The sequence below is a fragment of the Phalacrocorax carbo genome, chromosome 1, assembly GCF_963921805.1.
Source record: "Phalacrocorax carbo chromosome 1, bPhaCar2.1, whole genome shotgun sequence".
NCBI lineage: Eukaryota > Metazoa > Chordata > Aves > Suliformes > Phalacrocoracidae > Phalacrocorax > Phalacrocorax carbo.
In genome coordinates, this window is record NC_087513.1 from 107,885,112 (window position 1) to 108,000,110 (window position 114,999).

The window sequence follows — 114,999 nt, forward strand, 5'->3', positions numbered from 1 at the left end:
TGAAAGACTTCCTACATTTCTCTTTATTTCTCTCACTTTACAACTCTGCCGATCAGGTTGAAGATTTGCATTATTTTCTGGCTCCATTCTTAGATTTGTCACCACTGACCTTCTGGTAGTTACAATGTCCTCAAATCCACAAGCTTCCTAACCTGTCCCAAGAAAGGTGACACAGTTTAGCTGGAGCAATTTAAACAGTAGGTCTTTGATACCAATCAAAATACACTGAGGTGGACTGGGTTGCAATTACATCTGCAGGAAAGGCAAAAGTCCAAAGGGTTACCAGCAGGGATCTGCCAGTTCTCCCAGTGACTGACTGCACTTTGTCCATTTCACTCTGCATTGTCTATCAGTCCTCAGGGAAGCATTTGAGGTCAGCTTCTGTTCAAGTCTTGACACCTACTTGCACATATTGGATAAAACCTTTTTTTTTTCTTTTTTCAAGAAAGATGTTTATCTGCCTATTCCCCACCCCTCCGATCTCCCAAGGCTCCCCACTTGAAAATCCCCAACAACCTACAATCTTTTTGTGTGGATTGCTGAACAGTTGGTTAAACTCTTGGCCTCATTTCATCCCACTTCTTTCCTCAGTTTATCATATTTAATAAAATATAGATGTAGGTACTTCAAAGAACAACCAGAAAGACAGTAATAGGAAGGGGAAAAAAGTTTGATTCAGAGACATTTAAAAAAAAAACAAACCTCTTTTTGATTGCAGAAGTTAGGGTAGATGGGCCAGATACAATATAAATCAACACAAGTCCTTCACTTGATAGAGCTACACACTATAACATTATATATTATATTGTATGTTATTATATTTATTTAAAAAATGGTTCTAGTTTAAGACTTTTTTTTAAAGTATTCTTTCCACAACAAGGACATATGATTTCAAAGTAAATCTGGCAATTTTGGTGAACAGTCTTTCTCATCTTTTATTTCAGGAAGAAAGGAATGCAAAAATTAGAAAGGAAAAAAAGCTGATTTTTAAAAATCAGATCCAGCTATTGATAATCAAGGGTGGTCTACAGATCCTATTGACAAGTTAACAATAAGCTATATGAGGGCTGAAGCTTTTATTGCATGCATGTACATAGACAAGTATACAAGTCTACTACCTCCAATTCAACCAGACTCAAAAGGAGATAGATCTTAACAGACAGGCAGAGTCATACTGTTTCTGGAAAATTTTAATTTATATATGTGTCTTTAATAATGTGGACCTACCAGGATCCCATGTGTTTTGCTAGTCAAAACATTGGGAAATAGCCAAAATTCAGCTATCTTAAAATAGGGTAATATGCATTATATACACCACACCGCCTTCAAACCATAAGCATGGCTGCTGACACCTTTCATACAGCCCTCTGTTCCTTTAAGAAAAATCAGCTGGAAATCAAATGCTTTGAAGTGAAAGAATTGTATTGAATCAGAACTGAAAAGCTAAAGCCCCATCTGCTCTGCATCCACACTGAAGATGTCTTGCTATATTTTATAGGAACAGGGGTGTGTCTTGGCATCCAGTACATGACAATGCATGCACCTCATGTTGAGCAGTATGCCGTGCTATGATTAACTCTCTGCCTTCTCCTTAGACTTGCCTGAAGGCTGGGTACTACAGACTAAAAGCATCCATGAGCATGGAGTAGATGCATGGGAGGGAGAAGAAGGGTAGAGCCTTCAGACACCCTTTGCTCCTTCCTTATGCTGTGTATTAATTTCTTAATTGAAACAAAGGCATAGACTTGCATAGTGTACACACACTAAATCTTTTATGACAGCTTTGAGCGCTAATAAAATCTTTGATCTTTGAGCAAAAAATGCATAATTGCTTGAGGCTGCAATTAAGTTTGTCCTGGTTTTGTCTGGGATAGAGTTAATTTTCTTCCTAGTAGCTGGTATAGTGCTGTGTTTTGGATTTAGGATGAAAATAATGTTGATGACACACTGATGTTGTTTTAGTTGTTGCTGGGTAGTGCTTGTACTAGTCAAGGACTTTTCCAGCTTCCCATGCACTGCCAGGTACACGAGAAGCTGGGAGGGGAACGGGCACAGCCAGGACAGGTGATCCAAACTGGCCAAAGAGATATTCCATACCACACAATGTCACATTCAATACACCAACTGGGGGGAGTTAGCCAGGGGAAGCAGTGATCACAGCTTGGGGACTCACAGGGCATTGCTCAGCGGGTAGTGAGTGGTTGCATCACTTGTTTTTTCCCTGGGTTTCACTTCTCTCCCTCTCTCATTGTTTTCCTTTTCATTACATCATCATCATTATCATCATCATCATCACTATTATGTTTTAATTATTAATCTATTCTTATCTCAACCCATGAGTTTTCTTTCTTTTGCCCTTCAGATTCTCTCCCCCATCCGACTGGGGTGGGGTGAGCGAGCGAGCGGCTGTGTGGAGCTTAGTTGTTGGCTAGGTAAGTGCTTAGTTAATTCTCAACCAATCACTTAAATCATGTGGAATTTAAGTGCTTTACTGAATCAAGCTCTAAAAACATCATTAACTGAAGTTGATTCCTCATTCAGCCAAGTGCCTAGACACAAATTTCCACTCAAGAAAGATTTCCAAACCTCTAGGAAATCTGGGGACTATTTTTACATTTGACACGTGTTAAAATAGACTTGGAGTTACAGAATTACATCAATATATATTCAGATATAAGGTTGATGATTCTTCTGATTTCACCTCCTTCATTCCCACTGCCTTTCCAGCAACTTAATTCTAAGGTTATAATTTCCTTCACTGGAGATATTTCTGATTTACATTTTTTAAAGTGAGAGCTTTGGGGTCCCTCACATAGGCTTGGCCAACATCTGACTTTGTTTGAAACACTCAGAAAGCTAAACTAGCCTTGCTTTGATATCATACATTTCTTTATTTCAACTACCCAGGATTTTTTACTTCCTTCTTAGAAATCACTTCCACTGCCTCTCGCCCATCAGAAGGCCACAAGAATCTACTTTGATTCATGAAACTTTCCTCCTAATGGACAAAGAAAACATTCTGAGCTAGAAAGAAAGTTTGAACGTCAAGCTAGTTCAATTAGACTCCTAGTTTGTGCAACTTAAAAATATATTTTAAGATATTATTTCTGTGTTAAGTGCAACAATTTCCTCTTTAACACAGAAAAACCTAAACCACTATGTGCAAAAGCTATTACTAGTCAGTTCTCTAAAAAAAAGAAAAATCACTGTAGCCTAATTCTCCTAATTTCAGACGATTTTGTTAAAATGCCGCAAAATCTAATTCACTAAAGACTTTTGAAAGTGGCTGTGTTATCTTACAGGGATTTATTGACATATCAGCTAAAAGGAAATAACAAACTGAGTCAGAAGCTATTCAAAATGGGCAAAGTTCCCATCTTACACACAAGCATATGAAGTCTCTGGAAAGTCAAGACCCCTAATCCTCCAATTACCTTGCTTTTTCCTCGCCTTTCGATTTTTGAACAGACAAAATGTGTTCAAATTTCATGGTCTTGCAGAGCTAGCAGGTGGGGCTCCCATTCTTAGACCACAACAGATATATATTCTGCATACACTGTTTGGAACAGGGGTCCAAAAGCACTTGGGTTACTTTTTACTGGTGTAGGTCCCTGTACGTTCTAGGAACTCTGCTGATTTAAGGTATAACTACAGAGTTGACTATTGTCTTCCTCTTTGGCCTGTATCTTTTACATTTTACCCTTTCCACAGACAGTAGATTGAGTATCTACAGGTAGATGAGACAAGAGCTTCCTCCGCTCCTGCTCTGAGCTGCTGGCCATGAGATGCCTCTGGTCTGGAAGTCACTTGGCAACAATGGCTGAGTTAATAAGCTTTGCTGAGGCGCTGGACATTTTAACCTGAGATTTGAAGAAAGGTCTTAATGTGGAAAAGTTCCAATAGATACTGATACATAATGCATGTAACTGTAATGTTTGTGTTAAATTTTTATGAAGTATGCTGTCATGGTTCAGCCCCAGTCAGCAACTAAACACCACGCAGCCGCTTGCTCACTCCCCCCACTCCTGTGGGATGGAGGAGAGAATCAGAAGAGCAAAAGGTAAAAAAACTTGTGGCTTGAGATAAGAACAGTTTAATAATTAAAATAAAATAGTAATAATAATAATAATCATTATGATAATGATAATAAATAATAATGAAAAGGGGAAAAAAATCACAAGCGATACAACCACTCACCACCCGCCGACCAATGCTGCCAGTCCCCAAGCTGCAATTGCTGCAGGTCATCCCAGTTAACATACTGGGCATGACATTACATGATACAGAATATCCCCTTGGCCAGTTTGAATCCGCTCTCTTAGCTGTGCCCCCTCCCCTCCCAGCTTCTTGTGCACCCGGCAGAGCCTGGGAAGCTGGAAAAGTCCTTAACTAGCACAAGCACTGCCCAGCAACTGCCAAAACATCGGTGTGTTCTCTCAACATTGTTTTCATACTAAGTCCAAAGCACAGCACTGTGCCAGCTGCAGTGAAGAAAATTAACTCTATCCCAGCTAAAACCATGACATATGCCTACTTACACTGGTGATGATCTTCATAAAGCCTTACCTAGACAGTTTGGGAGCTCCTGCTCTGTTGCCCTGACCTACTGTGGGCTAAATTACCTGTAAAGAGACACAGCCACAAGGCTACTCCTCCCACTCAGGAATCAGAAGTTAAAACAAACACATCTTCATAATCTCTTGTATTAGTTCACAAATGACGTTAATTCAAATTTTTTGTCTTTTTTCACTGCAATGATATATTCACTGGAATAGTTACAGACTAGTTGTAGCTGGAATCTACTGACTGCAACAAGTTCTGTATAAAACCAGTGTAGTCTGCCAATTGCTTATGATATAAATTTCACTATTTGAAACAGTCTTTGTGAGTACATATTGTATTTGAATAAATACTGACACAGATTGATATGATTAAGAAAGCTTTAATAAAGCATCATTCACTTGATTTACTAGTGCTTTGTTAGTTCTTAATCTAAATATTGGCCCACCTCTCTGCAATATTTAAGCAAGTGTATTTTGCCCTTAATACCGGAAGTATTCAAAGTTCATTTGCCTTTAACTACAAAAAGAAAAAAAAAGAAAGGATGATCACATTTCCCTTTGTTGACTCATCTTAAAATAATCTCTAACTCTATTGTCTGCGCAGAACAGGAAAAAACTGCTACTACAAAGCCAGGCCTCTGTCCTTTGAAGGTAGCACAAAAGAGAAGCATTCTCCTTGTGATCAAGTTTTGTGCATGCCACAGTTGCCTTAACAAGGTTAACCCCACAGTGACATGCTTGACTATAGTGAAAGGACTAATTTAAGATGTTTTCTGTATTGTTGTTGGTCTATAGTTTATTTGAAAAGGCTGCCCTCTTCTGACTACTTTTTCACTTCTAAAATCTTCACACATTTTTTCTCATCTCCAGTTACACTTCATCTTTTGTTTCTCTGTACATCATATTGGTAGGACAATTATTCTTTTCCCTTACATTCATATTCAGAACAATGTAAGGAACACAGATATAAGAAGATTAAACACATTATGCAACTAATGTGTAAACTGCATCCAGTTGACAAACATGATAAAAATGACCACCCTCCATTACTCAGTCAAGCAGGAAGCAAGTGGATGTCTGGTAATCTGAGGTATGGAGGAAATATTAACCGCCACAGGTGTCACACTTCCACTTTCTAAACAGGTGTTATCTTCCTATTTTCAGATATAGCCATTGTATGGATACCTTTATCCACAGCATTTTGGCAGTAGCTGCATAAACCTTTTAGCGTGGATCAGGACTTTGCTTCTGAAACAACCATCTCAACTTACCACATCCTAGTTTGCACTGCAGAGCAGTCTCAAGTGTGCAGAGTGGGTTGCTTAAAAAGAAAATTACATTGGAAGATGCCTTCCCGGAGCACACCTAATACACTCTGATCAGTACCGGGGAGTCAGTCAGTGGGACCAGAACAGAGCTTGTCTGAGGACTCGCTAGAGCTAGAGCATACGGTGGTGAGTAATCAAGTCTCGCATTGACGGTTAAGGCTACCAATCCGCTCCTTCCTGGGCCGTGCTACTTGATGGCTACAACCACTGCATCCAGATGCACAGAATTCACAGCAGGTCAGGGAGAGCAGAGCTGAGTTTATCTAAAAACTACCACATTCCTTTTTTTTAGGTCATAAAGCACTTAATCAGTGTTTCTCTCCTACACTGGATTTTGGCACCACAGTGCAGAGCCTCTTTGGCAGCTGCCGCGAATCCAGAGCTCTATGGCAGTAGGCATACAGGCTGGTTCTTCACCTTTTGAGAAAGGACAGGCAGTTCAGCTGGAACTGCAACCAACAGAACACGGACTTTTAAGAGTAAGCCCATTTTGCGCATTGACCATTCAACAGCCCCTGTCACCCAAGAGTCCCTCTCCCACTGAGTACTCCCCTTGCTGGGCTTACCTGTGCTTTCTCTATCCCAGTCCATCTTGGTCCCATTATGTACAGCAGCACACCTTCAAGAGAAGGGGGGAAAGTGTGCCCAGCCCAGGTTGGCTTAGAGCATGAGGGCGCAAGCACTCCCTTGGGAATCCATAGGTAGACCTAAACCTCCCCTATGCCAAGGATGACTAACTTGTGCTCCAAACATGGTCTCTTAACCATCAACTGTGTCTGCTAGGGAGCAGCAGCATATCAAATTCCTTACTCTGTTTTAAAAGAAGGCAGTGTCTGTCTCAACTTTTTGTGCGGACTTTAGTTCAAAGCATTAGATGTGCACCAGGCATGTCCACCAGACTGAAAGGGGAGGTGTTAGCATGCTTAGACTTGGGATATTGATTAGCTAGCAGGCAGTGTCAAACTGTTCAGCACTAAGACTGATGCACACTGGATACACTCAGAAGAAATCTTGGAAACTTCAAAGTGAAAAAATGAGTTGAATTACCCACTGAGTGCTGTCAGTGGCAACTGTCAAATGCAGTAGGTGACTCTGGACTTAGCATAAATCCTGATTTGGTGCCTTGTTAGGTTCCCCTGTCTGAGCCCTTCCTTCCTTGTTCGTATCAGCTGCGCTGTATGGGTCCATCACTTGCCATCACACATTAATGTCTCATGTGATTATTAATTACCCTGAAATGCTCCTTTAGTAACCCGTAACTCTATTTACAAAATTCACATTAAAAGAGCAGATGTTTTTACAGGGCTTTCTTCTTCCTAAAAAGACACCTGACCTCCTTTCAGCATCTCCTTACTAAATTGCTTTCCACTTCGCTGTATATAAACTTAGCCATTAATTCCACCAACATATATCTGCACTTTACCTTATACAAATAATTAATCCTAATGTGAAAGCAGTCCTTATCTGAGGCAGAGATCATAAACCACAGCCTTAGAATCATAGAATCACAGAATCATAGACTCATTAAGGCTGGAGAAGACCTCTAGGATCAGTAAGTCCAACCGAATTGCTTGGACCACCCTTAACTGGATATAGCATCACTGAAGTCAATGAAGCCATCCCATATTAAACTGGCAAATGGTCTTGTTTTATGTATCTTTAATCTAGACCATTTCAACCTATTATGAATTGAGTGATGTAGTGAACGTCTCCTGTATTATAAATCGGGTTACACCAGTGACTACCAGTGCTTAATGAGTTTCTTGACATATCCTCACTGTCACATCATTATAAATAGTATGGTTAAAAGAAAAGATGACATTACCAAATCCAAATCACATCTAACAGAAGCTAACAAGGAAGAGAAAGCTTATATTAGCTTTATAAACCTGTACCTTAACAATTTCATCTCCCTGTGACTAAGCACTAAATATAAATACTGCATTAAATCTCCCAAGCTTGGTGCATTTAATAGAAATAATTTAGAGTTCGTAACTACAAGCATATACTAACAACATCCCTTTGGTATTACTATAATATACTGGTTGATTATAGAGCCTCCATTTACTAATGGGATATATCTTTCTTCACATGTACAGAGATTGTTCCTTATGGTTTGTCATGGTTTAGCCCCAGTCAGCAACCCAGCACCACGCAGCCACTTGCTCACTCCCCCATGGTGGGACGGGGGAGAGAATTGGAGAGTAAAAGTGAGGTAACTCATGGTTTGAGATAAAGACAGTTTAACAGGTAAAGCAAAAGCTGCGCACGGAAGCAAAGCAAAACAAGGAATTCATTCACTGCTTCCCACGGGCAGGCAGGTGTTCAGCCATCTCCAGGACAGCAGGGCTCCATCACACGTAACGGTTACTTGGGAAGACAAACGCCATCACTCCAAACGTCCCCCCCTTCCTCTTTCTTCCCCAGCTTTATACGCTGAGCATGACGCCATATGGTGTGGGACATCCCCTTGGTCAGTTGGGGTCAGCTGTCCCGGCTGTGTCCCCTCCCAGCTTCTCGTGCACGCGGCAGAGCACGGGGAGCTGGAAAAGTCCTTGACCAGTGTAAGCGCTACTTAGCAACAACTAAAACATCTCCACATTATCACCGCTGTTTCCAGCACAAATCCAAAACATACACCCATACTAGCTACTATGAAGAAGTTTAACTCTATCCCAGCTGAAACCAGGACATGGTTACACACACTAGATACAAGCAGACTTCTGAAATAAATTTAACAGAATTTATCATGACAAATTGAGATTATTTTTTTTAGTGGAAAACCAAAGTACAACAGCATCACCAGGCCACCCAGCAGGCCAGTGTTTATTGCCAAATACTGAACCAGGAGAAAATCAGAGCATTTAGGGTTCTATACAGCAAATATTTTATTCCAAGTCAAACTTGTCTGATATGAGCTATTTCTCAATTTTAGATCTTCTCAATGGAAATTGTTTTGGGGCTTTCAGCTTATTTGGAATTTTCCCAATGAAAATATATGTACACATTTTTGCAGTAAAATGAAGGATGTCAGTGGATATTTTGTACTCTGGCAGAGAATGCAAAACAGTATTGCAATGGCTCCAATCCCTCTTCAGCTCTGATGCAGAAGTGTACTCCACTGAACTACCATCACCACTTGCTTCAGAACAGGGAACTCCTTGGAAGATTTTAATTTTTGCCTGACTGTGGCATCCTCTTCTGAGCTCGAGAGAGCTGACGTAAGTACAAAGTAGCATGTGGCAGTGAGCCATAAAAAGCAATGCATTTCTGAACAATTACAGCACATTTTGTTGGTGCTGGGAGACACAAGGCTAGAGTCCAAGTGCTTAGCCACTTGCGAAGTGCAATTATGCGCTGGAAATGCACTGCCTGGAACAGTCCCTCTTAAGAAATGGAAATTACCAACTAAAATGGGAAATTAGGGAGGGGGGGGAAAGTTTCTGTCTGTCTCATGTTGTTCATGGGAACCTCTTATCAACCCTGCTGCTTCTTTCTTTTTACCCAACGTTTACTCAAATCAAGGCAATAAATCATTATTACTGTACTACCTTTTTATAGGTATGTTTAAAATGTGTGAAAATATTATTATTACCCTCATACCGCACCACTGTGCAACATCATTGTTTGTCATGTCTGTACATCTCCTTGTATCTTTTCAACAGCACCTTACCTCACATTCTTTCCATGTGTTTATAATGGAAAAATTCTAGGAAGGTATCTCAGCCCTCATTTCTTCACATTTTCTTGCTCATGCCTTATGCTCTAACCCACAACTCAACATACCATGTCTGCCTGTGTAGCCACCATTTTGCCCATATATTTACATGATAGATAAAGGAAGCATGAGGCTCGCAGTCCATTCTATATGAGTTACGACTGCCTAAAAGCATGTATTAGTGCAAGTTCTCTCCTAATTTGGGGAGCAAGTAAATGGCAAAGGATATAGTTCATAGTAAAAATGCCAACCCCAGCAAATGCTGCAAAGGTAGACTTTTGTATGTCTTTGTCTTTAAATAGATTAAGGTGTTGAAAATCAAGCTTGTATGGGTAAACAGTCCACAAAATAGGGGAAAAAGCCACTCGTCTGATAAGTACATCAGTAATAGCTGAGGTAATAAACAAACACTCAGTTCCATTACTGGAAAGAGCAGTATATCTACCCTTTATGCTGGCAATTTAGAGCTGATATAATGTCATTAAGTTTTCCAGAGTATTTGCTATTGAGTATCTCAAGCAAAAGAAATTTTTTATAGTAAAAAGTCATATTCGTACCTCTACTTCAGTTCTTCTCAGCAGGACATAAAATCAATGGGAAAAAAAAGTAAGAATATAAAACATTTAAAAAAATTAAAAATTAAAAAACATAAAAATATAAAACTTCAGAGAAGCTGTAGAAAGCAACATTAAAAGGAAACTTAAGAGGCCATCTGATACATTTCTATCCCTGAACATCTGTGTCACCCATTGAAAGATTCTAGTTCAAGACATTTGAAATTTACTCTGAAGTCACTATGCTTTTTAAAGTGGTATAATAAACAGGTATTTGGAGGCAAGGTGATGGAAAAAAAGGTGGCTCAGAGACCTGTAAAGGGGAAGCTAAGGGTGATGAGTACAAGGCTGGACAAAAACCTGCAGAATGAAATCAAGCAGAACAACAGCAGTTTAAAAAAAAGGGGAGGAGGTATAAAAACAAACCCCACCCCTCCATACACATGCATGGAAGCAGGCAAAAATATCTTTTCCTGTGTATCTCCCAGTGACTCCCTCAGAGGAAAGGAACAAAGAAGGATACAATAAAATGATAAAGCTGAGAAAGACACCAACTGAGAAAAACCTATGGTAATGTAATTACCATTTCTATAGAATAAATACTTTTTTTTTTTTAATGTCAGTCTGTGAGCAAGTCTGTCCACAGTTCTGTATTTTTCTGGTGTGTAAAAGCATGTGCAATGGCTGGTTCAGAGTTTTGCACATACTGACCAGCATGCTGGAGCTGCCTCTTGCAATGAAAAGGACAAAGTATAACTTGCTTTCCCTTTCTTAGGAGCATAAAGATAATTGATTTAAATAGCAAATTTACATATGTGCCCACAAATTTTATTGTTCTGGTTCTCAGAAACTGAGATGTTATATAATGAGAAAATGTGAATTCATTTATCCAATGAACATAGCACAGCAAAACTGCTGTGTATTAGATCTGTAGATCACATATACAGTATATTAAATTCACTTAGTAGACAGATAATTATGTTTCCATGAAAAAGCCATTATAAATAATAAATATGTATGACTTGACAAATAATGTGCCAGGATTATGCAGATAATTCATATCTAATTCAGCAGTTGCTTTACTGCTAACAAATAATAACGAATGGACCATTGCATGTTCTCCACCATGATACATTTACTTTATTCAAATTTCCCAAATACATAGATATCTGAAGTTTTCAATTAATTCCACCCTAAGGCATTAAAAGCAAGTACTGCATGTTACCAGGTAGACTCTTGAAAATAAATCTAGCTTATCTCACTTCCCTTCTTGTTGCAGTCTTTATCCTGGGGAAGAATCAAAATGTCACTGCTGTAAGAGAAATTAAGTCAGTAGGAGCTCTCTCTTCATGTACCCCTCTCCAGGCAAGGGACAGGTTTGAAGGTCAGTTCAGTGTTCTCCATCAGCACAAAATCATACCTGCACAGCTGGGGCCTACAAAAGTAGAAAAAGAAAAAAAACATGCACAAAAAAAAGGTAACTAATAGAAAAATACGTCAGTCTTTGAATTATTAAACCTCCAGTATTTACTGCCTCTCAGAGACAGTACTCGGGACAAGAAGAAATGTTTTCTTGTCTAAGTTTACACCTTATTTTATGCACCACTAGGGCAGTTTTGGCAGACTGTGAACAAAAACCAGGACATCAGCTGGACGATACAAAGTGGCATGAGTAAGAAGATTATCACATTAGTCTGAAATATGAAGATGCAATACTTCATCCATTAAAGCTAATAATCTGCATTCAAATTAATTCTTTAGAACAATGGACCAAAACCAGCCCAATTCCTGTTAAGACTGGGCCTGAATAATTTATTTTTCTTTATTTATCTGCTTTCATTCCACAGAGGAAAATAGAAAACCCCACTATAATACCTTCTAACTCTTTCAGTTGCAATGACACCATGCATAAGAAAGTTTCATGCAAGAGAGTAATTTGTCATCTAAACACCTGTTGTGCGTTAGCACAACTAATTCTCCAACGGCAGGCGTCACCTGGGAAGGGATCTGTCTAACCACAGGGGACACAACACTTAGACAAACCATAATGATGAATACTAGAAATAAAAACATGGTTTCCAACATACTGTATCTCATCTTAAGTGCAATCCATCTAAGCTTGTGATTACTGAGCACCAGAAATGCCTTACAGGAGAGCAGCCCTGCACAAGGAGCAGGTTCACCAGTTCACCGAAAAGCAACAAAATACAAATAATTTTTTTGTTAGCTGTGGCCTTCATAATCCCTCACCCTGTGTGGCTTCTCTGCTGTCTACTAAAAAACAAGGGCATGCACACTCTCTTGTTCAGTAGAGGTATTAATAAGGTCTTCATTTTTTCACTCCTGTTCTTGCTTTGATTAAAAAACCAAAGGTGGCTGGGCTAAGTATCTTTGAGACATTCACCTCCCCCATCAATTGAGTTGAATTGACTGACATGTTCAAAAGCTTTTTGGGAGAACTGACACCTGGGGACACAAACAAGTTAGGAAAGCTTTCTGCTTTTATGGGTGAGCAGGAATGATTTATCTTGGAGACCAGAATAAGAGTCTGAAAATTATATGTACCTTTTAGCACTCCTACATTCACTCACCACCTGTGCAATAATGGACGAGCCCACAGACAATAGTCAGTGATATTCTCCCAAATCCCACTGTCTGCTGTTAACTCAGATCTGGGGAGCCTGAGACTCCTATTGTCTTTTATTCCTGCACCTGTCCCCTGGTTTTTACCTACTTCTTTGTTATATGAATAATTTAAATATTTGAAATGTAGTTTCTAGTTGATTACCTTGTGTTCAAGTAATTGTTGTAATTATATATAACTAAATAAGGTAAATACAGGTAGCTATAATTACAGTGAGCAATTATGTAATTATACCAACCAATAGTGTGGTAACATCTGCATTTAAATTACCTTTACATGCTGATTCAATACGCTGTTTTCCATTGATATCTAAAAGTATCTAATGTGCTTATATGACTGCCATCTGAGGAGGCTCTGGGTGAAAGACTTATTGGATCCTATACTAAAGCAAACCAAGTACATCTTACTTCAAAACTAACAAGAGTCAGAGTAACCGGAATGAAAACTCAAAACCAGTAAGGGATGTTCACGGAAAGTCTTACTTATTTGCTAGATGATGATCTGAGAAAGTCTTGAATGCTGATAGGCTTGCATGAAATGTATCTCCTGATTTATCACCATTAGGTTGAGAAAAAAAATTGCAATATGATTTCGAGCTTTGATCAAGCCCTGCTGCAACTAGACTATTATTATATACCAAATCAGAAAGCCTTAAATGTTATTTCTCAAGTTAGCAACATATATTGACTAAAGACTTATATTGTAATATTATTCCCATTCATTACTTATTTGATAACCATTATTCAATTTTATTTTAGATTCTGACTTTATTGAATCTGACATTCATATGAAGCAAATTAACATGATAACTCTAAAATACTCTTTCTACTCCTGGATATTTCTTACCTAATCCATGTAATGTGTTATTTCCACAAGACACAAATATAAAACGTAATTACTAATGCTATTGTACAAGTAACTCTGGAGACCTAAAAAATGAACATACGGCACTACTGCCCAAGTATTTAAAACCAGAAATAATTAATAAAAGCTTAGTAATGACATTTAAATATAAAAAAAAATCAGACAATTTCAAGTGTAGGCAAGCATAGACTGTGTTTTGGTCTTGGAAGGTCTTTACCATCAGCAAGACGACCAAAAACTATTCCAGTCTCACAAGTAGCTGAAGTGCTCCCTTTTGTAGCTGAGTGTGAAAAGCTGTGTACAGACGTATAGTCAAAATCAGAAAAGTGCTTAATAAAATTTATCTTCTGGAAGAGAACTTAACCATGCAGCTGTAAGTCAGGCTGGTCTACACAAGTGGTCCTTGAAAACCTGTTGTGACCAGACAGCAGCAGCAGCCCGCTGTAACAAGCAGCACGCTCGTTGACATGTACATGTACGAGAGATGCTAACTGAAGGTGCTGTGCACTAAACGTTAATGTACAGAGCGGCTCTTCCACACGATAAATTTGATCCTAGGTAAGATGAGAAGGATGTTCAGGCATTTAGGAAAATGTGATTAAATAATCGATAGAAGGGAAATAGAGATCCTCAGCAGTTTAGCTGATACACAACTTTGATATGTGACACACACTTACCTTTCTGGATTATTAAGAGATTTCAGCCTCATCTGGAGAATCCTAAGCTTGTATTTTGGTCCTACTAAAGTCTTCGTAGAAAACGTCAAGGAAATTTTTGATATTTTGTCAAGGTCTTGGTAAAATCCAGTTAGTATTTTGACTCTTTTATATTGCTGAAATGTTGAAGCTTCACTAAAGAAAAATATTTTTTCTAGTTAGGGTTTTGTCAGTGGAGTAATATTCAGTATTACTAAGCATTATTATTAGGATCAGAAATCTTGTAAGATGTTTCAACTTTGAGCATTCAGAACAAGGACACTAGAACTGGATCCAAACCAGTGCCATGCAAGGACCCGGGCTAGTTCATAAATGGAGAGAAGATCATTTCAGTGTGAAAAGCACCGCCTCTGACACTGAGCCATACCCAGGAAAAGGAGCTGTGACCAAGTCTTAACAACTCATAATACTTTTTTGACTTACAGGTTAACAAGTTAAAAGGTTTAGGAAACTCAGAAAATTAGTGCTATGAAGTGATAAAAAAATACTTAGAGATAAAGCACAGCATACCTATTCATCTCCGATTCTACTGTGTTTCCAGTATAATCTGTTATTTTAACTTTAATGAAACCTCTCCTAATGCTTTTATTCCAGGTAGTAATATCCAGTAAGTAGTTATACACTGCAAAAAGAAATAGGAAATAATAAGTTTCAAAGAATGACCTCAACATGATACAGTTGTTAATATCACCCTGTTAAAAGTATTCACTGCTTGATGATAGGAACAGTGACTCTTCTAAGTCACCAGCTCAAAGCAGAATAAGAAGGGTATTGACAAAAATGTTTCTCCCCCTCTTTTCTCTCTTCTACCACCCATGTCCCAGAATGCTATACATAATCTTTTACTTCTACAATGTACTCTTTCCATCATCAGGATGCTGGCTGGTTGGGTTTTTGATGAATGCCCAGACTTTAGTTTGTGTGAGAGTGAAAACAAAACTGTATTTTTCTGCCAGAAGAATGAATGAGGAGACAGATCTAGCAGCCTGTGCAGCCTTGAGAGCATCGAAGAGCAAAGCCCAAGCAAACAGGAGCAGGAGAGAACAGTGGCAGCAGGTTTCGGCTGAGCTGAAAGACCATTGGGAATAGGCTATTTTATATAAAATCCATCACATCTTCATTAACCTCTCCTTGGCCCTTTGAAAGAAACAGTGATATCAGTAAACATCATTACCACTATAAAAAGAGATATTCAGTCCCTGGTAAAAAAACTTTGCCAGAATGATGGAAAAATCCAATGGGAATCTTGATTTCATTTAAATTCCATGTAAGCCTTTCCCCATACCCCAAATCAAAGAGCCTTAAACATAACCAATTTAAAGAGTGTGCTAACATTTGCTTATGGTGGCAAAGTCTGTTAATATAAACAGAAATTGGATGACAATCTAAACTGCACCTCTACATGGATAGGTAGATACCTGAACCATTGCAGTTAAAACCCATGTCATGCGAATTCATTCCCATAGAATATAACCCTGAAACAGTTCAGCTAAGTTTTCCCTCCACTATTTTACTCCTGGGGAGACTAGGACTTTTAAAAGCTGGAGTAGCTTTAGCTGACTGCGGGGTGCTCTCCTCCTGGGGTGGAATATAGAGGTGTCTCTTTTTGTTCCCCACCAAGGGCAGTCTCGCTTCCCATTTTTGCTCTCTAAAAATGGCAGCATGATCCCATCTAAGCAGGTTCTCTCAGTACAGCTTTTTGCCTGTGACTTGATTCTTATTTTCTGGCTTCCTTCTTCCTCTTGGCAGTCCATCCCATTACTTTTAAAGTCACATGCCTTTCTCAGTTCATGTACGGCTTACTCTTTTACCAGAGTCATTCTCCTTCTTCCTCCAGTCTATGAGCTGACACTTTGCTCATGGTTTATTACACCATTTCACACAGCAGTTAACAATAACTTTCTACTTCTAACGTGCTTTCACTCCAGATCAGCTAACAAATAACAGCCATAACATTTCATAAAGAGTTTGTTATGTATGTATTCAGTCACTCACTGCAGAACGGGTCTTGATCTGATGTATCAAAATAAGCTTTCGTTGGTGAACTCATTGGGATTAAGAGATTTTTCCATCTATCAGCGTAATAACCTGAAATCCAAAGTTTAAATATTTCATTTCAGACATTTATCAAAATCATGATACACATATAATTACACAAAGTGACAGATTTGGCTTTAATTTTTTAAAATATTCTCTGAGAAAGTAAATTGATTTGGAAAATGCAGGAATCCCCCAGGTACAACAGAACGCAGTATGCATGTATTTCATTCTTCTAGTATATTAGTATCACTAAACATTTCATAATGTAATAGTTGGAATCTGTTTAGTCTAGCATACTAACTCAAAAAAATAGTGCTTACAAACTCCTGCAGAGGTAACAAAAACAAACCCAAAAAAGTAGCCCACATATTTGCAGAGAACAGCTACAAAACAGCTTCACGTTAGGTAAAATTTCCTCCTTTCTTTTTTGAACCATTAAAGTAAGTATTTTTAAACCCTGTCATCTACAATCATGGATATTATTTAATAAAATGATAGATACTCTGTAAACCTCCTAAGATTATGGATATAATGTAGAAAGAACTTTTGGGTTATACAATTCTATGCTTATTGTCTTTGGGGCTTGATAACAGTCCTTGTTTCTGAAATGGCTGAGCCTGTCCTCTCCCTCTTACTTTCTTTACCTAGGCTGGACAAGGGCTATTTCCAGGCTGCAGAGCTGCCACTGCTAGGCAGCAAGCAGCAAAGCTTGCAGTAGGAGGAGGATGCTTCTCTCAGTTTCCAGATTCAGCTGCTTGCCATTTCCTCATAGGTTTTATGAATATTAAAGAAAAAAAAAAAAAGGTGGCAGCTGACCGGTCAAATATTTCTCCACCTCTTGCTTGGACATTCTGTGTAAGTGCATCACGCATGGCTAACAACCATGCTGGGGAAGTCCTGGAGTCTTTCTTCCCTACTATAAGGTCCCGTTATGGTTGGGTTATATTACAAAATAACATACAGATCTATCTATCTACACTTTTTCTTCAAACTGATCTAACTAATATAGGGGGTATATCCTAATATAAGGATATAAAAAAGACAAGGTACAAATTGAAAGTTAACTTCTAATTAAATATTTTTAAAATTTCATTCTTAAGAAAACCCTGCCAACTAGGAAATGCTCATACTACCATAGCTCTTTCCAAACTGTCCCCAGATCCTCTCTAAAACCAATAAAGCCCCAAACAACTAAAACCCCCTCCAAACGAAAGCTTGATTCTGAAAGAGAGAGAGAGCCAGAGAAGCCTGAAGTTGCTATAAACTTTATTACTCTTAAATAAAAACCACAAGTGCTGTAGAGATGATAACACACTGTGCAGCCTGAAGTGATGAACTAAGCAGAAGCAGTTTCTCTGTAGAAAGGAAATACACTGTGAATCCATTTCAGAGTGGACAGCATAATGACCAAAGATTAGGAAAATTCAGCACCTGTGTCTAACAGAAGCCATGAACTTTAAATGACTTTAAACAATATGCAGCTCTGCACGCGATCAGTCTCTACAGATCCCTCAACATGATAATACAGAGTATTACAGAGTAGACCCAGAAAGAGCTAGTCTGGATTTCCCAGAAAATCTCACACAGCGCAGAGCAGATACCGTAACACTTACCCAGCACTGGACAGGACATTGGCTGGAAAGCTCCACAATCAACACATTTTCCTCTCTTGTAATCCAAGTAAGATTCACAAGGATATGTTATTATGTTGCACTTCCTTTTCAAAGATGATAAGAAGAGGAAGACAGATCTTTGATGGTCACACTTAAAATACTGAAGTCCTTCAGGAAAGAAAAAATGAAATATACAAAGAATATGTAATCACTTTTCTTCATGGAATAAAAGGTGTTACCAAAGTAATCTCATTTACCTGAGTCATTAGGTTAGCCATGCTTTTATTCTCTGGTTAGTTGACCACCAGGTGTAAAAAATGGATGCACACACAAAACAAGAAAAACTTGAAGATTATTTTGAATATAACAGGTATAGAGAAAAGTCTACAGGTTTTTTTATGTAAGAAATAGTCTACTAATTCCTATCAAATTTACAGAATATTTTTTATAAAGCATAAGCCTGAGTTAAAATTTGCCTTGTTGCATCCAGTGAAGAATGTTTTTGCAGAAAAACTACCACAAGGAATACTTCAGAGATTCTTCTCTCTAGTTTTTTTGGTGTAATAAATTACTTCCTCTACTAGCAAAACAAACTGTGAGAATTGTACAGATGAAGATGATGATCCTGAGTCTTAAGGGATTTTCCCATACCCACAGACGCACAAGTGGAAGCCCTATGCTTTTGCAGCAGCTTTAATTCGTAGCAGCAGTGTGCAGATTAGTAACAGAAACATAGACAGTCATAAACACATTCAAAAAGGGTAAACAAAAACAATGGGCAGCAACCTTGCCTAAGATTTATAGAGGTTGAAATAAGCAAAATTCTGCAGCAAAAGATCATGTCATAAAACTGTTTTCATCCTAGAGCCTAAAAGAGCTGTCCAAAACCTAAGCCACAGTGACAACTTGAAAGCCTTCCAAGTCATATGCAAGTGATCCTGTCCAAACCATTGGGATACAAGCATCTTCCCCTATGTGTAGCCATATATAAAGACAGAAAAATAATGATAACTATAGGCAGATTGTATATATAATATAATAATATAATTCCATCCATTTGTTATTTCTAATTTGCTGAGTGGGAATGGAAAAGAAAGAAGACAATGCCCTCAGCTCCCATGTTACCAAATATGTGCAGTGTCCACTGAATTCGGTTTAACCTTTTTTTTTTTAATCTGATCTCAAACTCTTTTCTCATTAATTGAATACATTTTTATTTACCACTGAATACTGTTTTTGGACAACCAGGCTGATCCATTCCTCCATTTGGATAGAAATCAATGGTTCCTAGAGGTTTCTTGAAACCTAGTGCTAAAGTAAAAACATAATGAATCAAAAAAACATGAACAGAATTATGCAGTTAATTATTTATCATTACATTAGTTACAAAATAACATGGAGGTCTTAAAGAATTTTTTTGCAATTATACTGTTCTTTTGTTCTGTAAATGGGAGTCATGTTATGAGTTAAAATCCATGGGGATTTTTCTTAAGAAAAATAATACACGTGTAAGGTGCTGTGCACAAATGTATACAAATTTGTGTAAGATCCCTACTGCCATAAAAGGAAAGAACAGAAGCAACTATTTAGTGCTGTAGCAGAGGTATTATTTGCACACAGAAATTTATTAAATTCATGTTCTCTCCAGCAACCAAAATTCTTTCCCAGTGTAATGTTCATTAGAGTAAGATTTTCCATTTTTTGCACTTGACATTGGATTCTGAGTTACACTAATATAATCAGTATATCAAAGGAGAAAAATCTGTATCTAGACTGTAAAAGACCATGAGTAAGATTACATTACAAAAATTGGTATTTTACAGCTTCACGTATAAATTTGTATTGTAAAATCCGTAATTTTTAATATTATTAAAGAAACTGATATGAAACTACACAAATAATGGCACAGGTGTGGTAGGTTTGAAAGGTTTACTTATGGTTTTGAGAAAAAAATTAAACCAGATTATAGCACGGATGATGCAGACTTTACAACGTTCTTAATTTAAACCTTACAGTGACATGATGTAGAATTTTAAGCAGAGGATCTGTAGTGTGCCAATGTGATACAGCTGAGACAGGCTGTCTCAGAAGGGACTAATTCCGTGATAATCACATGCTTACAACCTCTATGTTCATACACACTAGCACAGCAAAAGAATGTTAATATGAAACTATTTTGGAAATAGCAGTATCATAAATTAATGCAATAGGCATCCTTTATTCAATGTGCAGAGTTGTTTTTTGTATTCAGAAGGAATATACTATAGCAAAAAAGACATAAATGACAGCAGTGTAATCGCCTCTTTTGCATGACATTAAATGGACCCATTACTCTATGGCTATCTACATATGCCTTCAGCTAGCTGTTGGACATAAAACTTCAATATTTTCAGGTTCAGTCATGAAACTTCACTCAGTAACACGGCAACTTATGTCAAAACTGAACAAAACTGTCCATCATTGCTTCAGTCATTGGCGAAGCTGAGTTTCAATTTCTTGATGAATAAGCATAATACCATACAGTTTGATTTCAAAAGTATAGACGTTGTTAGAAAGCAACAGCTCAGGAATCCACCTGATAACACAGAATATACTTCTGCAGCACTGCTTGGATGTTACTGGAACACCTTATCCCTTCTCTTTTGCTCTCCTGCCTTTCCTCAAGTTGAAATAGGAAAGGTTAAGGCTATGTCATTACCATCAGTATCTGAGTGGATTACATCAACAAATTGTGCATCAGTACAATCCAGTCTCTCCTCGAGTGGTGCTCGAGTGAACGAAGGGCCTGCTGGATCAAGACCTAAATGAAAATAACAATAGCATTACAAATCCCGGGGCCTGTTTCTACAGATATATACAAGATCAACATTTGAGCGTAATTCATCAATGACTCTTCATTTTCCTGGGACAATAATGAATATAAAACCCCGAACAATTCTTCTCAAGTTTCTATTCTTCAACTTGCTAAGCAAAGCACAAGACTGATCAGCCCATATCTTTTAATTTCTCTGTCTCCCTAATTAGTTGTGCTTATCTCCCAGTTCTCCAGATGAATTATAAGCCAACAGCAACAGGGGTCAAATCAGGAGAATTAATTTTGTCCTTTTCCCCAGAAAATACCATACCTATTATGTACTTCATAAAAATGCAATGCATAATATAACTACTCTCACCACCAGAACACAAGATGAAGACCTCTTGGACGGAGACAATTTCAAACATGCCGCAATGATTTTATCAGTTGGTGTTGAAATTCCTTATAGAAAAACAATTTTTATATACAGCTAAGTGAAATACTAGTTTCTGACAATATTTTCACCTGAAGGAGGCTTGGAAATTTATACTCAAATCAAAACTCAAATACGACAAAAGAGATTCCAACTGAGATTCATAAAAAGCACTTTATATCAAGGAGGACGGGATTTGGGTGGCAAAGTATCTGAAGTATAAACACTGCGTATTCTCATTCATTTTAGGGACAGGGAATTATGTTGTGCAGCCCTGAAATCTGATAAATTTCATGATCGTAAATTCCGTCCTTTGCAGGAAAGTGAGACGTTAGCTGAGGTTTGCTCTGCTCCTATTTTCTTGACAACAAAAGCAAAGACAAAGAGGGGAAATGAAAAAGCAGCAAAGATGGAAAATACAACTGTCAAGGCAAAAAATATTCCTATGCTTAACTAACTTCTACTTACGTTCTCACTGATTGAGAGACAGGGACATAGTATGACCTTAGCTTATCCAAATTTGAATTATGATTTAACTGGCAGATGTTCTTTAAGAACTAGTCTAGGAAGGTTCTCTCTCAATATTAAGATAACCAAGATGCACATGATTGCAGGGGTTCATAGAATGTCAAGAATTCACATTCATAATGCCCCAGGTGCAAAGGTCATTGTTTTAGTCCACTAATTAGTTTTATATTTCAGAAATCTCCAAACAGTGAAGAAGATAGCTTTTTTTTTTTTTTTTTTAAAATCTCGTTTTTCCAACGTCAGTTTGGTCTACGGGCTCAACTTGTTTGAAAGAAAGAGTATCAAAACAGTCACTTAAGAGGTTAAGAGCCTTGTGTGTTTGGACTACTCAATCTTTGCCTTTATTTATCCATATCAGTAATTGTAAGGTGATTGAAACATTTCATATAATTCCATTTACCAGCAAGCATCTGAGCTCAGAAATTACATGGAACTTCTAGCTCCCAGTTATTGTACAGAGAGGGTACGGACCGGCTAGCCTAGCATTGCAATCAAGACTGTCCCCAACCTGTTACCCTACCAAACTCTAGGGAACTGCGTATAGTGGAAACAAGTATTCTTAACCAAAGGGATATAGCTGGAGCCTATCACACTCTTAGAAATGCCCTGACTTTCAGATTGCTGTACTAGAGGGAGAGGAGCCTCTAATTCCCTTTCTTAAGGCTGGCTATTGGCTCCTCTTACATTTGGGGAAAAAAGTACTCTGAAGAGAGTGTTTGGAGCTATGAATCTCAAGGAGTGGCAACTGCCTCCCTTCAGCCTGAAAATAGCTGTTCTCTTAAATGCAAAACACTATCAGGATCCAACATCCCTTCTCCCCTTAGCACCTTTTCTGACAGTTACCTTAGCGAGCTTCCTTCTCAACACGCTAGCTGCAGCGATTTTTGCTCTTTCACCACAAGAAGTATCCGGAGCCTGTGAACCCAAATTAGCACTGTGGATTCTGCCCTAGGAACCAGCATCTAAAAGTTAATCCTAAACTTCACGCAACCCGATCCTGAAAGATGTACGCTAATGATGGTACTCCAGTTTTCGCCATATGCATCACTTCCCGCAGATGACAATGCTGACGGTGTAACAAGTATGAGGTAAGATTTGCAGTATCCGCACACAGGTTGAACACCTGATTTAAGCTCCCTGTAGCAGATGGCTCAACATACTAAAGCCTGCACCATGTTCAGATACCTCAAACCAAAACTAAATCCTGGTGTCTGATTCCTGTGGTCTGACCAAGAGCCTTCGAATCTCCCTGCAGAGGGACCTGACTTGCTTCATCAACTAGACAGAAACTCAGGTAGTATGTAATTTAAGTTGCATTTGAATGTAGCACTCAATTTTCATTTGAGAGACCAGAGGTAAAGACGTTGGAAAATTTCAGGTGTAGCTTAGGTCCTGAAGGCAGACTTCCACAAGTTTCTGAACTTCTACCAGGGATACATTTTTCCTCATGTATGTTAATAATCAGTCCTCATTTGTCAATATTTCAGTGCTAGCATCTATGTGATTTGCAGCTATGACAACAACACAAGGTACATTAGAATATGTGTATCGGGATTAAAAGACTTACCTGTAATTCTGCCAATTTTGCCATTATACTTCTGTCCAACAAAACCAGCTATATGAGCTCCAAGACTAACACCAATCATATAGATAGCATCAAGAGAAGCTCCATGTACCTATCAGGGAAAAAAAAAAAACCAAAGCCACAACCACACATATGGTTAACTGAACAGAGACCAGTAGACTGATTTAGTTTTCACTTTTTATCAGTACTCTAAGTTATATTTCTAACTCTCTTACTTTAAAAACAAATGGAAATTACAAAGTTCTTTTCAGTTTGACATTCTGCACTAGTTAAACGGTGCAGTAATTATGAAATTCTTTGACTAAAAAAATGTAAAAAGGAAGCTTGAGTCACATTTCTTCCAAACTGTCACACTAGTTAGAGGAGGAGCATGGGGAGGGAAGAGGAAGACATTTACCAGATACAAGAAAGATGAACCAAAACTATGAATTAGGGGGAAAAAAAAATCTATCTCCCCCTGCCTTATCCTTCCAATAAAATAAATTTAAAACACAATACCATTAACACTTATACCACAGATCTGCTGAATAATGGTGCCAAATGCACACTTGCAGGAAAGCCTTAAGATGCCCATTCTACGAAGCAGGCGGTATTTAAAAACAACCCTACCAAAGAATTCTGAAATAGTATCAGCAGACCTGTTAGAATCTCTGAAAAGTGATGGAATGATACATGGGACCTTAATTATTAATGCATCTCAAAATGCATTAACAAAGGCCTCACAACAGCTTGCGAGTATGAAACTCATAGCTGTGGGACACAAATACACTACCACCATCCCTCTGATGGCTCGCACAACAAGGCGGGCCCAAGCATGCCCTGCAGTCATTGCTTTGCCAGGCAGACCTGTAACCAGCAATTAACCAGAAATCTGCATTGAGAAATTTGCAAAATACTCCTTTTAACCAACTCTGTATTGGAGACTGCTCTTAATAGTCCTATTTTATTCTCCTGTTCCATAACAAAAAAAATTTACTGTCATAATTACAAATCGTTATCACTATATCTAGTCCCAGAGTCCAGATTCTGATGGTGTCCCTCTTCTTTCACCTTATCCTTTCTCAAAATGCTGAGCTTTCTACTCAAATTCCACATGAATATTTTCTTACTCTACAGCATGTAGAACTGAGAATGGCTGGGAAAAGAAGTGGTGAGAATAGAAGAAAAATCAAGTGATATATCTAACAATGCCATAAATGAGATGATAAATTTTTTTGTTCATTTGATTAAGCAACAAATCTAAAGCCCAGTTAAGACCACTGGCATCAACAGTTGTTTTGGCAACTCCCTCTAGAATCACAAAGTTTATATAATTTTGGAACAAATATTTATATCTCTCTCAGTGATTTCTTTTTCACTTACAATCTTTAATTATAGAAGTTTAATAGTAAAAAGAGTAGTGTAATGCTTTTGTAAAGTTTTAATGCTGCATACTATTTGAACATGTCTCACTTCATCTCCCCACCAGCACGTTCTGTCTTTCCTAAAGGCCTGAAACTTCCAGCTGGCTAAAGAAATCAGAGCTTTCATGCATACTTCAGTGAAAGGGAAATAAGAACTCAGGTGGAGTTAAAGACATGCAGTTGTAACTGCATGCAAACCTAGCAAATACTTTGGCAAGGAAATGCCATTTGACATTGTTCACTTCAGATGTATTTTAAATATCCGTTCCCACTCAAAATATGCTATTTAGACTTATGCAGAACAGATGCAACTCTCTGCCTTACCAGCATCTGGTCGACATAGTTCTTCAGTATTTCTGCAACTTTTCTGCAGTTTGCAACAGCAGTAATGTAATTCACAGTTGTAGCACCACGATTCCAGTCAACTATAATGAGATTAATATCCTCTGAAGACAGTAAAAGCTCTTTCATGTCACCTAGCCATGCCGGCGGAGATCCTGTTGGTCTGAAGCCATGAATTACAAAGACAATTTTCTTGGAGGTATTAAGGTACTCAGATGCAGTAACATTATGTTCAATGAGTCTCTCAGAACAATCTGGATTTTCCTTTGTGTATAGCAGTAGCTGGACTTGGACTTCTGTCCCAGACAAAGCATCGCCTATATTAAGATCTGTAAATTCAGGACATTTTTTGTCCTCATCTGAAAAAGATGAAAATATTAGGCAGTAATTTGATGAGCTAGACCACCTGAAATACCACCTCTTCATTTTTCCTTCCACATTTTTCCACTAAAAGTGAAGAACTTCCATTTTCTTCACTCCAGACCTTTGGAATGCGGTGCCAAAACGTGCGTTGAACAATGAGGACACACAGTTTAACTAATGACTCTGCAGATAGCACTATGCTCCTCTGAACCCTTGAAATATAAAATTAACCTTTCTAATTGTTCCTGAACCATATATTTTCTCCATAACAAATGCAAATTAGTAGTCAGTGCTGATAAGATCCTTTGCTTAACCATCAAACTTAGGTTCTCAGAATTTTTTCACAACCAATGTGTGTTGTATAAACAGGAAGACCACTGTTGTTGTTTCTTCCTCTTTTGGCCAAGCTGTCAAAGTTGCCAATCATTAGACCTTATTGTTTGATCTAGCAATAAGAAACAGTTGCCTGAGAGTACAGGCATGATCTAGAACCCTTCCCTAGTTTTGGATCACCATAAGGACACCATTGCCAAGAAACTAAGAAAGAAGAAAAAAATAATCCTGTTCTGAATTTGAAAAAATAAGAGTCTGTAAGGTCAATGAACATAATGACACAGGAAAAACTGTAGTATTTAGCATTTCTGTAGTTGGACAGTTATGGCATACAAGGTTAAGCTGCAGCTCAGACAGGATCAGCAAGAGGAGGGAGATTTTCAAGAGAGTCTAAAAAGGCTTAATTTTTCCCCTGTGTGCTTATGAACATTAGAAAAAGTATCCTTTGGCTACGGAGGTCACATTGTGTGGATAGGCCACTTCAGGATTCTCAGCACAACGCTCATGCCTGTCACAGTTCTTCTGTATGGCTTCTTTACCTTTGCTATGGTGTTAGTCGGTGTACGGCCCAAGCAATTTGGGCTGATCTCTTGACTTCTAGTGACTATGCATCTTTACACAAGGCTTTTGTCCGATATTTGATGACACCTTTCTCAATTTTCCTGTCATTAACGACTTTGTAAAACAAGACTCAGTCAACTTCTAGAAAGCAAAAGTAGGAAGAGAAATAGTACCTACTCAGTTCCTTAAAAAAATAATTTTAAAAGTAACCTGAATTTCTGAGAATTTTTGAATTATAGGAGAGGCAGTTATAGCTCTTCTCCTTTTCCCAGCAAGCAGCTAGCAGGCAGAACCGAATCCACCACATTTGCACATCTGAGACAGCCAGCGAGCCCTCACTGGTTTATAAAGCTATGAAGGGCAAGTGCGGGGGGGTTATAGGGTATCTGAAAAATGTATTTTGATACTGTAGAGCAGATTGAAACAAAGCTAAACAATGTGAATTACAGCACTGAAGATGCAGTAAAGATGCGGTAAAGACACTAATTCACTTAGGAAACTAAATTAATCACCTCTGGCCAAACCATGTATCTATGACAACTAGACCAGTCTGAACTGAACTGGATGTCACAAAAAAATAATGGATATTTGCAAACCAGAGCAGAGCTGAAGTTACAGACTGTTAGAAATGGTGTGAAACTTCCTGTCTCAAATTGCCCACACTAAAGTTTCAGGCCTATCATCACTTTATGGCAATAGCTATAATTATTATGTCTAGGAAAACTTAGAATTACCTATATTTCAAAATAAATATCACCATTCTCCCCATTTTGACATTGAATAATTCAAGTAACTTTTACTATGATTATTGGACAGGTTATTAACTAACTAGTAGTACAGGAAGGTGACTCAGTTTCATTGCTGACACTTTTCCAGGAAGAAGTTCTGAAATTAAGAGCTGTTCAGCTGCAGTTGCCTTGAATTTAAAGAACACAGTATTCAAGAAACTGTTAAAATGTCATACATGTAGCATGTTAACAGGATGTGTCACACTGAATCTCTAGTTTTCATATAATGATATATGACAATAACACTAATATAGAAATTCTATTACACAAATGTCATACACAAAGCTAAATGATAAAAACCAGCCACTTGATTAAATTTTGCTACTCAGATTCAAAGCTACAAGATGAAACTCTTTCATTTTTGCCTAATACTGTTCTTAAATCCAAGTTTAATCACTGATAATTCACTCCTACATATCTAACATACAAAAGATTCATGCTAAGATATTACTGAAGTGTTCCTCCATATCCATTTAAGTGCTTTGATTTCTTAAAATTTGATTGGTAGAAACAAGAATTAATTCTTCAAAAGCCAGAGGAATGACAGTGACATAAAACAGCAACAGAGTCTGGTCCATGGAAGTGAGAAATCTATCACAAGGAAATTATTTTTACTGACAAAACCTATTTAGTAGCTGGGAAATGTCATAGGGAAACAACTCGTTTACTTACGGCTGTGAAGTGACAGCAGTTATTCTTTGAAAAGTAAATATAGAAAAAAAAGAAAAGATTATGTCTTTACTGCGGACTTAGATAAGTACTATAAACAGATCGATAGTTTTAATACTTTGAATTGTTTAGCGAGGAGTCATCGAGCGGAGGTTTTTCAAACTCCTATTTCTGATTGGTTACTGGAAGGAATACCCACCTGCCCTTTCTGCACACTTGTGGGAGTACTCACGTATGCTTTTCTGTACAGTCAGAACATACAGATAGGTGTTGGGCACTGACATATGCAGTTTAACTCAGTTAATGTACAATTGTAACTTTCCTGTGTATGTTAGTAAGCATTCTAAGTACTTTCTGTGGTTGAAAGAGGAAAATCGTAAGTGCCCACTGACTTTTCTGTAACTAAATTTTACTATTTAAAGCATAACACATAACTTGACAACCTGTCAACCTCTCAAATCAGCAATAAACAACAAACACCAATATGCTAAAACTATTTCACAGTTACCTCTTTACTTTGTACAAAGTGCATGTACCTGAGTGTGACTCTGTGCAAAGTACAGCCAGAGATAAAGTATCGGGCTTTGTTCTATTTACTTTAAAATAAAACCTACGTCTCAGTTCAAAGTAATCAAATTCTCTCTACTAATTGTCTGCTTCATTAGGCATAATTCACAAGGTTTAATCTTTTGGCCAATTCAAATGAAGGACTATTCATTTTTTATGCTTGAATAAAGCCAAGAGGCTACATCACAAAGAATAAGCTAATGGTTCTTACCTGATTTCACCCAGTATATCAAGCAGATGAAGAAACACAATTTCAGCATGTGGAAACGGAGAAAAGCAACACGTAGCATCCACAGACAAGCGGCAAAGCTACTGTTTCCTTATAGTATGCTAGATTTCTAACCTAACTGAATGCCACTAATGAAGTAAGTGACATGTAGAGTAGGAAGCAGACAGCAAAGCTGTATTCAAGCTTCTGCAATTCATGACTCCTCCTATTGAATGACTTCAGTAGGTAGGGTGGTTTCTGGTCTTCAAGGGTTGGGACTGGTTTATAATCTATTTCCCTCTCTCTTTGGCTGTCAGCAGATTTACACATAAGCAGTTGATATTATATATTACTGACAGCTGTTACATGAGTGGAATTTAGGAAGCAGAATAACTAGAGGTACATCACATTAGAGACCCACTGTGTGTCTTTTTTTAAGTGTGTCACTCAACTGTAATTAGAGGCACTGAGATGGGCAAAAGAAACTTAGACCAAAAAGTCATTCTGATGACAGAAGTATTTTTCTGTAAGAACTTCAAAATAATTCTGAGAACTGTATCTCCATGGATTATTTTTGCACAAAATTATCTTCTGAGCTTTTTCCAAGGAGTCATTCTCTAATCTACATCAGGAGGAGGTCTGTGAAAGCACTTATATGGGAGAGAGATGGAGCTTAGAGCCCCACAGATCTCACCCAGACAATGACTTGCTGGACATTTTGGGTACGTAACTTAACTTCATTCCCTCTGTGTCCTCAACTACAAAACAGATGAAGAAACATTTATTTTTGTGAAGCTCATTTATTTACAAGCCAATTCACTGGGTAAATACAAGAGGACAAACTTCAGTTTCTCAGAGCTCATGGTGAGGCAGAGAGGCAGATAAACTCTTCATTATTCAAGTGAGACGTCTGGATGCTTAGTTTGCCTACATCTGGCCCCCACTTATTTCCACTGCAGGAGAAAGAAAAACAAACCATAACCACTCAAATACAAGAGGTGCATCCCAGAATTTTTTTTTTTGCACAGTGTATGCTTCACAGTGTTTCTAACCACAAGGTCTAGGTCTCCTTCTTTTCCATCTGCAACAGTTAAGCGGGTGGGGGTGGGGCGTGGAGGGTAGGGGGTGGTGGGTAGTAGGGGAGTGCGTGCATGTTTTATTATTTACTTTTAAGTGATCAGTCCCTTCAGCTGCCTTTATGATTCTTAGCAGCTCAACAAAGCTGTGCCACACAAGCTCCTGCAGCAGGCAGCCTTTAGGAAATCTCTTCAAAGTCTTTTCCCCTCTGAATGGAGCCACAAGGAGAAGATGTAGTATGTCCACTCATATGAAAATCGACTCAGCTTAACTAGTGACCTTTTATGACTTTACTTCCATTTCTCAAATTTCTCACCCTGTTCTCAGTAAATTTCACTAAGGCAGCTCTTGTTATCACTTTGCCTTCCTTCCTCAACTCAAATCTTTGACACTTTGCCCACCTATTATTATAAAAGTGCAGCCCTACCAACATTACATATTACTTAGAACAAGTAATGGTATAGTCTCAATTTGGCTCTTTCTCCTCTCTACTTTTTAATATAGATCAGTGTTACAACAAAAACTTAGTGCACCTAAGCAATCACCTGTTAGGCAGCCTCAGCATGCATTCATATACAAGTTAAAGCATGGAGAGCTCGACACCACTAAAAACAAACTGGTAATAGCCCTAGTAAAATATCCGCCATGCTTATCCAAGAGCCAATCACCTGACCTTAGAAAATCTTACATACGTACCTTTACATATACCCAATGCCACTAGTTGTGAATAAACAAACACTTGTTCTTTTACACATGAATGGGGAAAAGAAAGGAAATCTTAAGGTCCCTTTTGAACTGAAAACATATAAGCCCAGCTCACATGTAAGTAAAGCACAACCCATGTCGATAATAACAACCCATGGAACAGTTTTAAAGCCCTCTGAAGTCGGCCTCAGGCCTCCTTTACTAAATCAACACCCAGAAAGTTTTGCATTAATCAGGATGTTGAACTAGCGCTTGTTGGACTCGCCTTTCTATTACGAGGGGACTTTGTTCACCAACAGTGGCACTTATGCCACTTAGAAATTCATAAACCTTAACTACGGCTAATGTTTACACTGTTGTTTCTACTGACATCCCACTCCCAGGTAAATCCTTCAAGGCGACTGAGTTTCAGGCACACTGTCACACGGAGACTCAAGAACTATGAAGTTTGGGCACTGCCCACCCCGCTTCGCTGCACGTTGCATGTCCACCGCCTTTCCCACAAGGATACACCTCTTCTCACACTGAAATTCAGAGCTACCTTCTCCAAAAGTGCCTCATGCAAAGCAGTGGAGGATCCTGGCGCTGCCTCTTCAGGTCTTTGACTGTCCCCCTCAGCGCTCAGGACCGTAACAGTAGCACCTCCTGAACAAACCCTGACGCTTTGGGGCAGCCCACAGTCCACCAGCTATTAAAACCCCCTCAAGACAGGCCAAGTATTCCAGTTAAAAAAAAAAATAAATTAAAAAATGTTCACTTTATTACAGTACAAGATTATTATGATTTACAGGTAACAGGATGGCACTTTTACAATTCGATTTACCCCCAGAAGTTTCTGATAAAATAACAGCTGAAAACATTACAGCATGGGTTTCATGCAAGACTTGATACCCTTATCTGTGGTCACATGTAAGTGTATTTCCCCTTCTAATTTTTTCACTACCCCCAAGGATTCTGTAATCTTGGGAAATCCCATTCTCATAACAATTCTCATTTCTCTTATGAATTGAACCACTTCTCCAGAAAAATTCCTCTCTAACCACTAGATTAAGAACACTGCTCCCTTTCAGGTGAGATGAAATCACACCTGGGTTTTGGAATGCATTATGTTTAACTATGGAAAAAGCTGTCTGAAGATTACAAAGAGGAAAACCCTGACTGGCTGGAAGAAATTTAAGACTCATTATGTATTCTACACTGAAGACTGCAATTCCTGTAAATTGATAATCCCTTTCTAAATAGACTTGACATGTCAGTACCAAGGCCTCCATTTGAAAATAATAGGCATTGAGGCAAAGCACATCATCTATGCTCGGGGGAGAAAAAAAATTGTTTTTCACATAGCCATCATCAGGATGACTTCCGCAAACGTGCTCCTTTGTAAAATAACTTTAAAAATATATACTGAACATTCAGTGTGTGTACATGCTTGACACCTGTTTATAGCAGCCATGCAACAGCAGGTTATAATGTGGGTACAACTTCAAAGACAGCGATCATAATCCAGTTCCTTTTATACCTTGAAAAACGTACAACATCCAACACGTGTATTTTATTAGCAACCCTTGCAATGCTTTATCATAGTGATGATTAAAACACTTCAGGGCTTTAAAGGTGTTGACGTTATTTGTCACCCAGCCCTGCTCCAGCAGCTGCGGTGCCCACCCGCTTGCAGCGTGGCAAGGGGAGAAGAGAGCTTCTCGGCTGGGTTCTCCGGCGGTTAGAAGGTTCTCTTCTCGCTCTTCAGCTGCCGGCTGGCAGCCCCACACAGGCCTCTTCCCGAGGCCGTATTTCTGTGCGACACACGCTTCCACTGGTGGGCCGGTCAAGCAAAAAATAAAATGAAGTAAGCGCCTTAGGACGTTGAGGTTCCCCCGGTTATCAGGGCAGGAGCGAGTGCCGGCCCCCTCCGGCGCCAACTCGCCGCTCGCCCAGCGTCCCTCAGAAAGGCCGTTAAACAAAACGCATGCGTAGCCGCAGCCGCGATCGGGCCTCCCGCCGGGCCTCCGCACCCCGCGCCAGGCGCCGGCGTCACCGCCCGTCTCCTGACCCCCGCCGCCTGCCCCGGCCCGGCGACCCCTCCCACCGCGCCGCGCCCTCTCACCCGGCGCGATACGGGAAGCCGGCGCGCCGCCGTTGCTAGGACACCGAGGCCGCTCCCTAGCATCGCGACCCGTCGCGCGGCGCTTTACGGCAGCGGGAGCGCAGCCCCTCTCCCCTCCCCGGCGGGGCCCGCCGGCGGGACAGGGGCGCCGGCATGTCCCGGCCGGGGCGGCCCGAGGAGGCGGAGGCGGGTCGGACGCTGTTCGTGGGGAACCTGGAGAGCCGCGTGCGGGAGGAGATCCTCTACGAGCTCTTCCTGCAGGTGGAGGGCGGGGGCGGGCCTCCGCGGAGGGGCGTGGCCGGGCCGGGCACGGGCTCGGCGGGGCCGCCGCCGGGCGCCTTGTCCCCGGGGCCGGGCGGGGGCGGGGAGCCCGGAGCCCTTTCCCCACATCGCCCGTGGGCGGTCGCCGCTGCGGCTCGGCGGCTCTGGGCGCGGCGGGGAGCGGTCCCTACCTACCCCGCCCGCCTGGCCGCCCCGCACCTCCTGCCGGCTGTGCCGGTTTCGGTGCCACGGGCGGGCCCCAGGCTAGAGAGGGAGTTAGACACTTTAAAGACGTCATTAAAATCCCCCAGGAAAAAATCTTCTTTACGCTTTTAAAATTTATTCTGAGCAAGAAATTTTTGATCACTAATATGAAGAAAAGTTAGTGTAAAACCTGAAAATGGGTTGAGTAAAGTTGAAACCGTTCAGCTGGGAGGCAGCAGGAATGATCTGCAGGTGGGGCTCTGGTCTTCCACCTGCGAGTGACCTTTATATCAAAATGTGTTGTGCTTTAATGCTTGAGAAGGTATCCGAGATTCCATTGGTGGAGTTTTCAGGGACGTGGTGGGAAAATACTAAGTAGTTGGGCCTGTTTCAAACCTGAGCTTAATTCTCTTTGGAAATGAGGCGCGCCAAGAAGGAAAGAAAACGACAAAGGCACTGCCTTTGCCTTTGTTAAGGCACTGACTTGGCTTCAATTTTGATCTCGCATTGACAGCATGGCTGACTAAGCCAGGTTTATTAACCTGAAAATAGGAAGGAAAAGAGAGGATATGGAGAGGAGGGAGTGTTTCATCACTAATACAAGCACCACATTCCAAGCTGGATTGACAATAGCTGCTGATTAGCGGCTTTTCCTGTATTTGTTTGTGGTGTGTGTGTTTGGTTTGTGTTCTTCCCCCCCCCCCCCCGCCCCCCCGGCATGATCCAGTCAGCCTCTGTGGAGCCAAAAGGCTTCAGGCTCTAACAGGACAGTTAGGCTGGTAGTATGGTGATAAACTTGCTTCTATCCATCCACTAATTTCCCCCAGTTTCAGAACGAACCCTGCTTCCTTCTGGTGAGTTCGCAAAATAAGGTGTGCCCCAAAAAAAAGTGGGCAGAATCATCTGTTCTCTTGCTATTTCATTTGCTAATTGGAACCGTTTCTATTCACCAGTTTTATTCCACTGATGAATCTGGTATTTGTCTTGTTAACTAGGCAAGTGCTCAGCATGCTACCCCATCTGCATTGAAAGGCCTTTTTGCTTGGTATATTCTAGCTCTTTGGGTTTTTAGCTGTTCCCATCTCTTCCTAACTTTCAATTTTTACCTTTTACCTAAAATTAGCGAAGAAACAGTTGTTTCCTGTTTTCCCTTATTTTCTATGCAGTATTCCTCCCTGTTTCCAATACTAAACAGTAGCCTGCTGTTTGACTGTAAATGTTAAGAAAGCTTATCTAACCAGGGAACATGAGTAATACCATACAAATTCTGATACAAAGGTGATAAAAATAAGCAGATGCTCTCAGAATGCAGTTTTACATGACTCTTCTACATCATCTGCAGCAATCATCTAACTGCTGACTGTTATCTGAGCCTTTTGGTCATCCCAGTAACACCTACTTACATTTTCCCTTCTCTTCATCTTGCTCTCCCTCAGGTTTCTCTGTCTTTTGCTGCAGCAGCATATGCTTCTCTCTGCAGTATTGTGCTTTCTTGGAAAGCGTACAGTTCAGTATTCCTGCTGTCGCATAGTCCTGACCTGTCACTTTCACCCCATCAAATTACAAGCGAGTATCTATTACTGCTTCTAAACTATTCATATTTTTATTTATGAACAGGAAGACTCTACATATTTAAAAGACTGATCTGCAAAGGACTTGAGTTTGCTTCTAGTTCTTCAAGAACCGTATCTTCCTCATTAGGCAAATAATAATCAGAAGACTGGGTGTGTGTATTTTTTTTTAAACTGCAGTGTAGTGCAGAACAACAAAAATGCCTTAAGGAGCCAACTCAAGCAAAAATAAACAAGTTCAGAAATCCCTTCTTTAAAAAACAAACCTAAACAAAGGAAAACAAAACAAAAAAAAAAAACCAACACAAAAACCAACAAACTTCAAGATATTTGGAAAGAAGAGATGAACATGTTGAAGATTCCCTGCACAGGACAACGTAGGTAGTATCCATTGCTGTACAGCCTGATCACCCTCTGCACTGATAATAAAAAATGATACATTATTTTTGGTCCTTTTCATTGGTCTATATGACTTCCCTGGTTTCACCAGGGTTGGGTGGTGGGGGTGTTATATTTTTCAGCAAAAGCATCTTAATTAATTGAGGATTAGTTTACGCACAGCTGGCAAGAGCATACGGCAATCAGACATTATTATCACACACAACAGGCCTTAATATCTTCAGTCTGAAAATATGGAGAGTATAATAAGGGCGATGGCTCCACATCATCACTCTAAATGCTCAGAGCAGACAAACTGCAGATTTGTTATTTGAGTAATTGTTGAGAATGCAGAATAATAAAGTAGATTATTTTCTATGGCTTATTTTCTTCATCTGAGCATATGCTGTGTGTTTCTTCTGAATGCTTAACTGCTTTTGCAGTTTAATTGCTGTAAAGCTGTTTGTTACAAGTTGACTTGTGTTCGCCTGAAGGTATAGGTAACTTCTGAGCAACTTTTACTGAAAAGTACATACTGTAGTGGTAGTGGAAGCCAGTTCTGCTGGTGAGTGCTATATTTTGATTCAGGACAATGACTTCTCCATCTACTACAGGAATTTAGACATTCAGTAATTTTTTTACTGATGGATTTTTTTATAACTTACATTCACTTCATTGCTCATCTGGATATTATATCCTCCTGAAGTTAAGTTTTTGCATCCTTAACGCCCCTGAGCTGTGCCAGGAGACTGCTGTTGGCCGTTTCTTTACACTGCTAAATCAGCCATACAGATGCATTGCTTGTTTTGATGAGAAAGTTAATTTGGTGACTAATACACCAATTCTGTCTTGTGTAGAGAAGATTAATCATTGTTATCTATTACGAAAATGTCAGTTTCTTTGAAAATGGAGCCAGTATTTATGCAATGCCACTGGTTTAATTTGGGTCTAGAAATACTATGCAAGGATTAAAATGGTACATGTAGGCAGAGATGGAACTTTTCAATGAAGATGTTTCAGCCCACGGGTGTGTTTTGGAGTTTTGTTTTATTGGTGGAGTTTGAGGGGTTTTTAGGGCAGAGGGGGTAAGTGGGCAGAGACAGTGCATTATATCTGATGAGATGATCAGGTCTCTTGATTCCTTACCATGCAGTTGTGATGACGGTTAGGCAGTACTGAAAACTCTGTTTTGTGGTGATTCCAGAAGCCCGAGTCTCTGTTCAGGTTTGCTTTCCCACAGTGTTGATGCTGCCCATTTTAGGAACTTAAGCAACAGTAAAATAGAAGCATATTAATGGAGTAGGTCGCTTTTACATAGCTGCTATTATCAATTTGCTTAGTTATGTTAGCTGTGCAAAAAACCTCTGTAATAATTGTACTAGCGGCTGTATTATTAAAGCAGCTGATTATTAAAGACTAAACATCACCCATGGTCTGATGCTTGGGTCTCTTTTAGCATTTGTGGAGCTGATTTTTGTTTGTAGAAGGCTCAGAATTTGAGCTTGGGGAATGTGGAGAGCCATTTTTCAAAATTAAGTAGAGATTCTTATACTGAGAAACTTTACACTGTGTCTGACTATGGCAAAACGTGCTCCAGTATGAAATATTCAAAATAGAATGAATTGTCCATCTCTGTTAATTTCTGTGAGAAAATAATCCAAATTTCTTTCAGGCTGGACCGTTAACCAAAGTGACGATTTGTAAGGACAAAGAAGGAAAACCTAAGTCTTTCGGATTTGTCTGCTTTAAGCATGAAGAGTCAGTGCATTATGCAATAGCTTTGCTGAATGGCATCCGTTTGTATGGAAGACCAATTAAAGTGCAGTACAGGTTTGGTATGTTCGGCAGTCTTGGTGATTAATTCTTTGTTAAATTTTTTACCTTTCTTTTTAATGACTATTTTTGAATCCTACAGTCTTTTACAAAGACAATGGTTTTTAGTTGGAACAAACTACAATCCATTTTTTAAAGAAACAAAATCTTCCTGTGGATTTTGCATAGGGAAGGATTCAGTCTTCATATTTTTAGTTTACTAAGAGAATACAATAGGTTGCTTCAGAACAGCATGACTTGGAACATTGCATTTAGGGGTTGGGGTGTGACCAACCTGGCAGGAAAAGTTGATTCAGTAAGTGCAGCAATTACCAAGCTGTTTGATAGTTTTTATACTACAGCCACAGAGTTATCAGAGCTGTTGTTTTCAGTGGAAGGGATTGTAGTTCGAAGAACATAGCCAAATCAGTGTCACATTCTTCATTTTATGTTTATGAAAATAAACCTAGAAAGCTGATGATCAGGCAGCGTTTGCGCCCCAAACATTAAGGACTCATGCTCCTACTACGCACTGTACCACTCCTTACTTCAAAGGCTGTGCAGAGCAGTTGCTGGGTTTAGCAGAATGGCTCGGGTTCCTGAAATCAGAAGCGTCTCCCGTGCCTGTAACTGAATGGGAATTATTCCGTTCATGGTTAATTCAGCAGCCCCGATCTATGCTTCTGTAAATTAATAAATGATAAACGAATGTTTTCAAGCAGTAAAATGATGCTATAGATTATCTGCCATTAAATGGCATGTTGCCTTTATATACTAACTTAGATACACCAGCACCCTACAGATGACACCGAACGCTTTGTGTTTTTAACTTGTTAACTGAATAGTCGTAACTGAATAGTCATTATGCTCTTGTCTTATTTACAGGGAGTTCTCACTCATCAGAACTAAGCAGCCCTACACATGGTTTTGAGAACTACATTGACTTATACTCACCTTCATATAGGTAACAAAGATCACCTGAGAATTAACTGTATAATTAAAAAAAAAAATCTTACTAAGCAAATTGGCTGATGTGGTAGAGCAATCTTCAGGCTTTTCATTAAAACAGCTGTTGCATGCTTTAATTGCATCCTTACTGATGACTTGCAACGGGCTGTAGTTAATTTTAGCATTTGGTTGTTTAGCTTGCCAGAGGTTGAGTTAGCTTGACTCTTCCATTCTCTTTGTGTTTCTGCAAGATACAGGATCATGAGAAAATATTGAAATATGGTGTTTGTACTAACAATGTTTGCAGTTGTTAGGGGAAAAAAAAAATCTGACAATGGAGATTATCTTTTTAAACCCCACTGAGTTTGTATTTCTTGTGTGTATATGTACAAGCAGCTGTCATGCACATATGAGTGCATATAATGGAAGTTATAATGGAAGTCTGAACACCCCAGATTCAGTATTTTTCAGTGTTTCAACATCTTTATTTACAAATGTGACAGAGCTCTCTGTGGAAGCTAAACTCCCTTGGTGAAATCCAGAACTGCTCTGAGTCTGCACTTAAGTACATGTGAGGATGACTCATTAAGTGAGCCTTTGGGTGTATTTTCCTTGTTTTATCTGTTTTTTCATGGAAGTCCTGTTGTTAATATCTAAAGTCTCCTCTTGAATATTCTCATTATAGCCCAAGAGTTAAGTCTTAACACACTGGTAAGCAGTATGTGGTCAACATGTAGTCTTTGTACAGTTGCTTGTTTTTCCTAGGTATCAAGAGCCTTATAGGAATCCTCCATTTCCTGTTACTCCTTTTCCAGTGAGCAATAGTTTACCTTATGAATACTCAGGCTTTCAAAAGATGGTAAGTTTGTGTTAAAAGTTAAAAATTTGGGAGCTTTTGTATGAATTTGAACATATTCTGCATTTCTGCAAACAACGGTGCTTATTTAATGCCTCAAAATGTGGTTTTAGCTGTTAACTTTGACAGTACTAAGTCTATTTATTCTAGCATTTAAAGGTACTGTAATAACAGGGAATCTACGAAACCAAATTATTTTCTTAGTGCAGAAATGTCTTAAAGGTGTATAGCTTAGGGAGGCTAAAAATGTCAAGTCCACAGATGCAGCTCTCTCCGGTACCATGTTCCAAATCCAATCCCATTGGCGACATGAGCTAACCTAGTAAAATTATAACCATGCAAGCAATAGCTTATTTACGTACAGCTAATTCAGTCGGGGATCCTCATAGCTCCCAGCAGAAATTTGAAATGTCCTAAAACCAAACCTAAAATTTGCCCAACAAATCACCACTGCCCAAGTTGGGGCAACAGTAGTTTGAGTGTTTCTGGCCTGAACCGTTACATGCCCCTGCATTTCTCACATTCATGATTTACTTTCACAGTAGTAGACAGTGAGAACCTGTATTCTACTTCCCTCCCCTCAGACACAACTCTGGTGCACTGGGCCATTCTTGTCATAATCTCTTTTCTCTGAGATATTCCGCAAGGCAAGGGAACCAGGCTTTTCAACTGGCAGCCTATGGGCCAAACCCTATTCACCAAACACATCGTGGAGCTTCTGCATCTGATGAGTGTGGGTCGGTGGGACTGAAGAAACCCAACATTTAATGTGAGGTACCAGCTGTGGACAGTACTGCTGCCACCCAGTCTGACTAGGGAATGGCCAGCCCTCTGTAACTGTAGAAGGGGTAAAGCCTGGATAGATCACTCGAGCTAGCTGCAGTCTGAGCAGGGGAACAGAGAGGGTCTGTTCCCTGTTACACAGATGTGGTGGTGGCCTGCCTCCTGTCTTCACAGGCGGCGTCCTCAGAAGAGCCGGTGCTTGCACAAACTTTCCCATCCTCTCCGCTGTGGTTGGAAGGCTCGGGAGTGTACCAGCTCCCCCGCTGTGCTCACCGATGAACCCACTCCTCAGTAACAATGCAGTACATAAGCACCAAGAGACCAAACTCGGCAGACCAGCACACAACCAACTTCATCCCATTTTCTGCTTGCTAGGAGGGATGGTATTGCAGTATGCCTCCAACAATAGTCTATTGCAGCTTCAGCAAGAAGTGATCTCATCACATGTAGGCCTTCACACATTGACCTCACCTTTATTTGGGTGAGCCAGGCAGGTTACCTGCCTGGAGTCTGCCTGCACATTCAACATACTCAGCCCCATCATTTTTCTGATTACTGCCAGTCAGTAGAAAGCCGCTCTCTTCTGACCTTTGTAATTCTATTTCTGTATTTGGGCTGTGCATGTTGTATGAGAGGGACTGTATCAATAAGCTGGGCACTTAGTGCATTGTTTAAAGTGCTCTGACCTATGGATTCACTATACCTTGTTGGAATGCCGTGTTCCACATTAACTTTAAGATTAGTTAAACCATATTAAAAAATCGCAGATATGCATGTCTTTACACTAACAATAGGCAGTGCAGTTAGAAATGTTTGTAAAATACATAGATGAAGAAATGAAATGCCATGTTTGATTACCTTACACAAGGACTAACTGGCATTAAATCTTAAATCAGATCACATCTCTGTTCTAACTTTGCCATGAAAAAATACTCTATTTTTTCCAACTACATTAGCTGATATAATAAAATATATAAGCTTTATTCTCAAACATTCTGTATTGTTATTTTATCATTTATCAGTATTTTCATTGTATAAGCTGTAATGCATGCAAAATTAAACTCTTCAGAACGTCCCCTTTACAATGTTAACAACTCAAGTTTCTGTTTTTCTAGATGAACCATGTTTTAGCACAACAGTACACAGTACGCAGTCTAACGGGTCAGCAATTTCCTTACTATCAGATGACTCCACCACTGCCTTCAAATTTATCCTTTTCTCCCTGTCAGAATCAAGCTGCAAATTTTAACTCTGCACAGAGTTCTTTTGAATGGGCCCTGCCACATTCAAGTGACTGTGAAGTGTACCGGGTGGATGAAAACACCTCTAAAAGAAAGAAAGAACAGCAAAGTTGTGACAGTGACACTAGTATTGAGGATGACAAAATGAGACAAAGAGACCATGACCAGAAATACAAGAAGTACAAGGGCAAGAAAAAGACGCATTAATACTGTGTAACTGGATTCAACTTTAATGACATTTGCTATTTTTATTTGAGAGATATTTAATCTTTCATCTTTGCACTTTAATAATAAAGGAATGCTCAAGATTCATATTATTTTTAAAATGTGTTATGCATAAAATATGCTGATACTTTATTTCATCTTAACCTATTTAAAGAGGAAAGTACTATTTAAGATGTAGGAAACATTTAAGAAGATAAAGTTTTCCTAATAAAGGAAGAAAACTAGTTGGTTCCTCCGCCTCCCAGGAATCATGGAAAGCTATTATTTCCCTAATATAGAAACTTTATGGAAATACTTAATTTCAGCCACTCATGAAGCATATGTATCACTTACAGAATATATTTTTGTGAATGGTGTAAGAATTTTCTAGAGCCATTGAGGAATTGAGTGGGCTAGAAATTCTAGGTGTCACATCAGAGATGTGCTCGTCACTGTAGCATCAACACCTACAACTTTTTTTTCTGATTTAGCTCTGTTGTTACTTTCAGTTAGGATCACCTTGTATGGTTACTGGAACTGTTTTTTTCCAGTAGTAAATCTGAGGTAAAATACGAGCATTTGTACTTACTACAAGACTTACTTATCAATACTCAAATGAATGTACATACTTTATGGCTGCTGTTATTTACTGACTAGAACTACATGCATATATATATGCATCATTGTATAAAGTTACTCTCTAGTGTTTTATTTGCTTATTTGAGAACCTAAATGTTCATTGTAATAAATGGATGAAAAATGTAATGAGGATTTCATCTTAACTGCTAGCACAAAAGCATGAGTCAGCAGAGTTAGTACTACCTCTTAAGAAGAAAAATTTTTTCCTTGTTTAACAGAGGAAGAATAAACTATCATATTGTGATGAATCCAAGTAGTCAAATGACCTATTTTCTATTTTTCACAACTGCCACCAACAACCTATAGACAGATACAGAGGCATTGTCTTATGCAATACCAAGTACAGGTAAAATACTTCTAAGATCCTGTTATACGAAAGCAAAACACTTAAAATTTTGGCTATTTAGTATTTCTTAAAGTTAAGTTGTCGTCTTCAGACAAGATGTAGGCTTCAAATTGAACCTGACAGTAGGAAAGGATTTTGGTTTTATTAAACTCAGTTTTCTTGTTTATGAAGTTGGGTTGCTTGAAAGGAATAATTTTCATCCTTACACTAGTATTGAGAAAGAATATCCATGTTTACTGGTTTAAAAGTGATGTTTTACAAGCCCAAATGAGTTTCAGAAATGGAAGAATGTTTAGCTTGCAACAATTTCTCTTTTGTCTGATAAATCACAGCTAATAAAATCACTTTCTCAAGGTGCTGCTTTATAACTTCCCAAAGGGATTACTTCTTTAGCCTAAGAGACGTTCCTGTAACACCACAGTGTGGCACCCTTGAAATGTCATTAGCAATTGAATTCAACCTTCTCTAGAAAGAACCTAAGTAACAAAGGTTTGTGCCTTAAATAAGATTTATGCCTTATGTTTTAAGAAACTTGCTAAGTCTGCCCAATCCCTTTCCTTTTTTCTCCTCTACCCTTGCACACAAACACTTGCCGCTTTATCTTTTTTTTTTTTTCTCTCTCTCCCCATCAGTAACTTTAGGACTAAGCTATGTAGATGTAATCTAACTTCTGTTGGGAGATATTGCTGGCATTATACCACTAAGTCACTGATCACAAAAGTTGCCACAATAATGGAAAGAGTTAACAAGTAAAATACACTAGATTTCTTTAAACCTGTTCCCTATGTTAAAGATTTAAATATAATCAAGTAGAGGAGGGATATGTGAACATTAGCTCAAGTTACAAGTGAAGTTCACCAGACCAAAGAGAAAACAGATGGATGCCCAAACCAGAGTTAGCCTACAGAAAGAGATGCTTAGTCAGGTCTATGCTAATGTGTCCTTATCAGACCTCCCCAGTGGATAGGTAAGATAATCTGTTTTATGCAATTATATTCTATAAAAGGAATGTCTAGGAGGATCATATTGCATATGGCTGATAAATTATCAATACAGTTCTTCTACAGAAATAATTTTTCTTACTCTCTTTCTTCCCAGTCTTTGTCTTCCTGGGGGAGGTATGGATTTTAACACCTTTAAAAATCCACTTACCTAAACCTCCTCAGTTTGTTAAAAGAAGAAAAGCTGGGCATATGGGAATTTACTAAAATTACTTTAGCCATAACTAAATTTCTTTTGTACATCTGTTAACTTAAGGCATCACTTTAGTCAGGGCCCCTTCACCAGGGCCGACATCACCAACTGTCACCGTGTTTAGGGCATAAAATACTGGAAACAAAAAAACCACTTGAGTTTGGCCTTCACCAAATATTTCTTCAATCCCCCCATCTTTTCCAATCACTTTTAAAAATTATTTATTTATATGAAATGAATGTTTCATATGTTAGCTCTGATTCTAAATTATTGGAGTTTTTGTCCTGGTCTTTCAAATCACATGCTACTGAGTGGCCACAAGACCTTGCCTTCCTTGCTGTCACATAGGTCTTGCATTTAGACTTGTTTCTCCGTATTTTATTATATGGAATGCAGTGCATAGTTATTTCTGTTACAATCTCCCAAACTTTGGACAAATCACTATCACTGCAGTCAGTGATGCATTCTCATTTAAGGTGGCAATGTGCCAGGTGAACAAGAATCAAAGGGAAGGTGCTGCATTAACTATAGAGTAAAAATGAAGATACTGATTTTTATTAACTTTTGGAAAAACCATTATGTCCAGGAAAAAACCCACAGCAATGGAATTTGCTATTATAGCTTCCTTCCTACCTACCTTTACATTTAAATACTAATGAACAAGCTATATAAAGCCTCCAAAGAGCAAACCTAGAAAGCATTGAGAAGTAACAAAGGTAAAAACTGGCTTATCTGATATGGCATCTGCCGGAGTTCCCAGTGCTGCAGCAGCCTGGTTCCAGAGACAGGCCAGAGTTTCAGCTGCCAGTCCCAGGTGGAGTAGGTCGGTGGACAGCGAGTGTGCGCTTTCTAAGTTTTATCTGGAAGAGTTTCAAGTTGGCTCTGTTCAGCAGTGATGGCGCTTCAGTGCTCTGATTTGAGTGGGGGACACAGCTGGTGTCACAAAGCAGCTTGCTCCACAGGCCCAACTCTGAGAGGGAAGTACTGTTGTCATTTGTCATCTTCTGATGTGCTAATAAATTTATGGTAGCACACATCCAGCTAAAAGCTAGTAAAGACAGGCGTATATTTTTCATATGCTTAGTCCGAAGATAGGATGCACGCACACTGCCACACACCATTCCCTCTCCTGCCCTCTGGATTCTCCGAGAAAAGAATCATAGAATCATTAAGATTGGAAAAGACCTCCAAGACCATCAAGTCCAACCACCAACCCACCACCACGCCGCCTCCTAAACCATGCTGTTTAGTGCCATGTCTACACATTTTTTGAACGCCTCCAGGGATGGCGACTCTACCTCCTCTCTGGGCAGCCTGTTCCAATGCCTGACCACTCCGTCAGTAAAGAAATTTTTTCTAATATCCAATCTAAACCTCCCCTGGTGCAACGTGAGGCTATTTCCTCTCATCCTATCACTTGTTACCTGGGAGAAGAGACCAACATCCACCTCGCTACAACCTCCTTTCAGGTAGTTGGGGAGAGCAAAAAGGTCTCCCCTCAGCCTCCTCTTCTACAGAATAAACAGCCCCAGCTCCCTCAGCCGCTCCTTATAAGACTTGTGCTCGTGACCCTTCACCAGCTTCATTGCCTTAAACTTGCCCTTTTACTTGTATGCAGGCCACTAGTACAACACACGCTGCGCCTGTCATTAAGTGAGACCAACCAGGCACAACCGCCGGGCAGACCGTGCCCTCAGCGGCACGTTGCCTCTTAGGGCACAACGTTCCCTCACCCCAGGCTCTACCAGGGCGGCGGAGCTACCTAGCGCCTCCTCTCGCGCCTCTCCCGCCTCCAACGCCTCTCCCCTCGCGCGCGGCGCTGGGGGGGCGGCCGTTAACGGCCTCCGCCGGCTGCCCCAGTAGGCCCCTTCAGAGCCGTCCGCTTTGGGCGGGGGCCATGGCCGCCTCGCCTGGGAAGCAGAGCGACTGCTACAAGCGCCCGAGTCCCACCGGCAAGAAGGTGACACGGCGGGGATGGACGGGCGAGCCGCGAGGAGGCGTTGGGGGGGGGGGCTGAGGGCGGGGCGCCGCACCGCAGGGGACCGCAGGCTGCACCGGGAGGGACCCGGCGGATGCCTCAGCCGCGAGTGGGTGCTTTAAACCTGAACGGATTTTACGTGGGTTTTGTGCCAGGCCTGTGTCAAAAAAAAAAAACCCAACAAACCTGTAGCTAATGACAGGTGGTGTGTCCTGAGATGCATCCTTTGAATTGCTAAGGAGGGAGTATCTTTAGGCCGGGGTTTTGGTCTATATTTCTTACAATTCTTAAGGAAATAGTAGTCCTTTTCTTAAGGAAATAGGGGCTGTGCCACAGATAGGAATAGGAGCCGGATCTGAGCAGGAAGTGTTCATACCCGTGTTCTTCAGTAGTAAAAGACAACAGTTTACATAAACAATGCTGTTTGGATCTAAATTTCAGAAATCCTAACGGACCGTGGCAAACCTTTACATCTGATAGTGAAGGGCAAGTAGATGAGCAAGAAGATGCGTTTGTTACAGAAGCTTGTGTACATATTTGTTAGGTATTTGTGTCTTGGATTATCATTTCATCATTTGGCTTTTCACTGACGGTACAAGAAAAATCAGTGTGGAAAGTATATAAGGGTCTCAGCACCTGCAGCATACATTTCTGATAGCTGGGTTTTTTACACCACCTACCGAAAAGAACTGTAACTGCATCTTTTCTTAGAAATTTAAGACTGTAATTACTGAGGGACAGAACGTACTACCTGGCTGTGCTGAAGTCAGGAAGTATGGGAGAGTTCATATTTGTTTGCCTCTATTACACATATCTCCAATGACTTACGAAATTGGCAGCAGTGCACAAGCCTCCTATTCTTCTTCTTTATGTGTACAGTACACATTAGTAGTACTTCATCTCTTAAAGCCTGAAAGGAGTTTTCTGTTCTTTAGCTATTAGCAGTTGAAAACTTCCAATAGCTAGGTTTTCAAATGGGGGAAAAAAACCCTGTAGGATTTTAACTGTCAGAGATGTAAGGAAGGTTTGCATGTATTGGACACAGAATTATAGAATCATAGAATATCTCAAGTTGGAAGGGAGCCACAAGGATCGAGTCCAACTCCTATGGTTTACTGTTGGTGTGATCATACTCTAGGATATGTGTAAACAGTGTAAAATCAAGCTAAGGTGGTGGTGAATATCCTCTTACAGCAAGTTAATTTGTTCTAGTAAGTCACAAGACTGTAGATCTCTTCCATTCTTCATACCTTGTGTTAGAGTCTATTGGTGGGAGAAGGTAACAGGTGAAGAAGTATAAGTATAGACCTTATTATAGCTCAGAATTAAATAGCTCCTAAGAACTACGTGTTTGGTGAAAGAAAAAAAACCTTTTTCTTCAGTCTTTCAAGAAATATTGCTACTTTTCCTTTTTTTTAAACAGAAACGCAGCCCTGAAGAAAATGTTTTCTTCTTCAGTAAATTAACATATTCCTGGTTTACCAGGTGAGAATTTAATAAACTGCTTGTTGATGTTCATTGGTGCTCACAGAATTACAGAGCATGTACTTACATTGCACACCATCATTCTGGCTTGACCCAGAGCCTGAGCCTGAGATTGCTGTTAGCTTTATGTACAAAAATCAAAGTTTACAACTTTAGATATTATATTAAAATATTTTGTGAAGTATTGTTTATACATAGGAACAGTCATTTTGTATATAATCTAATGGTGTTATTTAAAACATTAATATTTTGACAACTAAGCACAATGTTCTTGTCACAATAGACAATATTTTTAGACAGCAGGATATAAAAAGCCAAATTAAGCTATCCATTTTTATTTATTATCTCTCTGTGTAAAGTTTGGCAATAGTAAAAAATCAAAATAAGGTTTCCTTAATACTCCATATAGTGATACAACAATTTGCTAAATCTCCAGGAACAAATATTCAGTAGTACATTTAAGGTGTTTTCCAAGTAGCCAATTTCATGCTTGTTTTCTTCCTTCTTTCATGGCAGGCCGCATGTTATTTCTGTAGATCACCTGCTCATGAACACCAATAAAGTTCCTCTGCTTCTTGGGAAATTTTCCACTCAAAAATAGGAACTGAAAGCTCAACTACATCAAGTCATGCAGCTTCCTGTCACTTAATATTTTGCGTGTTATTTCAAACATTATTCATGCGCTGTATCTTGTGACCATTATTCATTTTTAAGTTTTCCTTTTTCTTTTTTAAGAATCATTTGAGTCAGACATATACACCTCAAAAACCTAAAAGTGAGAAAAAATATTTTCAAGAGTATTGTAACTGTTTCTTCCTTTATTCAATATTACTAATTTTAAGGAAAAACTGAAAATGGTATTTGCTATTAATAAACTGAGAAAAAGCAATCAGATTGTTTCAGGGCTTCAGAGTATTTAGTTAAATTCTGGCCCTGTTGAAGTTAGGAGTTCACCATCAGTGTCAAGGTAGCTGTGGTTTTTACCAGTCCTTAGATTCTATACCATAAATTAAAAGTTTCGGTTTTTCTAGAAGGTTATGCAGTATACCGAGCGCATTTATTTTTTCATTACATCACAATGTTCACCCAAATGATCAAGCTAGGCTATCCTTTGTATTCTTTAACCAATTCCACAATGTTTAACAAAAGAAGGGGGGAAGGACTTAAATGCTACCCGGTGAGAGCTTGTTTAGCTATGAAAGAACTAACTGGATGTGATTAAACTAATATTCTGAACATTAGGTATGTTCCCTCTTTCCTGTCACAAGCAAACACAATAAATTATGGCTAATACATACTTGCCTTAAGTGCCTGCAATCTAAATGAGGAAGTCTCAAATTAATTGTTTTATTATAAACCCATAATGCTATATTATGTTTCTTTAGAATTTGGGTGATCTGGAGATTACAGTGGGAAGGGTGTTTGGTAAATCTGTTTATCCTCTGGCAGCAGTGAGTTTTAGCACTGAGGTGAGTTATGCAGAATTCTTAACAGTTCCCACTCAAGCACCAGCTGGTCTGTTTCCCTCATCTGTCGCAAAAGCTGGTGCTCTTAGTGAGAAGTTGTGTTATTTTTGCCTTAACTTACCAAGCGTAAGGCAAATTCACTTTGTATTAATATTACAGCTTCAGCAGATGCTTGGGTATAGTGAGGTGCACTCCCACGAGTATTTTACAACCTCCAAAAAAGTGTTTCTGAGCCTTATTTTCTGTACTGTGATAAGCGCAATGGCACACATTAGGCCCAAGCCCAGCGCTGGCACTGACCAGCACAGGGATGAACACTGGAAGTGCTCACTCGAGAGCATAGACACTGCACTTGGGTTGCAGCCCTCAGGGGGGGAAATCCCCACCAGCCTGAAAGCATTGGAGCTGCTGCTGACAGGACACACACTCCAGTGTCTACACATGTCCCTGGTTGCTTCCTAGATGTTTGGGACTTCCTTCAAGTTAGGGAACATTGTCAGCATTAATCCTTTTGCATTTTCCCCCCACCTCAGAAATGGTTTGGCATGTTTTGCTTTGAGTTGCTATAAATCTGACATGCTCATCAAAAAATCCAAATCATCTGTTGTTCTTTCAGAATTCCTGTAGGTTCAGTGTATTCATTAGCCCTATTTTGCCATTTTAAGACCCCACCAAACAAGTGTTTTTGTTGACCTGTAAGTAGGTAAAAGCACTTTGCTAAAACAAAATTTTAACAGCTGAAGATCTACTGTAGAGAAGCTTCTACTGTACTTGTGCTGAAACCCTGTAGCTTAAGTTTTTTACCTTGATTAAAGATGAGTCGCAACATAATGCAGACTTGTGACAGAAAAGGTGTTCCATTTGAGGTCACAAGAGTAAGTGGATAAAGTTGCTACACACATTTGTTTATGAAATAGTATATTTTCCTATAAAGAAATATAGACAGATTCTGAGGTACAAAGGTTCCTCAATTTGCTGTTCAAATGTGACAATCTGTTTGGGCTCTTCTTACTTCAGGTGAATTTCAGTGTATTTAGGGTGACTGTAAGTATGTCCCACCACTTAGTCTGTAGCATTTGTAGGATTACATACATTATTTCGATTATAGAGTTTATATACACTAAATGATATGATTAACTTTTTGAGTTAGTAGTTCTGCTTGTTTTGTCTGCTGTATTTCGTGCTGTCTAAATTCATTCCTTTCTTTCAGACTAATATCTATAGGCTATAAGAAGCCATTGGAGAGGGATGACCTGTTTGAACTGAATGAAAGTGATTCACCATACAGAGTGTGTCCTAACTTTGAGAAGCAATGGAGAAAAGAAATCCAGAAGCCTACCACAGGATTAACAGTAACTATAATTCTGAAAATAAGCAATATCCTTTTTTAAATTTAAGTAGTCTGGAAACTGGAGATGATTTCTAAAATCATGTTGCTTATTGAACAGCCTTTGTAGATCGCAAAGGCCGGTCAGTGTTGTGATCAGTGATCTCTAGAGTGGCTGTAGGATTTTCTAAGTAATTTAAATTCAAATTTACCTCTTAGAAAGCTATCCAGTTCCATTTTAACACTTCAGGTGATATGGAATCTGCCGTGAGTTTTACTTCGGTGATAAATTACCATCTTTGTCAAAACTGTCCAACTACTTTCTCTCTGAACTTGTCTGTTCCCCAATGTCTTATCTTTGCATCTGTATTTTGGGTAGGTAGCGAAGTCTGTTACAGCTTGCTTATCAGTAGACACTCAGGCTTACAGAACACACAAAACAGGCTTCATTTTTCTTTAATTTTAACAATATTGAGTTTTACAGGTATTTTGGTTTTTTTGCTTGAATTATCCTGTGTGATTTTCATGTAAATCCTTGACAGTTTCAGTCACAGTTGTTATTTTGTTCTTGTAGTTAAAGTACACTAGGAGCTCTGTAACCTTAGAAAGTTCACAGGAGAGAGGACCTAACCTTGTAAGCCCAGTAAGAGTGTGGCTTTTGGCTTTTAATGAATTACTGAGAAGAAAGAGGGCTCCTGCAGAGTCTGACCTTCCTGCATCTCTTCAGTATTTTTCTTACCTGTTTGTAGATTTGCCCTTTCTTCCACTGATGGTATACACACCAAACCCCTTTCTACCAAAGCATTCAAATATATTTTTCAATAAGGATAATTTTTAATTCAGATTCTGTTTTTATTATTCAAGTAACCTGTAAAAAATGTCCTGTCCTTCAACACTGTGATAATTAAGAAAGACTAATTCTTTTATGTGAGTCCTTGTAAGAATATTTGCAATTGTTTGAGACAAATTCAAACTGAGAAAAATAGTTACTTGACAACTGAAAATATTCTGAAAAAAACAGAAGGGTTATTCAACCTTAAAGTTGCTGTAAGCTTGCTATAAATGATAATGCATTTATGTTGAAGCTTACTTCTGTTTTTGTGATACAGGATTTTTGACATATGATAATCATTTGAGGATTAAATTATTTTCTAATTATATTCATGGCTGATTGGGGCAACCCTAGAAATTATATTGATCCTTTGCTGAAAGACTGTTAGCCAGGCTAAATAAAACCAGACTTCATTTATTGCCCCAAAGATTCTCTTCTAACTGTAGGAAATGCACTTTTTCAGGTCATAAGTACAGTGATGGCTTTAGATGGACACTCTAACATTACATATTTTATATTTGTAAAAGTGGGTGAACTTCAACAATATTTTTTTTCTCTTACTTCTGGACATATTGTTGTGATCTTGCAGGCTTCTTACATCAGAAGAGTACTATTTAAGAAAACAAGTTTCCATAAACCATATTTGATTTTTCCATTATGGAGAACATTTAAATTTTTATTGATTAAAGTTGCATTTCTGAAAGTTACAGTGGACATTCTGGCTTTCATGAGTCCACAAATAATGAAGTAAGTTTCTAATGTGTTTCTCTTTATGTTCAGAGAGTAACAGTAATAATAAAGCTAAAGGGCTACCAATATCGAAAACAAACTAAGCAACAGCTGAGATGTGTAAAGATTTTGTTCCCCACCCCTGCCCCAGTGATTATCTGAAAATGGTCTAATGAGGGAAAGCTCAAGGAGATCTGGAATTTCTTCGACAAAGGACTGAGACAAAACCGGTAGAAGTTCAATTCCACAATATTGTATTTAAGTATTTAATATACTTAAATATAAAATCCAATGTTAAGAAAAATGGAGTACCAAGATATTTAACTTCCCTGCTTTTTTGTCAATATTTTTCTGTCTCTATTTTTTAAAAAAACACTTAAATACAGTAATATCTACAGCTTCAGTATTTAATGGAAAACTGCAGTGGCTGTTGTTATCATGTTGTTGGTACCATGAGGTTGATGGAAGTGACTTTTAGAAAGTGTGCTTACCATAGAGCTGTTAGGAATTTATCAAATACCTATGTGTTTATAAAGAAAACAGTTAATGAACAGGATTATTGTTAACCTCCAAACTGTACCCTGATTCAGTGTAATCCTGAAAAAGACGGCTAACCATAAAATCTGTTCAAAGATATCAAGAGTTGCTGGTAATTTAAGGTAACCTTTTACTAATACAAAAATAAGAATTTTCCTCTAGATTTTTTTTCTCTCACTTTCATGGTTGGTATTTGCAACCTTCCAAAGTACAAATATCTAGGTAATGTTTTTTTTTTTCCTATGCCATTCTTTATTTGTACTCCATTGTCAGTGAATCAGCCATAGCATACTCATGTTGTGAATTGTATTTGAGAATTGTTTCTAAGCTAACAGATTGGAAAACACAGATAAGACCTGCCTTTTTTTAACATCGTATTTCTTTGTGACCTCCTGCCATATCTGGATCCAAAAGGGACTTAATTACACAAGTTGCCAGTATGTCAGTTTATGCAACTTTTTATTGTTGGTGCGTTGACTTAATGTGCAGAATTTAAATTTTATTTTCCTGCATTTTCAGAGCAATTATAATGGTCAGTGAAAATCATCCGAGTTCATCTGGGAGTGGATATGGCTATGCTATTGCCCTGTTTTTTGTAGTGCTCACACAAACTCTTCTCCATCAGTTATACCAGCGTAACAACATGCTTACTGCAGTTAAAATCAAGACTGCAGTTGTTGGCCTGATATACAAAAAGGTAATAACGTATTCTTCTACTTTTTGTTCAAAACAAAACCTAAAATGAACACTCAGTGTTAAAAGATAATATGCTTACCAGCATGATTAAAACCCAGGATGTTATACAGTGGTGACAGGCTAACAGACTGACTTTATATTTTGATGGTTACTTGTTCATAATAATTTGGAAATTCAGCAGCATTTCTATTATAAGGCTCTAATCCTGATATTACATACTTTTGTCATCCACCTGTGCAGACATAATGTTGGAGATACATGTAGAAACCTAACGCTTCCTATTTTAATTATTGGTTAATTTCCCAAATTTACTGAATGACCTGGCAAAACTTTTCTAGGCTAGATGTCTGGGGAAAAAAATTGGGTATACGTGATCTCTGTTTTTACTATGTAGTGGTAGTGAATATGAGAAGCTGAAGTTTGCCACGTTGTCTCCTTTGGAGGTTGAAGTTTCCCCTCTGATTTTAGTGAAATTTAATTTCTGTTGAGTTGAATACCCAGTAGGTTCATAGTTTTTCAGGTGTTTAAAAGATGGCTAACTGCTGTGGAAATCTATCTATAACTTAGCCCACCTTTAATAAGATATGCTGAGGTGGCAGCATTATTAGTTACAAGAGAGGCAGGTGCTAATAACGTAAAAGTAAAAGCAGCTGTCTGACCTGCAAAGCGTAAAAATGTTTACTATACTGTTAATATTTAGCATATGAGATGAAGCTGGTTTCTCAGTGCTGCACTTTTAGTTTACTTTGTTATGAACATGGTATGCTGGTATTTTAACTGCAGTATTTAACTATTAAGCACAAGTTAAGGAAGACAAAAAATAATCCAAATCTGAAATAAATTACTGTCTTTGTTATTTAAAATACAGCCGTCTTTCTCCAGAGAGTCAAACCAATATTCTGATATAGACTTCTCAGGTGTTTTCTGAACCAGTACACAAAATTTTACTAGTAAGGTGTAAATCAATTACATAAAGGAACTAATTTTCTCAAGTCGCATATCAAGGTGCATCAGTAAGTCAGATCAAGAACAGAGGGTCTGGCTGGAGTGGGTATGTCTTCTGGCAAGTTTCCACAGCTACACGGTAGAGGTAGAGCTTCTTCCTCTGAGTAGAGCTGATAAGTGAGTGCCGAGTCAGGCTGTGCTTTGCACATGGGATGGAATTTGGAGTGAGTTGCTGCAGCACTGTCTTGTTACATGCAGGAATTGCAGGTGACGCAGTGGAAACTGTGAGGCACTCAGAGAGACACAGAGAGAGCGAGCGTGTTTGGGTGTCAGTCCCCGAGACACCTGGGACTTTTGGAATCTGCCTGCCACACTGTGATTATACATGTGCCTGCTGTGAAGCCTGCTGTTGCTGGTTCCTGCACTGGGAGGTTCTAAGCTAGGCCAAAGCTGAGGCTTTCTGAGCCTTATTGTCCTTTCAGCTTGATTTTTGTTACCTCTGTATTTTCTGGTTGCAGGCCTTAACTTTAGCAAACTCCTCACGACAAAACTATACAACTGGAGAAATTGTTAACTTGATGTCAGCAGATGCTCAGCAACTCATGGAGCTAACTGTAAACATCAACCTGTTGTGGTCAGCACCTTTTCAGATCATCATGGCTGTTGTCTTTCTCTGGAAAGAACTTGGCCCCTCAGTCCTAGCAGGTGTTGCAGTACTTCTTTTGGTTATACCTATAAATGCTGTCATTGCAGCCAAAGTAAAAGGACTGAAGGTGAGATATTTAAATAAGCATAGTAAGGAGAGGTTAAGTTGTCATAACAGAGGAATGAAGGGGGTGTGTGTAAATTATGCATGTGTAAGAATACTATTGGTACATCTGAATTAAACGCTAATAAACAACACCAAACCATAGCTGTTTTTCACTGAGGGGGAAGCATAGCTGCAGTAAGGAAGCCGTATGTTTGATAGCTAAACTAGTATTTAGGTTGGATACCTAAATTTTCATTATACTGAAACAATACTTTTGTATTAGTAAAAATTAATGTATGACTCAATTTAGGAAACAGCTATGTTTTTGCATATTACATTAGTTAAATCCATTAAATGAGGGATTTTGTAGGATTATGGCCCTCTTCCACTTTCATTATTCAGGCTAAGCTGCTCACTCAAATTTAGCACATTCCCCTGAGATTATGGGAATTTCCATAAAGGTATTGCGTGTGTTCTGACTTCTTTTCTGCTCTGATGCTACAGTTCTCTTGGCGCTGTATCACCTGTTACTGTGACAATTTCTGTGAGCTCCACTGAAAAATAAATACTACAACCCTAAATTTTGCATTGCTACCAAGGCAATTATTTGTCACTCTCTTATTCTGCCTTTGATGCTGCAACATGAAGTGAAGACTCTGGGTCTCCACTGATTCTTTTGTTAGGCTGTGACAGTTTAGGGACATTGAAAAAAATGCCAAAAATCTCTCTCACCTCTTCTCTAGGTGAGGTGCAGCAGCTACGTATGCACTTAGATCCCTACTGCAATATGAGAGGTGGAGAAGAAATACAAAGGACAATAAAATAATTCTGTCTAAAAGTTAGCAACTTGTCGTTGTATTTGATTAAGATTCAAAATATTAAAGGGGCTGTTGATTAGTGTTTTAGAAGAGCCTGAGTATAGCATAGAAGTGAGAAGAATTTCTGTATTTCTTTGATTGGCTCTTTCAATACAATGTATTAATCAGTAACGCAGGAAACTCTTCCTAACTCCTGTGTGTGTATATATATGTATATATACAGTGTTTTATATCCATATTGTCTTATGTATATATTCATGTATGTGTGTATGTAGTGTTATACTATATTGTTATTGAGTCTGTATTTACCTGTCTAGTGATTTTGAAGATTAAAACATATTATCATTCCTGAACAGCCTGGGAACTGGAAGCCTGTTAATTCAACGCCAAGAAAAATAGAAAGGACAAAAATTGAAATGCACTTTTTAAGATATTTTACAGGAAAATGTTATTTTAATGTGTTTAATCCTTTGTTCTATCTAATTAATTTTTTTACTACATGTATATCCCAAAATGGTATAACTGCAGTGCTGGTGTGTTTTTTAGCAAGGTAAAAATAGCATAAAAGGTATTTATTGCCTACAGTACACTGCATATTTTACTTTCCAAATTGTTTTGCTCATTGAAAAATGAAAACATTGCTGTCCTTTAAATAGAAAAGCCAAATGAGGTATTCAGACCAGCGAGTCAAGCTGCTAAGTGAAATGTTACATGGAATAAAGGTAATGCCACAATTAATAAGGGGTTTGTTTCTTCTGTTAGATTGTAGAGACAGAAAGTAAGTTATTTAAAAAAACTTAAGGTTTTATGAGCAATATTTCAGCTGATAATGATAAAAGTTTAAAGAGAAAACATTTTAACGTAATGTGCTTACAGTGTTTTTTGAAAATATTTACTGGTTTAATTTCATTTAAAAAATTTACTATCCATGATGCATTAATTTTTCTACCACATTTTTAATGAGAATGAAAAAGAAAAGCACTTTAAAAGATTGTCTCATTTTTGTTATTTATTCTATTCTGAAATAAACCAGCTCATTGTTTATGATACATAAGGAACAAACTGAAGTCTGAAGAATTAAGAGTGACTAGAGTGTATCTTCCACAAGAAAACCTAATTTTGAGTTATCCTAGGTCTTGCTTTCATTTGTAAAACATTCAAGTTTTTGTAGTTGGGCATTGCTGAATATTTGAAAATTATATTTAGAGGTTAGCTTATTTTCTGAAGCATGGACACTGCTTTTTTGTTTTATTAAAATCTGTTTGTTTGATTGTCTAGATCCTCAAACTTTATGCATGGGAACCTGCATATCAAAGGAAGGTCATGAGCATTAGAGAACGTGAAATGGATGTTTTGAAGTCATCTGGGTATCTGACGACTTACTCCATGCTAACATTGACGTGTATTCCTTTTATGGTTTGTTTTATACAAATATTAATTCATGCAGAACCGGTTCTCATGTTTCCTATTGCATTAGTAGCTGAATGATTCACAAACGTTGCCTCAGTATCTCAAAACATTAAATTTATCCACACAATATATTTGAATTTTCAGGTTCTAATAGTATGTATATATGTATATGACTGCATGAGAGAGAATGAAAGATTGTGGGTTGACCAAGTTTTGAAAGACCTCTGTTAGAAAGTCAGAAACCAAATACAAAGTACCTGAATCTCATTTCACTGTTTTAATCATCCTGTTTCTATTGCATAGAAATCAACCACCTTCTCTATACTCCTCCTTTTTTAAGTGGTAAGGGAATGCATTTTTGGTCTGTAATTTTTAGCTATCCCTTCTCAAACACTAAACCTCTAAAAAAATAGAAAAAAAAAAACAAACAAAAAAAACCAAAACCAAAAAATATGAACCAAATTAATCCTACCTTGTTTCAGTGGAATTCTATCAGGGATGCATTCACATCTTTGGATCTTTAAATGCCTCTGTTAAACTTCATTGGAAAGTAAATGGAGACTTCAGGGCCGTGGGACAACTGGTTAAAGGATCAGGAGCACGAGTAGTGTTCTCCTCTATCCTTCCAGTTGCAGGGAATGATGAGGGAAGACACAGGAAGACACAGCAGATCAATACCTGGCTCAGAGCCTGGTGCCACCAGCAGAATTTTGTGTTTTTTGATCGTGGGCTAGTTTACACAACACCAGGCCTGCTGGTGACAGACGGGATACACCTGTCTCAAAAGGGGAAAAGGATTTTTGCACAGGAATTAGCAGGGATCATTGAAAGAGCTTTAAACTAGATTGGAAGGGGGGAAGGGATAAAACCAAGCTCACTAGAGATAAGCATGAGGGCAGCATGCCAATGTTTGAGGGGTGGTGTGCTAGCGAGGTCCTTCAGTCTTCTATCTCAGTGGAGGCAGGGGATGGAGATCCATGTGGCAGCAAAGACGCAAGAGTTATGGATGTGTTAGAAACCATGGAAGTGCCTGGGAATGGTCACATAGGAATTAGGGTTTCTCCCCAAAAAAAGGTGGCAGGAATAACAGCCCAACTGAAATGCACCTGTGCAGCAGGAAAACTGTGATATAGTTGCCATCACGGAAACATGGTTGGGATGACTTACACAGCAGGAGTGCCGCAATGGATGGCTATAAACTCTTCAGAAGGGGTAGGCAAGGAAGGAGAGGCAGTGGGGTAGCTCTGAATGTTAGGGAGTGCTTTGATTGTCTAAAGCTTAATGACGGTGACAATAGGGTTGAGTGTTTACGGGTAAGAATCGGGGAAGGCCAACAAGGCAGATTTCGTGGTGGGAGTCTGTTACTGACCACCCAACCAGGGTGAAGGGGCAGACAAAAGTATTCTACAAGCAGCTGACAGAAGTCTCACAATTGCTAACCCTTGTTCTCGTGGGGGACTTCAACTTATCAGATATCTGCTGGAAATACACTACAGTGCAGATGAAGCAGTCAGCATGGGTTTATGAAAGGCAAGTCCTGCTGGACCAATCTGACCTCCTTCTATGACAATGTGACATGCTTAGTGGATGAGGGAAAGGCTGTTGATGTTGTCTACCTGGACTGTACTGAAGCCTTTGACATTGTTTCCCACAGCATTCTCCTGCAGAAACTGGATGTTCATGACTTGGATGGGTGTATCTTTGCTGGGTAAAAAACTGGCTAGATGGACAGGCCCAAAGAGTTGTGGTGGATGAAGTTAAATCCAATTGGCAGCTGGTTTTGCCCAGGGCTCAGTTTTGGGGCCAGTTCTGTATAATATCTTTATCAATGATCTGGACAAGGGGATCAAGTGTACCCTAAGTAAGTTTGCAGACAACACCAAGTTGGGCAGGAGTGTCTATCTGCTTGAGGGTAGACAGGCTCTGCAGAGGGATCTGGACAGGCTGGATCAATGGGCCAAGGCCAGTTCTGTGGGATTCAACAAGGCTCAGTGCCAGGTCCTGCACTTGGGTTGCTCTCTACAGCTACCTGACAGGAGGTTGTTGCAAGGTGGCTCTTGGTCTCTTTTCCCAGGCACCAAGTGATAGGACGAGAGGAAATGGCCTCAAGTTGCAGCAGGGGAAGTTTAGATTGGATACGAGGAAAAATTTCTTCACCAAAAGGGTTGCCAAACATTGGAACAGGCTCCCCAGGGAAGTGGTTGAGTCACCACTTTTAAATACCCTGGAGGTATTTAAAAGATGCGTAGATGTGGTGCTTAGGAACATAGTTCAGTAGTGGACATGGCGGTGTTAGGTTAATGGTTGGATTTGATGATCCTAGAGGCCTTTTCCAACCTAAATGGTTCTATGGATCAAACTGGAACCTTCATTAGGGATAAATGACCACAACTAACTTCATTTAACAAACCAACATCTTCTAGTGCTTAACTCACAATATGTAGGAGGTAAAGAGGAATATTCCTTAGGAATAGTGAAAGGGAAGATTAAGGCCATCCTTCAGTCTGTAACCTTGATAACAACTGGAATATTTGAAGCAGTGATCAAGAAAACTTCAAAGTTTGAATTAAATGCAGTGAAATAATGAACTTCTTATTTAGGAATTTCTAAGGAGTCCTACTTTACAGCTAGTTTAGTTTAGGACTCCTAAACTTAACAAAAGGCAGAAGAGACCCCATAGGACAGGCTGTTAAATTTAGATTTTTCTGGGTAATTCTGAAGGTTTTAATATCTGTTGTGTAGGAATCCAGCTTATTCTCTGATGAATACTGACTAGATTTTTGAAAAAAATTCTAAGTGGTCAAAGTAAAAATACCTGCAGTATTCTCTTTTATGTCCAATATCACAGCGATAGCAAGAAGAAGGAAAAAAAAAAGTTCATTTCCTGAAACATCATGTTTGAGTGTTTTCAAAATGAAGAAATCAGTTCCTCAGATTGGAAAGTGATTTCATTGATTTTCATATGTGTTGGGTTAAACACAGTAGCCATGTTTTTTGCTTACTAAAATTATAGTATTCCTGCACTCAGAATTGCAACTATGCAGTCATTTCCATGTGCAGCAGTTACAGATTCCCTGTGTATACACGAGCAGAAATGGGATCCTGCATCTTTCAAAGGCAAATGAAAATAGTGTCTCTGTATAAATTTTAGTTACAATGTGATTTTGCTTCTGGATATGTCTTTTTCTTTTTTTTTCATTTAAAAGATCTCATTGGCTACATTTGGAGTCTTCTTTCATCTGGACAAAGAGAATGTTTTAACAGCAACTAAAGTTTTCACATCTATTTCTTTGTTTAACATTTTGCGACTGCCTTTGTTTGATTTACCTTCTGTGATCTCTGCAGTAGCCCAGGTAAACATATTGTGAACAAGTGCTATGAAAGGTTGATGTTCATACCCTGCTGTGTTTCATCTATTTCTGGGAGTGATTAAGTCATTTAATTATTTTAAGTTACATTTTATTGATATAAACTGCACAGTATTTTTATGTTATGAGAAGCATGAATGCTGTTTAAAGGATGTTTCTCAGTCTTCTAAGTAGAATGAAGATTGGGTAGCACACCTGATTATGAGTGAGCTTTCTGTTTCTTACTTTTCTTCCATCACTGAACTAGACTCAGCTTCTGCTCCTGCTCTCTCAGCTTCTCTTCATAGTTCATCAGAGATAAAGTATGGACAATTTGGGCTGCACATGTTTAAATCACTCAGGCATTGTTATATATTGGAGCCCTTGTTACCAAGTAGGGGACACCCATTGTGGACTCTACAATACTGTTTTTCTCAAGTCACCAGAGAGAAAAAAGGAGTAGAGTGGCTGAGGATATCGTATCAGCAACCTTCAGTCCTAATGGTACCTTACGGTTACCATGTGAGTTGGGAACTTCTAGTTTTTAAGACTCTATTTCAGGTGTATTATATGAGCTGCTCATGAATGTACTCTCTCACAGCTTGTACACAACTCAGCTTTTTGTAAGGAAGGGGACCACTGTGAGCTCATCCTGACTACTCATCCTGATTTGATTTCATTTATGGTAGCTGTAATAGCTTAAACATTAGCATAAGAGTGTGTTCATCTCACTTTGCCACAGCACAGTGATAGACATCTCATAATGCACTCACAGTAAAATGTTGTCTTTCTTCATTATATGAAGAGAGTTACTGCGTGCTGGTTCTTAAAAAAAAAAAAAGTTGAAGTGTTTTCACCACAGGTTTATGAAGACAAACTAATTAAGTCAGAGGAACCAGCATTCAAGGATTAACTATGTCTTCTAACATTGGATATGTCAAGCATGCTCTATTACTTTATAACTACCAAGCTGTAGATCCTCAGGAAAAAAAATACACTTATGACTTTAGATTGTTTAGTACTTTATGGAAAATAAAGTTTAAATGCCTAAACACCTTTTTTGTCTATCTTCAAATAAGACAAAGAATATGTCTTTCCATATTATCCAGAACTTTTAAGATATTATTTAAAAATTTAGGGAGCACAGACATGTTATAAATTTTATATATGTATGGTCATCTTGCAGACCAAAGTTTCTCTGAGCCGTTTAGAGGATTTTCTGTGTGCTGAGGATCTTAAACCTGGGGATATCAATACAAACTACAGTGGAAGTAAGCAGTTATTAATTTTTAATTGGTCATGAGTTTATATGGGTGATCATTAAGAAACTCGGGATGGATTAGCAACTCTTTGCTCTTTTTTCTTTACTGCCACAGATCATGCTGTTGGGTTTATTGATGCTTCTTTCCGCTGGGAGAAAAATGGCCTGCCAGTCTTAAAAAAGTAAGATATTTCTTTGGCAGAATGTGATGTGCAGAATGTGATTTTGTTCACGTTTAATGTATTCTGATTCAGACTAGATCATGATGTTACATACCAAAAAGAACATCAGTTATTGTTTCCAGAGTATCCCACATGATCAGTGTGCTCTGGAAAGTCAAATCTGACCTGGTCTCCCTGATGTTCCAAGAGGAACCACATAAAAGTATGTGTTCCCCGACATAGCACTGTATAAGTGCTATGGGAGGCCAGCGCTCTTCATTCCTTCTTCATTCCTTCTTCATTCCTTCTTCATTCCTTCTTCATCCCTTCTTTCCTACCACCTCTCCCCTCAGTTTGCACAAGGGTGACTGAACTGCAATGTCAATTTTTCCAGAATTGCATTTTGGGGAGCATTAACTGGCAAGATGCCCTATTGCCTACAAGTAAGCTAAGGTATTTATGCAGCCTTGCATTGAATGCTGATCTTAAAATTGGCCTGTAGATTCCTTTGGAAAAAGCAAACAAACAAAAAGTTTGGTTTTCTCACAGAGTACTCTCTTGCCTGCACACACCCCTCTTTTTGTTTGTCATTTCTTAACAAGGTATTTCTTAGGTGTAAATTCAGCTATACTTAAACTGTGACGCAGCGGACACATTGGAGGATGTAAGCATGTAAGGTATAAGGAAATGGAGTAACCAAGCTCTGGAGCGGAATGACGAACCTATACAGCTGCTAAATTTTACTAAGGCAGCTGAAGAGGTTACAGCCCACCCAGTCTAACCCTCTCACCACACTGTCTACCCTCTTCCTCTCAGGGCTGTGGGGATCATGTCCTATAACATGGCATTGGGTGTCCACATCTCAGCCACCACAGCCAGCAATATAGTATCCAGGTAAAAGGCGCCTTCAGCATCATATACAGACTTCATTAAAGGCTGGCATAATCTCTGGGTACAGTCTATCTCATTTGTGCTCCAAGCTCCAGTCTGAAGAGACTATGCTTATCTTAGCATAGGGCCTTCAAATCAGAACAGGCTTAGATCCAGATAGCATAGAGTACAGATTCAGCAAGTGGCTCTCCTTGTATCCTAAATTTTATGAGTACCTATTGTACTTATTTTGACAGAAAAATATGCAGATGATGAATGGCAGCTTTTATTTACCCAAACAGCTATTTTTTTCCTTTAGAGGGTTCACACATTGGCTACAGTAGATGCTACATGAGAAGTCTAGCAGTTGATTGTCAAGAGTAAGACAGAACATGAACCACAGGCCTGAAAAGAATACAGTAAGACCACTGGTTGACTATTGGTTAGACTCTCTCTCATTTGATTTTATTGTGACCAGATGAAAGCTCAACCTCTTAACTTGCAGACAAATAAATTTATACTTAAAGATACTACTGCAAGTTTCTGAACACTACATAGTCAAAACACATGCAAACTTAAGTACTAATTTCTCATCATTTTGAGGGTAAAGCAGAGTATTTCCATAATACAGTGACCACAACCCATACACGATGGAGTATTTACAAAGAGGATAACTAATTTGTCTTCCTCAATACTTCCAGCTTGAGTATCAGCATTCCTGAAGGCTCTTTAGTTGCTGTTGTGGGACAAGTTGGATCTGGAAAGTCATCTTTTCTTTCTGCTATTCTTGGAGAAATGGAGAAACTTGAAGGAACAGTTCAGAGAAGAGTAAGATTGTCTGTGTGTGTCCCCCTGGCCTGCCCCACTCCTCAATACCTAAATTCAGCAGAACTGCCTTTGAAAGTGCAGTTTTTCCTCCTCAGCTATTTGTGGTTGTAGAAACACTGGCAAGGGTAGCTCCAGCTTCTTAAATCTTCGAAGAAAAGTAACACAGTGACACTTTATTAACAGTGTAACAATTTTTTCTTTGTTTTCAGCCTAAGTGATTGCAAAGCTATTTTAATTTTTGTAATCTATTAATTCAGTGCAAAAATAATGAGTGTTTAAGTCTCATATTGAACATCTAATGATTGATGGTTTTGAACAGCTGTACAAACATGACCCACTTGAAGCAGTTATGAACTGTTGTAGAAGATTATCATCTTGCAATGGCTTATGTTTAGGAAAGATACAGGATATGGAAATAGAAGGAAAAGTTGGACTTTAGGCAGAGATGGAACTAAGGGTCTGGCTCTCCTAGTGACAGGAAACCCTGTAGCTTAACTTGTCTTGTAGTTACGTAGAGCAGTGGAAGTCCCCATCACAGAATAGAGTTCAGGAAAGTTTTTTTATAGGCTATAGATGCAGAGGAAGTTAAGCCCTGATGACAGACTACAGTGCTTGAGCCAATAAATATCAAGGGATAAGCATGATATCTGTTAATCTGGTTGCGAGTGGATGTGGCAACGTTAAAAAAGTGTCTCAACCTTGAAAAGAAGTGTTGAAGACGAATCCGCTCCTATGGAAATCTAGTACAGTATCCTGTCACTGCTGGGGGATGGGGAAGAATATGAAGTTGAGGTGTTCCAAATCTGAGTAGTAATTAATGGGAAAAAGACCAGCTATGTGGAATCTAATAAGGAAGGCATATACCCAACTAGTATATCTGTACTACCAATTTGTTGTCAGATTAATAGATTTTCACAGGGTATGTAGCTTAATGTAAGAAGAGATCTAGGAGCATTTCCAGTTTTCGTTCCTATCCTGTAACGTTAATTTCTAATGGCTGACACATTCCACAGCATGTTGTGGAAAAATATAGTCAAAATGTATTTTACTATATACCTAATACAGACCCATTTTGCTGCGTATAAATCTTACAGTGGATCCCTATTTGTCACTGTGATCATTCCCTGACTTTGCTTAAAGTATGTCCCAGCTCTGTCAGTTTTATTCAAAGTATGTGCTCTTATAATACCTATAGGCAAGCTGTTATACAGGAATATTCAACAGATTGTTTTTACTACCTGACTTAGTCAAAATTTTAACAATTTAATAACGGTCAAGTTTGTTTTGGAAGTTATTACTGGTTACTTTAAAGTAAAGCTGGAATTTCAAATCTATTTTAAAATGCTATTTTTTATGTTCAGAAAGCCTAAGTAAAAATATTGTTTCCAATTCTTTTCAGGGTTCAGTGGCATATGTTTCTCAGCAGGTCTGGATTCAAAATGAAAGTTTACAGGAAAATATTCTCTTTGGTGCAAATCTAAATAGGCCATATTACGAACTTGTTTTAGAGTCTTGTGCTTTACTGCCAGATTTGGAACAGCTGCCAAATGGAGACCAAACAGAGATTGGAGAAAGGGTGAGAATTTGAGGTGTCAGAAATGATGCAATAAGTTACGGCTTTTATGTTTTTATAGATTATCTCTTTCATATTTACACTGATGACTAATCAGTGCTCAGCCAAGTACATCTAGCTCATCTCCTTACTTATCTTACTTACTTTGAACTTAACTTCTGTTCAATCTCTGAATTCTTCCTGATTTTTAAAGTGGCTTCTTCCTATACAGAAGTTTTAGTCAGCCCTGACCTGTTCTCCAAGGTTTTCCTCTATACTGTAAAAATGCCTGTGTGTCTGTAAATAATAGTTATTTTTAAATTTTCCAGAGTACCCTGCATTTGCCCATTTTGGAGTGGGAACTTCATCAACAGAACCCAAACTTTGCTCTAATTACTTAAAAGTCCACATTTTTATTTTCATATCTACTATAAAATTTACTTTGATTACCTGAAAAAAATAATGACAAGACTGAGTGTGATACACTGGTCTTCTTTGGTATTTCATATTTAAATGTGGATTATTTTGGCCTTCGTTTCTTAGGGTGTCAATATAAGTGGAGGGCAGAAGCAGAGAGTGAGTCTTGCTAGAGCTGTGTACAGCAATGCTGACTTGTATCTTCTGGATGATCCCCTGTCTGCTGTAGATGTACATGTTGGGAAACATATTTTTGAGAAGCTAATTGGGCCTTCAGGTCTCCTAAAAAGCAAGGTAAAGTAGGATGCCTTCCTTTCAGTTTGGGGATTAACTGCTTTGTACAATACAACAGACACAGTAAAAGTCCCAGTCATTTTGGAAAAGCTCATCTCTTACCTAGTGTGTTCATGAATATTATTCTGAATAAAGAGGCTAAATAAAAAGCACAGCTGATTGTGCCAATTTGTAACCTATTGGGTAGGCACAGCACAGACAAAAAAAGAAATTGAGAGCTGGCCTGACCTGGGAGTCTGAAAGGTTCATATAATATTTGCTCATTTCTTCATTACTGGCAATTTTTGAGGAGTGCTGTGATCTGCGTATAGAAGGCAGGGTGGAGCCCTTTGGGGTCACTCGTGATGCCTCACTGCAGTAAATACGTTACAGCCAGTAGAGGTTATAGAAAGAAAGGCTTCTTGTTTAGCAAAGAAGTTCCTAGGGGAAAGTAGAATCTGAAGCAATTGATTCTCCCATTTTAAAACTGTCGATGTGGGAAGATAACATAGCTTGTAAAAAATCTCTCCTCAGTGTTATGAATTAGTAAAGATTATTCCCGCTGGCTGATGCCTGCAAAACACATGTATTACTATGAAGTAAATGTCATTCACTTTCCCTCTCTCCCTTCTCCCTTTTTTTTAATTTACCTGCACCATGGGTAATAAGTATCTGGCAGAAGTAAGGACTCTAGTAACAGCAGACTTGTAAGCAGATTTTATTATTGAGACTATCAAACAACATGAGTATATTAAAAGCTGTAGTATCTACCTCTTCTGCTTACAACCTAATCTAAACTATTCCTGAGAAGAAGACACACATTAAGAAACAGATAAGTACAAGTAATAGGAAGTAGCTATAAGCATAAAGTTTGACATTACAATCTGCAGTTAAAAGAGTAATGTAGTAAAGTAGGCAACAAAAACCAATAATACTAATAAAGTAGACAAATAAACGAGGAAAATCCCAGCAAAAAAAATCCATTATATCATACCGGTTATCATAATATAATCTCTACTTTTAACATGTGCTTTGTATTTATATGGTAAAATTAAAAACATTGTGTTTCAGACTCGTATATTGGTAACCCATAACCTAACGCTCCTGCCTCGCACTGATCTTATAGTAGTAATGGAAGAGGGCAGAATAAGTCACATGGGGACCTACCAAGAACTCATTTCAAAGAGAGCTAATTTTGCTAAGCTTATTCAGGTCTTCAGTGCAGAGCATACAAGTGAAGAGACAACCCCAATGGAAGGTGAGAAAATTTGTATACTGTGTTTGCTTAGTATTTTTTCTTTTCTTTCAAGCTTCTCAAAATATTTCTCTCCCCTTCCTGGAAATTAATAGAATAATTGCTGGAAAATGTAGAGTATTCCTGTCTACATTTTGGTATAGAATTATAGGTTACAAAATAAAAAAACCTATCAGGCTTTAGTGTCTTGAGATGAAATGGTTTACTCTTTCAACTAATGAATGTATGATAAAGCTGTGTTATGCAGCTGTTTTCTATTTTTACATTCTGTATTAATTACCCAGTAAAGCTACCTGATTCTGCTAAGGTTTTATCACTCAATAAATAACTGATGGACATTTCAAATTAATCTTGCAGCATCAACCATTGTGTCCTGTTTTCAACTGGATACTTCCTGTTTCCATCACCTTAGACTGCTGTAATCATGGAGCACAGCAGAAGGAGTAGGAGAATATGATCCATTTGTAGGAGAAAAAAATAAATGAAACTTTTAGTATATTCATTAAATACTTCCAGCCAGCAAGTAGACAGCATAAACGAACACATACTGCATAGTACTGTAAAAGAGCATACTTACAAATCATTCACGTTGATTGGGACTCAACTTATTTCTGTACCCAAGTTGTTCAATGTGTGCTCTTTATAGAGTTGTGGGAAAGGAATAGGTACATTGACAATGCAGTCTGTTTGGCCTGTTTTCTTCATGTACTTCAGGAGGAGATTAATTGTGGTTATTTAATTTTGAGAGAAGGAATTTCTCCACATGACACAGAAGAGTCCTGTAACAGATAAGTGACCACAGGGGTTTATAATGCTGGTTTCCAGTTAGCTTAGCAACTCTAAATTGAGCTTGTAGTAAGTACAATGCACAGTCTGGTGGGCTTATTAGTTCAGGCCCTGTACTGGAGCCAGCACTTTCAAATACTTGCTGGTGTTGACAGGGAGGAGTGGAAAGTCAGAAAGAACAGCAAATTTGCAAAACGCAGCAGTGGGCAGTCTTGAGTTAGCTGTTTTGGAAGAAACTGTAGGGTAGCTGTGTAAGGAGACCTGTATTATTCATGAAGGGTAATAAAGAGAGGGAAGGGGAAGCAAAGTAATGAGGAGAAGAAACAGCATGAAATGTGTTGTGACACAAAATTATACAGCAGAAGTACATTCAGCAGGAGGGATGGATGTGGAAAACATATCTTTTTCTTAACAGATCTGTTGACAAAAATAACATCAAATATGAAAAAGAAGAAAAAAATCCATTCCTGGAAGAAAAAAGCGTTGACTCCTTTCATTAACACAAAAAGAACAGCAAGCTCGGTTTTCCAGCCATGATGCAAGAATACTTTGTCATAAACGCTAATGTTAATATTTGCAGGGGTACTAATACTTTTGCTAAGCAAGAACGGAATTCCAAAGAGACTGTAGGCTCATGGGGGAGATTTACCTGCTGTCACAGTTGTAGCATTTGGTCATAAATGTGTCTGTCTGGTGTAGTAGCTGTCCTGAGACTAGGTCAGCTTAAGGTCTTCGTTATTTAAAGTATCTCCATTCATCATTTTGTCCCCATTTTTTATTTCTAGCTTCTTGCACTGTACCTGTCTACTCATGTAATACTGAAAAGATTTTTTCTATTTTTTTTCTGTTACAGTGAGTTCTTCAAAGGAAGAAGGCCAACTGAGTAGGAGTCTGCAACAAAGAGAACTGCTGAAACATAAAAAGTAAGTATTTTTAAAAAATTAGCCATTGCTAAACTGATGCAATGCTAGAACAACCCTAAGTGCTGAAGGCTGTGCCACTATCCTTCACTGTGTAAGACGGGTTAGCAGTTGGCTGGAGAGTGTGTATCTGGATATCATCTTCTGCTTTCGCTTTATACAACAGAAATCCAGTAATGTGCTGCATGAGTTCAAGAGGTACAGTTCATGGGCTGCTTCATTGTGTGAACCAAAGTACATTAAACAGGAATGAAGGGGACTTTCAGAAGACCAGCTGAAGTTGCTGATGTGGATGCACCCACAACTCCCTGGAAGCAATTTGACACTTTGCTGTATTAACCAGTTGCTTACACTCTTTGTTTTCCCCCTGTAACATTGATTTGGTTTTTCCTACCTTTAAGAAGACTTCTTGCTTTCACATAGTTGAATGACCTCTTAGATCAGTTTGTAAAGCACTGTAGTGGTATATTTGTAGTGGTAGAAGATAGTGCAAAGACAAAGTAGAAGAGACTCAACCTAGCAAGTTTAGATAATGCAGCACACTTAAGATTAACCACCCTGGTCCAGAAGTAGCAGAATTGGGTAAGTAAGTCAAATAGTAAGCCCTAATCCTGGGCCTAGACAAGGGCTGACACCCAAGTTGCACCACACTTACATGCCTCAGAAAAGGGTGATCTTACATATCTAGCTGATGCCTATGCAGGGCATGTTAGTTTTATCTACACATAATTACACAAGAAATGAAAAAGCCATACCTAGTGTTGTCTTCTTGACCATAATGTTATTCTAACAACAAAAACAGAACAGGGAAAATTTACAAGATTTTATAGTACCCATTTTTGCTCAGGAATAAATGGATATATTCTTTGTATGATGATCCACAAGAAGATTTGAAATTGTTTCTTGTTGCAGTTCTTTTGATCAATGGAAAATATTCACTAACAATAAAGAAAAAGTTGCTACTGGTGGTGTAAGTATCACTAATCAGAAAGGGTTTGACGTTTGTTTTTATAGAAATGTATTATTTTGCAGTTGCAGTTTCCTGTTTCTTGTTAAGGTTACTGAATTTAAAATAAATCTTACAGGTTTTTGCCAATTTTAAGTACGTAGTCTGTGATTTTCTATTTGATAATCTGCTGCTGGCTGCATTTTCATATTATATCTAGGTCCAGTCTGTTTTGCATATTTCAGAAAGAAGATGAAAAAAGCCTCTACCTCTGTTAGAAAAACATTGTGTCTGTCTTACCTTTAGGAAGTTTAAATACCTGTGTGCTGGAGCAGAGACTAGGAATCTTGCATGGTAATACTGCTGCAGTATTGTGCACACTTTCTGCAGTCTCCATGAAAAAAATCTGGCAGTTGCTAGGGAGAGGGAAAAGGACAGGGGAAACAGAGTGTGGAGAAGGTAAAAACTTCCTGGGAAGGTATAGTTGAATTAAAATAAGAACGGGGGCAGGGGGTGGGGTGGAGAGGGGAAGAATGTATGAGTTTCTAGCAAGGTGGTGGAAATAGGCTCTTGAAAAAAATAAGTTTGCAGAACAGACAGAAGAGTTTGTGCAAACTAGAGCTCCTTTCACTCCAGACCCAATAATGAAATACAAGAATCTGTCATTATTGTGCTCCTACCAGTTCTAGCTTTCAAGTGGCCTAGCTGAGTTTGGCCCCTTTAGTCCTCATAGGCACCAAGGATGAGAACTTTCTCCTGCTGCCACTGATTTCCTTGGCTCCAGTAGCCCAGAGTGGCAGTTCTAAAGTTTCCAGTTCCATTAATTAATAGATTAAGATTTGCTTCATACAAACTACCCAGGAATTGCACTCTTGTTTGGTTGGTTGGTTTTTTGTTTTGTTTTTGTTTGTTTGCTTATTTTGTATAACCTACATATGTAAGAATTTTTAAGTCTGACACTGGAAAGTGTCACAAGCAACGTTGCCTACAATATGTACCACTAAAGAGTGGGAGAGGAGACCTTTTTACAGTATGATTTTCTATACCTAAGTTAGCAGAATTAATTAAGAAATTCTTTAGATTAATTCTGAAATTGTGTCCAATTCCCATTATATAGCATGTATTTGACTTCAACAATTGTAAGAGTAACTCCTTTTTTGTATTCTTTTTTAAATACATTTAGATGAAAATGTCAGTTATTTTGAAATACCTCCAAGCCTTCGACTGGCAATGGATATGGCTAACCATAGCTGCTTATTTAGGACAAAATGCACTAGCCATTGGACAAAATCTATGGCTTAGCGCCTGGACTGAAGAAACAGCAAAAGTTAATGATTTCACAGAATGGAAACAATCACGAAACTATAAACTTTGTGTCTATGGGCTTCTGGGATTCATGCAAGGCAAGGATGAGCATTTATGACTGTTTTCTCACCATTTGCCAAGGCTGATCTACCTGAATGTGTATTAGTAAAGAAATAATGCTGGTTGTCTCATAAACAGAATTGTCTGCAACACAGTATAATAGTTTAATCTGGGGAGAGGAGAAGAGATATGCAGACAGGTAGAAGAAAATGCTATTTAATTTTATGATACTTCTGTGAATTCTTGGAACTTCCAAGAGCAACCTGATGAAGTTATGTTGGCATCTCACTGAGGAAGGAAATCAGTGCTGATGTGTAGTGGCATGCTAGCATGAGAGATTTAGTTGCAGGAAAAAACTACTTATGAAGTAGTAAGATGTACCAGCAAAATACAAATATGTACATTTGTAAAACTAAGATATGAGGTGCGACTGTTGGATTGCTCACTGTGGTAGAAAACAGTGACAGAAAGAAGCTCAATCTCCTCTCCCTCCCCAAGCATTCATACTGTCTTTTAATTTATCCATTCACAAGGTCTTCTTGTTTGCTGCGGTGCTTATGTGCTCACCAGGGGGTCCCTGTCTGCTTCTCGGGCATTGCATCGTCAGCTGCTGGACAGTGTATTGCGCCTTCCTCTTCAACATTTTGAAACTAATCCAGTTGGTCAGATTATCAATAGATTCACAAAGGTAAAGGGAAGATTTATGCATATTTTCCATTTTGTGAGAATGAAGCTTGAGTGACTATAAATTTAATTCCATTTAGTGTTGTTGAAAAATCAAAGATAACCGAAGTAAGTGAATGTAATATCTAGCAATAGAAAGCTGTTTCAGAGCATAAAAACTTAAAAGAACTGTCTCAAGCTATTTTCTTATAAAATGATCAAAACATGTTATTAGTAGAAGTTGTATAGAACCTAAGATCATTAGGAAGCCATTCCTCAAAGGCCATTCCTTCAGTGCAACAAGTTTACCAGACCTAAACCTGTTCTGTTTTTAAAAAAAACTGTATTTTTCTTCAATAGTATATTGCATATCAGAATCAAGTTATTGTCAAAACCATTTAATACATTAAAGGCACATTCTCAGAGGTATATAGACTTAAAGTGAATGTTGCTTTCTATTTTTGTAGTGTTTTGGCTTTAATTGGAACCTCTAATACACAAACAATTGTTATTTACCACTACTTCAATACTTCCCAATCCATCTTAATTAGGTTGTTGCAATGCATTACTGATTACTTCGAATATAGTGACCGTTGATTGTGATGTTCTCTAGAACAGACCCAAGAGTGGATGTGTAATACACTAAAAGTTCAGTTGATTTAGGTTTCACTCAAGCCCCTAGTCTTTGGTAGCAATATATTATAAACTAGGTTTGAAAAATCTTTATCGCGTACAGTAAGAGATTAGTAATATCTCAGTACACTTTTAGAATTATTAACAGGAGTGTACAAGAGTTAGGATTTTAATTCCTGGCCTCCTTTTCAGTCTGATATGCTTTACATAAGCTAAATAATTTTGAGTAGCAAAATAGCAAGAGCTGTCTCTTTGACTTCATATACTCTGAGCCTGTTCTCTGACATACCATGAGTAGTCTAAAAGTTACTATGTCTATTCCACTTTTAGACAAATAATGTATATGAATACATTTCATTAGGATATAATTGGGGGGATCCTACTAATTTTTATTGAAGATACTTTAGTTTGATTCTATTTTTAAAGTATGCTTTCTCGAAATTTTTAGTGAAATTTACTTTAAAAGTCTTGATTTCTCTGTGCATTGTTACAGGACTTACTTATCGTGGACTTACGTTTCCATTACTACTTACGAACTTGGCTAAATTGTACACTAGGTGTTATTGGAACCATTCTGGTTATCACATCTGCCTCACCGTTATTCACAGTAGTAGTTATTCCCCTGGGATACTTTTATTGTACTATCCAAGTAAGTTCATTAAGCTTTTATAAGGATTTCTAGATCTATGTGGATGAAATGTCCAAACCAATCAAGGATACAGGTTTAAATTGTTCCTTATTGTGAAAAAAAAAAAATCTACATCTGAAATTGCTTTCAGAAAAAATCTTCAGGCTTCTCAAAAGGAAATTAGAACACTTTTGAATATATCCTGTAATGCATGGGAACTGTTAATGAGTTACATTTTTCTCCTTATATTTTCCTTTTTCTTAAGAAGATACAATATTGATACAGATCCCACAAAGAATTTTGAAGATACCTGAAAAAATGAGATGTGTATTATAGTGAAAGCCAAAAGTTGAAGGGTAAACCTGAAACAGCAGATGTAAATTAGAATGATGCCTAAACCACCTGTGCTGTTTTTTGTCTAGAGTGTCACTTATGCTACTGAGAAACCAAAAAGTAATGTTTCAGAAAGAGTAATGGCTACACTCCTGTTTCTTGATCTCAAAGTATGGTCTGTGATTAAAGACCTTAAAAGATTCTAAAATAAGAATATAGAGGAAGGAAAAGAGTGCCTGGATTCAGTCTCTGCTAAAGAATTTAAATACAAGTGTCATTACATTGAAGAAATAAAGGCTCAATTTCATCTGAGAAAGAAGCGGGACATTCTAATTGGGAAGTTTATATAGAAGTTTTAGTTGGTTGTTACACACCTCTTGTAGTATAGCACATTTTCTATAGAATTTGGCAGTAATGTTCTTTTATTTTAACCTTGCCAGTAATTTATATAGTGCAGTTATGTCAGCATTACAATATTGGTGTGTCCCAAGAGACAGATTTTTTTTTTCCCTGTACTGTTTGTGAATAGCTTTTTTTTTTCTGTGTAGGCAGTTCCAACTTTTTCATATACAAATTTTACAGGCATTATTTAACAGATTACTTAACTGGAAATAAATAAGGCAAATATTTTAAACAATGCAAAAGAAACAGTAGCGACTTAAAATGTGTGTTTTGTCTGTACTGTTTTATTAGCGATGCTACATAGCGAGTTCACGGCAAATTCGACGGCTAGCAGGAGCATCTTATTCTCCCATCATCTCCCACTTCAGTGAGACTCTTGTAGGGCGATCAACAGTTCGAGCATTTGGCCACCAAGAGAGATTCATTAGAAAATATAATGATGTTGTGTATGAGAACTTAGTTTACTTCTACAACAATGTCATCTCAAACAGGTACTGCACCTCTGCATCTGCAACTGAGTCCTTCTGTAGAATTCCACAACTAAATGTTTACCTTTAGTCAGAGTAAACCTACTGAGAAACAGGAGGACAAGGGCAATTTATCCACCACTCTTTGTAAGGAATGCGTAGATTATGCCTAAGCAGTAGGATAATTTCTGCTTTATGTACCAGAAACTAGTAGGTTTATAGAAAATATGCATATGCTGTCTGGGAAGAAGAAAAAAGTTTACCAATATATCATGAGCATGGACTGCACTACATTTCAACTAACAGTTCCTCTTACAAGTTTATGAACAAATTGAATTTATATTTCAGTAGTTCGTGTGGAAATAACCTGGTGTCTGTGCCTGTAGGCACCAGGTAGGTCTTGAGAGTGGAATCTCGGGTTTATGGAAGTAAGTCCATTTTGTCTCTTTCCTTTGTGATTCTGGTCAGTTACAGGCAGAGATTAGCAAGGAGAAGACTTTCAGTTCTGGTTTTCAGTCATAGACCTGAATCTTTTACAGAAAGCAATAGTAGGAAAGCAGTATGAGGCATGAAGGGAGCACTAGCCAGGAGTTGAGAGAGGTGCATTTTGTTTTTGGTAGTGCTACAAGTTCTGGGTATGTCATATTTCCTCCCCAGTCCATCCGTAAAATGGGAACGATAGTACTTACCTCTTTTGTAAAGTGGGTAAATTGCCAATATGATGATCTCAGAGTCATATTAGCAATATGTTCATTATACTGTAAAAAAATTTATAGGTAATTCACTTTCTTCTTTGCCTTGATTTACTACAGGTGGCTATCGGTCAGGCTTGAATTTCTGGGAAATCTAATGGTGTTCTTTGCTGCACTGTTTGTAGTACTGGCTGGAAATACAGTGAGTTCTTCTACTGTGGGTTTATCGATATCCTATGCTCTAAATGTAAGTAATGGTGTAAAGTTTTTGCTGCTACCACATTGAGTATGAAAAGGGAAAAATACATACAGTGAAGTTGAGTAGATGAATATACGTGGTGGCATAGTGAAACTAAATCCCATGGGCAGAACAGAGTTTTCTTTTGAATTCCATTAATTCTGGGAAGCTTTGCATTAATTATTTTCCACTTCTGAATGTAGATGAAAAAATAATTATTAAAACATATTTAAAAATCAAGTTAATCAACTAGGTATGGTTTATTTTTAAGTGTTTTGTTAAGCCAGATAAGAATTCTGGCCATGTACAACTATACTTTATGTCTGATTTATTGGTTTTGTGTACTTACTGAATGTTATGTGGGAATGCTTACTTAAAAGTTTACTAAAATCATTTACTTTGGCATTGTCCTTGTAAAAATAGTATGTGAGAGCCACATTTTAAATGTGTCCTGAAGTAAGGTAAACTGTATTGATAAGTTGCTAATTAAAATATATCTTAAGTATCACATGTACACAAACTAAACATCTAGCTTTCTTTAATCTTGGATGCTTAGGAGACTAGTGGTATCCAGACTGTCACTGTGGTAAGTGCTTTAGAAACACAGCTGAGAGATAAGTAGAAATAAATAAAAAAAAAGAATAGAAAATTACCTGTCATGGCACATCCACATCACCCCCAACTCACAGGAGTTCCATTTTGTATGATTCAGAGGTAGAACAATCTCCTTTCTATCATCATATACTTGATGATGGCAGTCACAGGTACTGCAGTTTTCACCTTCATCTGATGTCAGACTGACACCATTCTTTCTTTAGTTACATACAGCATGCCAAAACAGTTGATCAGAATTCTTTTGGCTCACTTTTTTCCTATAGAAGTAGGAATGGAATATTTAACCACTAACCATTAACCATTTAACCATAAACGCAGAAGCATTCCCAATTCTTGGAGACGACAAATTTGGCAGACAAGATAGACCACAAATACATATCTCCATTGCAAAGTCTTTGTTCTGTATTGCTAGCTTACTTTACATTGGGAATAATGTACCCACAATATGAGCCATATATGTTTTTCCTTTCAACTTACCATGCAATTAGTCTGCACTTTCTGTTGATCCTGAAGCAGTGTCAGATTTCTGGGTAAGTTTTGAAATCAGTATGCTGTATTCTAGTAGAGTCAACTTTTTACGTTTTACAATGCAACTATTTCCCCAGATAATTCAAAGTCTAAATTTTTGGGTGCGTAAAGTATGTGAAATCGAGACCAATTCAGTTTCAGTTGAAAGAGTTTGTGAATATGCAGAAATGGATAAAGAGGTGAGCATTCTTCTTGAAATGGTGAGCATTCTTGAATATTCAATTTATGTGCATAGAAAATTACTAACTTAGATTGACTTTAATATTGGTGAGTGGTAATAACAGGTTATAATTTGTTATTAAATACTTTCTCACTTTTTTTTTTTTTTACATTGGGAATAATATGTACCTTCTTCATTACATTTATAGTCATAGGAGTTTTATTCCTATTTCAACCAGTAAATTTCTTGGCATCCTTCTTAGCAACAGATTTTGTAGTAAGACTAATGCAGCTACAGCTCAGGGGAACTCTGTGCCATGTGCAACCACGAGAAGCATTTTAAGAGGGGAAGAGAGGTGTGAGAGACATCTGTTTCAAACCAATTTGCCTTGCTTATTGTGCTTTTCTGAAAGTAGTGCCCATGTCAAGTACAGAAGCATAAGAGCCTTGGTCTGTCTCAGAAACAAAACTTTCTTCTATGTCTTCATTCTCTTAAACTATTAAAGAAAACACAACCCAAACCCAAACCCCCTGAAAAACCCAGTTGGAATGTTTCTGCCCAGTGTTCATGAAAGTAGGTTCTTTTTCCCTTATATTGCATTGGATTATGCTAAACTTGCTGGGATTTTAAAAGATTTATATGATTTCCCTAACCCTTTTATTAACTTGCAACATTTTTACTGTCATACACTGAAATACCAATCGTTTTAATTCCAGGAACCATGGATAATGTCAAAAAGACCACCAGTGGGGTGGCCCAATGGAGGAATAATAGAGTTTGTTAACTACAAGGCTCAGTACAGGAAGGATCTTGGTTTAGCCCTGAATAACATCTCTTTTCAGACACAGAGTAAAGAGAAGGTACTGTATATAACAAGAAATAAACCAGAGGTATAAAATCCTGTTTCCCAACTCTACTTCAAAAAGCTTTCATATGAGGAGATTCTGACGCCAGATACAGTGAGATGATGTTGAATGGAGAAGATGTTAAGTGGATAAGACATTAGAGAAGAGACAAATGAGAAAAGGACAAGTATTTTCTCCTATTACGTAGAAATTCTTATCCCTGTAAGAAACTGAGATAATGTTCTATGAGTTTGGCATCTTTAAGAAAGATCCAGATTTGTAATTAAACCTCTTGTCCACTGTGCTAGATATTTATGTGGATAAATACACTGCCAGATCAGTGCTAATCAACTTTGGGTTTGGGATCAAGGAACACCAAGCGAGACCTAGTTTAGAGTCATTGGTTTGAGCTGAGGAGTGCCAGACAAAAGGGAGGGGAAAAGGAAAGGATTCCCACTGAACCAGGCATAGGCTGTACAGCTTCTGAGGGAGAGCTGTGATTGTCAGTCACACATTTCAAAAGTGAGTTTTAAACAGTTCTGTCCACCTATAGGACTGCATGTTGGTGAAGGAAACTGTTGTTTTCAACTGAAAGTTGAAACTGAATTCACTAATCATTTTTCATATAGAATGTGTAGCATGGAAAGTTACAGTCCTTATCAGAAGACTTCCTGTTTCAGGTTGGAATTGTTGGAAGAACAGGAGCTGGTAAATCAACACTCACAAATTGCTTGTTTAGAGTTCTAGAGGGATCTGAAGGCAAAATAATTATCGATGGAATTGATATATCAACTATTGGACTTCATGACCTACGTGGAAATCTTAACATCATTCCACAGGTGAGATGTGTTTTAGAAATAACTTTTTTTTTTTGACTAACACAAAACACTTCTATTTTTTTTGAGAAAGAATAACCCCAAGGTCCACAGGCCACCAAGAGACAGAGGCATAAAACTCCAGTAGAATTTTACTGATCTTTGAAAACAGGCTCTGCTATCTAACCTGTCAGGTTTTAGAATTGAATTTTTGAGAATCTTAATTATTTGATTAGACAGTAATCTTCAGTACTGCTGGCATAATGCTACCTACTACAATGACAATCACAACTGCATGTTGGCAACTGTATGGAAGAAGCCTCAAAACAGGGACACCATAAGTATGATATTAGGATTTATTATGCCAGGTTTATTTTAACAGTCTTAGCTAGAATAACTCATGTTCTCCAGAATCTGTATGTGTATAGCTTCATACAGTGTTTTCAAGTCCCACCTTAAGGCAAAAATATTTTAAAATAACTAATTATGTCTGAAGAATGTAGAGAATAAAGTGATGTATACACAAATCATGTCATACGTATTTAAATTAATCTGCTGTGGTCTGTCATGTAAAGCCGTCCCTGCTTACTTCAGAACAGGACAGGAAACTCAAGATTAGTTCACGTATGATTAGGATTGTGTTCATGCTGGTAAACTGATTTATGTTGAGATGCTCTAGTATAGAGTGAAATGTAGAACACAAATTTAATGGTCACCCGAAGACTTTTTGCATGTTCCCTGAATGCCATTCATAAAACCATTTTTGTGAATGGGTGATGTTAACATCACTTACAATAAATTTATCTGACATATTCCAAATGTCCTTTTTTGGTTTTTTTTTCTAGCTTTTCTGGAGCTTTAACCCTGGTAATATTTCCTGTGTGTCTCTACCATAGCCCGTGCATGGAGATGGGACTCATATTTAAACTAAAATAGCTTGGGTCTTTCCAAGAATGAGCTGAATATATTCCTTCAAATCCTTGGCTGCTTTTCTTTTGAGAAATGTATTTGCTCAGGGGAATGATAAATTCACAGTTTTTGATACAACTTGAGGGTCGCAAATGACCATACTAAACCAGAGCTGATTATGCTGCAGGACTTCAAAACACAACAGTTTATACATGCTGGGTTGTACCATTTTTCTTGTTTTAAGCACCTAATACTCTACGAATCTGCACAATATCTGACAACTGTAAATTACGCAGTATTTTCTCAACTGCAATTGCAGGTCTGATTTACTGTGGGTGGAGTATATTGGATCCACGTCAAGGCAACTAAATTGAGAGAGGTACAGGAAAGTTCAGTGAACTAACAAGCTGGGATCAGACAAGGAAACCAGAACTGGAAGGGTGGAAAAATGAGGCTGGAGCTTTTGGAGAGTAGGTGGAGCCGGGAGTGTTGAACCACATAGGTTGGGAGAATGGAACTGGATGAAGATAAAAGCCTGGGCCAGAAAAAAGGGCATGGCAAGATAGGAAAGCTTTCAGTGTGCACACACCTTTTCGTATCAGTCAAACATATCTCATACAAACAGTTTTTAACAATCATAATAAAGTACAGATTTGCAAATTACTTTAATGATTTTCTAATGCAAGTGACAAAGTTTAAATGAAGAATATGCACAAGATCTCATAACATTGTAACAGCCCTTCTTGGTCACCTAGCTCCCTCAAAACTATCACTGTTCTGCTTGCATGTAATTGCAAGTGAATGTTGCTGACATTTTACAGCCTACCTATTGGGTCACAACCACTGTGACTGCGCTTAGCCAAGGTGTCTATTCACTGCTTCTAAAAACATCAGTTCTGTTTATAAATCTGTGCAGGTATTTGTTGTCAAGGACTGACTTCTTAAATATGCCTTTTTAAGAAAACAGCTTTTGTGTGCATCCAGAAAAGTGTTTAGACTTAACTGCTGAATACCTGTTTATGCAGTCTTAAGTGATGGATGTGGCCCGTGTGCATCCTGGCATCTAGTAGTCTGCATGTGCTTTTCCATATATTCCCTGCTGTATTCAGTGCACAGAAGCTAAGGATGCTCACTGAATAAATATTTATGCAACAAATGCTTTTGTTCTTATTGCTGAATATGTCACCTTTCCTGTAGGAAAGTAAGAAAATTTGACATATAGCCTTCTAATTTTTCTTAACAGTGCCTACGAATGTAGTAGCCAGTGTTCCACAAACTTGACAATAATAATAATTCATATGTTGTTGCAGTTGCCAAATGCCAGGCAGGTCTTTAGTCAGCCATAGAACCAGTAGCACAGAGAATGCATAAGAAATCTTTTGCTCTTTACGTTTCACATTAATAAAGAACTGAGCGCACTGAGACCCACATGATTTTGTCTTTCCATACACCAGCTTCAAAATGTTACAATTTCCCATTCAAAGTGTCATTTCCAAAATTATTTGTCCCAGTTCTCTGGGTTAATGTAAGGATTTATGGCAGACTTTTTTAGGTTTGTGTTGGAATTGTGCGCTCACATTCTGCTCTTATTTAGGACCCTGTCTTGTTTTCTGGGACACTGCAGTCCAATTTGGATCCACTTGGAAAATACTCTGATCTTGAACTATGGGAGGTACTGGAACTGTGTGACTTAAAGGATTTTGTCCAGTCACTCCCAAAGAAGCTCCTTCATGAGATTTCAGAAGGTGGTGAAAATCTCAGGTATATAAACAAGAAAGTGCTATTGCAGTTATTCTCTGGCACTGTAAAACTGTGTTTCTTCCCAAGAATTTACTTCAGAAAGTATCAGTGTAAAAATCACACTTCTGTCGTTCTAGATAGAGTTATTCTGGTAGTATGAGTTTCTTTGAGGTGGCCAACTGGTCTTAACTGTATAGAGTCCTATGGCCTGTGCTGTGTGGGAAGCCAAGGAAGTAGACTATTTTCAGCTGAAGTATATGAGTAGGTGTAAGGGAACAGGGGGGAGGGAGGGGCACACCACACCCCCCACACCCCTGAATTGGATTTGGATAGAAAAGTGCTCATTTTCTTAAATTAAAACAAACAAAAAACAACAACAGAAAAACAAACCCCAAAACCAAATGAACAAAAAAACCCCACAAACAAAACCACCAAACCTGGAAGGAGACAAAACTGCAGAGAGCCTGTGCCTTTGCTTTATTTGCTTAGGCAAAGCAACTCATTTTTCCCCTGTAAAACATTAACCCATAGTTATGTAAGGAAGGTGATGCTTGGAAGAAAAGGGCTCTAAGCTGTAGGAGACAAATACCGAAGCTTTCAGCAGCAAAGGGGCAGGTCTGAAATGCAGTGTACTGAATATCAACTTGAATTTTTTTGACAGATCATTTTCAGGAGGAAGTATCCATCAGCTAGAAGGCATACGCCACAGCTAACGTACAGGAGTATCCAATCTTTCACACTGAACATTATTTTTAAAAGTGCTTTAGTGTTCAATCTGGTTCGTTCAGAGTCTCCATTATGATGCGAATATAGAGGTTGAAGGCAAGACTAGGTTCACACTATGAAGTTCAGCCACAGGTGTTTAAAAGTCGCACCTTACCTATTATTGGTATGCTGAGCAAGAAGAAGTAAAACTTCCAAAAAGAGGTGAACTTATCTCACTAATCCTTTTAGAAGTATAAAGCGTTGTTAAGAAGGAACAGATAGGCTCTGCAGTAATCTCAGCTTTATATTGTTCTGCCCTTCCTCAATGACCCTGACCTGACCTCCTCAAATGTATTCTTGACAGTGTTGGACAGAGGCAGCTGGTCTGTCTGGCCCGTGTTTTGCTACGAAAAACAAAAATCCTGGTCCTGGATGAGGCAACAGCTTCTGTTGACGTGGAAACAGATAACTTGGTACAGTCCACCATCAAAAGAGAGTTTTGTGACTGCACAATATTAACTATAGCCCACAGGTTACACACAGTTATGGATTCAGAGAGGTAAGTAAGGTTTGGTAAGCCATATTAAAAATAGATGGCTTCCTTTAAATGCCTCAGTTTTCAGGCTTACTGAAATTTACGGTCCAGCACTTTTTACCTTAGTATCTTTGTACAATCCAAGGTATCACAAAAGACTTGAGCATCAATATTAATTAAATATTGATAGCCTGTGTTCTGTTTCCCACTTCTAATTACAGAATTAATGTAATATTTTTCCTTCTAAGGTACGGGACTATTAGGACCACTTAATTCTCTAGAGTAAATGGACTAGTCTGTAGCATCATTACCGATTAAGCAAAACAGCCTTTTCAAGAGGTTTTTTTTTTTTTTAATATACGAGTTCTTAGCTTTAGAAACCAAAGAATTACCTAGTGCAATGGTATTTCTTCTAAATACAAGTTCCCATTATCCAGAAATATCTGTATTAGGACTGGAAAATATGGTTGAAGAGCTGATTTATTGTCTCCTGTAACCTTTCTGCTTTTGCATTGTAGAGTGCTTGTTCTAGATGCAGGGAGGATTCTGGAATATGATACACCACATAATTTGTTACAACGAAAAGGTGTCTTTTCTGAAATGGTTGCAGAGGCTGGGATAAGATGATAAAGAAAACTAATGAATTACTTCTTAATGAAGGTGAGAATTCCTTACTCCAGTAAACGCTCGAGGGATATGTGGCCTTCCTGATGTTATGACTAGCTTACTGAAAAGCTCCTCACACCACTGCTGCTTACTAAAACTACAATCTGTATGTATTGATCAGGTTTCTTAAAATAACTTTCTGATTTTATACAAATCACTTGTTTTAATCATATTGGAACTGGAACAATGTAATGAAGCAGCAATTTTCATGGCATATTTTAACTGTTGCACTAGTAAAGACGGATTGAAAAATAAACCTTGCTGTTCACATGCTGGTTCTAATTAAAAATAGTAATTAATTAAGTTGCTCTCACGTTATGCCCTTTCAGTTAATACATTCTTATTCTGATTGCAAAATCATTAAAAACACAAACTGCTTATTGTGTGGACATACAGGCAGATGTCACTTGGTGCTGATTTTTAGGACATGTGTATTTGCATGCATACTTAGGTAATTCTTGAGGCAATAAATTTGCCACAATTTTCCTTTTGACCTTGTGATTTCTGAATAACTGAAAAATGATTGCAAATAAGTGAAAACCACTTCTTACGTATCTAATTGAGCATTACAAAACCACATTGTGACAGAATCCCCACAAAATGGTGTCAGGTGTGGTCGTCTCTTTGCTGGTAGATTCTAAGGCAAACCTCAGTATTAGTTACAGCAGCAGGACAGGTTATGTACATTTACTGAAAGTGTCAGTTAACCATGCCTGTGCTGCTGTAGGCGCCATAAATATTAATTTTCATTTTTATTACAGTTCCTAAAACTCTTCAATACCAACTCGATTTTCAAAAACTAGAAGATCCCCATAAACTGCTTTTTTTTTTAAAAAAAATTGAAGTACATGAAGAAGGTTTCAGGCTACAGCCCTGTTATATTAATTTAGTATTGACACCTGGTTAATATCAAGTAGGATCTTAATTCCTTGCCTGAGAGCAAGAAAACCATATTTGCTGATTTAGAAAGGTGGTGAGAAGTGATGGAGGCTCTGTGGGAGAGTTCCTCAAAGACGTGAGTCTACCACAGTGAAGGTGAATGATTTCTCTGTCCTTCCCTGCAGGTACAAATGAGCGACTGTCTTCCTACATGTCCCGGTTTTGGCTGGCATAGAGTTTTCTTCCTAGATCACATCACAGACAGAGTACCAGCTAGTTTAATTGGCTACAAACCACAACTCAGTGTACTCCCACTTGCAGAGAACTATTAGAAGCATATAATGGTTTTAGACTAGGAACAATCCTGCCCAAGGAACTATTCTCTTCTGAAAGTCCTGGAGGGATGGGTGTGACAGAACGTTTCTCAGGAGGGAGAGCAGCTTCCTGCTTTTCATCGCTCTTTTCCTCTTCTTTCCCCCAAGTGAGGCCAGGAGTACCTTCCCAACGGAGCAGAACCTTCTCATGCCAACACTTAACTTCCCCGCCCGCAACATTCAAAGTGCTGCAGGCAAGCTCTTCTGGGGCTCTGCTTCCCCAGCCTTGTCCCCATCCCTTACCCACCTTCATGCTCCCCTCCAAACCTGCCCTGACCTGCGAATATCTCAGGAGGAACTGGAAAGGACTGATGTGAGTGCCATTCCTAAACTGATCAGTAAGTTTTAGGTGTAAGGCTAGGGGAGGTAGACTTCAGTACCTCAGAGACCAACTCTTGCAAGGTCCAGAGAAAATAATGTGAGGACTGGCATCAGTGCACAGTAACTTTTACCTTTTTTAACTTTAAAACCTTTTTTAAAAAACTTTTTTTCTTAATTTGTGGCGAGGAGGGTTTTCTGTGCTTACTGGTGGGCTGACATAGCCTTACAACTTCAGACCACCCTTGGGAAAAGCTGCAAACCGAATAACTGCAAAGTCTGAGAGAAAAGAAGATGGAGGGCTAGTGTCAGGAAAAGCCAACTAGCCATGCCTTCTCTTTTAGCAAGCCCTAGTCCTCACATATAGCTATATGTTGAAAAAGGAGGTGCAGTGGAGGCAGAAGCAGGATGATATGCTCCTGCTATGTTTTTGTGCAGCAACAGCTTACCAAAGTAAACCATCTAACAGGCTTATAGTAGGCAGGAAGAGCCAATTTTGCAGCAAGAGTATTGCCCAGGATCTGCAGCCTCTATTCTCCTCACATGCCTGATGTGAGAAAGACTCACTCTAAGAAACAAAGAGGGGCCACTTGGCTGTCTCAAGTTTGATATTAATTCAGGCTTTGCAGTACCTGACACAACCCACCAAACACAATGTCACCAACTCACTGACTTGACAGAGCAGACAAAGCTATGTCACAGCCCCACCGGCACCCACCACCTGTGGATGGCTCTGCCCCACATGGGCCACTAACTGCTGAGACTCCCAAGAAGGTGCTAGGCTGGGGAAAGGCAAGTGTGGAAAAACCCAGCTTGGGGCTGTTATCAGAGGGCATTCTGACTCTGCAGGTTACTGTCACTTGGTTGGAGGTAAGATGAGGGACTGGGCTCGTTTTGGCTGAGGTTCGGTTAACTTTCTTCACAGCAGCTAGTGTGGGGCTGGGTTCTGGATTTGTGCTGGAAACAGTGTTGATAACACAGGGATGTTTTCATTACTGCTGAGCAGCGCTTGCACAGAGTCAAGGCCTTTTCTGCCTCTCACCCCACCCCACCCGGGAGCAGGCTGGGGGTGCACAAGAAGCTGGGAGGGGGCACAGCTGGGACAGCTGACCCCAACTGACCAAAGGGATGTCCCACACCATATGGCTTCACACTCAGCAATATACATCTGGAGGAAGAAGGAGGAAAGGGGGGATGTTCGGAGTGATGGCATTTGTTTTCCCAAGTAATTATTACATGTGATGGAGCCCTGCTTTCCTGGAGGTGGCTGAACACCTTCCTTCCCGTGGGAAGCAGTGAATGAGTTCCTTGTTTTGCTGGCATGTGCAGCTTATGCTTTACCTGTTAAACTGTCTTTACCTCAGCTCCTGAGTTTTCTCACTTCTGCTCTTCCAATTCTCTCCCCCATCCCACCACGGGGCAGTGAGTGAGCAGCTGCGTGGTGGCTGAGTTGCCGGCTGGGGTTAAACCACAACAGGGACCAACTGTTCCTCCCTGTAGGGAGCTCCTGTGTGGCCTCCTTTTCCAGCTACGTTGCTTCGGTTGGGGAAAGGAAGGGTGGGACAGCCAGGGTATCAGAGTAGAGTCCAAAGTGAGGATGAGGCTCAGAAGGGCACCATGACTGTTTTTCCTTTTCATAGGGAAAAGCACAGAACAGAACCTGCTCATGTTCTGCTTCACCTTCGTTCGCCACAGCATTCAAAAAGCCCACAGGCAGTGGGCACCACTCCAGCACCACTTCCCTCAGCCCTGCTTCTAGCCCTTGCTCTACACTTTTCTGGCAGTATGACAGGAGACAGGGGAAAGAAGTTGATGGGAAACCCTCCTTTCCTCTGCAGGAAGTTTCCTTACACTCCTCTCTGCCACTTCCCAGAGGAGATCTGTCACTCCAGGGTACAGCAACCCCTTGGCAAGTTGAGGAGTTAAACCTCATCCTCAAACCTCCAAAGGAACTGAAGGATGACAGGGAAATCCTGTCCCTGAGAAACTGAAACAAGACATTTCCAAGGGACAGAAATTGCTTTTATTAAAAACATTCTAAAAGGTTATTTATAAAACGCATTTCATCATCTGCACTTGGAAACAATTCACAAACATAAGAGTTTGTGAGGCATCTGACACATTCAGAATCTCAGCTCACAAAACAAGTTTTAGCTCTAAAACTTTGTTATACACTGAACACCATAGTCCATGACCACAGTCAGATTTCAAGGATCATTTGTAGAAAGATTTCAGACTTAAAATATCAATTCGTTTAGAGAGAGACTTTTGGCAAGCAATACATGTGCACACCTGGAAATATCCACCCAGTACAGTGGACTCATCTTTAAAATTCAATGGTTTGTGCCAAAATACAGTACTAAAAATCAAAAGACAAAATAAATAACTTGATTGCAGAATTCACAGAAGTTATTTAATAAATAAGGATGCGTTGTGAGATATCCAAAGTACAGTAACTTCTTTACTAAAAAGAAAAATCTGTGTAGATATCTGAATAAATACCCGTTTGATTTTCTTTTTAAAGTAAACAACTCACCCTTCAACATTCCCAGATTAACACTGAAGGAGATTTAACTCCTCCAGAGTGAAGCAGTATGCAAAAAAGAGAAAAAAAGAACTTCATTTTATTTGCATTGAGAGTTTAACAGTTTAAAGGTACTCCCACACTCCTAACTTGTCCCAAAATTGCACAAAACTTTTAATAGTTTAACTTCACTGCTATGTGGTTTATTTTTAAACAGGTCTGCCCATTTTACACAGTGCATTAAAAAAATGAAGAGTAAAGACCTACTGTAACTCCAGTAGACTTTGAGATGAACTTGCAGCAGGGCAGGAGGAAAGGCCACAATGACTCCAAAGACATTGGAATATTTGTTGAATTAAACACATACATTTATATCTGCAAAGCAAAGGCCCCAAATAGCAACTACATTCGAGAACTGTACTGTATGTTGGCATTCAGCCATGATTTCACTGAAGAGGCATTTCTTTCAACGCAGGAGTTACCACAGGACTTGCCACTTGCTCTTTATCACTGTGCAACATTTCCTTTAGAACACGTTATCACACATTACTGGCAGTTCCATACAGACTTAGAGACAGGGTCACTTTCAAAGACGTGCAAAGGAAAAAAAGTCCTCAAATGAAAAAAATCACTTTGGTTTTCAACTCGGGGAAATTAAACAGATATTCGCAACATTTTGGGAATCCTCTCTGAAGTTAAACAATGCTGATGGAATGGCTGTGTGCAACTATGATTCAATTTAAGAGGATTTAAATTGGATTACTTCAAAGATATGTTTAGACAATAGCTACGCACACAGCTGAATCAGCACAACTGATCTGTAGCAGTGCCATAAATCAGGCCGACTGCCAGGAGAATAATAAGCCTACTTTAATATAGTCATAGGTTAAACAATAAATCTAAGCCCCACACTTTATCTTGGCAAGCTTAATACAAACAAAATTATTCTGGAGCATATAAGAAAACACTTAGAACCACCTGTTACTACAGCTTACCTTGTTACGACTGGGTTGACAGGTGTTGAAGCCAGTCTTAGCTCAATCAAGTGTTTTCATCGTGGGAAGTTCTACACAGATAAAAGAATTCACCTGGCTTTTAAGTATAGATTTAACCCTCCAGAGAGAGCAGAACTGTCACCGCTTTTTTTTTTTCAGATCATGAATCTTCTTCTCTCCTTGTGCATTTACTAGATAGCTACCTAGCTAACTATTTGCCTAAAATAACGTCTTAAGAAGCGCTCGCTCCAATCCTGTGTTACACACACGGCTTCCTTTCCCAAAAACCAGCTACAATCTCTGGCCCATGTTCAGTTTAGAGTGCGGACATGACGAAACTCAAACCAGAGAGATGAGCTAAAAAGTACAAAGTCGTTGGTTGAATTTTCATTACTAGGACTACAGGAATCAGACTTCAACCAGGCAGCCCCTTCTGTCCAACAGTTTCTGCCTGAAAACAGCACAGCTTGGGGTACTCAAGGGGAAAGACATCACACACTCGTAGCTGTGCAACACCAAAATTTGTGTGCATCAAATTTAAGGAAAGATATACAGGTGTGGCTTAAGATACATAAAATTACTGCAGTTTTCAAATAAGGCGGGCAGAGGTATAAATAGTTGGCGATATGCCCTTGTTCTCCGTGGAGAACATCAGTGGTATGACAGCAGCACCTGTATGTTAACTGTCAAACCAGATCAAAAAGTAAGCCCTTGGAGACACACCAACTCACTCTACATTAGCAAGAGCAAGGTTTCTTAATACAGCTCAGCTGAAACATGAGACAATTTGCCATACAGCCTCAGTAATACCGTTATGCTGTTATGAACAGCAGAAGAATCAAGTGATTGCGTAAGTCTCATTCAAGCTGCAACGTGCCTTTTAGAAAGGTGCTTAAATGCTCAAATGACTCAATTTAATAAATAAATTTAAGCTCAACACTGCTAGTACCATGTGCGCTAACACTGCTTCACATTCTTTCAAAGTAGAGAATACTGGACCTGGGAATACCTACAGTACCCTACCACATTACCTCTAACCTTTGGTCACGCTCCCTTTGACTTTTAAACATACTCCGCTTCAGGATTTGCTAATAAAATTTAGCAAGAAAAATGTGTGTCATCACTAGCATTTTCATCCAACTTCCAATTTACAAGCAAATACAGGACGCTTCAGAACTTCAAAAACCACTTGTACCTTTGAAGTAACGTAGCTTTAACACAGGCATCCAGTAACACCTAACTCCAATAGATAAAAAATGAATATAATATGGCTAAGATTAGGCTCCACTGACAGTCAGATGAGTATGCACCATCAGAATACACTTTTGAAGAGATGGAATGCAACGGGGAAGGGTTTATGTTCAGTTAAAATTAGTCTTCCGTAAATGCTTATTAGGAATTTCTATAGCACTAACTTGGAGAGGCCAGGACCCGCCAACAATTCCTGCTTGGATAGCTACTCCCATTACAACCGCTAGATCAGGATCTACAGAGGTGTTAGGTTCCTTTCCAAAGAAATCCTGAATAACTTTGCGTATTTGAGGAATCCGGGTGGAGCCTCCAACTAACACAATTTCATCCACTTCTGCTTTGTGTAGGTGGCCTTCCTTCAATACCTGCTCAATGGGCACAAGAACCTTCTCAAAAAGGTCCTCATTTAACATCTCAAAGAGTTTCCTAGAGATTTCTGTTTCAAACACAACTTTGACAAAGTTGTTCTCTACTTTTGAAGAGTCTCCAACATCTCCCACATCTTTTGCTTTTTGTGCAGGCTTGCCTTTTAGCACAGTGTTTGTTTTTACTTCGCTTGCTGGAAGTTCTTTTGTAAGCTTCCTTTCTGGCATAGTCAATGACACCCTTAGCGTAGCTGCCTCGTGAAGAGTCAAGTTTAATTTAACTGCTTCCACAGCCTGTCTGAGGCGATGTATTTCTTCTTTTCTTGTTGGCAAAGAACCATACATTTGATGGAGCTGATCATATAAATACAGCATCAACCTCTGATTAAAATCCTGTCCTCCGAGCTTGTTGTTACCTGAAACCAGAATAGCAGGCGTCAGACACATCACCCTCAAAGCTTCAAAAAGCATCAGGCATCTTCTCTTTTATGGGAGATGGTTCTCAAGGGCCAGAACAATGATACTAGGACCATAAGCACAGAGCAAGAGACCACAGAGCTGGGAAAATAGACATAGTTGTCACCCACTGAGGAACGCGTGACGAACAGTAACTTCCAGATTTTTATTAAGCAACTATTTTAGGATTTACACCCCTCAGTGTTTTTTCCCTGGAACTGCTCTGCTACACTGTAACAGAAAAAATCAGTAGTTGTTAACTCAGAGGTATTCTCTACAGAAGAAAACACATAGCTAATTTCTAGCTAGAACCCTGTAACTGAAGTGCAATCTTTCACAGCAAATTGTTTTTCCAGCTAAAATTTCGAGTTTCAAATTTCTGTGCCCAGAACGGATTTTCCTCTTAGCACTTCCACAGTACAGCTTTATAGGGATTACTGTTTCAACAGCTTCCAGTTATTCCATGTCTTTATACACCCACATGAAAAATTACATGCTACTGAAGTATATGTATATACCCTGCCGAAAGTATAAGAAAGTGATGAAATGCAAGCAGTGAACTTCAAGCTATATTAACAGATATATCTTGTATTAGCCTTCAGAGAGAGAGGAAAATAAAAAAAGAGTATTATGTATAACCGATTTCTTCTGAAAGATTATTCTTGCACCATGCTTCCAAAACCTTTCAGCCAATTGCTCATGCTTGCCATTCAACAGAGCTAAACAACGGTCTGCAGATTTTCATCTGTGTTGAACAATACTCTCAAGGTTTCCACCATTTTGTTTTGACTGAAAACAGGAATTCACTTAGTACACCTCCATCTAAATAAATCAGAATGAAGCTGCTGAATATTTCTTGCCGTTCCACTCTTACTGGACTGAGTAGCAGCTCACATTGCGTTGAACGAACAACGCAGAGTTAGCACTGCCTCTCAGACCCGTCTGTGTACAGGCCATCCGAAAAGCAGTTGTGTATTCACCACAGTTTTACTGAACATTGCTGCTAGAACTCTCTGCCAAGCGATGAGTCACTCTGGCATACAGATACCACAAAACTTACTTCTGGGTTAATAGCACACACATTCCCAAACCCTGCCCAACTGAGCTGGAGCCAAACACAGGGCAAGGATGCTCTATAGCACTGGTCAATGATTTGGCAAATATTTCCAGCTTGGCAAAGGCTACCAGAAGGATTTGTGAAGCCCCCAGCCCCCAAAAGTCCAGTCAGAGTAACTGTAATAGGTACCAGCACTGCTACTAGCAGGCACAAAAGTTAACAGCTGTGGATAAAATGAAACCACTATTTATTCCTTCGAGCCAGCCAAAAGCTGTGAGTTTATATTAATTGTTGAAACCAGTCACAAACTTCATTTTGCATGAAAGGCAGCTGAGAACACTTTTTGAGAACGCTTCATGACAAGGCTGGCGTGTTTTAAAAAGGCCTGCTAATGGTGACTTTAGGTGCACCTTTCCTTGAGAAAGTAAAACGTTTTTCTCACCTGCCATGGCTCGTGTGAGGAACATCCCGCCCTGCTTGTTCAACAGAGACACATCCAAAGTTCCTCCACCCAAATCCACCACCAGAACATTAAACACATCAGCTTTGTGGAGTCCATAAGCCATAGCAGCAGCCGTGGGTTCATTGATCACTCGCAAAATTTCAAGCCCTGCAAAGAGAAAAGGTACCAAACAGCAGTCAGGCCCTCCAGAAAACTGCAGTTCTCACATCATGGTGACATTTACCACTAGGTTGGGTGGGGTTTTTTTGGAACCAAACTTACCTTAAGTAAAATATCAGATCTAAAGGAAATAGTTTTCTAAGCAATAATACTCAGTTAACTCTTTTCCTTATTTAAGCCTGAAGTAGTACTGCTTCAGTGTCAGGGTGAAGTCATGAGCTACGATTTGCCCAAACACATTTCTTCCAGACAAATCTTGCTAAGGAGATTTCACACATTCTATTTCTGTTTAAATTATTGTCAGAGGGTGCTCTGATTAGTCTCTCTATTTGCAGATTACCAAAAAGACTATTTTCCCCAAAGTAAAACTTACTACTTCTAGCTATCTATGTCTGCATTAGTCAGCTGCACCTGCTGGTACCCAAGAGTTCTCTGCTGTTCCTCACAACTGGTAATGGCCTGTAACAAAAAAAAAAATATCCATTCTAAGGTTCTCTATCACTGATTCACTGTTTCTACATCCTCCCCAAAGACTTTACTGTTAGCGAGAGCAACCTAAAGATAATTTCAAGGCTTCACAGAAAAATGCTGGAATAAAGAGTCATCACCTGCAAGGTTAGCTGCCTTAATGGTAGAATTCCGTTGCCTTTCATCAAACTCTGCTGGCACAGAGATAACCGCCTTTGAAACGGGCATGCCCAGATAGTCTTCTGCCATTCTCTTCAATTTCAGTAGCAGCTGAGAGCCAATATGCTCTGGAGTGATGCGAAAAGTTTCATTAGTTGTCACAGAAAACTCAGCTGATCCATTGTTGCTGAAAATCTAGGAGGAAAAAGTAGCACAACCCACAGGTGAGTAGTCTTTTTCTTGTGCTCTCCCACCCTGCTCCTGCCAAATGTTTTATTCATATATAGTTTGTTTATTCTGGAAAAATATGAAATGTGCTTTTGCCACTTCCTGAATCACTTTTATTCCTTGACTACAAGCATTATGCAAAACATGCAATGTGAGGGGTCAGAGTATATCTAAAGTAATGACGCCCACTGTGCCCAGCTAAGGCACGTTAAAAAAAAAGTTAAGATCTAGCAACTCCTTAATCAACTTCAACACCACGTTCAAAAATAAAAGCAATGGGTTTTAGTCATTAGGTTTACCCTACTAATAAAGCTTCCCACAGGTTCTTCTTTCTGAAAGGAAGCAAACAGGTGGGCACTGGAACAGTTTCTCTTAACAAGTAAAGAACTCAAAAACTGTTTGCAGTACCTCAAAATTTGGCTCTTTTCAGCAAATACTGCACCATGCTAAATTAATGCAATACTTCTTTCAAAAAAGCAGCTTTCAAGATCTGGTGCTGGTCAAGTAAGCACTAGAAAAGCGCTAGAGGAAAAAATGCAGTAGGACAGAAAATGTGACTTTTACATATGCCTTTTTTTTTTAATCTCAGGGAAAAGGTGAAGTTTCAGTAAAGCACAGTTAGAATTTCAAGTTAAAATTTATATTTTAAGAGGAGGGGCTGGAGGGTTACCCAGAAACACATTTCATAGTAAAGGACAGGGTTCTCTGGAAAACCACTATCAACTCTCACGCAGAGGTACGCTACTTCCTCCTCCCCACTCTGGATACCTCTTACAGTTTTCAGGCATATCAGATTTAGGCAAATGACTCAAGGTCAGACAAGCTGGTCACCTATTGCACGTTTCAAGCATCCTAGAGCTTATTGCTTGGAGAGAACTGAAGATGGCAGCTACTTACCTTAAAAGGATACCTGCTACTTTCATTTTTCAGTTCTTCTGAAGTGAAGACTTTCCCAATGAATCTTTTTGCATCATATATGGTGTTCTGAGGATTTGAATCAGCCAGTTCTAGGCCATCATATCCTACATACACATCTCTGTCTGTGAAAGAGACTATACTTGGTATGCTGTTGTGCCCATTTTCATCTGCAATAACCTTTACCTGCCCTGTTCCAGGAAGAAAGACACCAACAGAGCAGTAAGTAGTGCCAAGGTCAATCCCAATTACTTTCGGCGTAGGCATCGGTAAATATTGCTGTGCCAGATAGCCAGCTAACAAGAGAGCCAGAATGGCCGAACCTGAAACACAGATTTTTAAAAAATTCGGTTAGAGTAGCTAATGCTGCAAGCTTAGAAGTCAGTGCAAATTACACAGCATTATACATTACACCTCAAGGAGTTTTATTTCACTCTCTGAAGCCTGTTCAGCTACCTAATTAGTTTTCAATTTCTTCAAAGGTCACCAGCAAGTTCAGGTCTCTTAATTCAACAAAAAGTAGTTACAAGAGTCAAAAAATCTTAGACACTAAATACTAAACTGGTTTAAAAAAAAGCCCAAGAGATACAACAAAGCAAGAAATGCCACCACCCTATAATTCTTTTTCTCTCTGCAAGGTACTTCAAAAATATAGATTAATTAGTATTTTGGAGGGAACTGCCTATGAATGACCCCTAAGGGACATCTAGTTAATGAGGCTGCACAAAATCACAGTGAACTGAAAAACTCCCAATTCAAACACCTCCACCAGCTTCACTGGCAGTTTAAAAATGAGGAGATGCAAAACCATGCTAACCCCTCCTATTTGTCACAGCTCTCAGAAAGCATCTTCCCACACCTCTGAATCTTTTCTACGCCTTGAAATCAAGGGGTAGAGGAGTATAAGGGCAGAGTAGTGGGCTTGGGTTTTTTTTTTTTTATTTTACGGATATCAACAGACAAAGCAAGAAACCCTAAAATGTAATATAAAGCAATACCTCAGGGAACAAAAACATAAAAAAACCACAAAACCAAAACCACCCACAAAGTCCCACGAAGAAATGTAAACAGCTTAAATTCCAGAGAGCGGACAGGCGATTTTCCCCAGCAGGGAAGGGCGCTCACAGCCGCGTCTCACGCAGACTAGTGGGAAAGCGCCGGCCTCCTCCTGCCCGCGAATCCCCACGGCATTTCTCAGCATCGCGCCACCGGGCGCTGCAGCTTCGCAACCGTGGGACGCGCCGCAGGAAGCCGCGGCGCCCCGGGAAGCCAGCCCAGGGTGACACAGCGTTGGCGCCGGGCTGCGGCAGAACCGGCCGGCGCCTAAGGCGGGGCCCAGCCGGGCGGAGGCCGCCACAGGCGAGGCAGTGCGGGGACTCCCCCGCGCCCCGCCGCCATCCCCGTCCCCTCAGCAGCCCGAGGGGCGGAACGGCCCCAGGGCCCCAGCCCCGGCCGCACTCACCCAGCACCGCCATCTGCCCGGCCATGGCCGCCGCCGGCTCCTGCACCGCCCGCCCGCGCTCGTTGCTGACGGCTCCTTCCGGGCCGGGCGGGGCCAGGCCGCGCGGCACGCCGGGAGGCGTAGTACGCGCGCCTTGCCCGCCCCAGCGGCGCTCGCCCGCTGTGGAGGGTGAGAAAACCACAACTCCCAGGAGGCAGTGAGGCGCGGCTGCTTCCGGCGGGCACCGACCAATGGGCTGAGAGAACAGTCGGTCGGTGGGAGGGGAGGGGAGGAGCAGGGGGAGAGGGAAGGTGCGCTTCACCCCTCTCTGCGCATGCGCAGGCGGGGGGCTGGCCGGGCCATGTTGCATGCTGGGAGCGGTAGTTCGATGGGCGGCTGCGCCGCCGCCATGGCGGGGGGAGAGTTGAAAGTTAACCTTCGCTCCCATCTTGGAGGAACAGGAGCAGTGGTTAATGCAAGAAGTACGATGTGAAGTACGATGTGGGTTTACTTCTTGTCACCTCCACTAAGTTCTGCTCTCATAAGGCGTAATGGATTTTGAGGTCCTTGTAGATCAGGTTTCTGCTTCAGGCAGAAATTAATCGCGAGGATCTGGTGTTTCCTTCATGCAGTTTAAGTTAGACGTTTTTTAATAGAAAGTATTCATAAACGAATAGCTAGTAACAAATAGCGTAGTGGAAGAAAAGTTTGGCCAAGTTCTGTTGCATTACTGTCTGCAGCACCTCTATTTCTCCCAAGTGGTAGAAAGACACATAACCCAAAAGTGATTACTTCTTACTTCTTACGAGCTGCTTCTTTATGCAAAAAGCAGCACCACTTTAACCTAATAGCAAAAAAAGTATGCATCCTCCACTTACAGTTACCCTAGTGATGTGGTTTGTAAAGTGGGAACTCCTCGGTAAGGGAAGAGAAGGTTAAGCCATTCAGCCTTCTTTATGGCTCATGATCTCTCTGAGGCACCTGCCTCTAAGGTGCAACCACCCCTCACTGGGCATGTGCTTTGAATTTCTTCTAGCCTACACTTTTAAAAGTAAAGCAAGGAAAATTTACACCAATCATAATAAAGTTATCATTGAACAACCAGCCTGAGCAGCTGCCAAATTAGTTTCTAACAATGAATACTCTGATGGGTGGTTACTTCTACAACCCTTAGAAAATAAACTGTTGACCAAGTCTGAGACTAAGACTGGGCTTAGCCGCACCTAGAGTCCTCTCGGAGAAGGAGTTTAGAAAGCAAGGGAGTCCTGTCCGAACCTCGTGACTCAACGGTAGGGTGTCTCCCTAGCCACTCCTAAGACTCCTACCAATAACGCAACACCCCCTGACTCTGACTCTGGAGGCCTGGCTGTTCCCTGAAGAATTACACAGCACAGGCCACCGGCCTGGTGTCAAATCACAGAGAGCATCTCAGCAGGCTTTCTGCCCCACAGCAAAGGTACATCATACCAGAAACTCCTTCAGAAGCCACCTTCTTCCCTGTAGCTCTTTCTGGCTTTTGTGTAGTTTGAAGACTGGATCCACTCTATGTAGTCTGTAGTCCCTTGAAAGCAACATTTGATCTTCAGCACCCATGCTTAGAAGAAGTTGAGAAGTGCCTAATTTTTTTCCCACATCTTCTCCATGCTGTATCAGGACCTGCTCATGGATACTCCTGGACTCTGCACAGAGATGCCTGGCTTCTCTTGCACCTGCAAAATTGGCAGAACTAATCCTAGCGAGCTTGCCTTTGGTTTTTTGGGGCATTACAAGTGCCTTCTGGATCAGTTTCTTTTACCTACCCTTGCAGAGCTCTTGTCCAGGACAATAAGACCTGTTTCCATTTTCTTCCTTTACCTGAGGGGGCGCTACAACCAGGAAGGGGTTGATCAGGAGCAGAAGGGAATAGTCAGTGCTTGATTTTGCACAGAATAATTAAATATTCATTAGTCAATAGAGGGAGGGGCTTGTTTGGCTGGGAGGGGAAAGCTATGGGAAGCCCCTGCCCCATAGACTGCCTTGTGGGGAATACATAAACGTGGTTAGGGGCAGACACTGGGAGGCAGGCCTTTTTTTTCCTGAAACAACGTGCTTTAGCCGCTTCCTTGTAATGGCAGGCAGGGCACATACTGCCATGTTTAACTCATCACCTGAGGGTAGGCAATGCAAGTTCAGACTCATAAAACTCCTTTTAAAAAGCCCATCACTGTGATGAAGCTCCACTGGATGTAGCTGAATTAGGGTAAGCGAGGTGCTGTGGTGGCATGGGCTGAACAGCTTCTGGCATCTGCTGGTTTGGATACCTGGGCTGTGCTGGCTGTGCCGCATCATCCCGCCCTTGGCGACTGCCCTCAACACTCGCCTGCCACTGGCTTGAGTGGAAGGTGGGCATGCAGCTAACTCCCTCTGAGGGTCTGGGCCAAGTGCTTGTTTATTCTTATTAGCGCATCTATTCACTCAGGTAGTAAGCTGTTGATAACATTTCAAAATGTTTTCAGGGATTAATTTCCTTCAAGGGGCTGCTGTTTTCCCCCGGTGCTTGCATAGGTGGAGGTAAACATGTTTTTCTCTGCAAGTAGCTTGAGGGAGAGAGTTGTTCTTACAATGTAAGAGCAGAGGCTGGTTCTAAAATGGTCTCCCATCAGATGTGAACTGGTGTCTGCAGGAAAAAGCCTGCTACACTGGGGAGTATCGCTCAAACCGTAGTCCTGTGATGTGCTAAACACTGTTCAAGCGTTCAGTGTGCGCAGGATCAAATACAGCGTGTTTTAATTTGTGAGATGTCTTGCATCAGCTGTATCCCTGCACCTGGAGAAAAGGGAATTCAGTTTGCAAAGCATCCTCTTTTCTGCTGTTGTACAAAACAGAGCGTCTTCTTTCTAGGATTTACTCACTGAGTGCTTTCCGCACCGTCTTAGTAATTTCAAGCCAGTGTCTGGGACCAAAACACAGGGGGCCAGGGTATAGTCAAAACATGGTTTGATCCCAGCAACCCAGGACGATCAAACTGTGTTTGCCCGCTGTGAAGGAGGAAGGGGAGAGGGATTTGGATCCACTTTTTAGGTGGAGAGTGTAGTCAAAGTCTCTGTGAGAAGGGAGGCAATTTATTTAGATTCTGAAATCTGAAACCTCATTTTCAGTTTTTCATGTCAGTAAAAGTAGGTTCTTAGCCTTAGTGCAATCACATCATCCAAATTACACAGAACTACACTGATAGTTCCTTTTCCTAATTAAAACATTGATCTTCTCCTGCTGTACATGGTTGGGAAGGGGAAGGATTTCATCAGTTCCAAGTCTTCCTCGGACAGACAGTTCAATGTCAGGCAGCTGGAAGATAAGTACAACCTTCAATTTAGATGCAAAAGTTTCCATTTAAATTCCAGTATACAGCTTAAAGATTTCTGGCCCCCGTTGAGTGGCTGACTGGCCATCGCCAGGCAGGTGTGCGCTGAATTCTTCATTCGCCAGGAACCCGCTCCCAGCCAGAGACAGCAGGAGCAGCCTCAGGCTGCTCAGAGGATTTGTAGCCCCAAAAAGCTGAACCACAAGCGTGAGGCAAATGCGAGAAGCTTCCAGCAGATGTCTCTGCCGTGCAGCGTTACTTCCCTGGACCGCTTTCCGTGTTTGACAGGTACCTGCAGATTCATATAAAGCATATTAACCTTTTGCAATCGTTATCCAAATTCTTGTACAGGCATAAATCATGAAAAGGGGGCCACGTTTTTCATTGCAGTTTATTTAACTGCCTTAACGTACCTGCTTTGCTGAACCCTCGTGAAATCATTTTGAGGTTAACGATGAAATTACTATTTTCCCTTTCATGAATACAGTTGCAGCGATAACAGTGTAACGTTACCCAGTAGATGTCCAGGAAAAACAGCCTGGAAGAGAAATGAGATTTTCCCAGGTGTCTTTTCCACTTCTCTACTTGAATTTCAGTTCGCCTGTACGCTGATACAGCTTGCTGTGGTGTGGGGGAAAAAAAACCAAACCAGCAGAGACCTTTTATTGAAGAGACAAAGCAGGTCTGGAACTTACTGGTCTGGTAACTGAGAGTTGCTCTTCCTGCTTCTCCGAAGTGCCATTTTGGGTAGGTGTTTCAAGACGAGCAGCTGAATGGCAGCTGTGAGACAGGCTGAGCTGTCCCCAGCCACCGGCAGCCTGTGTTAGTGGGGCTGAATCGTGTCTTGGCTTGAAGCAAGAATGATGGCATTCATGCTGATGTCTGGAGCACATCATCCTCCTTCTGCTCAGATCGGGTATCCTGTGTGGAAGCAGGGAGAATGATGCCGCAGTAACTCCGGGAGTGACAGGAAAACTGATTGCTTGTACTACCGTTTGGTGACAACAAGGTGCTGCAAAGTGCAGCCTAGAGCACAAGGAGGCAGGCATGGCTGGGAGTCTAGTCATCTGCATGAATCATGATAGTGATAATGATAATGAACAGGAGTCCCAGCAGTCTCCCAGGAGGCCATTTTCTCATTCACGTTGTTGCTGTGTATATGGAATCCATACAGATGTCAGTCAGGCTTGTCAATTTTGTCTATTATAAATGACAACAAAAGGATAAACAGGCAAATGCACTCAAATATAGCTGCCTCTACAGCGAGCTTCCCAGGTAAAGGAGAAGAGGTTTTGCAGCATGTGTGGGTAGAGAAAAGTCTTACTTTTCTTTTGGTGGGGTGCTGAGGCTAAAGTATCAGAATATCTGTTTTACACTTGTTCTTCTCCTGAAGGTATCACCTACAGTACCTCAGCAGGTTTGAACACTGGATAAGAACTTTTGGGCTTTCACGATGAATCTTTCCACTGGCACAGGTATATTTCTGTTACCACTTATGAATAGTCTTATGGTACTCCAGGAGGAACTATGCTATGCCTATTTTCATAGAAGAGCTAGTCCCTGACCCAAATTATTTCTAATCCAAGTATACAGAAGAAATAATAGGTAAGAGAATCTTATTCCTCTTTACACAGTGTGAAGTGGAAGAACACAGATATTCAGTGACTCAGCGACTCAAGAATAGACAGCAAGCCTGGAGGGCAAATGCAGTTTGAAGCAGGACATCTCAAACACCATTCCAGAGAGCTCATGACAGCATCAGCCATCTTCCATTCTTTTAAGGAAAGGAATCTGTATTAAGGGGGGTCAGCAAAGATCTGATGGGAGTGAAGTGGCCTCATTTATAATTGCTGTTTGGGCAAAGGGGTAGTGGCATTTCCTAATGATCTTCACACGTCTGTCCTGCAGGAACCAGAGTTGTCATTATTGTATAAATATCCAGCATGCTTCAGTTTAATGGATACGTAGTTCAAATACAACTAAGACGTGAGCAAGCTCATCCAGCTTTATGCAAAGTCAGTTTGGTTTTATTTCTGAGTGCGATATGTGAAACCAATAGCACTCGACAGCACATCCCACAATGCCTCTTCCGGACTCTAGTCTGTCTGAAATAGGGAAAGAAATGTTGAGAACACAGAAGAAAACTCAGTGTCATCGACCTAAGTCAAGGTCCTTGGTGTTGCTTCATACCTTCCCAGAACCTCTGGTCAATTGGCATCCACTTCACATTAGTCGTCGCCTGTGCCAAGGCTTGCAACATACCTGGAGGGCTCTTAAACCTATTTCTGACAATATTGATGGAATCATTCCGACATTAGTCAGATTACTCTTACAAGACAAGCAAAGATGTTAGCCACAGCATGTCGTCTTTTCTCAGCATCACTCCCCCATGCACTGTCATGTGAGTAGCAAGTGTCTGTGTAGCCTGGAGAGAAGTTTGTTGGAAGCAGATGCCGTAAACTTAGAGCCACTCTAGAAGAAGCGTGCGCTGCTATGGAAAATGATCCATCCACAGAAGAAGAAATGAGTCTTTCTGTGCAATCACAATAAAATAAAAGTCCCCTGCCAGCTTTCTCTCTCTTTCTTCAATGGATGTGCTGTGTGTAGGTCTGCTGGACTGCATCAGTACCTTCTTGCAGCCAATAAATCATTGCCATGCTTTTGGCTCAGTCCTGCTGCTCACATATGCAAGTGCATGCTTTTGCCGATTTGAAAAACCAGCTATTGCTTATGCACACACCAGCAAAGTAGTAGACTATACAAGATATGTGAAATCTGCGTGCCAGCATATTTGTGGGCACTGAGCCCTTAAGCTTCGGAATATTTTTACCAAATACAAAATACTGATAAAAATGCAACAGTATGTTTATGTCGTGGTTCTAAGAAACATTTCTGACTATGTGCAAACAGTCTCATTGGGCAGGACTGCTTTTTTTTTCCCCCTGTTCTTAGCACATAGCAAAAAGGGGGCTGGAGCTGTTGGCATGCTGAGGTGCTCCCACAGTACCAGTAATTGCAATTAAACAGCAGTGTATGTGTGTGTGTGTGGAGGGGGGGTTGCAACCTCAGAAAGATGTAATACAAGTATATTAATTTCTGCTGAATGTTGGGACAGAGAATGCATCTCTTTGTATGTTCTGGACAAGCCCCAAATGTTTCCCATCTCAGTATAATAGCTCTTTTTTTGCTGTCAGTCAGTCCCAAAGTAAGCAGAGCTGTCAGACATCAATTCTTTCAGATTTCCCCTTTCCTAAGGACCTTGACAGCTTCAGCTGCAGGAAAACAATCTTATTTCAGTAGTTTTTTTTTCCTTACCTGTTTACTCCCACCATAGCTGTCCTCTCTCTCACAAGGAGACGTAGATTCAGTTCATATCATGCAACATCAATACTTTACCCTCACTTTGCTGAAAAGGATCCAAGGAACAATGCAACATGCTACCTGTCCTCTGTCTGCTGTATGCTACAGTAACCATGCTTTCATTTCAGAAGCAGTTAGGTATGACAGAAGAACTGTAGGATAGATACAGGTATATAATGATGCACTACTCAGAAAGTATGTAGTTAGGCAACCGCTACGTATCTACAATACCTGCAATTTTTGTCTATCAGCAAAATAAAACAAAAATAAATGGTAAAGAAAGGTTTTGCAATTTCAGTGGTAATAATCCAAATTGAAAGAACTGTGTTTGCATCCTTGTTGCTATTACATTCATTTAAAGCAAAACAATAGTTGTATATCATGCTGTGTATGGACACAGTTAGTAGCATGCAGCTTTTTGGACCTGGATTACACTTTCTGGCTCAATATAGGGAAAATATAGCATGTCCGGATAGTTCCAAAGGGTACATGAATGGGAGCCAAATAGTTAAACCTCTTTGTTAACTTGATTTCGTACAGCAATTCTCTCATAAAATAATGTTGAGTTGACGTTACCTGCAGTCACTGAGGGCTAGTAATTCACTGCCATTCCATTTCTTCATTCTGGTTTCTGTGTGTGGGTAAGAATGCTATGGATAAGCCTGTTTCTGTGTGGCTGGTTTATGCATTTTAGATTTGAATTGCATGGCCCTAAAATCTGATTAGGACAAGCAAAGCCTGTTTATTTTTTCTGGAAAGTTTATTAGACAAAAAGCTTCACTAGCTTAAAGCTTTCTAAATTGTTATGCAGATTGATAGATTTTAGTTCAAATATGTGATAAATAGTTAGGAGCAGAGCTCTTCCTGTAAAAGGCAGTCCTAAAAAAATGTGGTTCAGTTGAAGCCTATGATAATCTTAACGAGATTTTTCATGGTGGGACTGTCAGGAAAATCAGCTCACCATCTCTATGCCATTTTTAAACAACGCTTATTGTTTATCTTCTTTTTGTCCTTCTTTGACAGAAGCATGAAGCTTTCTTAATCCAGTACTAAAGGATTGCAAAAGAAATGAAGAAAAAAAAAAACAGTTCTATTTTTAAACACAAACATTTTAAATTACTTGGGAGAGGTGATTGTTGCTGGGAAACTGATCCACCTGTCTGCTCCTCCTGCTGCTGATCTCCATCCAACTGGGTGCTTTGCAGCCTCCCTTCCACCCACACTATGCGTCACCGCTGGCTTTTCCCACTTGCAGAGCATCGGGAGAGCCCTACACACAAAACATGATGAATCACATGCCTGCCCCTCTGGGGGGAGCGCATGGTCTGGTAATGCCATCCGGTAACATAGTCTTCCTGTCTCTTTTTCAGCAGTTAACCAAAAAGTCCATTGCAAACCCATCTGTGCAAAAATATTTAGAGCTAAACAAAATTGAGAAAGTCAGGATTGGGGAGAAAACTGTTCATGATGGAAGAAGAAGTCTGTGTTTGTTGGGTGATACTTTAACCAGCCAAACTGTCTGGTTTGGCCTGCTCTTACCACTGTTGTGCCTCTCCACGTCTATTTTCCAGCTCTTATTTTTCTAATACAGAATAAATGTTCTGTCTGCCGTTATGTTTAAGTTATTCTATGTGACTATAACATTCTGCTTTTCTGTCTGAGCAGGCTCTGTTCCATCTGAATGGCAAAATGGATAGAGGATTGCTGTAGTTAGGGAAGGAAAAGCCATATTAGACTGGAGTCCATCAACCTGTAAGAGTACGATATAACACCATGATGGAGGCCATATCAGATAGTAAATTGACATAATACAGAAGTTTTACGCTATCTGAAATTATAATGAGAGAGAGCATCCCAGGTGTGGATTCCTTGTTGGTGCAACAGCTGGATTATCCTAGGAGGAATAGGTAATACCCCAACTATTCTAAGAAACAGGTCACTGGGTTAGTTCATGCAGTTAAGTCTTCTCCAGCATTGCCCCTGTGTGTTTGGGACTGTAAGGTCCTGAGTGATGTGCTCTTACACCACTGACTGCATGCTGTGATCTCGTCGGCTCTCACTAGCCAAGTGGGAAGGGGCCGATGTAGTCCTTAGGGCTTGAGACAAAATCCATCAAAGCCAAGGGGATTTTTAGCTGTGATTTCAGAGCAAACAGATGCCAGGCTCTGCACGACCCCAGAGGGGAGGACGGGGCTTGGTGCTGCAGTAGGTGACGCTCTGTCCCCAGTAAGCCCAGACTCCATCCCCACACGTTCGCAGGGTCTGGGCAGCTGCTGGTGGTAGATTTTTGCTTAGCATCTGAAGACAACTCTGATGTGTTGCTGGGAGGATGAAAAATCCCATGGCATGCTTGCAGAGGAAGGGATATAAACCTGGTAGTATCCTGGCTTGACCCAAATTTAAATGGATCTGTTCTGTCTAATTTCTCCTGCATTTTAATTGCTGCAGCTGTAACTGATGCATTGCTTCTCCCAGACTGAAGTAGGCTTTGAAACAGCCCTTTAAATGTCTGTTTCCTCACTCCTCCCCACAAATGTTGAAATAAAACAGCATCTAACAGTGCTTGTTAAATTTATGGTACATTAATACAGTTCTGGAAACTGGCACTGTAGAAATATCCTCTTTCATAACAATTTTCTGTAGATTTTTTTCATCAGAATATGAAACCATGGAACAGAAATGCTTTTACACTCTTCTGTTGCTGGAGATACAATTGTAAGACAAGGAATATCTTTAGTGAAGTGCTTTAAACTCTCACAACAGTTCTTTCTCTCAAAATACTTGTAACAAAAATACATTGCACCAGGTGCCCTGGTTTCATTTCTGCATGCTCTCTTCTCAGAGGTTTCACATAGCTCAGAAATGGAAAGTCAAACTATACAGCATGCATTTGCTGCTGATGGGCATATACACAGGGGTAGACTAATAAAAATACCACATTTCTTCTCAATACAGTGTACCTTTCCAGTGCTGAGTAAATACTAAACACAATGGCTGAAAGATCCTGTTACTAAGGCAACCAACTCCCATGTTATCTTTAGATATATATATACACACACACACAATCCCTATGCTACTTGGAAAAAAAATAAGTTGTCATCAAGATATCAAGATTTGGTGAACAGAATTCTTGATGAGATCTGTCTTATAAAAGGCTGACTGTTGTGGGTGCCTCAGACTGGACTTTTGGGTTGACAATAGGAGTAAGAACAGAAGCTGATAGAAAGGATAATGGTTTTCAAGTTGCAGCGTATTGGCCAACTTGTATGGAGTAGCTGTTAGAACAAACCTTTTCTAGGGCCTATGTATGCCATAAGTGCCTTCATATATGCAAGTATTTCATAGCGCCTCCTTCTGAGACGGCTCTTTTCACTTGCTGTGTTAGGCAGACAAATGTATCTCTCTAGTATGGTAATTCTTGTTACTAATGAGCCTAAGCAAGGGAATGCCTAGCAGCACGGGGTATGGTATGTAGTCTCTACATCTTGCTGTTAGTATTTCTTTCCATTACATATTTTCAATATTAGAACATGTCATATACTATAGCAAGCAAGTGTGCATAACTCAGTGCTGCTCCAAAAGAGTGAAGAGTGTAGTTGGGCCACCTCTTACACAGTAGTTCTCATCTGGCTGTGTTGGCCACAACTGACTGATTTTTCCACCATAAATGTTTATTTTGATGATCACTCAGCCGTACTTTATACCCAGTGAAAAAAAGAAGAGTTGCCTCAGTGGAGGTTTAGGGCTCATGCTTATGCTGGTGCTGTTTAATTCAGGACTGGAAATTGACTCAGCAACAACACCCCAGCAGGGAGGATGTCTGAAAGCCCAGAAATTCATGGGCTGACCTAAACCATCCTTGGAGGCAATCTTTGGTTCCGTGGCATGTGGCCTGGGAGTACATATTCTTGAGTGGATCTTGGGCTGGACAAGTTTGCAGCTTGTTATAACTCACCATGCTTTCAGCAAAGTACTACAGCCAATATTAAGGTCTATATTCAAGTTTTTAGGAGTTACCTTTTCTTTTTTTTTTTTTTTTTTTTTAAGAGTATTTAAATAACTCCAGCTTAGGGCCCTATCCCAGCACTTGGGACACTAAATGAAGTTATCACTGAAGATGTTGTTCAGCCCCACATATTCACTGGCAGTTAGTGTCTCTGAAGAGCCTGTTATTTGCAGGTGTAAAAGGGGTCACAGAATAAGCTTGACAACAGTGAAAACAGCAAAATGTTATTAGGTAAGACTTCCTCCTCCAAGTGAAGTCTTAACCCCAGTCCATCTCTCACAGCCATAAGTACTGAGGCAGTTTGCAAATACTTTTCCCATCTTCTCTCTTATGTCTGAAAATTTATGGTTCAGAATTGGGGAAATTAACCTGTGGAGCACAAAGATCTCTCACTGCTTTCCCGCTGCCGCTAGGCTTGAGAGAATTGTCTGTCCCTTCTCTCAGATCACGTAATAAGGAGGTCCAGGAGGTCCTTCTCCATGTCCCTCAGGTTGCTCTTTCTCCATGGCTTGAGTCCAAGTACTTTCAGCTCTTTCAACATCTCAGAAGTGACACCATTCTGTTCCCATTTTTAGAAAATACCAGTGATACACCAAGGCTGAAAAAAATCCTTGCGCCTAAATAAGCTGTTCTGAAAGAAATTTCCCTTGTCTCATTTCTTTCCCAGCCTTTTCAGAGGTTTCCCTTGTGTGGTCGTAATGGCGGTGCTTGTAATTAGGGAAACTCCTCGTTCCAAGCAAAATTGATACAGTCCTTTTGCCAATTATCCCCCAACAGGGAGAATAATATTTTATTATCCTTAAATCCAAAGGTTAACTGTGTTTTAACCAAAGTGCACAAACCCAGTGCTTAACTGCAATGTAAATGAGGTCTGTCCCATACATTTGTTTTCCTGGCTCACCAGCAGATGCTCGAGGAACGCACCCTCCCCTTAGAGGCCTCCATCCGTCTGGAGTTCCCAAGCAACCCTTAGGCTGCACTTCTCCCTTTTCATCAGCAATAAGCTCCTTGCTCTCAGAACCTTCAGGGAACATGGATTACACATGCATGGAAATGGGATTTTTAGTAACAAGTAGTCAAATGTTCAGATGTCTCCTCTAAAGACATTTGTGCTTCTAGTGAAAAAAAGAGCCTGATCCCAATAAGGAATCTATTTCTAAATTAATAATAATTTTAAAAGTCCCTCAAGTCTGACATACATTAAAATACAAGGTGACATTTGAATATGTACTGTGGGTCAGACTCAGATGCTCTAAGGCATGCTGAGTACCCTTTTACTTGCAAGTAGTTCCGTTAATTTCAGTGACCCAGTTATGGAGTAAGACACTGCTCAGCAAGAGAAAAGATGTTAAAAATCTGCCCACAGTATTCGATGATAATTTGATTTCTGTACTGCCGCCCAGACCCAGTCATCCTGTTCTGCTTTCACCACAGTGCAGCATCTCTTTCATAGATGCTGACATCTCTAGACGGCTGTCAGCCTTTGTGATGAAGAATATTACAAAAACATTGTAGCTGTGTCAATAAAGCAGATATGCATCCATTCATGAGGAGGATATTTTTTCAGTGGTTCTTGTAAAATTCCTTGGATTTTTTTCTTTTAAGTTTGATATTCAGGTTTCTGTGACTATGGTAACTTCTGTGCATTTGCATATTGTAGGCTGTGCAGCCACAAAATGGCATTGGAGATAATTGATTTTCTCCCCGAAGTAATTTGGTGCTCTTCACTTCAGAGATCATCCTTTGGATTATCGACTCATTATTATTAGTCATTTGCAAAATTATTGCTATGGCTATGAGGTTCACAGCCCTGTCAGACTTTTGGCCTCTTTTCCTCAGGGTTTGCTTCTGGACCAGGAAGGTTTTAATCCTCTTGTAAAGAAAAATAAAAAGCCAACCAAAAATGAAAAAAAAAAAAAAGAAAGCCAGCTAGCTCTGCTGGCACCTTCTCCCATAAGGCTGACATTTGAAATCAGTTCTTTATCAACACATGCTTCTTGCTTGCCTTTACGATAGCCTCAAAAAATGTTACAAAGAACTTGGTCAGTGATGATAACCTCTGCGGACCATTGACCTACAGCAAGGAGAGGAGTGTTTCCAGATGACTACGGTATGTTAGCAAATAAGTAGTTTGTGCTTGAAATTGACTACATTGTCACCCTTTTCAGTGTTTCACAGCTGGACTAACACTTGTTTATGATAGCCGCACCCCATTTTTTTTTCTGTTTCAAATGAACTTATAACTTCAGCATAAAACTTCACTCTAGGCTAAATGGTATATAAACTGCTTGCCAACTGTAAATTGTAATATTTAGTACAAAATTTCAAAAATTATCAAAATAGCCTTTGAAGATTCAGAACAGACTGAGTGAGTGAGCCTTTTTGGTTTGGGTTTGATGTTCTTTTATTGAAAAATGGTGAAATTCATGTTTTAGAAAAATTTCACCAAATGTATTGATAGCTATTAAGGTTCTAAAGCGCAGTGGTTGCTTATATTGATTTTCAAAGCATTTAGGACTTCTCAGAAGTGGTAGTGATAATCTAAATATATAGGAACGTTTATGTTTCAGATACTGCTATTCCTCTGTTTGCACTCTGTTTTCATAGTGAGAAAGTGGCATTTATCAGGCTCTACAGTGTTCAAACACTGCAGGTAGTAGTACGAGTGACTCAGTGCTTCCATTACAACCCCACTTGCGCCTTTGATGATTTCTGGCTTGCAGTTAAGGTAATCTTTGAGTAGGAAGCACCTGGTTTTAGTTATGCAGTTGTGTCTGAACTAGGCATAGGGGTGAAAATGATGGAGTTGTCACAGTAGCACCCATGGCAGCAGAATGGTAATTCCCATGTTGTTTGTTCTGTTGGTTGTAAACCAAGCTCCATGAGCTTCCTGCTGAGCTCATCATCCTGTGGGAAAAAGAATGCAGAATTGGGACGCAAAAATGCGTATACGTTTTGACTGATGTCCCAGTCATAGTTTACATAGTGCTGCAGGAAGACTGATGTGGATGCATGGCATTTTGGGACAAAACATGGGATAACAATAACAGCTGTGAATACCAAAAACATTTCTTTCACTGTATATGTTAATTTCAGCAGTATTCAAATACATGTACATGCATGTGCATGTACACAAACCTTTCATTTTCTCCTGAATTGTTAGCTTTCTGTTTATTGGGAGCCCTCATCGTCTGCCTGTGAGGGGCTCAGGAACATCCCTGTGCACTGGAGAAGCATTCTGAGTCTCATCAATCTTAATTTAGCCCTGACAGATGAGTCTCTAATCTCAGCTACATGTTTCTCTGGTAATGGTGATTTCACAATCTTCTCTGTAAACTTGTTCAGTTGCCTAACTTTTCCAATAGTTATAACATTTGCCTAATATTAAATCTAAATTCCCCCTTGCTGCATCTTAAACCCATTACTTCTTGTTCTGTCCTTGTTCTCTAATGAGAATAATTGGTCTACGTCCTCTCCATAACAGCCCTTTGCATATTTGTAGACAGTAATGCTTCCCCTCAGTCCTCTTTCCTCCAGACCGAGCAGGCCCTGCTCTCATAACCTTTTCTCAGAGGTCTTATTTACTAACTCTTTAATCATTTTTGTTGCTCTCATCTGAACTCTCTCCAATTTCTCTGTCTGTTTTAAAATGCAGTGCCCCAAAATGAATGCTGTTCTCCGTACGAGGCCTAGCCGATGCTAAGTAGAGCAGAATAATTATCTTGCTTGTTTAACAAGAGGTATTCCTCAGCATGGCTCTTGCCTCTTCTGTCAGAGCTCAGTCCTTTGGCCTCTCCATCCATTTGTTATCCTTTATAACCCCACAGAAAACAGGAGCTTTCTAATGTAATGTTTTTAGGGCAAAATCAAATAAATTGAGGCTGAATGTCTTAGTTACCCCACTTTCCAAAAGAGAAGCACTCTAATCCCCACCTGCTTACAGCACGGAGGAGCACCTGGCAGCCGAGCTGGTTAATGGAGACCAGCGTTGCTGCGGCCCTGGGGCTGTGAAAGACCCCAGCCCCCAGGAGGTTTTTCTTGGCAAGGAGGTTTCAGCTGGGATGTCCTTCTCATGCATGTGTGAGGCTGGAAATTTCACTGCTGTCTCCCCACATCACCACACAGTTTGGTGTTACTTCTCGGATAAAACTAAGTGTCGAGCCCAGGATGGCTGTTGCAAACCTACGTCACAGAGCAGCATGTGGGCACCGCTGCCGAGGGCCCACCTTTGGGTGAGATGCACCCCACCATTTTCAGCGAAGATTCACCAATGCCTGTTTGGCCTGCCTTGCAGCCTGGCCGTTGGGTTTTCCCAGTCCGCTGCAGCTCTGGAGACTGCACAGGGAGCCTCACAAAGATGGGGAGGATGGGTCTGAGGAGGGGGTATGGCTGCCACCAGCATGCTGGTGGCAGAAATAGCAGGGTCAAAAGAGGAAGAGCACATTAATTTTTTCAGTCACAGCCAGTGAGTGGAGGATGTATTTATCTTAATTCAGAAATGGTTATCAAGGCAAGGGTTTTTATTGTGTTTTTGTGCCCATACTGTGAATGGGTTGCTTGAGCATCACTCCTGGTACTTGTTTGGGTACTTGGTGTGGAAGATTTGAGGGGTGAGACCACTTTGCAAGGGCTGCCTGGCAGCATGGGAACTGCTTGGGCCACTTGGCCTCACAGCTGGTGGCTCGCTGCCCCTGGCAGGCAGGCACTGTTTCAAAGCTCCCTCACAGACAGCAACTAAGAGGGTATTTCCAAATTCTGGGCCAGCTCACACCAGCGAGAGCTGAGGTGGTGATACCCTCAAAGGTACATAAACCAGGGATAACATAGAGAAATACAGGATGTCACTCATAGATATGAGTGATATACAAACATTATATCACAATATATTATATATATTATTGTATATATAAAATATAATACAAATAATATAATGTTATATATAATATAAAGATTATATATAATATATAAATATATATATACTATAAAATATTATATCACAATATACACACAATAGCAGCCACTACCATTTTGTGTGGGAGCCTTTAGCAACACTTGGGTCTCTTTACATTACAATTTATGCCCATAATACAGGGACAGCAATACTTTTCAAGGAATGCCATGTGGCATACTTAAAATGTCTGACAGGCTTTGGAGTTGGATCCAGAGCCCTCTCTTTCAAATATCCCCTTTGACTTTGCAGAGCCTGGAGTCAGCCCTGAAGACCCTCCGACTGGAAGGGCTGCTGAAGATGACTAATTCTTTCAGTGAGCAAGACAATACCTGCTGACACACCATTGTGCCTGCAAAGAATTAAAAACTCAGCGCATGACTGCTGCATAAATGTTCCAGTCTCAGACTTCAATGGAGAATGCAAGTTGTAAAAATACACCTGCATGCCAGGCTCTGTGTTCAGCAAAGGCGCTGGTCCAGAGCTTCAGCTTTGCTGAGTCCACATTTGTTGAAGCAGAGTGAGGAACTGGTTATGGCTTCCTAACTCCTTGCCTGGCTGCCAGCCCATAGCCAGGTTGGAGCAGCTAGGGAGCTGATGATCTAGCGATATCTCCAAGGCCTTAGCCACAATGAATATGGGTGGTCAGAGGTGTAACCTGGGTGCATCCCCTGCGCCCTTCTTTCTCTTTCTCCTCTCTGCCCCCACTGCTAACATGCCCCTTGGAGCAAAGGTGGCAAAGGAGCAGCAGCATGCTCGGAGGGAACGTTTCAGTGCTGGCAAGCAGTCATGCATGCAGGTAGCACAGCTTCTCTCTTTTACCTCAGCAGCTCTTAAGCATTGCAGAGAACGTGCCCACAATTTACGAGGCTTGTGCAGAATGCAGCCAGCATCATTGACTGCTACATTTTTCCAGATCGGTGCACGAGTATGCTGCTTAATAGACCTCTGGCATAATGTGCAACAGTACTGAGCTCTATACCTTAGAGCTAAAAATAAGGAAACAGGAAGAGACGAACAGCATTGTTGTTTTTCATGTCACACAAAGTGAAATTACACAGGAAGTAAGTCACCTCCTGAAGAGACTAGACACAAGAGGAGTTATCTTTCTCAGTTAGATTAAAAAGAATGATTAAATGCCAGATAGTTAGAGCATATATGGAAGATACTGCACATGTGCTTTTCTTGCTAAAACAGTGACCACATAAGTTTAAAACTGACTTTAAAATAACTGACAAGGTGTAGTTGTAAAAACTGTTACTGCTAATTTACCTTCTGGCAGGAGCAGGAGAAACCAGCTTTGGCTGGGCATATTACTTCATATAGTATTAAAATACTGCGGCTTGTAAAGAGCACCTGAACATATGAGGGCATGGTGTCTGGGTTGCTCCATGATTGACTGATGAACTTGCATGACCCTCACAAAAGCTTCACATACTGAGCAAAGAACCATGAAACCCAAACCCAGCTGACTGCATAGTCTGCTGTCTCTTTTGGCTTCGCAAAGGCATGGGACACCAGATTCTCATAAGCAGGCTGAAGGTGGGGACACTGGAGCAAGGTCTCCTTAAACCTCTTCTCAGATGCAGCATCAGTTTGGCTTTTCTTTTTAGCTGGGGTCAATACACCTATCAGAGGAAATTCTTTTCCCGGGGAATTTCTTCTGCTGTCCCAACACTAACCCTGTTCTGCCTCAGTCACGGCAAGTACGCAGGACCAGAATGGTCCCTCCGAAGCGTAAGAGGGTTTTCAGAACAGCATACATTACAAATATCTTTATATCAGATCTTGTACCCAAGGAAAGATTTTTGTTTCACCTTTTTGATTTCATCCCTTTCACTTCTCAACCACCAACACATTACTCATATTTAAAGGAAAAGTACAATTAATTTTAAAGATAGTCCCACCCTGTATCAAACCTTTCCATTCATCTCAGCAAATGCTGACAAGTTGTAAACCTAACTACTAAGGGACAGTCCTGTGGAGAAAGGGACTCATCCCATCTCTAAGCTCTGATTCTGGAGTTTAGCCATTTTCTCTTTGTGAAGAATTGCCTCCTCCAAGAAATACATGGGTGAGTATTGTAACTGTTTGGGGCTTAACTGGAACAGATCTCCTGCACAGAACCTTCCCCCACAACCCTAGTTTTTTTATAAAGAGGAAAGAATTGCTGTATTACAGCAGAATAAAATTGTTTGCACAGAGACCTGGCGCAGTATTACTGCACCACATGGGCTATTTCATGCAATCAAGCCTTAAGTTAGGACCTAACACCTACGGGCCTTTCAGCTCCCCAGTCGGAGGGAAGTTTTGGGGAATTTCTTCATAGGCTCCTACACTTTCAAACTCCCAGCATTACCACAGATTCTCTGACTCAGTGGAATAGTAGTTAAAAATAAAGGAGGGGGCATGATCTCATCTGTCTGGTGCCCTAGGCCGGCGAGAACAGCAGAAAAACTTTATTATTCATATCAGCAGCATATAAACTCAGTTCTTCCCTGCCTGTCTTTAGTTACTTTTCTGATTGCTGTCTGAGGGCAATAGAGGAAGGCAAACATCACAGCCTAACATTTTCAGTTCATATCAAGAGCTAACCAAGCCCATTTTCCCCCTTTCTCCCCCCCCCCCCCCTTACAAATGGTAACGATATCCTTTATAGGATAGGATAGGAAGGGGTCAAAGAGTTGTTATTATACCTTGTTCCTTTGAAACATATATTTCCAGTTGTCCATGTCTACGTCACTACTGAGTTCCTAATGGCGTGATAGGCTATTTATAAACTTCATTTAAAATAATCTTTAAAAGATGAGTGGGACAGGAAGCCCCTCTATCTTTTAGAGACCAACTTGAAAAGGAGATTCCTTCTAAACTCAGCTATTCCAGTTAATAGGGCTTGGCACAGCCACTATGTCTACTATCCCAGACCTTGAAAGATAATTTATAACAGAACTTTGAATGTTTCCTGGCTCAATGCATTTTTTAATATACTGGATCATTTGCATCAGTGTCTCTGTTCACCTTATATTTCATGAGTAAGTAAATTGTGGAAGGTTAACCTTTTCTATAAAAAAATAGGATTTTATGTGGAAGTCAATATTGGCACAGTCTGTAGAAGAGCTGTGTCTCAGCTGTCTAGGTGAATGTTCTGTCTGGCCTTCCTTGAAATTCTTTTGGTTTCTTTCTTTCTTTCTTTCTTTCTTTCTTTCTTTCTTCTTTCTTTCTTTCTTCTTTCTTTCTTTCTTTCTTTCTTTCTTTCTTTCTTTCTTTCTTTCTTTCTTTCTTTCTTTCTTTCTTTCTTTCTTTCTTTCTTTCTTTCTTTCTTTCTTTCTTCTTCTTTCTTTCTTTCTTTCTTTCTTTCTTTCTTTCTTTCTTTCTTTCTTTCTTTCTTCTTTCTTTCTTTCTTTCTTTCTTTCTTTCTTTCTTCTTTCTCTTTCTTTCTTTCTTTCTTTCTTCCTTTCTTTCTTTCTTTCTTTCTTCCTTTCTTTCTTCCTTTCTTTCTTTCTTCCTTTCTTTCTTCCTTCCTTTCTCCTTTCTTCCTTTCTTCCTTTCTTCCTTTCTTCCTTTCTTCCTTTCTTCCTTTCTTCCTTCCTTTCTTCCTTTCTTTCTTCCTTTCTTCCTTTCTTCCTTTCTTCCTTTCTTCCTTTCTTCCTTTCTTCCTTTCTTCCTTCCTTCCTTCCTTTCTTTCTTTCTTTCTTTCTTTCTTTCTTTCTTTCTTTCTTTCTTTCTTTCTTTCTTTCTTTCTTTCTTTCTTTTCTTTCTTTCTTTCTTTCTTTCTTTTCTTTCTTTCTTTCTTTCTTTCTTTCTTTCTTTCTTTCTTTCTTTCTTTCTTTCTTTCTTTCTTTCTTTCTTTCTTTCTTTCTTTCTTCTTCTTTCTTTCTTTCTTTCTTTCTTTCTTTCTTTCTTTCTTTCTTTCTTTCCTTTCTTTTCCCTAAAGCTAAAAAAAGGAAATGTAAATAACTAACATTACTATCACATTCTTTAAATTGTCAAGTCATACTCTGGCTAGTTTTTCCCCTATATAGTGCTTTGTGCCACGGTGAACATTTATGCTTAGGCACATCCTTCTTGAGAAATTTATAGCATTTAAAAGCTTAGATGATCTTGTGGGCTTCTTGGTTCCTTGGTGCTTAAGTGGACTCTTGGCTCTGTAGCAGTGATTCCAGATCTAGCAGGCAGCAGTGTGCCGTTGCAGTGCTTGATTGCTACCATACTCATCCAAGGACATAACTAGCAGTATGAAAGATTTCTGCAGAGACTGATGCACGCAATTAACTGAATTACTTCAACAGGGTGTGGATAGGATAGATTTAAAGTGGAACCTGTTACTGTGCCAGTGGCTGGATGAGAACCCTGCTGTGCCAGTCGAGGGGGAAGAAAATCCTTCTCTGCCAGTTCTCAGTGAAGAAGTTCTTGCTGTGACAGCAGGTCTAGCTCACATGCTTGATTTAATGCCCTCAATTACCATATCTTTGTAATTATCGTCCATGTCTGATAAGTCTGGTGGAAACTATCAGGTCTTGAGTAGAGGATCTAGGAGTCTTGTAAGAATATAATGTCTTGAATTGATCTTTCTGTTTAATGTTTCATCACTCTGCTACCGATTGATCATTCTTTGAATAAAATGATAGCATAGCTGTATGCCAACACTTGTGATTCATTTTCACTTAGCTAATCAAAATGTTGTTTCACAAGACCCTGATGATGTTCAGGATGCCTTTTAGGAGGTATTACCTTACTCCAAGCTGGCTGACTCAGATGGTCGATTTCTTATAACGTTACCAGAACAAACCCCATTATTTATAAGGCACGTTTTCCTTTAACAAATAGTTCTTATAGGCGTACAGAACTGTTTCATTGCAAAGTTTTTTCAACTGGTGAGAAATCATAGCAAATATTTTTTTTTTCAGTTGAAGGAACTGCAGCATCTTAGCATATCCTGCATCAATAACAGCACATTTTCTCTTTTTACACAAAACTTAGGGATTAGTGGAAGATTTCTAGCCTAGTCTGTATAGATCAACCATTCATTGTTAGCTAGCCAAGCTACACATCTGTTTTCACTGTCTCATGCTGAAACCATAACACTAAGATTCAGACACTCACTTGTTTTAGGAGGGCTTCTTTTAGCAATGTGAACAAATTAAAAGACATTTTTTCGCTTCTTCAGCAGGCATGAATCATGTTCATGTTTGTAGCTGAATTTTGAAAGCACATACCCATCAGCCAGGCATGTGACTCTTACATTTTTATGAAGAATAGTCGCCGTTTTTACTGATGTAGTCCTAGTAAGTTAAAGAGTGTAATGGAGTTTGGTGTTTGCTATAGCAATGAAGTAGTAAGTAAAGATCACCTTTAGGAAGGCTTAAGCACTGAAGTAGGAAGGAGCAGTGAGTCAGGATACTGTAATGTAGTTAAGAGACTCTGTAATTCTCAGGCTGCAATAGTAAGCGTTTCAGAAGCCTTAGGGAACACAGGTGCCAGAAAACTAAGCATTTTCCTACAGTTTTATGTCTGGATAATTATGTTCTCAGTTTTAGCATATTTTTTTATATTCCATGAGCCTCAGTAGTAGTAGCATTGGGAAAAATACACTGTAGCACTGAATGATGTCTGCCTACGGCAAAGACGAAGTTCATAAAGGACAAAGCAAGCACAGAGCCCCTGTTAACCTTCTGTGAATAAGGTTTTGTTAGTAGACTCCGAGAAAGCAATCTTTTTTCCCCCTAGGTCTTTGTACAGTCTTGTGTGTTTTCTTTTCTAAAGAGAGAAGAAACCACTGTAGCCATTTTATAACTATCATCAGCTTCAAAAACACTGTAGAAGCATCT

General features: G+C 39.6%; 4 protein-coding genes and 2 long non-coding RNA genes across 7 annotated transcripts; 3 read left to right on the forward strand and 3 right to left on the reverse strand.

Moving 5' to 3' along the window:
• Positions 1 to 11,287: 11,287 nt before the first annotated feature.
• LIPI (lipase I) lies at positions 11,288 to 28,828 on the reverse strand. Its single transcript, XM_009509128.2, has 10 exons — positions 28,617 to 28,828; positions 25,107 to 25,483; positions 23,362 to 23,470; positions 20,738 to 20,839; positions 19,261 to 19,350; positions 18,040 to 18,207; positions 16,382 to 16,474; positions 14,897 to 15,008; positions 14,348 to 14,521; positions 11,288 to 11,597 (listed from the first exon to the last, which is right to left on the reverse strand). Exons 1-10 carry the CDS (start codon positions 28,693 to 28,695, stop codon positions 11,510 to 11,512), a joined length of 1,392 nt encoding a protein of 463 aa, XP_009507423.1. The 5' UTR covers positions 28,696 to 28,828; the 3' UTR covers positions 11,288 to 11,509.
• Positions 28,829 to 31,120: 2,292 nt separating this feature from the next.
• On the reverse strand, positions 31,121 to 32,590 carry LOC135316449 (uncharacterized). The gene is made up of 2 exons (XR_010375773.1): positions 32,500 to 32,590; positions 31,121 to 32,208 (listed from the first exon to the last, which is right to left on the reverse strand). It is a non-coding gene; the product is annotated as an uncharacterized LOC135316449 (long non-coding RNA).
• Positions 32,591 to 32,630: 40 nt separating this feature from the next.
• RBM11 (RNA binding motif protein 11) lies at positions 32,631 to 41,644 on the forward strand. 2 transcript variants are annotated; one of them, XM_064469870.1, is made up of 5 exons: positions 32,631 to 32,760; positions 36,586 to 36,748; positions 37,611 to 37,689; positions 38,439 to 38,532; positions 40,428 to 41,644. In XM_064469870.1, exons 1-5 carry the CDS (start codon positions 32,653 to 32,655, stop codon positions 40,758 to 40,760), a joined length of 777 nt encoding a protein of 258 aa, XP_064325940.1. In that variant the 5' UTR covers positions 32,631 to 32,652; the 3' UTR covers positions 40,761 to 41,644. The 2 variants fall into 2 exon arrangements, with proteins under 2 accessions (XP_064325940.1, XP_064325950.1); XM_064469880.1 differs by having other exon boundaries at positions 40,542 to 41,644.
• LOC135316445 (uncharacterized) lies at positions 32,772 to 34,986 on the forward strand. The gene is made up of 2 exons (XR_010375772.1): positions 32,772 to 33,632; positions 34,582 to 34,986. It is a non-coding gene; the product is annotated as an uncharacterized LOC135316445 (long non-coding RNA).
• A 3,094-nt stretch (positions 41,645 to 44,738) lies between the features above and the next one.
• LOC104041552 (multidrug resistance-associated protein 1) lies at positions 44,739 to 81,871 on the forward strand. The gene is made up of 28 exons (XM_064469904.1): positions 44,739 to 44,896; positions 46,338 to 46,399; positions 49,076 to 49,217; positions 50,614 to 50,771; positions 51,810 to 51,987; positions 53,450 to 53,704; positions 55,157 to 55,222; positions 55,779 to 55,916; positions 59,117 to 59,263; positions 60,444 to 60,528; positions 60,634 to 60,700; positions 62,251 to 62,377; positions 63,777 to 63,953; positions 64,473 to 64,640; positions 65,691 to 65,877; positions 67,514 to 67,583; positions 68,493 to 68,550; positions 69,710 to 69,929; positions 70,425 to 70,579; positions 71,681 to 71,836; positions 72,842 to 73,041; positions 73,830 to 73,956; positions 75,168 to 75,269; positions 75,967 to 76,110; positions 76,776 to 76,934; positions 79,414 to 79,580; positions 80,629 to 80,823; positions 81,318 to 81,871. Exons 1-28 carry the CDS (start codon positions 44,834 to 44,836, stop codon positions 81,424 to 81,426), a joined length of 3,882 nt encoding a protein of 1,293 aa, XP_064325974.1. The 5' UTR covers positions 44,739 to 44,833; the 3' UTR covers positions 81,427 to 81,871.
• A 4,348-nt stretch (positions 81,872 to 86,219) lies between these two features.
• HSPA13 (heat shock protein family A (Hsp70) member 13) lies at positions 86,220 to 93,644 on the reverse strand. Its single transcript, XM_064469915.1, has 5 exons — positions 93,539 to 93,644; positions 92,059 to 92,399; positions 90,915 to 91,128; positions 90,127 to 90,294; positions 86,220 to 88,587 (listed from the first exon to the last, which is right to left on the reverse strand). The coding sequence occupies exons 1-5, from the start codon at positions 93,561 to 93,563 to the stop codon at positions 87,917 to 87,919; spliced, it is 1,419 nt and encodes a 472-aa protein (XP_064325985.1). The 5' UTR covers positions 93,564 to 93,644; the 3' UTR covers positions 86,220 to 87,916.
• Positions 93,645 to 114,999: the final 21,355 nt, after the last annotated feature.

Bases quoted from the DNA above. Each gene is read 5' to 3' on its own strand.
- LIPI (XM_009509128.2), bottom strand. From the start codon at position 28,695: ATGCTACGTGTTGCTTTTCTCCGTTTCCACATGCTGAAATTGTGTTTC. The intron at 18,208-19,260 runs GTAAATAAAAAT...TCTTTCCTGAAG, and splicing joins TCCAAAAACAGTATTCAGTG to GACTTCAGTATTTTAAGTGT. The intron at 14,522-14,896 runs GTATGCTGTGCT...ATTTTTCTTTAG, and splicing joins GTAGAATCGGAGATGAATAG to TGAAGCTTCAACATTTCAGC.
- RBM11 (XM_064469870.1), top strand. From the start codon at position 32,653: ATGTCCCGGCCGGGGCGGCCCGAGGAGGCGGAGGCGGGTCGGACGCTG. The intron at 32,761-36,585 runs GTGGAGGGCGGG...AATTTCTTTCAG, and splicing joins TCTACGAGCTCTTCCTGCAG to GCTGGACCGTTAACCAAAGT. The intron at 38,533-40,427 runs GTAAGTTTGTGT...CTGTTTTTCTAG, and splicing joins ACTCAGGCTTTCAAAAGATG to ATGAACCATGTTTTAGCACA.
- LOC104041552 (XM_064469904.1), top strand. From the start codon at position 44,834: ATGGCCGCCTCGCCTGGGAAGCAGAGCGACTGCTACAAGCGCCCGAGT. The intron at 46,400-49,075 runs GTGAGAATTTAA...CCTTTCTTTCAG, and splicing joins ACATATTCCTGGTTTACCAG to ACTAATATCTATAGGCTATA. The intron at 73,042-73,829 runs GTACTGCACCTC...GATTTACTACAG, and splicing joins AACAATGTCATCTCAAACAG to GTGGCTATCGGTCAGGCTTG.
- HSPA13 (XM_064469915.1), bottom strand. From the start codon at position 93,563: ATGGCCGGGCAGATGGCGGTGCTGG. The intron at 92,400-93,538 runs GTGAGTGCGGCC...TCTGTGTTTCAG, and splicing joins CGGGCAGATGGCGGTGCTGG to GTTCGGCCATTCTGGCTCTC. The intron at 88,588-90,126 runs GTGAGAAAAACG...TTCTGGTTTCAG, and splicing joins CCTCACACGAGCCATGGCAG to GTAACAACAAGCTCGGAGGA.